General features: G+C 56.4%; 35 protein-coding genes across 35 annotated transcripts; 17 read left to right on the forward strand and 18 right to left on the reverse strand.

Annotated features, from left to right (window-relative positions):
• Positions 1 to 477: 477 nt before the first annotated feature.
• B0T26DRAFT_736380 (uncharacterized protein) lies at positions 478 to 4,036 on the forward strand (the record flags this gene model as incomplete). The annotated part of the gene is made up of 11 exons (XM_060443319.1): positions 478 to 1,296; positions 1,356 to 1,538; positions 1,597 to 2,077; positions 2,203 to 2,293; positions 2,452 to 2,508; positions 2,561 to 2,722; positions 2,772 to 3,218; positions 3,287 to 3,514; positions 3,573 to 3,677; positions 3,741 to 3,931; positions 4,002 to 4,036. The coding sequence occupies 11 exons, from the start codon at positions 478 to 480 to the stop codon at positions 4,034 to 4,036; spliced, it is 2,799 nt and encodes a 932-aa protein (XP_060302322.1).
• A 2,551-nt stretch (positions 4,037 to 6,587) lies between these two features.
• On the forward strand, positions 6,588 to 9,194 carry B0T26DRAFT_20828 (uncharacterized protein). The gene is made up of 4 exons (XM_060433785.1): positions 6,588 to 7,303; positions 7,561 to 7,624; positions 7,699 to 7,879; positions 7,943 to 9,194. Exons 1-4 carry the CDS (start codon positions 6,924 to 6,926, stop codon positions 8,902 to 8,904), a joined length of 1,587 nt encoding a protein of 528 aa, XP_060302323.1. The 5' UTR covers positions 6,588 to 6,923; the 3' UTR covers positions 8,905 to 9,194.
• A 708-nt stretch (positions 9,195 to 9,902) lies between these two features.
• B0T26DRAFT_736393 (Alpha/Beta hydrolase protein) lies at positions 9,903 to 11,418 on the reverse strand (the record flags this gene model as incomplete). Its single annotated transcript, XM_060443321.1, has 2 exons — positions 9,903 to 11,275; positions 11,361 to 11,418. The coding sequence occupies 2 exons, from the start codon at positions 11,416 to 11,418 to the stop codon at positions 9,903 to 9,905; spliced, it is 1,431 nt and encodes a 476-aa protein (XP_060302324.1).
• Positions 11,419 to 12,120: 702 nt separating this feature from the next.
• On the forward strand, positions 12,121 to 14,403 carry B0T26DRAFT_684449 (uncharacterized protein). Its single transcript, XM_060440836.1, has 2 exons — positions 12,121 to 12,449; positions 12,666 to 14,403. Exons 1-2 carry the CDS (start codon positions 12,327 to 12,329, stop codon positions 14,049 to 14,051), a joined length of 1,509 nt encoding a protein of 502 aa, XP_060302325.1. The 5' UTR covers positions 12,121 to 12,326; the 3' UTR covers positions 14,052 to 14,403.
• Positions 14,404 to 14,427: 24 nt separating this feature from the next.
• B0T26DRAFT_684451 (uncharacterized protein) lies at positions 14,428 to 15,187 on the reverse strand. Its single transcript, XM_060440837.1, has one exon. It carries the CDS (start codon positions 15,156 to 15,158, stop codon positions 14,844 to 14,846), a length of 315 nt encoding a protein of 104 aa, XP_060302326.1. The 5' UTR covers positions 15,159 to 15,187; the 3' UTR covers positions 14,428 to 14,843.
• A 277-nt stretch (positions 15,188 to 15,464) lies between these two features.
• Positions 15,465 to 16,923, reverse strand: B0T26DRAFT_634522 (uncharacterized protein; the record flags this gene model as incomplete). The annotated part of the gene is made up of 2 exons (XM_060436641.1): positions 15,465 to 16,020; positions 16,082 to 16,923. The coding sequence occupies 2 exons, from the start codon at positions 16,921 to 16,923 to the stop codon at positions 15,465 to 15,467; spliced, it is 1,398 nt and encodes a 465-aa protein (XP_060302327.1).
• A 1,569-nt stretch (positions 16,924 to 18,492) lies between these two features.
• B0T26DRAFT_632918 (uncharacterized protein) lies at positions 18,493 to 20,829 on the reverse strand (the record flags this gene model as incomplete). Its single annotated transcript, XM_060436487.1, has 3 exons — positions 18,493 to 19,084; positions 19,147 to 19,842; positions 19,901 to 20,829. 3 exons carry the CDS (start codon positions 20,827 to 20,829, stop codon positions 18,493 to 18,495), a joined length of 2,217 nt encoding a protein of 738 aa, XP_060302328.1.
• Positions 20,830 to 22,720: 1,891 nt separating this feature from the next.
• On the reverse strand, positions 22,721 to 24,529 carry B0T26DRAFT_736386 (uncharacterized protein; the record flags this gene model as incomplete). Its single annotated transcript, XM_060443320.1, has 2 exons — positions 22,721 to 23,888; positions 24,195 to 24,529. 2 exons carry the CDS (start codon positions 24,527 to 24,529, stop codon positions 22,721 to 22,723), a joined length of 1,503 nt encoding a protein of 500 aa, XP_060302329.1.
• Positions 24,530 to 25,252: 723 nt separating this feature from the next.
• Positions 25,253 to 26,783, forward strand: B0T26DRAFT_635214 (ATP-dependent RNA helicase eIF4A; the record flags this gene model as incomplete). The annotated part of the gene is made up of 5 exons (XM_060436702.1): positions 25,253 to 25,289; positions 25,442 to 25,516; positions 25,587 to 25,655; positions 25,716 to 26,074; positions 26,130 to 26,783. The coding sequence occupies 5 exons, from the start codon at positions 25,253 to 25,255 to the stop codon at positions 26,781 to 26,783; spliced, it is 1,194 nt and encodes a 397-aa protein (XP_060302330.1).
• A 730-nt stretch (positions 26,784 to 27,513) lies between these two features.
• B0T26DRAFT_684465 (uncharacterized protein) lies at positions 27,514 to 29,596 on the forward strand. The gene is made up of 8 exons (XM_060440838.1): positions 27,514 to 27,715; positions 27,806 to 27,943; positions 28,196 to 28,230; positions 28,296 to 28,327; positions 28,392 to 28,440; positions 28,497 to 28,563; positions 28,641 to 28,788; positions 28,847 to 29,596. The coding sequence occupies exons 1-8, from the start codon at positions 27,662 to 27,664 to the stop codon at positions 29,374 to 29,376; spliced, it is 1,053 nt and encodes a 350-aa protein (XP_060302331.1). The 5' UTR covers positions 27,514 to 27,661; the 3' UTR covers positions 29,377 to 29,596.
• Positions 29,597 to 31,905: 2,309 nt separating this feature from the next.
• On the reverse strand, positions 31,906 to 33,146 carry B0T26DRAFT_684471 (uncharacterized protein). Its single transcript, XM_060440839.1, has 2 exons — positions 32,956 to 33,146; positions 31,906 to 32,909 (listed from the first exon to the last, which is right to left on the reverse strand). Exon 2 carries the CDS (start codon positions 32,854 to 32,856, stop codon positions 32,149 to 32,151), a length of 708 nt encoding a protein of 235 aa, XP_060302332.1. The 5' UTR covers positions 32,857 to 32,909; positions 32,956 to 33,146; the 3' UTR covers positions 31,906 to 32,148.
• Positions 33,147 to 33,733: 587 nt separating this feature from the next.
• On the reverse strand, positions 33,734 to 34,644 carry B0T26DRAFT_684477 (uncharacterized protein). The gene has a single exon (XM_060440840.1). It carries the CDS (start codon positions 34,456 to 34,458, stop codon positions 34,156 to 34,158), a length of 303 nt encoding a protein of 100 aa, XP_060302333.1. The 5' UTR covers positions 34,459 to 34,644; the 3' UTR covers positions 33,734 to 34,155.
• Positions 34,645 to 35,125: 481 nt separating this feature from the next.
• Positions 35,126 to 37,252, forward strand: B0T26DRAFT_684480 (uncharacterized protein). Its single transcript, XM_060440841.1, has 3 exons — positions 35,126 to 35,346; positions 35,407 to 36,331; positions 36,396 to 37,252. Exons 1-3 carry the CDS (start codon positions 35,203 to 35,205, stop codon positions 36,830 to 36,832), a joined length of 1,506 nt encoding a protein of 501 aa, XP_060302334.1. The 5' UTR covers positions 35,126 to 35,202; the 3' UTR covers positions 36,833 to 37,252.
• Positions 37,253 to 38,858, forward strand: B0T26DRAFT_684481 (6-phosphogluconate dehydrogenase). Its single transcript, XM_060440842.1, has 3 exons — positions 37,253 to 37,421; positions 37,481 to 37,640; positions 37,736 to 38,858. The coding sequence occupies exons 2-3, from the start codon at positions 37,495 to 37,497 to the stop codon at positions 38,604 to 38,606; spliced, it is 1,017 nt and encodes a 338-aa protein (XP_060302335.1). The 5' UTR covers positions 37,253 to 37,421; positions 37,481 to 37,494; the 3' UTR covers positions 38,607 to 38,858.
• A 771-nt stretch (positions 38,859 to 39,629) lies between these two features.
• Positions 39,630 to 43,618, reverse strand: B0T26DRAFT_745497 (uncharacterized protein; the record flags this gene model as incomplete). The annotated part of the gene is made up of 2 exons (XM_060444567.1): positions 39,630 to 43,374; positions 43,479 to 43,618. The coding sequence occupies 2 exons, from the start codon at positions 43,616 to 43,618 to the stop codon at positions 39,630 to 39,632; spliced, it is 3,885 nt and encodes a 1,294-aa protein (XP_060302336.1).
• A 3,389-nt stretch (positions 43,619 to 47,007) lies between these two features.
• B0T26DRAFT_684487 (xylose isomerase-like protein) lies at positions 47,008 to 49,072 on the forward strand. Its single transcript, XM_060440843.1, has one exon. The coding sequence runs from the start codon at positions 47,334 to 47,336 to the stop codon at positions 48,765 to 48,767; it is 1,434 nt and encodes a 477-aa protein (XP_060302337.1). The 5' UTR covers positions 47,008 to 47,333; the 3' UTR covers positions 48,768 to 49,072.
• On the reverse strand, positions 49,073 to 53,816 carry B0T26DRAFT_842718 (uncharacterized protein). Its single transcript, XM_060447565.1, has 3 exons — positions 52,431 to 53,816; positions 51,887 to 52,331; positions 49,073 to 51,825 (listed from the first exon to the last, which is right to left on the reverse strand). The coding sequence occupies exons 1-3, from the start codon at positions 53,436 to 53,438 to the stop codon at positions 49,403 to 49,405; spliced, it is 3,876 nt and encodes a 1,291-aa protein (XP_060302338.1). The 5' UTR covers positions 53,439 to 53,816; the 3' UTR covers positions 49,073 to 49,402.
• Positions 53,817 to 54,138: 322 nt separating this feature from the next.
• Positions 54,139 to 55,573, reverse strand: B0T26DRAFT_632239 (Enolase, C-terminal TIM barrel domain-containing protein; the record flags this gene model as incomplete). The annotated part of the gene is made up of 3 exons (XM_060436427.1): positions 54,139 to 54,985; positions 55,042 to 55,387; positions 55,450 to 55,573. The coding sequence occupies 3 exons, from the start codon at positions 55,571 to 55,573 to the stop codon at positions 54,139 to 54,141; spliced, it is 1,317 nt and encodes a 438-aa protein (XP_060302339.1).
• Positions 55,574 to 58,166: 2,593 nt separating this feature from the next.
• On the forward strand, positions 58,167 to 61,042 carry B0T26DRAFT_745501 (peptidase family M1-domain-containing protein; the record flags this gene model as incomplete). The annotated part of the gene is made up of 4 exons (XM_060444568.1): positions 58,167 to 58,414; positions 58,510 to 59,326; positions 59,396 to 60,508; positions 60,569 to 61,042. The coding sequence occupies 4 exons, from the start codon at positions 58,167 to 58,169 to the stop codon at positions 61,040 to 61,042; spliced, it is 2,652 nt and encodes an 883-aa protein (XP_060302340.1).
• Positions 61,043 to 61,819: 777 nt separating this feature from the next.
• On the forward strand, positions 61,820 to 64,211 carry B0T26DRAFT_635409 (uncharacterized protein; the record flags this gene model as incomplete). The annotated part of the gene is made up of 3 exons (XM_060436719.1): positions 61,820 to 63,451; positions 63,561 to 63,842; positions 63,921 to 64,211. The coding sequence occupies 3 exons, from the start codon at positions 61,820 to 61,822 to the stop codon at positions 64,209 to 64,211; spliced, it is 2,205 nt and encodes a 734-aa protein (XP_060302341.1).
• Positions 64,212 to 64,961: 750 nt separating this feature from the next.
• On the forward strand, positions 64,962 to 66,560 carry B0T26DRAFT_745503 (WLM domain-containing protein; the record flags this gene model as incomplete). Its single annotated transcript, XM_060444569.1, has 3 exons — positions 64,962 to 65,094; positions 65,207 to 65,378; positions 65,486 to 66,560. 3 exons carry the CDS (start codon positions 64,962 to 64,964, stop codon positions 66,558 to 66,560), a joined length of 1,380 nt encoding a protein of 459 aa, XP_060302342.1.
• Positions 66,561 to 68,398: 1,838 nt separating this feature from the next.
• On the forward strand, positions 68,399 to 68,943 carry B0T26DRAFT_669872 (uncharacterized protein; the record flags this gene model as incomplete). The annotated part of the gene is made up of 2 exons (XM_060439113.1): positions 68,399 to 68,589; positions 68,652 to 68,943. 2 exons carry the CDS (start codon positions 68,399 to 68,401, stop codon positions 68,941 to 68,943), a joined length of 483 nt encoding a protein of 160 aa, XP_060302343.1.
• Positions 68,944 to 69,541: 598 nt separating this feature from the next.
• B0T26DRAFT_669873 (uncharacterized protein) lies at positions 69,542 to 70,603 on the reverse strand (the record flags this gene model as incomplete). The annotated part of the gene is made up of 4 exons (XM_060439114.1): positions 69,542 to 69,714; positions 69,768 to 70,155; positions 70,231 to 70,478; positions 70,543 to 70,603. The coding sequence occupies 4 exons, from the start codon at positions 70,601 to 70,603 to the stop codon at positions 69,542 to 69,544; spliced, it is 870 nt and encodes a 289-aa protein (XP_060302344.1).
• Positions 70,604 to 70,917: 314 nt separating this feature from the next.
• Positions 70,918 to 72,694, reverse strand: B0T26DRAFT_684508 (uncharacterized protein). The gene is made up of 2 exons (XM_060440844.1): positions 72,387 to 72,694; positions 70,918 to 72,305 (listed from the first exon to the last, which is right to left on the reverse strand). The coding sequence occupies exons 1-2, from the start codon at positions 72,649 to 72,651 to the stop codon at positions 71,401 to 71,403; spliced, it is 1,170 nt and encodes a 389-aa protein (XP_060302345.1). The 5' UTR covers positions 72,652 to 72,694; the 3' UTR covers positions 70,918 to 71,400.
• Positions 72,695 to 72,928: 234 nt separating this feature from the next.
• Positions 72,929 to 74,257, reverse strand: B0T26DRAFT_21999 (uncharacterized protein). The gene is made up of 3 exons (XM_060433842.1): positions 74,001 to 74,257; positions 73,738 to 73,843; positions 72,929 to 73,292 (listed from the first exon to the last, which is right to left on the reverse strand). Exons 1-3 carry the CDS (start codon positions 74,159 to 74,161, stop codon positions 73,206 to 73,208), a joined length of 354 nt encoding a protein of 117 aa, XP_060302346.1. The 5' UTR covers positions 74,162 to 74,257; the 3' UTR covers positions 72,929 to 73,205.
• A 439-nt stretch (positions 74,258 to 74,696) lies between these two features.
• B0T26DRAFT_635571 (protein disulfide-isomerase precursor) lies at positions 74,697 to 76,326 on the reverse strand (the record flags this gene model as incomplete). Its single annotated transcript, XM_060436737.1, has 3 exons — positions 74,697 to 75,852; positions 75,913 to 76,129; positions 76,194 to 76,326. The coding sequence occupies 3 exons, from the start codon at positions 76,324 to 76,326 to the stop codon at positions 74,697 to 74,699; spliced, it is 1,506 nt and encodes a 501-aa protein (XP_060302347.1).
• A 2,319-nt stretch (positions 76,327 to 78,645) lies between these two features.
• On the forward strand, positions 78,646 to 82,265 carry B0T26DRAFT_22300 (uncharacterized protein). Its single transcript, XM_060433858.1, has 3 exons — positions 78,646 to 79,517; positions 79,567 to 80,856; positions 80,953 to 82,265. Exons 1-3 carry the CDS (start codon positions 78,831 to 78,833, stop codon positions 82,177 to 82,179), a joined length of 3,204 nt encoding a protein of 1,067 aa, XP_060302348.1. The 5' UTR covers positions 78,646 to 78,830; the 3' UTR covers positions 82,180 to 82,265.
• Positions 82,266 to 83,133: 868 nt separating this feature from the next.
• B0T26DRAFT_797509 (uncharacterized protein) lies at positions 83,134 to 85,672 on the forward strand. The gene has a single exon (XM_060446929.1). It carries the CDS (start codon positions 83,158 to 83,160, stop codon positions 85,618 to 85,620), a length of 2,463 nt encoding a protein of 820 aa, XP_060302349.1. The 5' UTR covers positions 83,134 to 83,157; the 3' UTR covers positions 85,621 to 85,672.
• A 362-nt stretch (positions 85,673 to 86,034) lies between these two features.
• B0T26DRAFT_684524 (trafficking protein Mon1-domain-containing protein) lies at positions 86,035 to 88,818 on the reverse strand. Its single transcript, XM_060440845.1, has one exon. The coding sequence runs from the start codon at positions 88,497 to 88,499 to the stop codon at positions 86,508 to 86,510; it is 1,992 nt and encodes a 663-aa protein (XP_060302350.1). The 5' UTR covers positions 88,500 to 88,818; the 3' UTR covers positions 86,035 to 86,507.
• Positions 88,819 to 89,010: 192 nt separating this feature from the next.
• B0T26DRAFT_684526 (putative regulator of reproduction dopa) lies at positions 89,011 to 95,662 on the forward strand. Its single transcript, XM_060440846.1, has 6 exons — positions 89,011 to 89,507; positions 89,577 to 89,704; positions 89,770 to 92,174; positions 92,228 to 92,472; positions 92,528 to 93,993; positions 94,071 to 95,662. Exons 1-6 carry the CDS (start codon positions 89,411 to 89,413, stop codon positions 95,406 to 95,408), a joined length of 5,679 nt encoding a protein of 1,892 aa, XP_060302351.1. The 5' UTR covers positions 89,011 to 89,410; the 3' UTR covers positions 95,409 to 95,662.
• B0T26DRAFT_842755 (RNA cap guanine-N2 methyltransferase-domain-containing protein) lies at positions 95,663 to 97,233 on the reverse strand. Its single transcript, XM_060447566.1, has 4 exons — positions 96,858 to 97,233; positions 96,692 to 96,790; positions 96,357 to 96,637; positions 95,663 to 96,311 (listed from the first exon to the last, which is right to left on the reverse strand). Exons 1-4 carry the CDS (start codon positions 96,947 to 96,949, stop codon positions 95,908 to 95,910), a joined length of 876 nt encoding a protein of 291 aa, XP_060302352.1. The 5' UTR covers positions 96,950 to 97,233; the 3' UTR covers positions 95,663 to 95,907.
• Positions 97,234 to 97,411: 178 nt separating this feature from the next.
• On the forward strand, positions 97,412 to 98,945 carry B0T26DRAFT_22393 (GRASP55/65 PDZ-like domain-containing protein). Its single transcript, XM_060433861.1, has 2 exons — positions 97,412 to 97,751; positions 97,829 to 98,945. Exons 1-2 carry the CDS (start codon positions 97,575 to 97,577, stop codon positions 98,789 to 98,791), a joined length of 1,140 nt encoding a protein of 379 aa, XP_060302353.1. The 5' UTR covers positions 97,412 to 97,574; the 3' UTR covers positions 98,792 to 98,945.
• A 169-nt stretch (positions 98,946 to 99,114) lies between these two features.
• Positions 99,115 to 99,919, reverse strand: B0T26DRAFT_631603 (DAD family-domain-containing protein; the record flags this gene model as incomplete). Its single annotated transcript, XM_060436365.1, has 4 exons — positions 99,115 to 99,181; positions 99,285 to 99,348; positions 99,437 to 99,494; positions 99,614 to 99,919. The coding sequence occupies 4 exons, from the start codon at positions 99,917 to 99,919 to the stop codon at positions 99,115 to 99,117; spliced, it is 495 nt and encodes a 164-aa protein (XP_060302354.1).
• A 917-nt stretch (positions 99,920 to 100,836) lies between these two features.
• On the forward strand, positions 100,837 to 102,204 carry B0T26DRAFT_736411 (uncharacterized protein; the record flags this gene model as incomplete). The annotated part of the gene is made up of 3 exons (XM_060443322.1): positions 100,837 to 100,854; positions 101,101 to 101,177; positions 101,811 to 102,204. 3 exons carry the CDS (start codon positions 100,837 to 100,839, stop codon positions 102,202 to 102,204), a joined length of 489 nt encoding a protein of 162 aa, XP_060302355.1.
• Positions 102,205 to 105,332: 3,128 nt separating this feature from the next.
• B0T26DRAFT_635680 (uncharacterized protein) lies at positions 105,333 to 106,773 on the reverse strand (the record flags this gene model as incomplete). Its single annotated transcript, XM_060436749.1, has 3 exons — positions 105,333 to 105,961; positions 106,035 to 106,355; positions 106,431 to 106,773. 3 exons carry the CDS (start codon positions 106,771 to 106,773, stop codon positions 105,333 to 105,335), a joined length of 1,293 nt encoding a protein of 430 aa, XP_060302356.1.
• Between the last annotated feature and the right edge of the window lie 6,835 nt (positions 106,774 to 113,608).

Raw genomic sequence — 113,608 nt, forward strand, 5'->3', positions numbered from 1 at the left:
GTCCAAAGCTGAGGTGGTCTTCCAAGTGAAGTCTCTGTCAAGTCCCGTCACTGATCAAGGTACCTTGGTGGGGCATGAGCATTGCAGATTCGCATAAGAATTTTAAGTGATTTGACATGGCACAAGGTTCCGGTATGTACCTCTGAGATACCTGTGTGGGGAGCCAGGGGCTAGAACAGACCCACCTGGGCCAAGCCAAGCCAGCCTTCCATGCAGCAGGCCTTTTCCCAAACGGCCGGGAAAGGCGACGTCGAACGCGATGTCTTCCTCATAGGCGACGGGCGCCTACCAGCTCTTCCAGGCTTCCAGAACACATAGAAAGCCCCGGCAAATTCTGGCGATATAGGCCCCGGGCGATGCACTCTTCATGGAAATGCACATATTGGCTCTCGGCCCACCTCGATTAAGTTGCAGTTAGGAGGATGAGGTTTGGCTTCCGCGTCGCGCTTTGAGCCTTGGTACGAAGGACCGGACGTCATGTCCAACAAGTCGAAGCTTGGCTTATGGCACACGACAACCTTGCAAGAAGCCCAGTCCGCCCGCCAGCAAGGCCAGCAAGGCCAGCAGCAATCTTACCAGACAGTCGCTGTCGCTGGCCAAAAACGGCCACCACCTGACGGGTTGCTCCCCGCAGAGCCCCAACAAAATGCTGCGTCGTCCACGAAGCGCACTACGCTGTCTCGTCCGAGTGTGATTCTCTCCAAGGAGCCCCCACGACTGACGGCGAGCAGCATCGGGTGTGCAGACAACTTTGCTGTTGGTGCAGGTGCTGGGCAGCCTTCCGAGTACACGCAGCGTAGGGCCTTTCCATCCACGCCAACTGCTCCCGTTGACCCCTTGCTTTCGCTTTCGCATCCCATCTATGGGCTACCGGAACAGCTCATAGCAAACTTCTCTGCCCTGGGCATAAAAACCATCTATCCTTGGCAAAAACATTGCTTGCTTGGCCCGGGCCTTCTCGCGGGCGAGAAGAACTTGGTCTACAGCGCCCCCACTGGCGGCGGCAAGTCGCTCGTCGCCGATGTCCTCATGCTTAGGCGGGTCCTTCTCGACCGCGGTTGCAAGGCTCTTCTGGTGCTACCCTATGTTGCTCTCGTCCAGGAGAAAGTCCGCTGGTTCCGAAATGTTGTCAGTGGCATCTCCCGCGAAGATCCCAGTCAGACGCAGCCAAATGCGCAGGGACTGTGGGCCAAGAGGGCCGATAAAGACACCATCAGGGTGGTTGGCTTTTTCGGCGGCAGCAAGATTCGCGCGACCTGGGCCGATTTCGACATTGCTGTCTGCACCATAGAGAAGGTTGGTGGGTGTTGCAAGGAGGTTAAGGTGGCGGCAGCTCTAACAAACGTACGTGCCAGGCAAACTCGCTCGTGAACGCGGCGATCGATGATTGCTCCGTCTCGCAGCTGAAATCCGTTGTCTTGGATGAATGTCACATGATTGACGATGGCTACCGTGGCTATTTGCTTGAGCTCATAGCTACCAAGCTCCTATGTGTTGGCCAGGAGCTTCAGATTGTTGCCATGAGCGCAACTTTGACAGTATGTTGCCATTATGTGTCTCCATTGTGTGCAAGGGGAGCTGCTGATGGGCCACAAGAACATTGGCCTGCTCAAAGACTGGCTACAAGGACACTCCTACGAGACGCATTACCGCCCGGTCCCCATTGAGGAACATCTTGTATATGAAGGCAAAATATATCCGGTGGGGACAACGGCCAGCCTGATCAAAGCTGCCACGCAGTTGGACGCTCGCGGCGCACCCACGCAGCCTCGAGTGCAACATCTGAGAGAAATCGGTCCCTCGCCCCATCGGGAATTCAAGGACTCGGTGCTCAATGCCGTGGTCGCTCTAGCCAACGAGACAGCCAGGGCTGGCTACGGGGTCCTGATATTCTCCAGCAGCCGCGCGGGCTGCGAAACCGATGCTCTCCTCATCAGCCGGGTGATGCCCTCGTCCAAAGAGATTGACCCTGCTGTGCGGGAAAAGCGGTCAGACTTGCTAGGAGACTTGCGGAGCTTGACCACCGGACTCGACCCAAAGCTTAAGCAGACTGTCCCAGCCGGAGTTGCTTTTCATCGTATGTTCTTTCCCCCCCGAGATTTACAAGCTGTCGCTGACAGACTTTGGGGTAGATGTATGTTCACCTCTTCTCGCCCCCTCAGCTGCCACTCTCTGAACCTCTCTAGGCTGGTCTCACGACAGAAGAACGAGAGCTGCTCGCCAGTGCTTACGATGCCGGTGTACTCAAAGTATGCGTCGCAACATATTCGCTTGCTGCTGGCATTAACTATGAGTTGAAATAATTGCGTACAATTAAATCCCTGAGTTTTTGCTAGCTCGGGGCTTTCCAAGATGTGAAAGACCTCGTTGCCTTGCGGCTCACCCTGACGTTCTTAATTGGTGGAGGCAGTAGCTATGGGAGTTGCTGATGTGATAAATAGTGCCGGCCAGGCGGGTTATCTTGCATAACGCCAGAATGGGCCGAGATCTTGTCGGGCCTGCCATGCTGTAAGTGGTGACGGCTTGCTACCTGTGAGCACTAGCTGACCCTCCGCTGTAGCCGACAGATGCGAGGTAGAGCCGGAAGAAAAGGAAAAGACGAAGTTGGCGAAACCTATCTGTGCTGTCGACAGAATGACTTAGAGGCTGTTGTCGATCTTATGCAAGGCGACCTGCCCCAAATTTCAAGTTGCCTGATCTCGGATAGACGGCGTATTCGGAGGTCTGTCTGTATGCTCTTTTGTGTAAAGATATTTGCTGAACGGAAGAAGGGCACTGTTTGAAGTTATAGCTATTCGGCTGGCGACCAGCCGGGAAGCCTTGGACGACTATATCAGCAAGACCATGCTTGCTTACTCTGCTGAGCCTGGCTCTATTCGAGAAAATCTCGAGGCGAGCCTTGCCGATCTCCAGGAGATGGGGTTCATCACGGTTGATGACTACTCCAACTTCGAAGTGACTAAATTCGGCAAAGCTATCGTTGCTTCGTCCCTTGACCCCGACGATGGTATCTTTATTCACAGTGAGCTCAAAAAGGCTCTGCAGGCTTTTGTCTTGGACGGCGAGATGCACTTTCTCTACAACTTCACGCCGGTACAAGACTTCGGCGGTACTGCCATCAACTGGCGTGTCTTTTGGGACGAGATGCAACAACTAGACGAGAGCGGGATGAGAGTCATGGATCTGCTGGGACTCAAGCCCTATGTCGTGAACAGAATGTAACACCATCAATCGATCCTCCGCCAAACTCAGCGCGGTCCTGGGCTAACACAACTCGTACGCCTAGGCTCCACGGAGGCACGATGAAGGACAAAACCGCCGAGGAGAAAGATGCCGGGCGACGCTATCACAGATTCTACCTTGCCCTCCAGTTGCGGGATCTCTGCAACGAGGCTCCAATACATCGCGTGGCCCAAAAGTACGGCATGCCCCGCGGAGCAGTGCAGAGCCTGGTTCAAACTTGCGAAGGCTTCGCCGCGGGAGTGATCAAGTTCTGTAAACATATGGGATGGGGGTAGGTACCCGTGGTTTGTTTTGGTGTTGACATTTATCGCCCGCTAACTGGATCACAGTGCCATGGGAGCAGCCATGGATCACTTTTCGGACCGGCTAAAGGCAGGAGCTGGTGCGGACCTCTTGGCTTTGGCCAAGATTACTTCCGTCAAGAGCCGAACCGCGTAAGGGAGACATTCCCAGATAGACGACCGCAAACCCTCTCAAAGCTGACACTTTTTCGGCAGCCGAATATTCTGGGGCAATGGCTTCAAGTCAGTTGCCGCTGTTGCCAATGCAGACCCCAGCGAACTTCTACCGGTGCTCATGCAAGCGCAGCCGAGCAAAGCGAGGTTGGAGATAGAAGACGAGCAAAAGTACAAGGGCAAACTACTCGCCAAGGCTAAGATCATTACAGATTCAGCGAACAAGATATGGCGTAAGGCATCCTCCCTAGGCAAGGAGATAGTTTAAGAAGAGCCCAGTCCAAGCTAACACGCAGGTTACAGAGATGGAAATGCGACTGCAAATTGACGAGGAATAGTGGCCAAACGGTATGGCCGATGCCAATTGGAGAAGATGCCGACAATGTTGTGCATCCGCGATGGCCGCCGTCATCTTTGCGTGTCTAGCCCACCGAGCTGAAAGCAATGCTAGGTCCAAGGTAAGGTAGTTGACGGACGCAGGAGGCAGATGCTGTCACTAACTCATAAAGTACACAGGTATATACGTTCGTTCGGCAAACCCCGCAGGCCCTGACGGCTCATTTTGAGTTGTCGGCAACAAAGTGGGTGGACATTAGCCAGCCACCCCCAAGCTGGCGCAATCATTACTTACCAGACTAGGCTCAAAAGGCCTAGACGACATATGGCTGAGGGATATATGATATTTACAAATGCCTTACTTAGGAATGGGACAAGGCCGAAGCCATCAACCACATCGGACAAAGGAACGCATGTGTGTACGGGTTGGCCTTTTTGACGCGCAAGGCGAGAGAGGGAGAGAGGTGGTAGACGAGTGTAAGGAATAGACGAGCCGCGAGGGGGGGCGGGAAGACGGGGCACGAGACGAGATAGCCAGCCCCAGGACAAAGAAGGTGGTGGTGGTGGAGGAGCTCGATGTAGTGGGGTGGTGCAAAGTAGCGCAGCGCAGCTTGGGGTGTGCCGATTTGCGGTCAAGCTTTGATAGAGGTGGTGGGAACTAGGTTGAGGTATGGAGGTGGGAAGGAGGTGGGCATGTCGGTGATCTGAGGCGGGGGGTCACCGCGTTTAGCCCGCTCCAAAAAAGGCGCCCAGACAGACTACACATGCGCCGTGCAGCAAGATGCAGATGCAGATAGATGCATACCGTAGGTTGTCTCCGTCTGTCGCCCGCCCAGGGCTCGAGCTGCTTTGGCCTCTAAGGTAGGCTTGCGTCGTCTCTGACCCCATCCATGACACCCACGAGAAGCTACGAGAAGCTGGAGTTCTCTGCCCCCCATTCGCCCCTCCCCCCCTTCCAGGTGCCCAAGACTTGCGCAACATTGCAGAAATTTCCTGTCGGCTCGCGCTTCTGTCCGCTTTGCAGTGCAGCGAGTAGCTCCAGACGCACCTACCTGACCTACATTAGTTGTGCCGTCGGTTCCACACTTACCATTGGCTAGACGTCGTGAGGGCAAGAGGCTGCTGCATGCTTCCTTCCCTTCCACATATTTTCCCCGTCGACCAGGACCAGGACCGGGACCAGGACCGGGACCGGGACCGGGACCAAGATCACCTACAGGAGGAGAGGAGGGCATTCATTCATTTGCATTTCATCCTGCAAGTTGCATCTGCAAATGCAAATGCATATGGCAGAGGGTCACACACCTCAACCTCACGTCCTCAAGTCCTCAACAATCCGCAGCTTCCATACTACCCAAAGTATCCTCGGTAAGTGTAGGTTAGTACTTGCTAGGGTAAAGCTCGCTTGGTTTACTAGCGACGACAGCCACACCGCCGCCGCGAGGGGGACGAGGGAGGTGCGGCCCACCCCAACGCGGCTGGAATTACCAACATGATGTATGTAGGCAAATAAGAACTGGACATCCATGGATGCATGTTTACTCAGTCTAAGTGTGAGTAAGGTACGTCCGGGATACAAGTCTTGGACACAGGTCGTACCTACCGTATGTGCAGTACTCCATACATATATAGAGAACTACCCGCGCCTGCCAACTACTAATGGGCCCTTACGCCTCGGTCCATCACCTGCAGTCTACTGACACTTTGTCGTCCTCCGTCCACCTCAGACTTGCAGCCTTTGCCTGACGGGTGGGTTAACTTGAGGCTTTGCACGACGCAGACGGTTCGCACGAGACCCAGCACTGCGTCCGATTCGCACCTCCAAAGTCCCGGCTTTGAAGGACACAAGCTGGAGCTTCTCCAATCCCCGGGCGGCAGGTCCCAAAGTGGCACACCCACAGTCCACAGTCGCGGTCCACAGACTACAGCCCATATTCAGTCTATCAGTCCAATAGTCTACAGATGGTCAGAGTCGCGGGCGAGTCCCAGTCGAGCGCGGTACATACGGTACTGGGCAGTCTCACATGCATGTCTTCTGCCGTTGCACATCGAGCGGATATATTTTGACAGCCAACCGGTGTGGCGGCCTTGCGCGCTCTTGCATCCAACAATCGGCTGCACCACCTTCGCCGCCTTTTACGCACGACCTGACAGACAGACAGACAGACAGGCAGCCCGGGAGCCCACACCTAGTTAACCTAAACTACCTTAGGTAGAGAGAGAGAGAAGAGAGAAAGACAGTCCAGCTGCACTTTGCGCCTTCGAGTCTAGTAGCTTTTTCTTGCTTCCGTTTTCGCTGCCTCGTTTATCTATAGTCTTTTTTGCTTTTTCCTGTCCTTCGTCCCCCATATGTACCTTACCTTAGCTACCTTACCTTACCATAATTATTGCTCGATTGCTGCGTCCATAACCTGACACCTACGCCAGCGCCCATCTCGCCTCCCGTCACACGGACACGCTGCGGACAACCACCTCACGACGACCTAGGACCTACCTTACCTGCCGCCTCCCCACGCCTACCAACAGATGCGCCTGCCTGCCCAGCTAGGCCCAGCTACCCTTACCTCACCCACACAGAGCTAGCTGCCCGGCTCGCCTGCCTAGGCAAAGGCAATATATACATTTTTCGCCCCCGGTCAGAGGGGACGATTTATCTCCGCTGCGCTCGCTGTCCGTCCACATCCTCGAGATCGAGCTCTTTGCGCCTTTCATCCTATAATCTCTTGCGCACGCGCATACATACCGTCACACACCCTCGCCCCCCCTCGCCCCCCCAGGTATAGTGTAGCTATTCGGATCGCATTCTATCGCATTCAAGTTGCGCATCACGGCGCAGCGCATCGCATCGAATCGCAGCTGGCGGCGACCGACCAGGGGGCTTCCACACCAATGTCTGAAGCTGTTAATAGCGGGTCCTCCGCAGGCGCTGCCGCCGCCAGTGGGAATACCAGGACGGCCGGCATCGGTAGCAGCGGCAGTGGCAGTGGCAGTGGCAGCGGCAGCGGCAGCGGCAGCGGCAGCGACAACAGCAACGACATCAACAACATCAACAACCACAGCAACAGCAGCTCCAGTGCAAGCTCCACCGTTGACCACCGGCGACATCAACAAGGCCGAAGCAATGCGCAGGAATTAACCTTGGACGACGTCATGAGGGCGCCGTCGTCAACACTCCCTGACGTCGTTGTCTTGGATTCTATGCCCGAAGGCCTCGGGCGCAAGGAGGTTCTGGATCCAAAGGAAGATCTATGGCTCTCGACTGCCGACGGGTGAGCTTTCCCTCTATTTCCTGCATCTTCTGTTGGACGTTGGTCCTGATCGCCGCCCCACCCCCTGTTCCTGCTTTCCCGGGCGGGCCAACGGCAGCCTTTTCGACCCCGATCATTACGCAGTCGTACGCACAGGCTCACACTTGAGTCGACCCTTGGTGGCCGTTGCCCATGCAATGCGTCCCTCCCTCCCTCCTTGCTGTGCAGAAGGCGCGGGGTTGCTGACGTGAGGATATATCTTGAATATCCACCTCTAGACGCTACAGCACGCCCGTCATCCCCCTGCGCGTCGGCGAGCCGCCGTATGCCGAGACCTTCTACGTAAGGCTGCCCAAGACCGGACTTCCTGCTACGTGGCCACCAATGCCGAGGGACTCTGCTAACACCGAAAACAGGTGCACAAGCATATCCTCCTGAAGTCTGAGTACTTCGAGAAGGCTCTTTGCGGCCAGTTCAGAGAGTCTAGCGCCCAATCCATCGATCTTCCCGAAGAGAATCCGGCCATCTTCCATTTTCTTATCGCCTATCTTTACGAGGGCCGCTATGACCCTATAAAGCCCATTGCCTCCGTTCTCGGTAAGTATCCGTCTGTTCCCCCCCTGAATTTGTAGGACTTGATTTTCTCACACACATCGACAGTGCCTGACCAAGACAAGGGCAAAGGGAAAGAAGCCGGCCCGGAAACGGGTGTTGAGTCGGATTCGGACGACTCGGTAGGCTCGTATGGATCTGATATAAGCGCAGTGTCTCGACGGCGGCGGGAGCGTCGTCGCCGACGAGAGGAGCGGCATTGGGAACGGATTCGCCAGAAGCATCCCGGCCACCACCGGCCCAACTGCAACTGCCCACAATGCCTCTCGGCAACGGGCCCTCCATGTTGGCACTGCCAAGCACCACGTGCACCGCCGCCGCCAGTTCCGATGCCGCACCACCCAGGGGTTATCCTCATTGAGCGAGACATGCATACCCGGGTCGAGCGACCCCAGCGCCGGCCCCCCCGGAGGCACCATGGGGCTCAGCAAGGGCCGCGGCCCGTGACGCCCCCGCCAATGCCTGGCGCCGGCCCTGATGGTGGTGCCTGGGGTCCTGCGGACCATCTGAACGGCGGCGGGCGCATCTCTGGCGAAGACTTGCGCACGTGGCTGCTGGCTTACGAACTCAACGTGGACGTGTACATCCTAGCCAACAAGTTTCTACTCGAGGGGTTCAAGCGCGAGATTGCGCGCGTCGCCATCGACATGCTCGAGACGGCCGGTGCCGACGCGGCCGTGCCCCAGGTCTTGTTTTTGTGCCACAAGCTATACGAGGGCCTGCCCGAGAACGATATGCTGCTCAAGATGATTTTTGCTCGCGTCGGCTTTCTGCAGCCGTGGCGCCGCGCCCCCGAAGAGACGCAGGACTTTCTGGTCGCCCACCCCGAGATTGCCCCGCTCCTCCTCCGCGAGATGGCCGCGCGCCGCGAGGAGGACTTCAACGGCCGCAACCTCCCCAGCATGGAGCGCCCCTGGGTCCCCACGCACCCCCCCGTCGATCCCGTCAGCCCGTACCACCGCGCCGCGCCGCATTACCATCACCATTACAGAGGGCCGCCGAGGTGGTGAAAGTGAGGTGCTAGGGGTGGGTGGGAGTGAATGCCGTGGTTATGACTGAACCCCAAATTTCAGTCGGCATTTATGCGTGTGTGTGTCTCTATGTGTTTTTCTTTATGTGACTTCTATCTCTCTGTTGGGTTGGATGAATGTTGGGTGGATGATTTTCAGTTTCTTTTGTCTGGTCCACGGGGCTCAGCCGGGTTTAGGGGGCTTTGCTTATTTACGATATCCCCCCGCAAGGAAGCTTGGGTGTTTATTTATTTCTTGGTTTCCAAAACGTGAAGGTGGTGTTTGTGTCTGGTTTACCTTGCTGGACCATCTCTGGTGAGCGAGCAAATCTATCCATCTTTTTATTTTCCAAACAAAAAGAAAACTGCACTTTTTCCGTCCTTTAGTGTTTGAGACCACGACTCGCTTCGCTGTGACTGGGATGAGTGAGGAAGTAGGCAGGCTCAAAGATTAATATTGTCAGCATGAAATAACCCTTCCCTCATCTCCTCTTCAACGAACATAACATGTGCATAAAAAACAAGTATGCATACACCTCGTCTCTCAGTCCACGGCAAAATCGCACATCACACGCAAAGTCATGCCGCAATCTAAACTCATACTCGGGCATAAGGTCGGGGACGAGCCCTCGTTCCGCGCAAAATTCGTAGTGTTCTTGGTATTTGGTATGTACCTAGACCTAACCAGCACAGTAGGGAAGTCGTCTACAATACATACAATACGGACGATATGGACCGTAGACTGTAAACATACCTAGGTATCCTTCATGACTGGACTGGTATTGCCTGACGTGATGTGATGTGATGTGCCGTGATGGGATGGGATGGGATGGGATGGGATGGGATCGTGGCCCCGTAATGAAGACCTGAACGGAACGGAAATCGCACATAAACAGACCCATCGCGCTATGCCCATGCCCTCACAACACAACACATATATAACACACACACATCTGTCTCCCCCCAGGTACACACACTACTACACTGTCTATCAACAGACTAGTCAATGGTGTCATCTCTTAAACGGAACAGCTGGGCCATGACCTCGTCGGCGCGGGCCCTAATCGCGTTGTGGTACAGCGTGTTGGTCTCGAAGACGCGGATGCCCTTGACGAGCGCGGCCGTCTCGCGCGCCAGCTCAAAGTCGACGTACATGTCATCCACAAAACTGGCCGCGTACACGGGCACGGCGTTGCGCGCCAGCTGCGCCTCATCGTACAGATCCTCCCACCCGTCGTGCGATGCCAAAATGTCGGCTGCGGCCTGGATGCGGAACAGTTCCGGGTAGGAGCCGGAGAAGTGGAACGGGAACACCATCTCACCGGAGAAGTACAGGGGTTCCAGAGGTTCGGATTTTCCTGTGGATGGTGATAGGGGCGGGTCCTTGGCCAGCCAGGCAAAGCTCGGGAGCTCCTTGCCGACGCGGAAGGCGGCCCACTGGGAGGCGAGGCCGGGGCTGTGGCAGTAGATGGCCTCGTGCAGGATGGCGTAGATTGGGTTGGTGTCAAAGGGGATCAGCTGCTCGACGGTGGTCAGGGCGGCGCGGGTGAGGGCGCCGAACTGGTCGAGGTCGGCGTCGAGCTTCAGGATGGCCGCGTGCACCAGGTCGAGCCCGCCGTGGCTGCCAAACGAGAGCCCGAGGCTGAGCAGCCGGCCGACCGTCAGCTCGCCGCCGGCGGGCAGCGGGATCGGTTTTGCGGAGGCGGTGATGTGGTCGACGATGCGGCGCACGGCGGCCACGTCCTTGGGGAACTTGCGGTAGTAGGCGCGGTTGCGCTCAGCCACCTTCTTGTACGTCGCGCGGTACACGTCGTCGGCAGTGCGGCGGATCGGCGCCAGGCCGCCCGTCATGAACACCTCGCGGAGGCCCTCGGGGTGCTTGGATAGGTAGGTGAGACTCACGAACCCGCCAAAGGACTGGCCGAAGACGGACCAGGGCTTCTTCTCGGGGGGGAAGTCGGCCGTCAGACACTTGCGCACGGCCTCGGCGTCGCGGACGATGTTGTCGGCGCGGAACAGCTTGAGGTAGTTGGCCTGCTCCTGGGGGCCGCCCTCGGCCAGCAGGGCGTCGACGTTGACGGGGGTGCTCAGGCCGGTACCGCGGTAGTCGAGGAAGAGCATCTGGTAGCCGCGGTCGAGGGCGTAGCGGGTCAGAGTGCTCTCCTGGGGCTCTCGGTTCCCGAAGCCGGGGCCGCCCTCGAGGTAGACGAGGTAGGGCTTCTTGTCGCGCTTGTCGAGGTCCGACGGTGAGGGTGTCACGATGGGCCGCTCGTGCTTCCGCACGCTGCGGCCAAACAGCTTCAGCGTGCCGGCGGCGCTGTTGGCGTAGTTCTTGGGCACCTCGAAGAACAGCTCCGTAACATGCAGCTTACCTATATTGTGTGTTGCGAGTCGAGTCAGCGACGGGTCACTGCATGAAGGGAGTCGGTCAGTCAGCCAGAGCGATGTAGTACATACCGGGAACTAGGTGCGCCCGCTGGCTAATGAGGCGGGCTGGCTGTATAACGGCAGCCATGGTGGCGACGTGATATGATGCGACGTGAGGCGATGTTGGTGTTGTTGTCGGGTCCGACGTGTTCGTCGTCGGGCTGTCGTTGAAGTGCAACTCACTCAAAGGCGAATGCGGTGAATTATTGAGGTGTATACAGGTGAAGAGGTGAGGCTGCAAATCGGCCACGGCAGCAGTTTTGCCCAACCGTCGACCGTTACTGTCTTCCTGCCAGTTGCCGCATCGATGTTGCGCCCGCTTGCTACTCCGCGGATTACCGTTTACTGCGGGTTGTTACTCGATGGGATGCATTTTCCTGGTACTTACTCTGTACAATACATACGGGCAATGGATGTAAGCGGGGGTGGTCGAGGGACAGTGACTCGGCATGTTTATCATATTACTTAGGGCGCCAAGTGTGAAGACGACATTAGACCGTGAGACAAATTTTCTTAAAAAAAAAAAAGAAAAAAAAAAAGAAGAAAAATAATGATAGGAAGAAGATTCATATTATCTTACATAAAAAAAAGGCAACACACAAGATCGCTGTGACACATTTTGTTTACTTTTACTTGCTCGCAACTCGCTCTCATCACCAGTCCACCTAGCTTCCAGCCGTCCCAGGGCACAGACGTAGTAGGGGAGTGGGGAGTGACCAAACAACTTCGGCGCTAACACGGGTCGATGGAAGCCCCTTGCGCTTAAGCCCTATCAAAACCACCGGAACCGGCCAAACTGCAGCGCCTGAGGGGTTAGTGCCGGGCGATAAAACCGGCTGGCAGCGGAAAAAGATTCCAATTCGCCTTTCTTCATCGCAAAGCAACCTGACTAACTGCCTACCTTTGACCAGCCAGCTTCAGGCTTGCTCACTCGTGCAGCTCTTATGGAAGCCGCGATACATTATTAATCGTGGCCTTCCCCGCCTCCTCCATGGGATGAATCACGTCCACCTCACCCAGACTCTGGCCGAGTCCTTCAACGCGCTAGCCGATGAAGTCCAGTCGCTGATCGATCGCAAGACAATTCTCGAGCACAAGCTTCGCTATGCGCATGAGCAGGTAAGATAACCCCATTCTCTCTTTTCACTGCCGCGCAAAGCACACCCCCATTTTCTATGATGATACTCTTTAGCTCTAGATCTGCAGCTGTCTCAAAGGCAGTAGATGTAGACAGAAATCACAATGTCTGATTGTTCTTTTGTTCCACGACTCTTCACAATTTTTTGTACACGAGCCAGGAAAACGAGTTGCTAACGATAGGTTTTACCCTCTCAGTACCAGTCTCTCGCCGATAAATATGCGCCCGCCGTCCCCGAGATAGCCGAAACGCTAGCCAAGCTTCAGCTTCCCTCAGACCTGCAGCAGCCTCTTGCGACTGCGGCCGCGCCTGTGCCGCTGCCACGACGTGGTCAACCTAGTAGCCCACGGCATCAGATCGCGCTGGCCATCAGAGAGGGCAGGAAGGCTGCCCAGCAATTGGCGGTCGGCATGGGAGACGCTAGTATTAAAGGCAGCAAGTCGAGCAAAGAGACATCGGTCTCGCCAGGTGGCGAGACGCTGACGTCCGTGTCGACCGTCCTCGAGCAAGACTTTACGGTCGAGGGCAGGAAAGGTCCACTGCGCTGTCCGTTTTCTGCAAATCTCGACGAAGCCGTCGAGAATCCCCATGTTGCCGGTGACTCGCACGACCTGACTGGCACCACGATGGACCCCACGCCCCATAAATCTTCTGACCCCATATGCGCTGCCATGATCGAGGAGACCACGTCGGCGCACCCGGCTGCCGGCGCCTCCAAGTGCCCTATCCGGTTCCTCGACAAGCACTCGCCCGAAGAAATCGCCGCCTACGTTGAGACCCATAAACATGAAATTCCCCGCAGCCACGAAGTGTGCGTTTCGCGTTATCAGAAGAATGAGGAGCAAATAAGAAAGCTCGATGCCAAGTACGGCAACCTCGTCAGCATGATCAACGACCTTAGCCATCTTCACCAGCCCATGTTGCCCTCGGCAGGAGGTGATGGCGAGCTAGGAGAGGCGGATAAAGCATCGAATAAACGAGTGGTCGAGGACTGGGCGCAGACCGTTACCGCCAGTGCCGACCCCGAGGTTCACGAGGATGAGAATGAGGTGCCCGTAGACGAGGACCGTGAGAGTCACTTTGACCGTGACCGTCCGCTAAGAGACGTGCGCGTGGGAGAGTCGCCCAGTCGCCCCTGGGGCATCTCAGTGCCCCTCTCAGCCGGCTTCCGGCCAGAGGACATACAGAGGCAAGATTCGCCCCCGCCGGCGCCCGTAAGAATGCACAGCCCTCTGCGGGCTCCTGTGAAGGAGCTGGTGGCCACCGCTGCTCGGAAATGTCCCTTCGACTTTTCGGCGCCGGGCCTCCCCGTGCCGTTTACGAGGACAGAAGGAGCCTCCAACCAGGCCGAGCCAACAGGCGGTCAAGGGACAGAGGCTGAGGCACCGTTTACCCCCGTCAAGAACCGCGTGCGCACCCGGAGTCCCCCGCGGCCAACGTTTGTAAACCCGGAAATGCCCGTGCCAAAGTCTGAGCGCGGCGGCCAACCCCCTCAGATGGTATTCAATATATCTGGGCCCGTGTTCATCGGGTATCCCATGGAGCAGGCCATTCAGTTTATGCAGCGTTTCCAAGGCCAGTGAGCTTGGATCCGCCCCTCGGTTTTTTTTTCTTTCTTTTTTTTCTTTTTTCTTTCAGTCTTGCTTGGTCCTCATCATCAGTCCTGGACTTGTTTTCGTTTTGGAATTGGGCAGCGAGGAGTTGGAGCGATAGCCGGTGTTTTATTTATTTATTTATCGATACCAACGAACGAAGGACAGGAGAAACTCCCCGACGCAGCATGTTTCTATTCATGTATTGTACTTTGACACACGCCCCTGAAGAGCGAGCGAGCTTCAACAGCATTCAAACGAATCACGCGATGATGGTTTTACATACGCCACGATTTGATGCTGCTTAGTTGAGACACATAATTCTATCTGATATTTGTACAGATATATACGTGCAGATATACATGAGATGAGACTGGCGCAGGCTGGTCATGGCTTCTGAGCGTATTCTGAATATTTACTTCGGAGAGTGACCCCATCCTGTGCGGCACTCTGTACGGCCCTGGCCTTGTTAGCAGTTGCTAGTGGGTTGCGTGGATGAAGATCCAGCTGTACAGAACCCCACGGATTCATGGCCAAGAGCCGTTTAGAGCAAAACGAATCAAAGGTGTTGTTTATTTCAAAGCCCCGAGAGGGTTTTATTAACTAACGCCTTTATCATATTATCTGGATCCCCAAGTCTCACGCTATTACTCCGAGAACAAATAACAGGAGTATTCAACAATATACACGTGGAGACAGGGTTTGATTTCCTTTTCTGCTGTTCCCAAATAATCCTTCCCCTTCCCACTCCCGTCTACTTTTCTACAGCCGTCCGTCCATCTACTATACCACAGACGCCGTACTTTCTGTCTCCCCCCTCTCTTTTATATCGATCGATATCGACCGATCGATCGCTAGGTAATTTGTACCATTCCATGTTACCCCGCACCCTTCCCAAAACAACAAACTTGGAAAATAATAATAATTAAAATAACAAGAAACACGATACATGCATGCACGCATGTCTGCCTCTCTTCCATGCTCAGAAGCAATAACAAATGTACTGTACTGCACCGTATCAAAAAAAAAAAAAACGCCGTCCCTCCCTCTAATCCTCAGCCTAATCATAGCAATGATCTTTCCCTGTCTTGCATCCATCCAAAAAAAAAAAAAAACAAAAAAAAAAACGCCGCCTCCAAAAATGCAGCACACACAGGGCGCGAACAGGAAGAGAACAGAACATAGTAAAACGAGCCAGAGTTTATTCGCTCTTCCGTACCTCTTCTTCTAGATTGGGATCCAGGATATGATGTAAATTTATGATAAGACAGGATAGGTATTCTAGATGATAAAAACAACAACAGCAACAATACATATTTATTCTTCTTGTTTGAACATGTAGGTTAGGTTGTGTTGGGTGGTGGGGAATGTGATTGAGCGTGGTGTTGGAATGAGAGCGTCTTATCATCTCTTGATGCCGTTGCCGATGCCGGAGGCTGGAGGAGCAGGAGGAGCAGGAGGAGCCTCGTCGTCCCAGGCGTCGTGGTAGCCGGCGCCGGCCTCCGTCTCCCACAGCGAGATGTCGTCGTCGTCCATCATCAGTGCGGCGGCGTCCTCGTCCTTGGCCATGGCATCGGCCGTGCCCGGGGCCAGGGCGCCGCCCGTCTTCATGAGTCTGCTGCTCTCGGCACCGTGGACGTCGTCGTCCTCGGCTTCTTCATCGTAATCGTACTCGGCACTGCCGTTGTGGTGGCGCGGACCCACTAGCATCTCCTCGTCGTCGGTCTCGCTGGCCGTGGTCGCCCCCAGCCCACCCTCCTCGTCGCCCACCTCGCGCGCCAGCTCGGCCGCCCGCGCCATCGTGCGCCGGTAGATGATCAGCCCGACGCCGAAGCCCACCAGAGCGCCGATGGCCATACTCGCGTAGTTGATGGCGCGGTCGCGGCCGCTCATCTTATCACCGCTCTCGACGATGCGCGCGAGCCGGCTGCCGATGAAGACGTGGATGAGCAGCTTTGGTCTGGTTTAAAGTGTGTCAGTACTGCAAGTTTCGGCTTCTCGAGAGTAAAAAAGGAGCTTACGTTGTCATGGCCGTTGCTAGAGCATACGATAGGGGCCTAATGCTGGGCACTGTGGCTAAGAAGCCGTTGCTCAGGCTGTAGGGCAGGGGGCAGAGGCGGATCATGGCGAGGACGCCGACGCCGTCGCGGCGGAGGACCTGGCCGAGGGCGACGAAGCGGCGGTCGCCGCCGACGAGGCGGTTGACGTAACCGCTGAAGATGCCTCGGCTGGTGAGGAAGGCGGTCGTCGAGCCGGCGATGGTGGCCGTGGCCACGATGGGCCAACCGCCGGGGAAGTCATAGACGAAGCCGGCGATGGTCACGGTCGACGAGTAGCCGATAACGGGCGGGAAGGCCGTCGAAAAGCACAGCAGCCACACGATCAGCCGCCCGCCGGGTAGCGCCCGCCACTTCTCCGCCACCGGCCCCAGCGCCGCGAAGATGCGGTGGCTGAAGACGAGCGCGACAAGTCCCATGACGCCCACCGCGGCGCCGCCAATAAGCACGAGCACCTGCTGCCACCGCGACAGCCCAAGGAACAGCTGCCACGCCTTGAGCGCGAGAGCTAGGCCCGTGTGGAACGCGTTGGCGAAGAATCCCTGTTCGGGGCCCGCGGCGTCGGGCTGGTGCGACCGCCGGCGGAGCGAATACCCCGTGCTGCCGGGCCGCGCCGAGAGGCGGCGCGCAGCCGCTGGTCTCGGCGACGGTGACGGCGGCGCCCCCCCTACCGCCGCCCCTAGTCCCGGGCCTGCCCAGGCCAGCGCCGCGTCATCAGAAACAGACGAGCGAGCCGAGGACGTCTGGCTGAACCCGCGCGGTATCCGGTCTATCGGGGCTGGGGCCCGGGCCGGGGACGAGGACATGGGGTCGTCCAGCCTCGGGAATGGGGTTGTTGTTGCGGCCATGGCGGCCGAGCCGTTGTTATATGTCCCCTTCTTCCTTGCTTCCTCTCTTCTTTCTTCCGCAAAGCCTGCGAGTTGGCCGCAAAGCCTGCCGAACTCCCCTTGTGTGCAGGTCTAGAACCCGACTGTTCTTTTTCTCCCAGCAAGTAATATTTTGATTGGAAAGGTCGACAAGTCGTCGTGGGAAAACGGGATCCTCGATAGAGTCCGTCGGTCGGCAGAGATGGGTTTAGTTGTAGTTACCTGGTCGTCGAGATCGTCGTCGCCTCCGTGGCCATTGCAGTCAATCTATCTGCGACTCGGCCGGGAAGCTTTAGAAGCAGGCGCGAAGACCTGAAACTAAGCAAAGACGAGGAACAAAAAGTCGAGACTCGGGCCGGCTTTCGGTTGATTGACAGCAAGCAGCTAGAATAGAATTAGCTCTCGTTCGTAGGGTTCGTTTATTACTTAGTCAACCAACTGACAAACTGAGGCGAGGTCGAAAAAGAAGGTTGTCTGTCAGCCTGGCGTGAGACTGAGACCGAGACGGAGTGAGCGTGAGGAAATCGGGTCCTGTCTTGAAACCCGCGTGCAGTGCACCTAATTAGTTCATTAGTTGTTCGATCGAATTCTTTGGTAGGAAGTGCTCGTTTAGGTGCCCCCACCCCCCGGAATCAGACGAAACGAGGCTTAGACCCAGCAGCGAGGCTACCCTGGTTCCGGCCCCAGCGGCAATTGGAACCTGCCAAATTGCCCTATCCGTGTACATAAGCCCGCAGACAGGTGGTCTTACGGGCCTGTCGAGCCTAGAACTAGCCCGGACTAAGCAAGCTGACAGCACCGGTGTGTCACTGGCAGCCGGCGCTCGCAGCCCGACAGGAGCGGTCCCGAATAAACCCTTTTCGGTCGACAAGTAAAGGGTTGCGAGCCTCACCTCACCTCAACTCACCTCAACTAACCTGAGGTATCATCACCTGAAGCAGCCAGGAGCCAGGACAGCCTGGAGCGGCACAGCGCAATGCGAGGTCCTGCAACGCCCTTCCTTGCCGTAAGCTGTTGTCAGCAGGCAATCCGTGCTTACCTTCCACGTTGCTTTAGGGCTGAAAATGACACAGTAGACAAAGTGAACAACATGTGTTGCAATGTTACAGAAGTTGTCTTCATCAGCAGATAATTGCGACAAGGCCTGACAAGGCCTGCCAAGTGATTATCGCGGCCCATGTCCTTGCCACCGACGAATCTGACAACATGAAGGGGTTAGCTAAACTGCGCGACTGTTAGACCTAAGCGTGCACGAGCTTGCAACCAACTGCACATGTGCCCCTCCGCCCGTCCCAGGACAGGCGGGGATAAGGACGTTGAGCGGCGCATGCCGGCACTCGAAGGAACGAGCCAGCAACCGTGGGGTTAAATCTGCGTTTGACTTTGCTCCGACTCAGCAAAGCAGCTGGACCTTGACGTCGGAAAGTCTTCTGCTATCTATGATGCTCTATATCAGCAATTCCTGCGTGAGACTCTATTCCGACCTCTCGGCTCTCTCCTTCTCAGCCGTCACCTGCCCCGATTCCCAGAGGGTCCCTTTGGCGGTTCCTTCAGCGCCGATGGGTCCCTAACTAGCAGTTTAACCTTGCCTTCTCCGATCTCGACGCCCTGGGCCAGAATGTCTACTTCTTCCTTGCTCTCGTCGTCCTTCTTAGCCAGCGTCGCTCCATCCCTAGAGAGCGACTTGTCCCAGCTGCGCGCGTCGATTCCCAGGATCCCGCCCATACTGTTCCGGTCGCCCGGAACCGAGAACTCACGGTACGCATAACGCCACTCGTTCAAGAAACTCCGCAGAGCCTTGCCCACTTTGTCCTTGCCGTTCTTGCTGTGGTGTCCCGTTCCCGTAATCGCGTAGATCGGCCTGTTCTCCTTGACGTTCTCCATCAAGATACCTTCGAGATATTCCACCGCCTCGTCGGGGTGGAGCCCGTGCAGATCCACGTAGACCTCTGGGTATTGGGCCTTGTCCTTATTGCGTTCCTCATACAGCTGGTTGGCAGCTTCGCGGTGCGCTTTCCTCATCAGATCGTTCTCACTTTGTCCCCGCAGGCTTAGAGCCTTGGCCGCCCGCGCGTCGTTACGGTTCCAAGCTTGAGCAGCACTATGAGTCAAAGTTAGTCGCCGTCCACTTATCCTGGCGCCGGTGACGCTAGAATCACGTACCTCTGTAAAAACTTGTTCCTGAGACCGCCATGCTTGATGGCCTCTTGGCGCGCCTTGAGATAAGCCTTGTTTGCTTTGTCACCCGTCTCAAGCCAGGGGATATGCCTCGGATTTGGGATCGCCTGCGCTGCTGCGCTGTTTTCTCCGTTACGGACGCTAGTTGAGCTACCGTTTCTCGTAATTTTACGATCTTGCCGCACCGGCCCTAGAGTTGGCGACGGCGACATTTTGACAATATCTGCAAGCGTGCTTGGTAGCAGGTTTTCCTTGGGACCGTGGCCGTGCCCGCCTCTTTTGCCATGATGTTTCTTGCCCTGCTTTGCCGAGACCGACCCGAGAGACGGAAACGCATCGGCATCGTCCGGAGATGGGGCTGCTTGTGGAGTCTCCTTTTGCTGATGCCGGCTTCCCGGTCGCGAGCGCGGACGTTCCCCAGGATATCCGTGGTGCCCCTTGAACCCAGGCGGCGGGGTGATCCCAACCGAAGGATAGCCGGACGCGGCAGCAAAAACAGGTAGCTGCTCCGGCGTCGCAGGCTGCAGCGAAGGAAAGTTGTTGTAGTCCTGTACGTTGACTGATGCGTGCTGAGTGGGCGGTGTGCTTGAGCCGTCAATTTGAAGCCTGTTTGCGAGATGAGAAGGATCGTGTGAGAAAATGCAAGTGTTGCCAGCAAAACAGTTACCCGCAACCCAGTACCTAGACCTTGTGTAAGCATTACGGCGCTCCCAACCAGGAGGGCACGTCTAAAACTTACTTGCATATGTGACTGGTCAAGTCGTGGCTGAATCGGCAGTCTGACCGTAGACACTGGCCGGTAGACAGGAAGAATTTGCAGATAGCAGTCGACTTCTGCTGGTCGGCTGGAGTTGTCGGACGCGCATCCGGAGTCATCGACTTGCCAATCACTACCACTCGGGCCTCTTCGGCCTGGGCAGCGAGAGCGAGACTATCCTGTATCTGCGTGTCCATAATGGCAGCGACCGTAGCTCCGAGATCGTAGCCGTGCATGGCAAGGGCCGCGCCTATCTCCTCATCCGTCTTGGACTGACCCAAGATGGACCTTAGCATGTCGTAGGGCGTCATGTCGTTTTGCTGCGACGAAACGAACTCGGGAGCGGCCACGTTCAGCCCGCTCGAGCCGCCAGCAGAAGAAGTCACGTTCACAGCGTCGTCCGCCACAAGCCAGTCCACGATATCGGACTGGTAGTCGCCAAACACTTCTTGCGACGGAGCATCGTCGTTGGCGAACTGATAAGCATTCAGGCTCGGGCTGTGCGGAACAGGAGCAGCAAAGGCCAGCCGGGGAGACGGCCGGGGCGAGCCAAAGGGCGAGGCAGCCGTCGACGATTTAGCCCGACTGAACGTTGTCGGCACGAAGCCAGGCGGGGCAAGTGGGCTGACGCCTAAGCGAGGGGAACCCGAGAGCGGGGTCCCGGAGCCGCGCCACGAGGCCGGTGATGGACGACGCAAGATGGTCTGCCGGATGGGTGGAGGGGAGGTCGCGCTCCCCCCGCCATCACGGAATCTCCACAGCGCATCCAATATGGCATTCTCAAGGACTTGTCCAACCAGGCTCGTCTTTTCCTTCAGCAACTCTTCCAGCTTGTCCGTCTTGTCCTCATCCTCGATAGTCAGATCCTGGAGGATGGGGAGGCAAAGCTCGTACGTCTCGTCGGATACCATATTTGCGTCTGTCGCGTGCTGGTTTCGAGGAAGGCGGCGTTCGTTGGTGTGTTGAAGGGGAGAGGAGGGAGTGGGGGAGGCGCTGGCGACCTAATCACGAGGACAGTTGGAATTTCAAGCGCGCGTCGCTACGCAGCTTTGAAGGGTATAGTACAGGCTTCGAGCCAGCCTCGCCGTGTGAAGTGCGATACGATATTATGTGGTGTATCCCAGCCGGTGCCAGGTTGGGCGACTGAGGCGCTGAGAGACGAAGGGAGAGGGGGCTGGGGGTCACGGACGCATAGTACAAAGCCAGCCGCTGTGTCACTGAGAGACGGCGGGAGGCCTACTTCTGGAGCGTCCCAAGAATTCGCGATGCAGACGACGCCTGTCGTCTAGTAGCATGTTGGCATCGTGAGGTTGGAACTTTGAGTTGCTTATGTGTTGGTTGAGAACGGGTGTGAGCAGGGTGGGTAGGGAGGTATCGCAATGTCGGGAATAGGCCACCTAACGGAGTGGATGGCAGGCCGAAAGAGCAGAACCAGGGCAGGCTTCGGAGACGGAAGGGATTAGTTAACGTTAAAACGTTATTGCCTGCAGAAGGGTTCCGGCTCGCGACCTCCGGAGTCACAACCTAGAGCCGGCAGGATTGACAAAGATAGGACGGACGACGAAGAACACAAAGCGCGACGGTGTTGGGATCGGAGAAGGCGAGCTTCAGCTGTGATCGGCACTTCGGAGACAACCTTACACTGGGCTGGAGCAGGAGCAGCGACGGGGCCTGAGTGGAGGGGCCGCGTGAAAGTGCCCATAGTCTGGAGCGCCTGCAGTTAGCACTTGGCCTAGGTCGGTCCGGCGTTATTATGGCGGGCACAGGCAGCACAGCCGCGGGAGAATGGTGCAGCGGGGGGAGTCGACAGCAGTGGAAGTGGATAGATTACTGTAGGTAGTTGGGGGAGGGGGCGTTCAGGGAAAGAGCGATCCATGGATGTGTGGGGTTCGGTGAATGCACAACTCCATACCAAGTGATACCTACGCCGTACGCCCCGTAATCCGTGCCCTTGGCCCCTACTACAGCCCAGACTATCAGGAGTCCTGCACCAATGCACAGAGAGCCCGAGCCTATTATTGGGCGACGGTGCAACCCAACGAATAATTAACGGCTGTGAGGCCGCCTCAACAAGAGCGAGCTGATTGGTGTAGCCCGGCGAGTCACCACCGCACTTGGTGCTGGACGGACTTGCCTCATCAGGCCACCACTCCATAACCGCTCCATACTAGTAGTACCTTGTACACGTTCGGAGCCTCTAAGCAGTTGAGTTGGCCCACCCAATCACCAGCAAGCGAGGCCAGGCAAAGCACAGCAGACGTGCCTGGGAATTGCGAACAGTTTTGGAGAATGGCCAGCGCAACATTCCGAGCGTGCCATTGTCTTTCTTTCCGTCCAGTTGCAGGACCGACGGCAACACCGAAGCCAAAAGAGACGGGAGTCGGCCCAAGCCACAGCCCACCTCATATACCCAGATCGCTGCGCATCGGTCTCAGCCACAGCGTGCATGATCTTGGGCGTGCACCATTTTATGACACGAGGAACGGACGAACATCGTCTAGGGCCCAATCCCGGGCTGCGCGCTAGACATAAGCTTTCAGCCCGGTGACGATAAAGCTGCCGCCATCTCACGACGGCTTGGAACAGGACTGGAGGCTGATCCAGATCCCATCTGACTCTCTTTACATACCTCTTTCAATATATCTAGTCTTTTTTCCCAGCACAGAACCGAACCGCTCCCTAATACATTTCTAGTCAGCCCTGATCCCCAGCCGAGTGTGAGAGCCCATGCCCTGGTAACCACCTAGGGGTATTTACTGGTTTCCGAGTCCTAGTTGACATGCTCAATCATCATGGTATTTCCTAGCCGTCGTCTCCAAACCCGAACCCGAAGCTGAACCCGGCGCTCTTCTTCTGTGGCTGTTCCTCGGCCCCATCATCGCCAGCTGCGAAGTCCCATCTTCTTTTTTTGTGCACTTGTTTCTCTGCCAGCTTTCCGAGGGCTTCCTCCAACAGGTCCGGATACTTCTCTCTCAGCCCAGCCACAAATATGCTGTACGGTTCGGTTACCTCCTTCTTGAAGCCAGACACCTGGTCTGGCCTGTCTTTCAAAAAGGACAAGACGTCTGGGAGGTGAGATTTCGGTACAAAGTTTTGAGTCAGGGCGATTCCGGCCTCGAGATTGACTACCAGATGCCACCATCCACTTGGGACGTGGAGGATTTCGCCTGCATTGCAAATGCCCTCTCTGCAGTCTGGCAGCTTCCGGGCTTCTGCTTGGAATTCGAGAAGCCATTCGGCGATGCTAAGGGGGCTGGTGACCTCACTGTTGTCCTTGGAGACGTACACTCCGGGCACCGCAGTTGTTGGGGGAAACATGATCCAGTATTTTGCGCCCTGGATCACAGCGTTCCAGGCACTTGTCGCATTGGGGTCCTTATGGAAAGTAGAGCCGCTCCGAGCGGGTCCAATAATGAGCCATCGGTGTGCCGGCCGTGCTGTGCCGAGGAGCTCGAATAAGTCAGGACCAAAGCAGTCGGGCTTCCAGTATGCCGCACCGCCCCCCTTGCTCACCTCAATATCCATCTTCTCGGCGAATTTCCGATCAAATAGGTAGAGGGGGCTTTCATCCTGGCTGTCCAGCATATACCGATAGTAGGTTGCAAATGACCAGTCCACAGCCTCAGCTCGAAAGTTGACATTCGAGTAGCGGTCCAGGAGGCTGCCAAGGTTCCAGGACTGATAAGCCGGCCATGACTGGATGTGTTTTGTGAGAATAAATGGCTTACTGCTCCATTTATCTGCAAATTCTGCGTATGACAGATCTTCGAAGCGGTCAATTTGGTTCTTTGCTGGGATGTTTGCGGTGTGGTCATGAAGTGCTATGTGGCTGCAAACAAACGGGCGATGGAGGACGTCGGAGAAGACGTTGCTACAGTCCACTTGGATCCGTCGCTCTAAAGTCAGGCCCAGGACAGTTGCCCTCCATGAGCCAAGCCATGTAAAGGAAGACTGTTTTCCGAGTTCCGACCTAAAGCTGAGTCAACAAAGATTTTCCTTATTTGGGTACGCTTGGAGGCCAGTTTATGAGACTCTAAAAAGAAAAACACCAAGACGCCCTCGCACATTGTCCTGCTAAACTTAAACCGCACAGACACAAGCCAGATGCAAACTTTCAATATATTTTGACAAAGGAAGGCAAGCTTAGTGACTAAGGAAACCGCAACTCCAAGAGCAAATCTCAAAAGTCCCGTAGTAACTTATCGTGTTATACGGCTTGGTGGAATTGGGGAGAACGAGAGTGAAGAGTGGCATCTAGAAAGGGTGCAATGCTTACTCGAGGAAAATGTATTTCCAGACATCGTCTGACATGCAATGGGCGAAGAGAAACTTGCAGGTATACCCAAAGAGCCTCAGGCTGCGTTTGTCAAAATACTCGAGAAGTTGCATTAACATCTCATCGGGCAGCACTTGTAAGGAGCCCAAGGACTCGCGAGCATCGTTGCTATTGTCAAAGAACTTGTTGCCCAAGGGTTTGATCCGGAGAGGGTGTGGAGGAATGGAGGGCCCAGAAGTCAACGTCAACTGGTGGTGGCCATCTGTGTGACTCCCGCTGCCGTTTGTCTCCAAACCAAGACTTGCGATTTGCTGTTGGTCGTCTGAAAGGAACATTTTGAGTTGGCCCCCCAAAACGCAGGTTGCCGAAGGCTCAAAGAAGAAGATTTGATAGGTTGGCTGCGGAAGGAGGACGGGTTAAAATGTGACGTCCCATGGATTGGGATGCGTTTAGCGCCAGTGTGCCCTATGAGTCAAGTCTGAGGGAGCCTAAATGAAGAGGCAGCCTGGAAGTCTGGTAAGGTGAGGCGAGACGATGCCGATTCCCTCTCGCTCACCTGCAAACTGCCAAGTCTGAAATGCCCCACCAGATGGAGGGGACAAAAATTAGATATGCACAAATTTGGAAAGAAGATTTTGCCCCAGTTGGCTGGAGCTGATTGCCCCCACCAAATGGTGGCCGCCCTTGTTTTGGAGAAAGGATAGAGGGGAAATTGTAGCTGCCTGAGGCACCAATAAATTTCTCGCTCGCCAAATTGAATTTTTATCGCTGGCAGCGCTCAGGCTCTTTTTCCCTCTGCTCACCACCTCCAACGAGAACAATCAACAAGACCTTACGACATTTTCCATAGATTCAGACGCTCCTGGTATTTACTGGGACTCTTGAATCTATTTCTATTCTCGTAATCTAATTTCGATCGTCTGCCGCCCTCACGACTAGACGTTTGCGGATTTTTTTTTAATTCGCTGCCCCTCCATCTTTTTCGCTCCCACCCACTCGATTCTTAGATTCAAGCCGGGCTTGGATCTAAGAATTTTCGCGAACAACCAACCGCAATCATGGCTACGGATAAGGGACTCGAGGACGTCCCTGAGGGTACGTTTGTCGCGCGCAAAGCCCTAGACTGGCGGATGGTGCTAGGCGCTGCGCAAAGCATGCGCCGGCCGACTCCCTCCCTGTGTCGGGCACCCCTATACCCCGTCGCGGGCCGATTTCGAATGCGCCGGCTAACTCAACTGCGAATACAGGACAGATCGAGTCTAACTACGATGAGACCGTCGATTCTTTCGATGAGATGAACCTGAAGTCGGAGCTCCTCCGAGGTAAGAACTAGGCTGGGGAGAGAGGCGTCGGTGTGGCGATAGGGCGCACATAGACTAACGCCTCGAAAAGGAATCTACGCTTATGGCTTCGAGCGCCCGTCTGCTATCCAGCAGCGCGCTATCATGCCTGTCATCAAGGGTAAGCCAACCAAGCCTCCGGTCTGCTCTCAACTGCTCCTCGTCTGACAATGCCAAAAAGGTCACGACGTTATCGCTCAGGCCCAGTCCGGTACTGGCAAGACTGCCACCTTCTCCATTTCGGTCCTTCAGAAGATCGACCCCAACATCAAGCAGTGCCAGGCTCTCATTCTCGCCCCCACTCGCGAGCTTGCTCAGCAGATCCAGAAGGTCGTCGTCGCTATTGGCGATTTCATGAACATTGAGTGCCACGCCTGCATTGGCGGCACCAGTGTCCGTGACGACATGAAGGCTCTCCAGGATGGCCCCCAAGTCGTTGTTGGAACGCCCGGCCGTGTCCAGGACATGATCCAGCGCCGTTTCCTCAAGACCGACTCGATGAAGATGTTCGTCCTCGACGAGGCCGATGAAATGCTTTCGGTAATGTTCCCTGAAACAGCCTTTGCCAGGAAGCTTGTGTTCTAACTCTCGACAGCGCGGTTTCACCGAGCAAATCTACGACATCTTCCAGCTTCTTCCCCAGTCGACCCAGGTCGTCCTGCTCTCGGCCACCATGCCCCAGGACGTGCTCGAGGTTACGACCAAGTTCATGCGCGACCCTGTCCGCATCCTGGTCAAGAAGGACGAGCTTACCCTCGAGGGTATCAAGCAGTTCTACATTGCCGTCGAGAAGGAGGAGTGGAAGCTCGACACGCTGTCGGATCTCTACGAGACCGTCACCATCACGCAGGCCGTTATCTTCTGCAACACTCGCCGCAAGGTTGACTGGCTCACTGACAAGCTCACTGCCCGTGACTTCACCGTCTCGGCCATGCACGGCGACATGGACCAGTCGCAGCGCGACCTGATTATGAAGGAGTTCCGGTCGGGCTCTTCACGTGTCCTGATCGCCACCGATCTCCTTGCCCGTGGTATTGATGTCCAGCAGGTTTCCCTAGTCATCAACTACGATCTCCCCGCCAACCGCGAGAACTACATTCATCGCATTGGTCGCGGTGGTCGTTTCGGCCGTAAGGGCGTTGCGATCAACTTTGTCACGGCCGACGACGTGCGCATGATGCGCGAAATTGAACAGTTCTACAGCACCCAGATTGAGGAAATGCCCATGAATGTGGCCGACCTAATCTAGGTGGCACCCGCATTGTTCACGACGAATCTCTTTCTCTTTGTCTCGGCATACCATACCCCACGCATTCACAATTCGACATCAACATCCCGCAATATACGTGGGGGACATCGTGTTGCGGTTTCTGATAGAGAAGGATTGCTATTTTATTGATCTGGAATTTTGCGGCCTGGCATCTGGTGAGATTTGTTCACCAAAAAGCGCTGGTAAGTAGGAAGGCACTTGCACCGTTATCTTTATTGGATGGTGCCTGGTGCTCGGAGCCTATCAAAAAGGGCAGGGGTTTTGATTGCCTTTATCGACGTTTTCTCAGTGTCATCTGTAACTAGTGTCCAGGAAGTTTTCTCAAAAATGCGACGTAGACTGACTCTTCTGCCTCCTTGTGTTGATGAAGAACGGTGTCGAGCTGTTAGTGTCTGCCGGACAGTAGGTTACAGGGTTCACAGAATAATGTCTAATTCAATTCATCTTGATAACGACGGAAATGTCTCTAGAAGCAATCAGAAAGCAGAAAGCAAGAGACGTACGTCTCAACTCAAATGTAGAGCGATTCATGTTTGCTTAGCCACGACGGTCGTAGGACGATTCGTGGCGTGTGTAGTTGGTTTTGCCGCACAGCGGCCTAACAGCCCAGGTTACAGCGTGGACTATGCACCCGACTGGCGCATTGCCCCCTGCCCACTAGCTGCCCCACTCCACTCGCGCGAGGTTGGCTCAGGCCCAGATCGGCTGCCATGGCTCGCGCCAGCCTTTCTCGAGTCTCGACCTTCCACAACCGACTGCTTCTCAATAATTGTCAATCGCGCATCATCATTACCGAAATCACAGCGTGCACTCTGTCTCGCTACTAGTAGCCTCACTGTCCGCTTAAATCGCCCATTATGGACCCCGGTCTCGATCGCAGCCTAGACGAGATTCTCGCCGAGCGCAAGCAGGTGCGTGCAAAGATCCGCGTCACGCTTTCTTTCCCCGTCTTCTCCCTCCTCCCTTCCCCGGACACGACCCACTAATGCGGATGGTTGCAGAATGGCGGTGGCGGTGGCAGCGGCGGTAGAGGCCCTCGCGGCGGCCGAGGCAATGGCAGCAACGCCGGAGGCGGAGGCGGCGCCGGCGGAGGCCGTCGGCGTGAGAGACAAGATTATCCCCGCGATGGTGTCAGAAAGGTAAGTCTCGCCCTCACGCGGTCTTCAATCGCATGGTGACTGAGCATTGGTGCGCCCCGCAACAGGTTGAATCCTCTCCTCTCCCCCTCTAGATACGCTTCTTCTCTGCACGCCCGACCCTCAGATCTCGACGGCAGCCATCACACATCACGGCCATGCGCTCCATAATGCCTCGGATCGCGCGCCCGAGGAAGCGCTTACTTGGTTTGAACCCCCGGCTAACAGCTGCCGACTTCTTCGGCGGGACGACAGTCGTACAGAGACGATGCCCCGCGAAACCTAGACACGTACGCATGACCCCTTCTGTGGAGCCCGAGTGCGGAGTGTTGACTGACACGTCTTTCCCGCGCAGCGAGTGGGTTCACGACAGATTTGAGGACAATGGTAATACTCGCATTTTATTTGCGATGCTGCTTGGAGCAGACTGGGTGGCTGCTAACAGGCGCAGCAGGAAATCGCCGGTCCCAAAGACGGCGACACTCGCCAGATCCGTCCAGGTAAGCAACGCCCATGATCTCGTCGAGAACACTTTCAGCCTAACATTATTCTGCAGCGATCCGAGAGGGTCCAAGATCAGAGTCGATAACATCCACTACGAATTGACCCAAGAGGATCTCGAGGTAAGGCTCTACACCCATATAGAGTTGCAACAGGTAGAGAAGGCACTCGACGCTAACCTATTCTCTTTTTTCCCCAGGGGCTATTCTCAAGAATCGGACCCATCGTCAAGCTCGACATTAAGTATGACCGAGCCGGGCGCTCCGAGGGCACCGCATTTGTCACATACGAATCTAACTCGGACGCTACGAAAGCAATTCGCGAGTACGATGGAGCCAACGCCGCAGGTATGTAGAGGCTCTAGAGGTTTGACAGGGGGCTTGTCGCAACTAACACAAGCCGCAGGGCAACCCATCCGTCTCACGCTGATGCCCACTGGCCCGAGACGCAACCCCTTCGACTCGGCCGTGCTGCCGGGACGCTCGCTCGCCGAGCGCATCACGGTGCTCGCGGGCCGGTCGCGCTCGCTCTCCCCGCGCCGCGAGTCAGACGAGGAGGCCGCACGCAAGGGGACCGACAGGTACCGCCCGGCAGCCAAAGCCAGCCGGTCGCGCAGCCCGCTGCCCGCTAGGCGAGGACCGCGAGATGGCGGCGGCCGCAGGCCCGGCACGCGCCGCGAGGGCGGAGGCGACCGCGGAGGCGAGAGAGGCAGGCGAGGCGGTGGTGGAGGCGAGAGAGGCGGGGACCGCACCCGCGAAGGTCGCGACGGCCGACCCAGGAAAACCCAGGAGGAACTGGACGCTGAGATGGAGGACTACTTTGGCGGCGGCGGCGGCGCGGCGCAACAGGCTGACGCTGGCCCTGCTACTGGCAGTAATGGCAACGCGGCTGGTGCCCGGGCACCGGTTGAGGATGATGTTGACATGATTGAGTGAGCCGGTCGGTTTTCTGTTGTGGGGATTGGTCTTGACCGGAGAATGAAACAAAAAAAGATGAGGGCTATCTTCGTGATATCAGCAGAATGGGCGATGAGGAAGATATGAGATTGTACCTTGCTTTTGAGAGGAATTGTCCCGCTCTCGTATCTGCCTTAGACATGCTAGCTAGCTTAGTTATGTGCTCTCGTTAAAGTGGCCTTGTCTGGCTTTCTCTTTCCGTTTGTTTCGCCTATCTTAAGTCTAGTGATGTACTTGTTTTGCTTCTTGGAGTGAGTGTTTGTAGTACCCGCTTGCTTGGCCATATACACAGGAGTTCATAGAACCTAGCCAGTCGCCCCGCTCCATCTGAAGTTGCCGACGACGGCGACGCGAACGATACCAAGTTCCCCAGTCGAAGACCAACATGGTGTGCGGTGATATATATATATATATATATAATATATTTGCGCTGAGTAGCAAAAAGGCATATTATCGATGGCATGAGGAAAAGGCGAAGGTTTCAAAAAATAAAATACATACCACCATACTCTAGAAGCAGAGAAAGCGGTGTTCTGGCCGCCGAATTTGGCTGGCGCATGCTGTGACGGCGTTTAGCAACACCCACTACCGCTGCACCACACCTTCCAAAAGGATGCCAGAATTACAAGCCGTCAGGCTGCAATTCTATAGTGGGTTATAGTATGGTCACGCACCCGTAGGGCCTCAGCGCCTACCGCCGTGCCGTGACACATGCCGCTATTTTTGGCGGCTTCGACACCAAGTAACAAGTCTCTTACAAGTACCGTATGGGTACCTGTATCATAGTAGCCTTTCTAGCGCGCATCTATGGAACCGATGAATGCATAGCCTACCATAAGGGGCCTTGAAAGAAATAAAGAAAAAGCGAGGTTAAGAATAAGTCGTTACAATTAAAATAGCCGTTATAAGCTTTGTTGGGTTTTATATATATATTTTAACGTTGACTCTTTAAATAATTATATATAAATAACCGTAAGATGTTACGATCCTGGCTCAGGCGTGCAGATGGCGGCGCTAGAGCCTCTGCAAATTGGCAGGTGCAACCCAAACGGTGGAGACCGCCCACTGGATTGGTGCAGCCAATCAGGAATTGCTCTGAGAGATTAGTCGCCAAGAGCCGCAGAGCACGAAGAGCAGTAGCGATCTGTGTGATACAGGCGCTCTGTAGGCAGAGCGCCCGGGACCCACCGAGCATCGAAGGGAAGGACTCTGATTGGTTATTCATATTCTATATAGGAAGCTGGAGGAACACTCTCTGGGAGATGGTTCCTCAGCTATCAATGCATATGGTTTATCATTCATTGCTTGACTGATTGAGAGTGAGACTCTCGGAATCTGTGCACTATTGTTTACTCCTTATACTTCGCATTACCTGTGTGGTTCGCCGCACTGCAGCTCACCCCCCCCCACCCTCACAGTCCTAGACCGGGTCTAGCTTCGTGGAACTCTCGGTGTTTCAGATTGTAACATAAGAGATAAAATTACGTAATAAATATGGCCTGATTACCTTCGGTTATTGGAAAAAGTATATTATTAGCTTTTTCTACAGCCGAGTTACTAGGTTACCTCGGCCTAGTAGTAGCATATATTTCATTTTTCGGCGTGCAGTTACGCCCTGTTGCTTCCAGTACCAGTACCTGGTGATTCCAACAAATATACACGCCGTATGGCCTGTTACAATCTGGAACACCGAGAGTTCCACGGAGCTAGGCTCGGCCTAGGATCGTGAGGGTTTGGGTGGGTGGGCGATGAGGAGTGAACCACACAGGTAGGTTGAAGTGTAAGGAGCAGTGCAATAGTGCACAGATTGCGGGAGCTGTATCCCAATCACACAAACAATGAGTGATAAACCATATGCATTCATAGCTGGGGAACTCTCTTTCCAAGAGAGCTCCCAGCTCTTCCTATATGGAACTATGACTAGCCAATCAGAGTCCTGCTCAAGGTGATCTGCTCACAGATCACCTAGAAGCAACAGATCACCCAGCTCTGTACGCTGTCTATCTTGGCGACAGATCGTACAGAGCACATCCTGACTGGTTGCACCAAGCCCATGTGGGTCCAGCCCACCCGCTTTGCACTAACCCAATCCGCAGTCGGCTTCCTGCACACCTGAGCCAGGATCGTAACACTAAGCTAAGTTCCCGGCTTATGTAATTCAGCTGAACGGAGCCACCGTAGGCGAGCTTGCGAGCCGGAGGTGGCGTAGAGAGGCTGTCTCGTCTACTTTACCGTGAAGGTGCCGAAAGTTTCTCGCCCGGGGGGATTGGCCAGTTTTCGTCCGTATGGAAATGGACTGGGCTGGGGGACTGGTCAATCGGATAAGCCTCGGATCCCTTAAGCCGCGTAATACCGAGCGCAGCGAGCAGCCCGCCACAGGGGCCCCCGGAGGGCCGCCGGAGGCACCAGTCAGCGACCCCTTCCTGACTTGCCAGGTAGCTTATTTTCTAATTGTCCTAACGCCGGTCTCGCTTGCAGGGACTCGCCGCATGCCCTGATGGTAGGCCTGTCGCTGTTGGGCGGCGACCGCACTGGAGGCGCTGAGCCCGTTTCATGTTTTTGGAGAAAGTCTCCCATTGGGTGCAGCGATCCAACGTCCAATCACATCCCGTTCTCAAAAGGAGAGCCGCGACTGGGTTATTTTGCTGTTGCCGCCAAGCGTGCCATTCACCCTTGCTTGGAATTCCTGTGTCACTTTGGGGCTGCCGTTTTTGGCCATATGTTGGGTCATCAATACTGATTTCTGATTGGCTAGTCTGATCTCGGCAGCTCAGCCCAGACATTCTCTGCATACAGCTGTAGGTTCTGAATGCTAAGTACAAAATCTCCCTCTTGCGAGCCTAGATCGCGAAGAAAAAGAAGTCGAAATCCTAGTACTAATGCCCCCCTAGTAACATTGTACGATACTGGATTTGTTGTCTCATCGCGGGTGATGGTGATTGACTGCCGTTCCACTGGGTTGAGAACACCATTCTGCTGTAATATAGCAGCAGCTCGACTCCGCGTAATCACTCCTTGTGGACTCGAGATTTCTTCCTCCCATTTCTCTAGCAAAATGTGGTGTTGCTGGTCGTCAAATTTCGCCAGAATGACAATCTTAACCTCGTGGTTTGATGCCTGAAACCAATACTGCATATCCTTGTGAAGTTCGGGTAATGTTTCGGAATGTCCAGACTCAATGACTAGTGTTGGCCAATTACCTGCTCCTATACGTTCCGGCCGTGGACCGCCTGTCGAATCGCCTTCTCCGCCATCTCCTCCAGGATGACCTTGTTGCCGAAATGTTGTAGTACCTATATGTTTCCACTTTTCCTCCGTAGTACTTCGGAGATACGGGCCATAAAGTCCTAGGTGAAGGGCCTCGTGTAGATCGGTTGGGATTGTGATGATCAAGATCTGGGAATTGGCATTGTAGCGGCGTAAACGGAACTTTCGGTATCGTTTCTTTTGCCTAGTCATTCGCCTAGTGTCTCGCTTACGCTCGATTTCGGTGAATTGATCAGGAGAGACGTCTAAATAATTAGTATATTATATAGAAATAAGAGAGTAATATCATACTTGTAACGGTAAGGAAATCCCCAGTGGTGGAATTAATAATATCGAAGAGGTATTGGTAAATCCCACAGTCAGGAGATCGCTATCTTTCGTCGACTTAACTGAAGTAAGTATGGTAGACGCCGATACCGACGAAGCCGACACCGACGGAGATATCGTCGACCTCGATATAATTGCCGCCATGGCGAAGCGTTGAAGTTTGAAGTTGGGATCTGTAAGATGCATGGAGGAAGCCACTGGAGGGGTACGTGCTTATGAAAATGGCGGGGCCATACTAGCCAAAAATCACAGCCCAGACAGCGACACAGACACTCCTCGTGGAATTGCTATAACCGCGGGGCGACTTCTCTCTCTATTTTCCAGATCTAGAATGAGGTGAAACAAGATAGATCGGGGTTGCTTGCTTGCTGCCCGTCGTGGTTTGCACATGGGTTGTTTGTTTCTCTGCGTGCAATCGTGCTTGCATCTGCATCTGCATTCTTTGGCGGAGGGATTCTTATTTATCTTTGGGCGGAAGGACATGGAGTCGTGGGGTCAGAGGTGGGGGAGGGTGCCTTTCCCGGATCGTGCAGCACCGTGTTCTCGAACACATATACATACGTATGCATGAGCATATATGATACTGTTGGAATAGCGACATTCACGACCGTACCTTTGGTGTAGGAGGGAGGTGGTGTGAGTCACGTATTAGCTCACGTGCCTACGTGAGCGCACGGGACTTGCGGATATATCTACCAAAACCAGGTTCGCATACCCTTCTACTTCTTCTTTAGCTTAGTATCAGAAATATAGAGAACAATCACAACCCCACCATTAGTAGTACTACTACGCAAGCTTCAGGACCCAGCCATTAGTGGTATAACCGGAATACCACGAACAGATACCTCGTCGGAATTTAATATCTGTAGTACCTGTGTTGTTGAAAAGCAAGGTGTATTGCCTTTTTGGTTGGGAGGGGGTTTCAACATGTGTTCATTTGGCAACTACGTATCGTACCTAGTGTGTTTGTCTGTTTGTTTCCAACTCTAATTAACTACCCATCTCGACTGACTGTCTGTCTGTCTGTCTGTCTGTCTGTCTGTCTGTCTGTCTTCTGTCTGTCTTGTCTGCTTCCCCTGGCTGGCTAGCTTACTACTGACTGTCCACCGCCGACGTCTCATCGTCTCATCGTCTCATCTCATCTCGTTTCGCACGCACATCCTACTACTTCTTCACATCATCATCACCATGATCAACCTCGCCCTTGGTCGGGACCGTCGCCCCGGGGACCATGCCCTCGACGTCCTGGCCCGCGTCGTGCGTCCCCGTCGACCCCGACAGCTTCTTGCTGCTGCCGTTGTTGCTGTTGTTGTCATTGCTGTTACTGTGCGGTCCTGGCGTTGTTGTAATTGTTGCCACGTCATGGATGTGCGCCTTAGTGGTTGCTGCTACGGGCGGCACGGCGTCGTTAACCGTCGGCCCGTCGCGGGCGCCGATGGGGTTTCCGCGGCCTGAGTTGGTTGCCATTTGTTTGCTCTATTAACTGTTTGTGTGTAGGCTATGTAAGTAGTGTTAGTTGATGTGTTGTGTTTGATTGAAAGTGAGTGAGTGTAAGTTAGTTCGTTCATTCAGTTGCCAGAGTGAATTAGGAATAATTGTATTGTAGGTGAACGGAATGTAAGGATATTTAATTAAATTAAAGTGTTTTGCCTACCTGTCTACGGATACACTTGTAATGATCGCAAGTGTGGTACTAGTTATGAAGTTGTTTGTCCCGAAGCTTCGAAGTGGTGGTGTGTTCGGGTATCTTTTTGAACTGAAGACGACTTGTGTGAAATCCCGACATGTAAGTTCAAGTCGCCGGAGGGAATGATGTTAATGATGTCAGAGGTGTGCCACTAATGGATGTGTTACGGTATCCGTATCGATGGCTTGTAATTGGTAATTGCTGGCTTGGCGGGGATAGCACGGACCTACGTATTGATACCGTTAATTACCTCACCGAGGTGAGCAAGTACCTTACCTACGGAATATCGAACCTCGAATTTCCTTTCTGAGATTCGCGTCGGTTGTCCTCGGTATCTGATACGTACGCGACTCCTTCACAGCCAGGCCACCGTGATACTTGGTTTCTGATAATATTTACGAGTAAAAGACATTGCTTGGTGCCTGAGACTCGACTTTCCTTTCCTACTTTTTCTTTTCTTTTCTCTCTTTTTTTTCTTTCCGCCAAGACCAGAGAGACCATGTGGCAATAGCAAACACGCCGAAATGCTCCTGGTTAGACTCTCCCCAGCAAAGCTGGTATCGGTGCGCCGTGTTGTTCAGTGGCACAGGATAGCCCGTAGGCTCTCAACTTCGACCTCGTCGTTTGGCGGCCTCTCAGTTGCTCTCAATCTGTTGACGGCGTCCAAAGTGGGTTCTCAGAGGCCATCCCCGCTGTACTATAATTGAGGTACTAATGCACCGCGGTAGGAACAAGTAGCAGATGCTGTCACCCGGTCGCTGAGGACGCCCGGGGGGCCTGCCGCCGCTGCCGTGGTGCTTGCCTCGGGAGGCTTGGCCTCGTGGCTGCAAGACGAGGCCTTCATGTCTCGCCTGCTGGCGCCCCTGGTTGGCGGGTCTACGTCTCTAAGCGTACTGTCTGCTGCTGTCCACGGCATCCCGCGGCGGCGACGCGGCCCCGGACCGCCCTTCTCCTCCTCTGAAGGCCTCGCGGTCCTGCACGGTAGCCTCGACGGGCTGCTCCCAGGTCTGTGGAATGTCTCTACTGCAGGCATATACCAGGCCACCGGCGATGCCAGCGACCAGCCATCGCTCGAGTTCCACACCGCCCCGCTCGACGACGACGCGCGGCCTCTGCAGGTGACGGTGCCTCTCGCCAACACCATCTTCAGCAACGGCAGGCAGCACACCATGTTTGCGAGCCGCTGGCACATGGCCAGTGGCGGAGCAGCCCAGCCCCAGCTCGCCGACGTGGTTGAGAGGATGACGCAGTCCATCCTTGTTCCCAGGGCTGCAGATGCCGGGGCAGCCAGCGCTATCAGCACCGTGGCTGTACCGCTTGTCCCGGTGACCGAGGCGCGGAGGATTGCGGCCGGCCTCGGAAACATTCTCCGTCAGGTCGAGATTGGCGTGACGCCCATGCCGGCGTCCAAGGAGCTCGAGTCCGTCATCCCCAAACTCCTCGATGCCCGGTCCAAGCAGCTGGGCGACCAGGCTGCGGGACCTGTGGGCGTGTGGGCTCTGATCTACCCCGAGAATTTTGTTGCCGACGCAAACTTTCCCCGTCCTCTCGAGTTGAGCGGCGCCGGGCAGCCTCACGAGTGGAGCCGTGCGCAAGAGGTCTCGGACCTGATGCCCCGGCTCCTGGCAGCTGGCTGTCATGTACGTAAAATATGTAAGTCGGGATAGATATCAAAAGCCTACTGGCGAACCAGTTCTTGTTCTAACTGCAGCTACAGTGAGCGGAGGCGGTGGCTGGGGGCTGAAGCAAGGTCTGCTGTCTCTCGACCCGCAGACGAGACATGCCACGCCAGACCAGGAGGACATTGAGAGCTTTATCAGGTCTTTCCATGGCGACAAATCTGGCGGGGGCATCGTGACGCCTGGCTCCTTTGTGCAATTTCTGGTCGAGCCGGCCGGCAGCCCCCCTGCCGGAGAAGTCGCGCAGACAGAAAGCAATGATACTGGCCCTCTAGAAATTGTCGTGGGCACGCAGGACCAGGTAGTGGAGTCCCTGGCTGGCTCCGACCACATCGAAGTCGGCGTGAATCTCTTTGGTGCCATATCTTCGGACGGCATCTACGTCGTTTCGCGGCCTGCAGCGGACCAAGGCAGCGGCCCAGCCATCACGACCAAGATCGACGCATCTAACTCGTACGTCGTCTCGAGCCCCTGAGCAGGTCATGGGACATGACATGTCGGGAACATACGATACTGCGATACCCACAACACGAATCCACCTTCCAGCATGCTGTGGCAGTCGTGCGGATGGCTGGTGTCATCACCGTGGCAACTCATTGCCTCGTATTTATTTATTGTAACTCATGTCACAAGTTGGGACTTGGATTGGCAATATGGCCGAAATATCTTTGTACATTATAGATCCTGTTTCAAAATCCAACTCGGAGCTACGACTAAAGCCGCTTTCGAGTGTCGTTCACAAACGGCAATGACGCAATTTGAGGCCAGGATTTAAATCGGCTGCCGGCCGCAATCGCTGCTGCGGGTGAATGAGTTGGCACCCACTGAACTAGCATCTAAAGAAGCTACCCACATATTTAGTATCCAATTTAGCCCTTGGCCTCCAACTTCACAGTTGAACAAACATCACTTTGTCCCGCATTCAGTGAATGCCATCAACCGCTCCTAAACAACTACTCACCAACATTGAGTTATACATCAACGGATTTGACATCTCGGAATAGCATCAAGACAAACTGTGAAAGAAGCGATATATCCCAATCTCAGCCAGCCATATACGCAAGGTAAGAAGATCGCAAGCATGCATCACGACAGAGCCAATTCACTAATAACTATACTCTAGACAGGAAGGTAGCCATGGTAACAACAGCCGCCGGAGCGCGCCCAGATGACTCGCTACGGCCCAAGATCGGCATCATCTCGTTGGGGGACATGGGCAGCGGCCTGGCGCGGCTGCTCGTGGCCCGGGGCTTCTCTGTCGCTACGAACTGCTCGGGCCGGAGGTACGTAAGGGGGCTCATCAAAGACACACTCACCCCCCTATCTGCATCTACACTCTCTGTCCACCCACCACAACACACACTGACAAGCCGGCCAGCCAAGACACCATCGACCGAGCGACGGCGGCGGGGGTCGAGCTGCTCGCGTCCGACGCAGCCCTCATCGACGCCTGCAACGTGATCCTGTCGGTCGTCCCGCCGCGCGACGCCACCGCCACGGCCCAGCGCATCGCCGACGCCCTGCCCGGCGCCAGCAAGCGCTCCGCCCCGCTGTACTACGCCGACATGAACGCCGTGTCGCCGGCCACGGTGCGCGCCATCGCCGCCTTGTTTTCTTCCCCCGCCACATCGTCATCCTCACCCGTGGAAATACGCTTCATCGACGGCAGCATCCTCGGCGGGCCGCCCGCGCCACCAGAATCAACCGGCCCCAGTGCCGACGTGAGCGAGTGGTACCGGCCCCTCCTGCCGACATCCGGGCCGCACCAGCTCGCCGACGCCAGCGCGCACCTGGCATTGACCCTGCGCGCGAAGCACATCAGCCCCGACATTGGCGCGGCATCCGGGCTGAAGATGTGCTTCGCGTCGCTGAGCAAAGGGTTCGCCGCCGTGGCCATCCAGAGCATCACGACGGCACAGCGGCTCGGCGTGCTGCCGGACCTGCTGTCCGCGCTGGCAGACCTCGCGCCGGCGACGCTCGCGCGCGCCGAGCGCACGGTCATCGCCGTGCCGCCCAAGGCGTACCGCTGGGTGGCCGAAATGCGCGAGATCAGCGCCACGCATGCTGTTAGTGGCGGGTTCGCGCCCGAGCGCATTTTCGCGGGTGCGGCGGACGTGTTTGCTGCCATGGCGGATGACACCGTGCTTGGGCAGGAGAAGGTCGGGCGGAGGAAGCGTGGGACTACGGTGGAGGATGTCGCGGATGCGATGGCGGAAGGCTTGGAGCGCAAACGGAAGAAGACGGAGTAAGTGGGTGGTGGTTTGTTGGGAAAGGTGAAGGGGAAGGGGAAAAGGGGGTGGTTCGATGGCTGGTGCGCAGACGCTGGTTTGGCTCAGGTTTGTCTGTCTGTCTATATCTAACAAAATAAAATGCTTTCCGAGGCCCTGTTTATTTATGCTCTAGCCACTTCACTCGATGGAGGAGCATATCCAAGAAATCGATGCTCAAGGGGTAGGGGTAGGGGTTGGGGGTTGGATGGAAAAGGGGCCCGAACCACAAGCGACTAGCAAACAGCGAACAGTGAACAGCGAACAATGAACAACACGATACAGGCTCACCCCTCTAGCGAAGTAGCAAGCCTCTATTTTACAACAGTAGGTATCTGCAAGTACACTGGTTACTGCCTGGGTTCGGGCTCTGGGGCCGGCCCTTCGCTTCTCCCCAAAAAGGTTGGTTCGAATCTAGCCTTTGATATTTACTTTTTAATTTTTAACTTGTAAGTAAAGTATGAAAATATATAAGAAACCCCCCTCAATTTTCTCTGCTCGGCCATATTTCGAAGCGAGCGCAAATGGAAAAAGAAAGACAAGAAAAAGCAACCCGCCTCCTAGGAACAAAGGGAACCCCTTCCTTTCCTCGTACGTGTAGTATGCTATATATGGGCCCCAAATCCGCGGCACGCCTGGACAGGGCTTTATGTATGTATGTTGTGTGTTGTGTGCTGGCGAGAATAATCATTGCTGTGCTGTGCTGTGTAACCAGTGAACCCCCCATCCTCCAGAAAGCCAAAACTCCTCCGCCTTCTCTCGGCTTTACTAGACAGAAACAAACATTAACCCACCTGCCGGTTGCAGTATGTAGCTAACTAAAACATCGTGTTCGATCTGCAAAATAATAGAGACATACGAAGACAAAAGAAAAGAGAAACCCCGAAATCAAAATGCCTGCTTCCCAACACCAAACTAGCTAGTCAATTTTCCTCACGTCACCTTCTTTTGGGTATCTATTAATCTGATTTTTCCGCTCAAAGGACAGGGAAAGCTGCCCAAAAATCACATCACCACACACTTCCTGTCGCCTTTGCTCTGCTGCCCCGCCACAGGCTCGCTGCCGCCGGTTCGGCGTCCAAAGCCCATGGACCGCGTGCTAAATGTCGTCACGTCGGTCCATCCCGCGCTGCTCGCCACGTCGAAATCGCGCTCCTTCTTCTTGCGCCTAGTCGACCGCGAACGGCCCGTCCATCCACGCCGCTTGGCGTCGGCAATGTTCTTAGCCGCGCTGCGTTCGGCCCGGCTCTGCTTCCTGTTTAAGCTAGCGACGCGCACCGTCGACGAAGTGGACTCCGGCGCTCCAGGTACTCTAAGGCGTGACTGTTCGGCTAGGGTTTGATGGTGCCCACCGTTGACCGACGCCACGCTGTAGATCGTCTCGAGTCGCTCCATCGTGGGACGGAGAACGGCGGGCTGCGTCACGGGGCGCGGGTGGCGCGGCACGGGCGCTAGAATCGGCGTCTCAGCCCGCTGTCCCGAAATGCGCTGGTCTGGCGTGTCAAAAGCACCCGACACACCCTTGGGCGTGCTGATGATGAGGGGCATCTCCTCCTGGTGCCGCCCTGCCATGATGTCTTGAGGGTGCCGCGGTTGTGGTTCGTAAATCAGGGCCGGGGCGTGATATGGCTGAAAGCGCGGCTGCTGGAACTGCGGGTATTGCTGTTGCGAGTACTGTTGCTGCTGCGAGAGTGGCCGCTGGTACGACAACCGTCGGTACTCGTCGCTGGTGCGGCTACCCACTGGCACCCGCTGGAAGGCCCCCGACAATCGCTTGGGCGCTTCTGAGCGGTTATTTAAACTCGCCAGTTGGTCAGGCCGGGGAAGAGGGAAGGGTTGTGCCATGTTGTCGGTGTTTATGCCAACAGGAGGCGCCGAATATGGGTGACCGGCTATCACATTGAGGACGTCTTCCGAATTCTGCAGCGGCCACGTCATAGAATTAGACAGCCGTCTGACCGGAGCGCTGTTCGTGGCGAGTGCCGTGTTTTGCGATGCTGCGACTCTGCTGACTGAGGGAGACGGGATATGTAAATCAAGCGCTGGAGGCCGGCCAGATTGAGATTGCGGAGCAGCAGGCGCTGTTTGGATGCGAAGCAATGTTCGAGGATCTTGTTGGTTTGAAACAACGGGCGATATGGGAGCCCCCGTGACGACTGCATCGCTGCTAGCTAGAGGACCGCCTACGATTACGCTCGCAGCCAGATCTCGCGCGGTCGGCGAGTCGGGCGGTGAGACGTCATAGATGTTCTCTCCCTCCATGTATCGAGAGTCGCTCGAGCCCGGGCGCGAACCGCTGTCCTGGGGAGGCTGGAGCGAGGACCCGCTTATCTCTCGTTCGTGCGAAGGTGATTGCGAATCCTGTGGGGCTTGCGGAGCCCGAGCCTGTGGTGGCCGGACAGAAAGGTGAACCTGCGGAATTGGCGGAACAGGAGGAATGGAAGCTGGAAGAGATGGAACGGGCGGGATGGGTGGAACTGGTGGAGCGTCACGATAGCTAGCGCTCACCGTTTGAGTGCGGCGCGGCTGGAGAGTGAGCGGACGGCTTCGAGCTGGTTGCTGGGTGGATGGCTGGCGGAGAGGCTGCTGGAGAGTTACTGGCCGGTTGCGGGTGGGCTGTTGCTTCGGGAATTGCTCTTCGGTCTGCGCATCAGGGGCTGCAGCGGGTCCAATAGCCGCATGACGTAAGAAGGCTGGCAAATCACCAGGATCATCTTTCTGATACGGAGGCGGCGGGGGCACCCAGTTGTCCGCGTCACTCTCGTGCGGATGCTCGGCTCGACCGTCGGCCCTGCGGTATTCGATATGACCTGCCGTCGCCTGCGGGTGCATCCGACGGTTCACGGCGGCGGCGGTGGCGGCACGCCGGAGGGTGGTGCCCGACCGCGGGCTTGCATGAGAATAGGGGGCATCCAAGGCCTCCTGCTCCTCAATGATCGATTGCGTTTCCGTCTCCTCGCCCACCGCGGGGGGCTCTGCAGCTCGAGGAGGGGGAGGAGCCCGCATTCTACGGGGCAAAAGGGGGTCATCGTCCTCATCCTCGTCTGTTGCTGCAGACTGGGCAGAAGATGATTGACCGCGAGCCGCCGTTGTTGCAGCACGCATGAGGGTACTACGGTTCCCCCTCCTTTGAGCAACCGTCCTGCGGCGGACGATTGCCACCTCGGTATCCATATCCCGATGCTCTTCCTCAAGCACTTCGGGCTCTATTGCCCCCACTTCGATAGTGCACTCGGTGACCCCACCGTCTTCGACACCATAGTCGAAATCGATGACAGTAAGTCGTCCTCCGTCCACAAAATCGATTCCCTCGTCGTCGGTAATCGACAGCCCAGGTATGACTCCCCGGGCAGCAACAACCAGACGTTCCTTCATCGACGAATCGCCAAAGTCGGCAACCCATTTGACCATGTTAACGCCGTCGAGCTCATCGATTTTGTAGCCTCCCACAAAAGTGTTCCGAAGTTTGTCGCAAAGAATTTGCCACTGAGGCACTCTGCTCGGGTCGCAGTTCTCTTGCATCCGCTGCGCTGATCGCACCGACGGACCGCTGTTGCGGCGGGAGAGGCTATTTCCAGTCTGCGCGTTGTCGCTGCCAGCGTTGGACGTGTCGGAGATGGCATCGAGGTCTTCAGGGATGCCGTAGAGCCAAATGTCATTACCCTGAAAGCCGGCCGAGACAAGCTCGCCGTAATACGAAGCGGCCGGCAGTGTGCATGGGATCAGCTTGGCCTGGCAGGTTGGGCTAGGCACTGGCCCGGTGAAATACGTGGTGCCGTTACGGAGATCGTCGATGCGGACCGCTCGGAAGGTCTCGAAGCTGCGATCGTACGTAAACGTCCAGCCGGCCTCTTCATACTTGCCGTGCTGAATCAGAACAGCATGGCTGCAGTCACGGCTGGTGTTCGGAAAGAGAATCGACGTAGTCCACAGCGCACTGATGTTATCGTCGGCCATATGACTTCCCGGGTCGTAATAAGGGGCTGTTAGTATGACCGTGTTGGGCTGCGACGACGAGACCGTGGTTCCTAGGATCTGGGTGCCGTCAAAGGAGAAAGTCAGAGCATCGACTCCGTCGCACTTGACTGCTCGTCTATCGGTGGAGAGGGCCCCGGGGTTGAGCGAAGACACCTCGATACCGCCTTCGTAGGCGGCAGCCAGAACCGAACCACACGGGGAGATGGCGATGGCGCGAGGGCTGTGGTCAAGGATGATGGACCGGTTTCGCTTCGGAGGCGTCTCGGTCAGGTCGTATACGTCAACTTGCATCTCTGTCAGTAGCACGGCGAGCAATGAGCCTTCGTCGTTGATGCAGGTGGCAGCAGGGCGACGCAGGATCTTGAACTCGCGCTTGACGGCGATCTCGGGGGCGCGCATGTCGATGACATGGATGCGCGACGAGTTGTAGGCCAGCAGGTGATGGCCCTTGGGTGAGGGATTGAACTGGATGCCTTCGCCGCCCGGACAAGACGAGGGGCTGATTGAATTTGAAATGACCTTGATGACGGTCTTGTTGGGCCGCAGATAGGCCTCGAACAGGTTCCGCTTGACCTCCTTGGCGAACAGCTTCCGGAGCCGGGGCAGGTCGTTCTCGGAGGCGGCGGGCGGCGATCCGCCGTGGCTCATAGCGTACGACGGGCAACTCGCCAGATGATGAGCATACAAGTGAGCCTGCTGGGCGACACTCCTCCATTTTGCGTTGAGCAGGGACAGCGATGCGAAGCCATTCGAGTCGGCCGCCTGGAGGATTCTGGGGGGTGCTGCTTGTTAGACACAGTGGCTACGATGCAGACACAGACACGAACACAAACACGGGATGACACTTGAGAGAAAAGGGAGCGAAGGGAAACGCACTGCTCGATGATTTCGTCGGGCAGCCTCTCAAAGGCGGTCGGGTCGTCGTCGTCGTCGTCGCCATCGGACATGATGACGATTGGCGACTTCTCGATGGAGCGCCGTCGGCCGTCGCCTTCTGGCCCGGAGACGGTCGCCATTGTCGATGGCGTCGCGCGTCTGGCGTCGGGTCTGGGGCTGGGCTGGGCTGGGCTGCTGGGCTGGATGGAATCACGGCAACGGCTACTTGTCAGTGGGAAGTTTCATGGTATGGATGCCCGGTGCCGTGCGTGCGGTTGTGGCTCTCTCCATCGGGCGGGCTTCGTGTAACGTCGAGGGCCGCTGGCGTGAGGGCTTGCGGGCTGGCTGCAGTGGTTGGGGGTTGCTTGGAATGTGGAGGGGGGGAAGGGTGGACGATTGGAGGGGGTGGGCGTGAAGGTGGGCGTGAAGGTGGGCGGGTTGGTCCTGGGCAGACGCAGAGGCCAGGCGGCGAAGCGGCCAAGCGGCACCGAAAGGGCACGGGGGGCCGGCGACAATTGCTCTCCAATCCAGTGCAGTGCTCTTCAGCCAATTCGATCCAATGGGGGGGATGCAGGCTTGGATGGTAGCGCAATCCGTTGTTTGCTGTAGGCGGGCCTTGGCGCGCACACTCGAGTCTCGGGACGAGATGGAAAGCGGGCACTGATCGGGTGAGGTGGAGGTCAGGTCAGTGGAGGCTCCAGGGCAGTACTGTGGAGGTTCAGGGACGAAGGAGGCCCTGAGGTGGGACGGGGACGGGGACGGGATTCCGTTCTAGAGAAAGCGAAAGTCGCACGCTAGGCATGATCCACCCGCCTATGCAGTACCTAGATGGCCACGGAAGAGACCCCGCTGTGGACGGTAACCAATGTTCTATACCCCATCCCTATTCCGTACCTAGTGTAGGCTCTGGGGCGGAGTGCTCCTCTGTGCGCGTTCACAGCTTCTTGTGACGCTTAAAAGGTTGCTTTAGTAGAGGTTCATTGCATGAGGCGGCCAAGGCTTTGTCAGCTATCCACACACTCTCACTGAGACTAAGTTCCATACGGAGTACTGCGCTTGTAAAGTGCGTTCGTCCGTCGCGACCGCCACAGCAATTCCGAATTCTGGATTCTGCGTGGTGCGATCCTAGGTGCCCTGCTAGGGATCGGGAAAAAGGTGACGACCGCGCACACTCCCACACACCCTACGGATACCCGACCCTTGGGAATTTCCACCCGCTACAAACGTTGAGAGCGATCATCATTGTTTCATCTTGGCTTCCATATGCCGGGACCCCTGCACTATCTCTCCTTTAACAAACAAACCAGGAAAATAAAAGGAAAAAGTTGGGATAAATTCGAATGCTAGAGACAAGTCACCAATTGCCTCGATTGACTGCGTCGCAGGCCCCCTTTTGGGGTCCGCTTTGGACCATCTATTGGATCTCTTTCGAGGCTGTGAGGATCAGGATGCTCCAGGTTGCACATACATACAGTGCATACTAAACTGCCTCTCTCCCAGTGGGCAACCACTGCATAGAGGTAACTCAGGTTACAAGTGGGTGTGAGGGCGCTTTTCGTGTCCGTGTCGAGATGCGAGATGCGAGCCCCCGACGCCCAGACCGACCTCGTCGTGGTCGGTCTGGGCGTCGGGGGCTCGCATCTCGCATCTCGACAAAAGCGCAGGAGTCGCCACCTCGCCGCGAGTGTGCGCCGATAGGCTGGGCCCTGAAACAAAAATAGTTCGACTCCCGCCTCAGCAACAACGCAACAACAGGCCGAGGATCCGCCACTGGCCCGTCTCCTTTGTTAGGAGGTGTGGCTGGCGTCGAAGCACACTTCAATCGTATGTAACAATAAGGCGCTGTCGGGACAGACACGGCCTTGGCACTGGAACTTGTCGGGGCTCATTGTCGGTCTAGTTTAGGGAGATAGTATACTATCCCGTAAGCCGTATCGCCTGCCACACTCACTGAAACTGGAACTAACTTGCATCACGGTCTTGATGAGGATTCCGTTGCTCGTCGAAATGCAACCTCTTTGCAAATGTCACAGCGAGCCGGCTAGCCTGCCGGCCCTGCCCCAATGTCACCGCATCTTGCCTCCATACGGAGTACTAAGCATCTTGGCTTCTGCCTTGGGCGTCTGTTATAGGATTAATTCGATAGTCCGAGCTGGGGCTGAGAGCTGATCGACAACTGAGAGCACCGCGCAGTTGATACACGGGCGCGGGACAGTTGAACACGAGGCCCAGGCCCCTTAAGCGCGGATATTGACGCCTGCCTGAAGATATAGTAGGCACAGGAACCCTACATACTAGGTAGCCAAATACAAATCCGACTTCCATTTGAGGGTGAAAGGCGGTGGCACATGGACGCCGTGGACCCCAACTTCCAACCTACTACCTCGAGGCTCTAGGCCATCGCCAAAACATGAAGGTGTCATACACACACCTTCTGGGAAAGGAAATCGGAGCGACTCGGACCCAGCGCAACGGCAGTTGGCGGGCGCTGTTGGCTGCTGCCTGCTGCTGTCTTTTTCCCCTTTTGCGTAAGCCCCCACTCTCCACACTGAGGTAGGCCTTGGTAAGGCTGTTACGGATACGCGGGTACGCTCTGCTGCGTCAGTTACACTAGATTAGACGGAGATGCCAACCGCTGCGTTCACAGATCCGACGGCAAATCTCCAATGCGGAATGAATGCCGGTGCGGTGTAGTTGGTCGCCGTCGGTTGATGTGGTGCAGTGCGGTGCGGCGCCCTTGGTGGTTGCTCAGTGCTTATTACCTAGTATCCTCCTGAGGGCATCAAGATCTGTCCGAGATCTCGCCCAACGCCCGCCCAGATGACAGCAGCGGGCCGCAGACAGCATCTGATCTGGCACCAGAGTCAGCGATCGGCAGTAGCTAGCTGCAAGCGCTCACCATACCATACCATGGTGAAACTCTCACATGCGCCAGCGGCCTAACACTGACGGACCTGACAGACGTGACTGGGCAAGCCCCTGCCAACGTAAGCCCGTCTCATCAGCAGCAAGTTCCTTCCGATGGCACAAGATATTACACTACAACTAGAAAATAAGCCCGACGCACAACATCCATCATGACAAAGTCTCCGGCCCGGACCCGAGCTTTGCTTTGCGAGCACTGGACCTCCCATCAGCTGCCACGCTTACTGGCCCATCAGACCCCGCCATACATGGTAGGCTATAGTCTCGGGTCTTGGGCTGTTTGATATAAGGCAGGCGGCAGCGTTGCGTCCAGGTCTGGGTGCAGTGGACTCTCTCTGCCTTACTAATGCAAAGTCAGAAAGCCGCGTATTCGACACAGCCTTGCCTCTTGGCCGGCCTCCTTGTTGATGATGAGGGCGTAATCAACGGTTTTCAATGGCCAAGGTGCGGATACGGAGTGGAGAATTAGTAGAGTGCGCTAGGGACGTTACATAGCTTGCCGTTGTAGTTTAGGTCTAGCTAGGTGGAGTCGATTGCACTCTTGGTACAGTATCGTATCGGCACAGATCCATAGCCAGGGATCTTAATTGAGATGTTCTATATTTTTAGAGAGTCACGTGCTGTCGTGCGCGGCGCGCCGAGTCGCGTCGAACACTCTCACCACGACGGGATCTGTAACCCCAGGCCAAGCCACTTGACAGACTTGACGGGACTCGCGACAAGCCCAGTCTACAACCGATTTCCTCCCCAACAAAAAATAACAGGCAACCAATTGGGAAACTGTCAGCCACGAGCATATGACGGTATCTACTTAATTTTTAAGCGTTTCTTTTAGAGCTCTTTTGGCATCTTTAACTCCTTTGCTCCTTTTGGGTCTTTCGTCTGGCACTTTGGCACTTAAGCACTTTGGCACTTTGGCAGCTTCTCACCATGGTCCGGTCGTCGACCCGCTCGGCCAGCGCCAGCAAGGCTTCAGCTCTCGTCAATAAGACAAAGACTGTCATTGAAAAGTCCAAGGCGGCCGTGTCGGCCAAGACTTCTTTCGTAAACGGCGCCGCCAAGACGAAGCCCGCCGTGCAGGGGCCCACGGCTGCCAAGCGCAAAGCCGCGGCTCTGGCCGAAGACGTCAACTCGGGCCCGGACGACAAGGAAGAGGAAGAGAAGAAGAAGCCTGCCGCAAAGAAGCGCAACACTAGCAAGAAAGCCGCCGGCTCCAAACCCGACGACATGCCGCTGGCGACTCGGACCGCCGTCGCGTCGCTGCCGCGCGCCGTGTTCATAGGAGCTCATGTCAGCGGCGCCGGCGGCGTGCAGAACTCCATCTCCAACGCCGTCCAGATCGGCGCAAACGCCTTTGCCGTCTTCCTCAAGAGCCAGCGCAGATGGCAGAGCCTTGCGCTGGCCCCCGAGACCACGGCAGAGTTCCACGCCATGCTCAAGCAGCACGGCTACGACGGGACGCAGCACATCCTGCCGCACGGGTCCTACCTCATCAACCTGGCGCAGGCAGACGCCGCCAAGGCCGACCAGGCCTACGGGAACTTCATCGACGACCTCGAGCGGTGCGAGGCGCTGGGGATCCGGCTGTGGAACTTCCACCCCGGCTCGACGGGTGGAGACAGCATGGAGGCCGCGGTGGCGCGCATCGCGGCGCAGCTTAACAAGGCGCACAAGGCGACCAAGTCGGTGGTGACGGTGCTGGAGAACATGTGCGGCAGCGGCAACGTCGTGGGGTCGCGGTTCGAGGAGCTGCGCGACATCATCAACCTCGTCGACGACAAGAGCCGGGTCGGCGTGTGCATCGACACGTGCCACGCCTTCGCCGCCGGCTACGACCTGCGGTCGCCCGACGCGTTTGCCGCCACGGTCGCCGAGTTCGACGACGTGGTCGGCCTCAAGTACCTGCGCGCCTTCCACCTCAACGACAGCAAGGCGCCGTTCGGCTCGCACCGCGACCTGCACGCCAACATCGGGACGGGGTTCCTGGGGCTGCGCGCCTTCCACAGCATCGTCAACCACGCGCCGTTCCAGAATCTGCCCATGGTGCTCGAGACGCCCATCGACGAGAAGGGCCCCGACGGCAAGACGGTCGAGAACACGCAGATCTGGGCCGACGAGATCAAGCTACTCGAGGGCATGATCGGGCAGGACGCCGAGAGCGCCGAGTTCGAGGCCAGGGCAGCCGAGCTGCAGGCCAAGGGCACGGCCGAGCGGGCCAAGATCCAGGACCAGGTGGACAAGAAGACCGAGAAGGACGCGAAGAAGGGGACCAGGGGCAAGAAGGCGGCGGCCAAGAAGAAGAAGGGCCAAGACTCGGATTCGGAAGACGATCACGGTCACAGTCACGGCCACGACAGCGATTGAAGCGGGGGTTTGATCTGTAACAAAATAATGAAAGGATGTTGTTGTATGCCGAATCTGATGCACTGGACACGGCATCCGCTGTACGCGAGAGCCTGGAAATAGCGGGATTTTTGTAGTTTTGTTTGTTTATTACTGACGAACATCATAATTCCACAAGAGCCAGACAGGAAATGGGAGATCAGGATGCACGACCAGGCAAAGAACCACTCAAGGAAGGCATGTTATGTACCTAGAACTAACCAAGAGAAGCACCTCTCAGAGGGGGGTCCGGCAGGACGAATAAAAAAATATATGCGATGTAATGCATCTCTATCCACCCGTCTCTCTCCTCCTTTTGTCCGACGCTATGATATCCACCGGTTGCTATAAAGAGACTGGCTGCCCATTGATAGCAGCCGGAGGTATGGAAAAGAAAGAGAGAAAGAAAGTGAGGGGAGACCCCAGAAGTGCTGCAGAAAATGGTGAGTCTCCATGCGCCAGTCACCATTCGTCAGCCACCATCGCCAGGCAGTCCAAGAAAGCATGACCAACCGCTACCTGGTCCATGAAACCACCAGACGAGAAGGAAATAAAAAAAAAACCCAAAAGCCATGCATGAGACACCATAGCGAGGCAAGAGAGACAGACCAAGACCCTCAACGCCGGCCCCCCCTCGCCCAGGCCTCGACCTTGGCCATCAAGCTACGCAGACCGACGCCGCGCTCCGAATTAGCCTCGAGCCAGTGCTCCATGCGTCTGCGAACAGCACGCATGCCATGCAGAACCGGCATCACACGCACACCACCACCACCACCACCACCAGCATACGCAGAAACATGCGCCACCGGATTAAGCAGCAAATCAAAGCAGTCCCCCCAGATATCCGTCTGCCAGTACCGCTTAAGGCTCTCGCGGATCTTATACCGGCGGGCATTACTCCCCACACCACCCGAACCCACCGCCGTGGGCACCGTCTCGATGTACTTGCCAAACAGCAAGCAGTGAATAGTCCCCGCAAGCCCATGATAATCGATCTGCCAGGTCCAAGGCCTGCCGTCGCGCATCTCGGCGCAGTCCTGCGCGGTGGTCTTCCAGTCGGCGACGAACTGCACATCCGGCTTAAACGCGGCCATGTCGATGGCGCGGCCAAAGTCGATCAGCGTGAGGCCGCGCGCCGCCCAGCCGCCGGCGCCGTCGGCGCGCCACGCGGATGTGACGCTCCCAAAGGAGTCGAGCCGCAGGAGGCAGTTGTCGGCTTTCACGTCGCCGTGCAGCAGCTGGCGCGCGTGCAGCGCCTCGACAGTCCTCAAGAGTTCGACGGCGAAAAACATGGCCAGCGCCTCGTCCATAACGCCCGATGCCTCGCCGCGGAACAGGTTGACCACGTCAAGCAGCGTGCCGTGGGCGTGGAACGGCAGGAACAGGAACCCCTCGTCCTGGTACAGGTGCAGGGCGAGCGCGGGGGACAGCGAGGCCGTTGCCCGCTCGCTGCTGCCCAGCCGCGCGTGCGCGAGCCGCATCATGTAGAACTCCCACGCCGACGGCGGGTCCTCCATCTTGAGTGCCTCGCGCTCTCGGCGGCGGTACCGCTGTTGTGTTCCGGCCGCAGTAGCAGTGGTCACCAGCGTCTTGTTGTTGTTGGCGTCCTGTGGCTCGCTAAAGTCCATCAGGTCTGCCTCTGCGTCGTCGTCGCCATCGCCCTTAACCGTCGGACACGAGTTCTCGACTAGGTACACGGGGGCGAAGGCGCCCTTGCCAAGCTCGCGGCGCACCGTGTACTCGACGCCGGGGGTCTCGGGGAAGTGCAGCACGATGGGGGCGCCGCCGAGGGTAGCCGTCTTGTTGTTGTCGCTGCTGCTGCTGCGGCGCTTGCTGCGGCTCATGAGCGCCTTGGCGAACTTGCGGATCTCAGCGCCGCGCGCGAACCGCTCGCCGCGGTGGTCGTAGAAGCCCTCGTACGCGCCCAGCGGCGGCTGCATCTTGGCTAGGATCTCGGCCCGCACGCTGTCGTCGACGGGGTTGCACTGCAGGTCCTGGATGATGGGCTGCGTGGGGATGAGTGCGGCTTCCGCGGGGAGAGGCGTTGGCCAGGCGGCTGCGCTGGCTTTCTTTACCTCGGGAACGAGCGCGGGGGTCATGGCGGCGGCGACAGCGGCTACGGCCTTGTCGTCGCTATTGTCGGAAAGCTCCTCATTGTCGTCCGAGTCCATCACGCCGCGCAACGGGCTGCTGAGCGGCTCCAGGTCGGAGCTCTCCTCATCCTCGTCGTGATCCTCGACCAGAATCACCTCTCTGCCCGCCGCGTCTCTCTTAGAAGGCGTTTTGGCGTGGAGCGCGTGGCGGCTCTGGTCCGACGTGATGTCGAGCGACGACTCGGTGCGCTCCGTGATGGGGGTCATAAAGGGGAGGCGGTTGTTAGCCATCTCGACTGGGTCCCTGTAAGTCCTCCGCGACGGAACGTAGTCCTCGGGCGGGATGGGCACGAAGACGGTGCTGCTGGTGCTGGTGCCTCGCAGCTCGCCGGGGAAGTTGTCCGTGACCGGAGTCACCATCCTGTCACCTTCCTCTGAGTTCTCGCTCAGCTGCCGCCAGTGCCTACTGCTCCCCGCCGGCTCGCCAAACGAAGACCCGTCGTGATTCTGGTGAATGTCAATCAGGTCCGACAGCTGCGTGTCGTCGTGCTGGTCGTCGCGCGCGGCTTCCACGCCCTCGTCGAGGTCGAGTCCCGGGATGTGTTTCCGCGTAGAAAAGTCTGACCACTCGCTCACGCTCTTGACGTCCGACGTCTCGTCGTCGGGCGCTTCCTCGGGTGCTTCGTCCTCGTCTACGTCTCCGGCTTCGCTGGTGGAGATGTTGCGCGTAGTAGTACCGGTGCTCTCAGCGCCACTCGTGTAGTCGTCTGTCTCGTAGCCGTTCTCATCGTCGCTTCCCTCCTCTAGTCCGGCGGGTTTCAGCGGCGCATTGAAAATTTCGTAAATGTCGTCAGTCGCGGCCCTGGTGTGCAGAGTCATGGTCGGCTCTGCCGAGAGGTGCTTCTTCCTCATCTTTGGGCCCGAGGGCGAGTCCAGCTTGGCCTTGACTACAGTTTGGTTGGTGCTCGGTTAGCTACTACAGTCGGCGACAAGATGCGGGTCACGTACTTATCTGGGTCTCGTTGACCTCGACCACCTTCTTCTTCTTCGGCTTGCTCTCTCTGGGGTAGATGGGAGCGCCGTTCTCGTCAAGTCTCACAACATCGTGGAGCACTACTAGCTTTTCAGTCACTTCCTCCTCACGCACAATCACGTCGGGCAGCCTGTTTTCGTCCTCCCGGGGAGTTGCCGCGAGCGACGGCTCATCCTCCCACCTATAGTCCAGCCAGCCGCGGTTGGCAGCCCAGACCTCCTCAAAGCTCAGTTCAGTGCCGGGCACATCGGGCGTCGGGTAGACAGAACGTAGGTCGACAAATATGCGCTCTCGCTTGCCCGTAGTAGGGTTCACTGTGACCTGGACCTTGGAATGATGGATAGCAATGTGCGACTGGGAAACCTGCGGAGACTGTGCTTGAGACTGCGCTTGAGGCTGAAGCTGAGACTGAGACTGAGACTAAAATACAAAAAATCGCCAGCCCACCAAAAACAAAATTAGTCCTATATTGATCAACGTCTGTTTGTGTGAGGGGGAGGGGGAGGAAGGTCACCGTACCGTGTCCTTGAAGATAGCCATCTTGGGCGCCGCGCTCTTCTTTCCGCCAGCCTTGAGCGTCTCTCCCGCCCACGACTTCGCCTCCATCACGTTCTCCTTCTTGCGGTCCGCCAGCGAGCCGATGCTCTCCCACCCCTTAGACCCGGCTGGTCGCACCGGCAGGGCCGAGGGAGCGGCAGCCGCGTCTGCATCCGAGAAGATTGCCAGCTTTGTCCGGCCAGGCTTCGCAGCTGGTCCTCCGATTCCGTTGTTTGGTCTGGGAGCCTGGGGGTCGCGAGCGGCCGCCGCAGCAGCGGCGGCGGCGGCAAAGGGGTCAATCTTTGCTGCGAGGGCCGGGCGAACTGTCGGCAGAGCTGGCGACGAAGGGCCGTCGGCATCAGCATCGGGCAGCTGGGCCCGTCGCTGTTCAAATTCGCCAAACTTGCGTAGCAGGCGCGACGTGGGCCGTGCCTCGCGCTCGATGCCCATCTTGTACACCTCCTCAGCCTGCGCCCAGCGGCCGGCGGCCTCGAGCCAGGCGGCATACTCCTCGTAGAACAGCGCGAGGGTCTCGCCAATCGAGTGGCGCGACAGGAAGACGAACGTCTCGCGCGGCGCGTCTGAGAAGAGCTGGATGTAGTGCAGCCATAGCTTGAGGTAGCGCGGGTCGTTCTTGTACTGCGGCGCGTTTATAAAGGCCTTGGTCGCACGCTCGAGGACCGTGTGCAGCTGTGACTGTGGTGTTGCCTGCGCCGACGGATACGCGTCCAGTGTCCAGCGTACATAACGGTCGTAGACGTCGAGCGGGTCGTCTGACTCTGCGAGGGCCGTGATCTCAGCCTCAAACTCTTCCCGGATGCTGTCGTTGACGGTTTTGGTGTGTGACGGTGTCGGCGTCAGCTGTTTCTGCAGGGGGTTCGCCGAGAAGAGCTCGGCAAGCTTCTTGGCCGACCGCCCGCTAGGGAGCGCCTGGATGTTTTCTTTCTGCCCCTCGATGATGTCGAAGTCGATCAAGTCGTCCGACGCCATGCTTGCATGTGCAAGACGCTGCCAGCCTCGGCAGCAGCGCGGTGTTTTGAAGAAGTTGGGACTGTTACAGGCCCAAAGTGTGTCTTGGTCGTGTTTTGTCGCGAATCTCTTTCTTGTCTTACCTGTTGACGTCGGGTTGTCGTTGTCGAGCGGTGGGTGACCTTGCAGGCTGCAGCAGCGCGTCGGGTGCGGGATGAGGGGCTGATTGCGGCGCGCGGCTGGCAACCAGGGCCAGATTGTTCCGTATCTGTGGCAACTTGTTTCCTTCCACTCCCCCCAATATTTGGGGCCGCAGCCGTCACTGTAGCAACCCTTGTCCCAGGTGCCAGATTGGCACTCTCGGCATGCCAAGCCCCTGGCGCCAGCTGTCGGTACTTACCATCGCCACCAGTGCCAAGCCAACACCATGCCATTGTGGCTTTTGCTTGGAAGAGCTAAGTACTTTCCATCCTCTTATCTTGGCCATGCACACAATTTACCTACTACAAATCACCGAGGACATCGAGGCAACAAAAGTTTCACAGGAATGCAAGACCGAGGCATACATCCTGGTGTTTATTGTGTCTATCTCATCTCGCCGTTTTCATAAACCATTCCGATAACCGAATCATCCGAGGTAAACAAGTTCGCCAACCAGCCACCAGAGCCTATTTAGCGGCTTTGCTTCCAATGTACCCGCGTGCATCTGCTTTCAGCTGCTTTACAAGGTGACTGCCGAGCGGAAGTTCTCGCCCGCGTAGACGGCGTTGGACCCAAGCTCCTCCTCAATGCGCAAGATCTGGTTGAGCTTGGCGAGGCGCTCGGATCGGCAAGGCGCGCCGGTCTTGATCTGACCAGCCCGGATGCCCACGACAACATCAGAGATGGTGACATCCTCCGTCTCTCCGGAGCGGTGAGACACCATGACGCCCCAGCCGTCGGCGTACGAGTCCTTAGCAGCCTGGATCGACTCGGTCAGAGTGCCGATCTGGTTGACCTTGAGCAGGAGCGCGTTGGCAGCCTTGAGCTCAATGGCCTTCTTGATGCGGAGAGGGTTTGTGACGGTAAGGTCATCAGCGACAATCTGGATGTCCTGCGTCTTGTAGAAGTAGCTCCATGCCTCCCAGTCGTCCTCGGCAAAAGGATCCTCGATGCTGACAATCGGGTACTTCTTGCAGAGCTCGGCGTACAGGCTGGCGAGCTCCTCGTACGAGAGCCACTTGCTGGAGTCGCTCTCGGGGTTCTTGAAGTCGAGGTCGTACTTCTTGGCATCCTCCTTGTAAAACTCGCTGGAGGCGACATCCATGGCGATCTTCATCTGGCCAGTGTAGCCCGCCTTCTCGATGGCATCCGTGATGAGGTCAAGGGCCTCATACGGGGTCTGGATATCCGGAGCGACACCACCCTCGTCGCCGACGTTGCCAGCAGACTGGCCGTACTTCTTCTTGGCAAGGCTCTTGAGCTGCTGGTAAACCTCAGCTCCCTGGCGCAGAGCCTCGGAGAAAGACGGCGCAGCAGAAGGGACAATCATGAACTCCTGGAAGGCCAGACGGCCACCGGCGTGCGAGCTGTCGAAACCAGTCAGCAATGATCCTGTGCGCTTATCTGTGGGGACATGACTCACCCTCCGTTCAGGACGTTCATGAAGGGAACGGGCAGGACATAGGGCTTCTTGGTGCCAGCAAGGTCCGAGATGTGCGCATAAAGAGGGACAGCCTTCTCCGCCGCACCGGCCTTGGCAACGGCCAGACTGACGCCGAGAATGGCATTGGCACCAAGCTTGGTCTTGTTGGGGGTTCCGTCAAGCTTGATGAGGAACTCGTCGACCTTGGACTGGTCCTTGACGTCGATGTTCTCCTTGATGATGGCGGGGCCAATGATCTCGTTCACATTCTGGACGGCCTTAAGGACGCCCTTGCCACCCCACTTGCTCTTGTTACCATCGCGGAGCTCGCAAGCCTCGTGCTGGCCTGGTTGCCAATCCTGTCAGATAATGTCCCTTGCACACTGCTTGAGTCTTGGCATGACAAACCGGTGGAAGCTCCCGAGGGAACAATGGCGCGGTGCAGACCGATCTCGGTGACAACGTCGACCTCGACGGTCGGGTTGCCGCGAGAGTCGTAGACGTAACGAGCGTGGACCTTGGAGATAGCCATATTGGATTTCTACCGCGGTTATGTCAGTGACCGTGTCCTGATGCCTTGAAGCTCAAAACAAGATAAGAAGGTGCGGACTGGCTGGGCTGGTCTGGGCTCGGGCAAACGTGTCGTGGACCACAAAATCAAGTGTTTGTATGGCAAAATTGGACGGGGCGGGGTCGAAGCAAGGGCGGGCTCGAGTTGAAGAAATACACAATGAAGCAGAGTCTTTGATTGAAAGATCCGAAGGCCTCGTATGGATGAAATTCACTCAAGTACGAGTTGGTAGAGGGAAATCACAATATCCCGCAACCATCTTGGTCCTTTTGGGACGGCTTGACGCCCGAGATGGCGGGGTTTTTGCTGCGCGGGGAGAAGCAGGGCTCAAATGAATCCCGAGGACGACCGGTGCTCGAGTTTGTACATACCTAGATTGAGCTTGGAATGGTGTTGAATGTTTGGTAAAAGCTCTGTTACGGTCGTACGATGCAGTCCGAAAAATGAGGAGGGCGTAGAGAAGAAGTTGGAAGCTTTTCGGCGAGCAGGACGAGCAGAGCAGTTGAGGAGGGGAGGGGCAGGATTGCTTGGTGGGGTGATCCCTGCGAAGTAGACAAGACCCCCCGCCTGTTAGGCCAGCCCAGGCCAGGCTTACATCGCAGGTGCGATTGCCGGAGGGGCGAAACCCTGGCTTTGTCAACGATACTTTTCCGCCCCGAAAACCCAATGAGACCTGCAGCAGGCTCGTCACGTTGAGAAAAGTTGCCAGTGCGCTGATTATTGTTACAGCCACGCCGTTTGTCACAAGGAAGGAGTGAAATTTACATTGGCAGGCACAGCATCGGAGCAAATGTCGGACTTTCGTCAGCAATTTGAAAATTTGATCCGATACTAACTAACAACAGGCATCGGATGATTGAACAGGCTAGTAATGGCTTCAATCTTTTCGATGGAACCACGTGGGTCTATGCGTGAATTGTATCATCAATGATTGAAATAGGTGACGGGGCTTTCTCGCCTCCCTCCTAGCCATTGCTCGTCGGTCTCTATATATAAGGACTGGCGTTTGCTGTCCGTTCTGAAGCTGTGCTGTAATCTGATCTGCCCCGCAACCACAGCTCCTAGCTTAGCTACGGAACTGGAACTGCTACCTACCTGTATCAGCACGGGCACTTCCTACACAGGACACCCTTGCCAATACAGGCAACTCCGAAAGCGAAGGGCACGTCATCCTGGGTCACTGCAATTGACTACGCAAACAAAACAGCGAGACGCCCTCTTTGGTTTAACAAAAGCAGGTAAAGTACACACATGGAGTAGGATATGGGTCACACTTGGTAGCAAGGGAGAAGTACCTAGGAAGTCTGTCATTCAAACAGCTACGACAATGGCATTGTTACCGGTGCCTCGACTATGAAATGGCAAATTTACCTCAATGTTCTCACTTACGAGCATCACTAAGGTACGGATGCCGTTAGTAGGTGCCTACTATGTACCTTCCTTACCTTGCCTACCTTGGACAAGCATAACAGCTTACTTTCTCTATTGAAGGGATTATAAGATCCATCGCTATTCTACTGTGGTATATTCCTTGGACTGAAATCTCTGGTTAGTGTGTTAAATAAATTTGCGGGCCTTTGCGTGTGTTTTTTACTGGACCTTAATAGCGTGTTAAGGCTTAGTATACAAGCGAGCTTTGGTTGGCGCAAGGGCCTTGCGTCTGTTGCTTTCAAGGCTAGATATGCCGGGGCTTTTTTCGAAAGAACTCAAGAACGCAAAGGCCTTTCTTCCCCAACACCGTGGAGGGGAGTTTCCTCCAAAATAAAGCGGATTAACGCAAGTATAGTGCCTAGCATTACTTTTTCCCTAACGAATGAGGTTGGTCAAAATTGAACAGCTTGGGTACTTTATTCTGTAGCGTCTTGATTCTCTGGACAAGGCAGCTGCTGACTAGACCGCCTGCTAAAAGCAGCTTACAGTGAGCGACCTACTGGCCCCTGACTGAGTTGGCAGGAGGAGCAGGTCGGCTCCGCTAGCAAGCTGCCCTGTTAGTGTGAGCCGTGCGCCGCGCGCGAGCTTGCCCAGCTTGCAGCTGGCGAATTGGCGACCAGGGTCGCGTTTCGACTTCTTCCATTCCACCTTCTGGAGCTGTGCATGGAACTTTGCCATCTGACGAACACTGTACGTAAGGGAGTGTACGATAGACCGTCGGTGCTGCTGTACATAAGGATCGCAGTTTCGCTTCTTGTTTTATCTCTAGTCTCTCTTTTTTCCGGTCATGCTTCGCTCTTGCTTGACGTTACGGCCTGCCTACCGAGGGGCGCAGAGGATTGCCGCGCAGCCTACAAGACAAAGTGCACCAATACTGAACGGTTTTTCATCAATTGCATCACGGTAAGGCCGCGTAAAAAAGCTCCCTAGACTAGACCCACGCCGCGCCTTGGGCTACTAACGGCTGCCCCGCAGTCAGTCAGACTCGAGACGATTATATTCAGCAACTGGCTCCCCTCTCGCGGCTCCTGGCCACTGTCACCGTCCGCTCCCCAACCGCCGAATTACCCCAAGCCGTCTTCGCAACCCACCCGTCCGTTACTGCTCGCATCGCCGCCACAGTATGTGCCGAACCCAGGCCCTCGCCGATGTGGCAGGTGGGGTCAACGTGCAGAGCCGCGAGCTTCTCCCCGCCAATGTCATCCCACGGCACTACCACATCACGCTCGAGCCCGACTTTAAGAAGCTGACCTTTGACGGTACCGTGCTCATTGATCTCGACGTTGTCGACGACTCTACCTCGGTCTCCTTCCACTCGCTCGACATTGAAATCCACAAGGTCGAGATCAGCTCGGGTGGCCAGACTATCAGGTCTGTTCAATTCCCCGTTTCCCCTCTACGCCTTTGCGCCTTTGCGCCTTTGCTCCGTTGCTAGAGTCGCTAAGCTAACCAGAGACATAACGCAGCTCGTTCCCTACCGTGTCGTACAACGAGGATACCCAAGTCACCAAGGTCGACTTCGACAATGCCGTCACCAAGGGGAGCAAGGCTCAGCTTGAGCTCAAGTTTACTGGTCACCTCAACGACAAGATGGCCGGCTTCTACCGGTCGACCTACAAGAAACCTGACGGTAGCGAAGGCGTGATGGCCGTAACTCAGATGGAGCCTACCGACGCCCGCCGCGCTTTCCCCTGCTTCGACGAGCCGTCTCTCAAGGCCGAGTTTACCGTCACACTCATTGCCGACAAGAACCTGACGTGCCTCAGCAACATGGACGTTGCGTCCGAGTCCGAGGTCACCTCCAGCACCGGCGGAAGCAGCAAGAAGGCCGTCACCTTCAACAAGTCCCCTCTCATGTCCACATACCTGGTGGCGTTTATCGTCGGTGAGTTGAACTACATCGAGACCAACGACTTCCGTGTTCCTGTCCGCGTGTACGCCCCCCCTGGGTATGACATCGAGCATGGCCGTTTCTCGCTTGATCTGGCCGCCAAGACGTTGGCGTTCTACGAAAATGTTTTCGGCATCGACTTCCCTCTACCCAAGATGGACCAGATTGCCATTGCCGATTTTGCCCAGGGTGCTATGGAGAACTGGGGTCTCGTTACCTACCGGGTTGTTGACCTTCTTCTGGATGAGAAGGTCAGCGGCGCCGCGACAAAGGAGCGGGTTGCCGAGGTAGTTCAGCATGAACTTGCTCACCAGTGGTTTGGAAACCTCGTCACCATGGACTGGTGGGATGGTTTGTGGCTGAACGAGGGGTTTGCTACGTGGGCGTCTTGGGTAAGCTCCCTCCAGCGCATTTTTTTTGGTTGCTGTCCCCATTTCTCTCGCTAACTGTGATTGCCAAAGTACTCTTGCAATGTCTTCTTCCCAGACTGGAAAGTGTGGGAAGGCTATGTTACGGACAGTCTCCAGCGCGCCCTCTCCCTCGACTCTCTCCGGAGCAGTCATCCGATCGAGGTTCCTGTCAAGAAGGCAGACGAGATTAACCAGATCTTTGACGCCATCTCATACTCTAAGGGATCTTGCGTTCTGAGAATGATCGCAACCTATCTCGGCGAGGATGCCTTCCTCGAGGGCGTGAGGCATTATCTCAAGAAACACGCCTACGGAAACACGCAGACCGGCGATTTGTGGGCGTCCCTGAGCGAGGTGAGTGGTAAGGACGTTGAGGGTGTGATGAAGGTGTGGACCAAGAACATTGGGTTCCCGGTTGTCGCTGTCACGGAGAAGGATGACAAGACCATCCACCTGAAGCAAAACAGATTCCTTCGCACTGGCGACACGAAGCCAGAGGAAGATACCGTCCTGTACCCCGTCTTCCTGGGCCTCCGGACCAAGGACGGGGTTGATGAAACGCTGGCACTGGACAAGCGGGAGGGCGAATTCCGGGTTTCGAGCACAGACTTTTTCAAGCTGAACGCAAACCACACTGGACTGTACCGCACATCATACACACCTGAGCGGCTCGAGAAGCTGGGCAGTGCGGCCAAGCAGGGGCTGCTGAGCGTTGAGGACCGGGCGGGCATGATCGCTGACGCGGGTGCTCTTGCCACGTCTGGATACCAAAAGACCTCTGGTGTATTGAACCTTCTGAAAGGGTTTGACTCGGAGACCGAGTTTGTCGTTTGGAGCGAGATCATCTCTCGTGTCGCAACCATTCAGGGGGCTTGGATGTTTGAGGACAAGTGGGTTCGGGATGGACTGGAGAAGTTCCAGCTGGAGCTCGTGAGTGCCAAGGCCCACGAGAAGGGCTGGGAGTTTTCTGAGAGTGATGGGCATATTGAGCAACAGTTCAAGGCCATGCTTTTCGGAAATGCCGGTATTTGCGGCGACAAGATCATCATTCAAGCAGCCAAGGAGATGTTTGCCAAGTACATGGATGGAGACAAGTCGGCCATCCATCCCAACATCAGGGGTAGCGTGTTTAGCATGGCCCTGAGGTATGGTGGCAAAGAAGAGGTATGTTTTAGTGGGGCTTCCTTTGTTTCTGCTACGGCTCGAAGCTAACCAATGAGACAGTATGATGCCGTCCTCAACTTTTACCGCACCTCGACCAACAGCGACGAGCGAAACACGGCTCTGCGTTGCTTAGGGCGGTCTAAGGACCCGGAGCTCATCAAGCAAACGCTGTCGCTGCTCTCGGGCAACGAGGTCAAGGACCAGGATATCTACATGCCTACGGCCGGCCTCCGCAGCCACGCCGAGGGTGTCGAGGCGCTGTTCGCGTGGATGGAAGAGCACTGGGACGAGCTGGTCGTGAGACTGCCGCCCGCGCTGTCCATGCTTGGGTCGATGGTGACCATCTTCACGTCAAGCTTCACCAAGAAGGAGCAGCTGGAGAAGGTTGAGAAGTTCTTCGCGGACAAGAGCACCAACGGCTTTGACCAGTCTTTGGCCCAGAGCCTGGACGCGGTCCGATCTAAGATCTCGTGGATTGAGCGCGACGGCGCAGATGTGGCTGCGTGGGTAAAGGACAACGGCTACAGTTCGTGAGACACTAGGCGGTGTTTTGGAGGCCAAATATCTGACTAGTGACCCAGCACTCTCGACATCAAAAGATGTGGTTGGAACTAGACCATCTAGATCTCGGCTGTAAGGGGGCAGAGGAGCTGCTGGGTGGTAGGTTGTTAGACGGTAGGGTGTTATAGTACAAGGCCGAGGCTGTGGGCTCTGCAATTTTCACTTGAAGCATAGTCCCACCAAGGAAGCGTAGATAAATTATACTAGCAAGCCCCGGCGTGCTTGTGGGTTTTTAAGCTGAAGTTGACTTTTTTGGCGAGAGACAATTGCATAGGTACCTGCCTACCTTCCAGGTTAGTAGGTACTAAACACGTTGTTGCATGCCTCTTTCGAGCATTGCTAACGCCAAAGGACAAGACAATTTCTTCAGCTTTTACAGCACGCAAACCAAAGATATCAATCCATTGAGTGCGTCTTGCAGCGTCAAAGAGAGTTTGCTTGTGCTGCAGATTCCAGGGTGGAAGCCTTCTTCAGTACCTACCTTAGAGTATGTAGTGTGTGCAGTAGATGGGTGTATGTGGTGGGTCCCATCTTGCAGTTTCAATTCACCCCCATCTCCGCACTTCTCACATTCATCAACGGCCAAAACGGTGTCCAAGTGTGAAATCAAATCCAATTGTGAAATCGAATTGGTGAGGGTTCTTGAGAGCCATTACAGTTACAGTTCGTCCCCAACACTTGCAACCAGGGCCAATGCGCTAGGGGAAAGAAGAAGAGAAAAAGAAAAAAGAAGAAGAAAAAGAGGGCAAAATGGCCAAAGAGAAAAAGGGCAAGAACGATTCGAAAAAGGCCAAGCTGGCGGAAAAGAAGCAGAAGCAAGAGAAAAAAGCAGAAAAGAAGGCCAAGGTCAAGGCGTCCAAGGTGGACGGCAGCGATGCCGAGGACGTGGACTTGGACGCGGTGCTCGACGAGTACAAGAAGCAGCAGGAGCAGTTCCTCAAGGTAACGGAGACGGTGTGCGAGGGGCCGCCGCGGGCGCGGGCGTCGTCGACGCTGCTGGCCAGCCCGTCCAACAGCAATCAGCTGCTGCTGTTTGGCGGCGAGTACTTCAACGGCGCGCTGGCCACCTTTTTCAATGATTTGCTGGTCTACTACGTCGACCGCGACGAGTGGCGCAGTGTCACGTCGCCCAACGCGCCGCTGCCCCGGAGCGGCCACGCTTGGTGCCGGGCTGGCAATGAGCAGGCCGCCGTCTATTTGTTTGGTGGCGAGTTCAGCTCGCCCAAGCAGGGTACCTTTTACCACTACAACGACTTCTGGCGCCTCGACACGGCCACCCGCGAGTGGTCGCGCGTCGAGCCCAAGGGCAAGACGCCCCCCGCCCGCAGCGGCCACCGCCTCACCTACTACAAGAACTACATCGTCCTCTTCGGCGGCTTCCAGGACACGGCCCACCAGACAAAGTACCTGGCCGACCTGTGGCTGTACGACACGCAGAACTTCGTCTGGCACTGCCCCACCCTGCCGCCCGCCCAGCTCAAGCCCGATGTCCGCTCGTCCTTTACCTTTCTACCCCACGACCAGGGCACCGTGCTGTACGGCGGCTACTCGCGCGTCAAGGCCGCCGCGGCCGCCTCCTCGGGCGGGGGAAAGCAGGGCAAGGGCGGCAAGGGCGGCGACGGCGGCGGTGGTGGCGGCCGCAGCGTGCTCAAGCCCATGGTGCACCAGGACTGCTTCTTCCTGCGCATCACGCAGCCGGCAGCCGACGCTCCCTCAAACACGCCGCCAACAGTGCGGTGGGAGAAGCGCAAGCGGCCGGCCAACGCGCCCAGCCCGACACGCGCGGGCGCCACCATGGCCTACCACAAGGGCCGCGGCATCCTGTTTGGCGGCGTGCACGACGTTGAGGAGAGCGAGGAGGGCATCGAGAGCGAGTTCTTCAACCAACTGCTGGCGTGGAACGTCGAGCGCAACCGCTTCTTCCCGCTGGCCCTGCGCAAGCCGCGCGCCGCGCAGAAAAAGGGGCAGGCAACCGAGCAGCAGCAGCGCGTCGGCCGCAGGGGCAGGGCCCAGGCCAACGAGGAGGAGCTTCTGAAGCAGCTGGCGGCCCTGCAGGCGGGCGCCGGCAAGGGGGGTGACGGCGACGGTGACGGCGACGGTGACGGCGACGACCAGATGGATGTCGATGCCGCCAAGAAGACGGCCGACGAGGAGGACGCTGCTGCGGTGGCGGCCCCCAAGGAGGACATGCTGGTGTCGATGGAGTTCCCGCACCCGCGGTTCAACGCGCAGCTCGCGGTGCAGGACGACGTGCTGTATGTCTACGGCGGTACGTTTGAGAAGGGCGACCGCGAGTTCACGTTTGACGACCTTTACGCCATCGACCTGGGCAAGCTGGACGGCTGCAAGGAGATCTTCAACCGGCCGGTGGAGGACTGGATCGTAAATTCTTCTCTGTCTACTTTGCCTACTCTGTCTATGCTGCACAGAACCAGAATGTGGGAGGAGGCCGTGTGGAGTTACGACTTGGCTAACGCTGCTTGTTCTACAGGCTTCGGACGACGAGGACGACGATGATGACGACGACGACGACGAGTACGAAGACTACGACGACGACAAGGAGGATGAGGACGAAGACGGCGACGTCGAGATGGTCGAGGACGGCCAGAAGCCGAAGCCGTTCACCCCTAGCGCCAGGGGCAAGAAGCGCGCGGGCGCCGAGGCACCGGACGAGGCGGCCAACGGCGCTGCCGCTGCCGCTGCCGCTGCGGAAGAGGAGGAGGCGGAAGCGGCGGCCGCCGCACCAGTGGACGATGGTTTGCCGCACCCAAGGGTAAGTTTGTCCTTCTTTACATGTCTTGCATTGGTCCTTTGGAAACACAAGAAGCGAGCGCTAACCACCCCGCCGTAGCCATTCGAATCGCGCCGCGACTTCTTCCAGCGCACGTCGCACGAGTGGCAGGAGGTGCTCATGACCAGCCTGCGGTGGAAGGGCGTCGCGCCCGAGACGTTGACGGTCAAAGAGATCAAGACGCGCGCGTTCGAGATGAGCGAGGAGAAGTGGTGGGACTGTCGCGAGGAGATCACGGCCCTCGAGGACGAGCAGGAGGCCGCGGGTATCGGCGAGGTCGTCTCGCTGGCCGACCGCGACGGTGGAGCTGCTGGGGGGGCGGGTGTCGGGGCCGGGCCGAGGCGCCGGTAGTTGTCCGTGTCTTGGTTGTCTGTCTCCGGGGGAGGAGTGCTGGCGTGGAAAGGATATGAAAAGGCGCTTTTCTGCTCTGCATACCTGCCTACCTTACCTTGCCTTTTGCTCCTGGGATGCCATCCAAAATACCAGCTAAAAAGGTCATTGCATGATGTCTCGCCACTTGTGAAGCCTGGGGTGGGGGTGTTTGGGGTCTCACTCTTGCTAATCTACTGGCATTGTCTGGGGATATCTATGGAATACTAGATACCTATATACCCGCGCATAAAATAAAACAAGGCATAAGAAGGGAGTTGAAACTGAAAACCACTGGCCTATCTGCCCCTTTTCGCCATCCCTTTTCCCTTCAGTCGGGACTTATTCCACGTTAAGGGTTAGGGTTGGTGTTATCAACCCCGACAAAGGCACGCCGCACATGTGACTCGGCGTCTACAAAGTCGCCCCTCAACGCGACCGTCGCCTCTTGTCCAAAGTCCCGATCGATTAACGATTCAACCCCAGCGTCTGCCCCGCGCATTGTCTGTGTTTTAGATTTCCATGCCGTGAACACCCGTCAAAACGTCGAATACGTACATATATTTTGTTCTTTACTAAGACCGACTTAAATATTCGGCGTCTCCTCCTACAGCCCCCCGGGTATAATTATTGGTTTTAATTAGAAAGGCCCCTGTTGATGCTCTGCGCTGTGTGATGCTACCTGTGCAGCTTCGATTCAGCAGTGCATGAGAGAAAAAAAGGGACATAAAGATGCCGCTCGGGATCCAGCGCCTCAATGCGAAACGGTCACAGCCCAACGACCGCATCGTCTTCATCAAGCCGCTGAAAGGCCCCGACGAGGCCGTTGCGCAGGACTTTCTCGAGCGAATTGCTGCTCAGTGTTGTATGTTACCCCCCTTTCTTTTTTTCTGAAATATTGTATTACCATTTGTTTTTAGTATATTTAGAGAGGCCAGCCCCTGCCGTCTTACGGCAAGAGACTGACATTCCCGCAGTGCCCGTCATGAAGGAAAACCACCTGTCAGTCATGTCGCTCGAGGAGTACGAGCCTAACCCCGAGTTTGTGGGGCGCAACTTCAACGCCGGCGAGGTCGTCCAGCTCGTCCTCAAAGCCCGCTCCGGCCACTGGCTGCCGTTCAACTATGTGCAAATGGTCATGATGCACGAGTAGGTGGCCCAGCGTCGCTCCTCTTCGCTCTGTCTATCTACAGGTGTCACCGCGAGAGACAAGGAGACGGATAGTGTTTACTGACTTGCTCGCCTTCTGGCACCAGACTGGCCCACTGCAAGCAGATGAATCATTCGCGGGCGTTTTGGGCAGTCCGCAACCAGTACGCCGACCAGATGCGAGGGCTGTGGTCGCACAGCTACACGGGTGAAGGTCTCTGGGGCCGGGGAGCGCATCTATCCACAGGCGAGTGGGAGAAGAACGGCGTGCAGCCGGGAGAGCTTTTGCCAGAACACCTCTGCGGCGGCACATACCGGTCGCGTGGCAGGAAGAGAAAAGCGAAAAAGGTGCTCAGCTATCAAGAGCAAAAGGAGCGCCGCATACTCAAGAAGTTTGGGGCCAACGGCGTGGCCCTTGGCGACGACGCCGGGACCAAGAAGAAGCTAGAGAAGGGTCGCACAGTCGCGGCCAAGCCCAGGGTCGCGGGGAGCGCCCGCGGTCGTGAGCTGCGAGCTGCCGCCGCCCTGGCCCGGTTCGACCAGCAGAAGAAGGAGCCAGCAGAGGGCGGCTCATTGATAAAGAACGGCGATGAGTCAGAGAGCAGCGGCGATGACTACGAGGACGAAGAGCTGAACGCCGGGGAGCTCGAAGCTGTTGACCGGAACGGGAAGAGGCTGCTGGACACAAAGGGGAGAGGCATGATCAAAGTGTGCGAAGACGAGAATCCCGAGGATCAGGATTCAAAGCAGGAACTGCTCGAGTTGCTGGGCATAAGCGCGAACAGGCCACGCTCGAATCCAGATCAGGCCGACTATGGAGGGCCAGCTATGCCAAAAGAGCCAGAGACCAAGCGGAGCAGCAAACAACCACCTGCCCGAAAGACACCCCCAGCCACGCGGCAGACCGCCAAGTCAGAGCCGGCAAGGCCAACGCAGCCCGAGCCGAAAGATGCGCCGCCGCTTATCAAGTCGGAAGACACGGGCGCCAATACGTGCTCGGTGTGCTCGTTTGCCAGCGACCACATGTCTGGCACCTGCGCCATGTGTGCCAATGTCCTACACCCAGAGAGGATGCCGGGCTCCTGGGCGTGCAGCAGCGAGGCGTGCAAGGGCGCCAGCTACCGAAATGCCAGAGACTGTGGCGTTTGCGGCGTGTGTGGAGAGCGTCGAAGAGAGGCTTGAAGTTTAGGCGCACGCATGCATACATACCTGCGCCTTGCCACCGGACACATTCACTCCAAAGCTCAGCGCCAGTCGGCTAAGCGGGATGCACACCGCATCACGGCCACATTTGCGTGAAATGAAAAACGAACCCAAATTTACAGCTCGTAGCCTGTCAGAGTTTCAGACCGGTGCTCTGCTTGCTTCTTGTTGCTCCCGTCAGCCCGTCGGCCGCGAGTTAAGTCGACGGCATTAGGGCTGTGAACAGGAAGCTATCTTACCTACCTTGCCTGGGTTGTTATTAGTTGCCGAAAGGTCAAAGACTCGGCTCGGACGGTATGATGATGTCAGACAAACAAGTGGGAGATGCGACTCCCGACTAATTTCCGGCCGATCATCTAGGTATGGCATCATCAAAAATGATTGCCAGGCCTAGGTACAAACGATCAATGTGGCTCAAGGGTCATCGTCCCGCATTTCCAACCCCCCGGTCCAGTCTGTTTTCCTTTGGGTGGAAGGGAAGATCTGTCTTTTATTTGTTATTTAAAGTTGCAACGAATGGATAGGATGAACCGCAGCCGATCTTGTGGGGGGGGTTGCATGGAGGCATTGGAGCGGATTTCGGGGTTGGGCGGATGGGCGATGAACAAACGAACCAGAGTGTGCATGTGCATGAAACGTGCCAGCGGATCTTCTAGCCAGTTCACAGCACAGCACACACAGCACGGGCAGGAAACGACGTCCGAGAGACTCTAGAGTGATGGATGGCTGGCTGGTGTTGCCCTCGGCAGCACGCACCGTCAGCCGTCAGCCAGATTCACCTTCACCTTCTGTTGAGAGACCGCCTGCCCTGCTTGCTTAGTTCACAGTGCTTACTTAGGTAGCCTGCCATGCAGCTGACAGGGGTGGGAAATTGGCCAATCGAGGGCGCTGCTGCGTCGCGCTCAGGAGGTGTTTCACATTCCCATCGTCGTCCCAGGTCCAGCCCACCGACAGATACTATACAGCAGCAAGGGCGGCTCCGAAACCTGGCTGGCTCTTCCTGGCTTGATCAACCCGAAGGAGAGAGAGGGAACCAGGCTAGGCTAGGCCGGGGCTGAGAGGATTGATCCGATCTGCTTGCGCGGCACATCGTTCATGCCCTGGCGTCTACCGTCTGTGGGCCAGAAGAGCCCAGAGTCCCAGAGTCTCACCAAGGAAGCTTCGCTGCTTCGGTCAAGTCGAGCTCTCTGTCGCAGCCTCGCAGGAGATCCCACCATCCCTGCGCCCGAGGGGCCGTAGCTGCAGATCCCCGCGCATCGAAAGCTTACCCCTGGGAGAGTGCAGCAAGCTCCGCACCGCACTGCAGAGCGTAGCATATGCCAGCATGGCAACACCGCACTAAACATCAAAGCAAGCCAGCCAGCTTAATGATCCCGGCGTAAGGTAGTGGTGGTTGCTTGCTTCTTGTAGATAACCGGTGCGGGTGCCCGCTGCCATTCTTTCGTCTCTCGATATTGTTGTCTGTCTGTCTGTCTTGTTCGACTCTTGGGAGATTGCCCTCCATCTGTCCGTTTGTCTGTTCTTTTTCGCCGTGGTGGTGGTGATGAGTAGGGATCTGTGATCGCCTCTTTTTTTCTTCTGCTTCTCTGTATATACCTTCCTACCTACCAACCCTTTTTCCTTCACTCTTCTTTTCTTCTCAACGCGACGCTGCCGGCTTGACGTCTGTGCTTTCTCTTCTTGCGATACCCGCCGTCTTCTTATAACGGCCCTGCACTTTACGAACGACTCGAGAAGGGATACAAAGTGTCTGGGAGAGGAAACGACCAGGAACTCGCACAGCATATATCGCTATTACCCACCCAGAGGAGCCCGCCATGTTACCAACCGCCCTCTTCCTCCGGGCTGTCCTGGCTCTCGCCGGCGCCTGCCTCGCCATGCCGTCGGCGTACCACATGTTCCCTCGGGTCATGGTGCCACAGACACATTACGAGGTGCTGAGCATGCGGGCCTCGACACAGGTCAACCCGCGGGCGGCCCTCGACACGCGATGTATCGACAGGAATGCGTAAGTCCATGTTGTTCCACTATTTTCCGTCACAAGACAGTTACTAACAAAACCCCCGACAGCCGCATCGTGTTCCACGACCAGAACGTGGCCGAGCTGGACATTTGCGGCGGTATCGCCGGCGCCGTGACCAAGTGCGGCGGCCAGCCGGGGCCGTCGACGACGGGCCGCTCTGGCACCGCCCTGTTCACGCTCCGCGCCGCCGACGCAGGCGCTACCATCAACATCTCCAAGGGCCGCTGGGAGCAGTGCGTGCGCGCCGCCCGCTCCGTGTGTCCCACTGGCAGCCTGGCCGCCACGTGTGTTGGTGGCGCTACCTCGGGCAATGTCGCGTTTACGCTCACGCCTATATGACATGGGGGCAGGCGTATTTGAATCAGCTTCTGCTTTTTTTTAAAGCGCGTTTCGACGACATACGCCTATAGAGATACCTACCTGCAGGGCATATACACTCCCCCAGGTAATGGCGGCAAGAGGGTGCTGGCTGGGTTCATCGGGATTACATATAAACAGACAGATACAAAAAAGGGATACAAAGGGATACAACGGCCACCTGGAAATCTCACACATTGTATATAAGGTGCATGAATGGATGGGTGGACGGCGTTTATAGAGCGGGCTACAGCAATTTGACTCTCGTCTATAGATATTAGATACCGACCTAGATAAATATCCACAGCCTCAAGAGGCACCGTATGTCAACTACAACAACAACAACATAACTGTGTCTACCCAACCCAAACCCCAGCTCTGTTCGCGTCGCAACAACCCAACTACTGGTCACCGCCTCACCTTCTACATACGACCATAGCCACTAGAAAGCTCGGGATCCCGTCCGCTCTCCCTTCGATAAACCCGTGAGGGCCAGACCAGTAGTTGGGTCGTTGACGACCGACTCGGAGAGTTCTGGTGGTGTTTTCGGGGAGCTGATATCAATAATGAGCTAGGAAAACTAGGCTTCTAGGGACGGTGGCATCTCAGGGGCGGTGTTGTTATCGGTGGTGCCTGAAGCATTAAGCCAGCCGAGCTGTTGGCCGCCATGCAAGCGAAGCAAGTCTACGACCTGGTCATATAAGGGGTCGTCACTGAAATGGTGCTCCCAGTAGGCCATGGCTTTGGTGATGGCTAAAGCCCCGCAGGTGCATGAGTTCTCAGCGAGGCGTTGGAGCCCATCGTACATGTTGTTAAGATGTTGTCCCCAGTTCCGAAACCTGTCATACGGTCCATCGTCGGCCCACTCGACTGGGAACGACCCTTCCAGACCAGAATATTTCGTCTCCATCTCGAGTGCCCTGGAAATAAAGCCGCAGCCTCCCACGACGCGAAGTTCGTTGTGTCCTTTGGACTGTGCTGCCCTTTCTTGAGGCGAAGCTGTCGAATGTCTTCGACGTCCTCGAGAAGTTCATGCTTGCCATGGAGCTCTGCAAAGGCGGCAATGAAGTGATGGATCAGCAGCGCCCGGTACTCTGGCCTGAACTCGTCATTGTTGACCGCGCACGATGGATGGAAGGACTGGATGAGGATGGCCGTGTGGCCATCTCCAAAGTCGACGTCCTCTCGCTCCATCTGATAGTCATCAACAAAATAATCAAATCTCCCCGTCCACTCGTCTTAGTAACTGTCCCTGTAGCAGCGTATCACCACCCTTAGCTTCTTGGCCTGTAGAATCTGGGCTAGCAGCTGGTGGCACTCTGGGTTGCGGTCGTTGTTGTTCCTATCCGACTGGTACGAGAAGGCATAGAGAACAGTTGTGTTATGGATGTCCCATGCTCCACTGGTAGCGAACCTGATGACCTTGTCCAGCGCCTGCAACGAGTTACAATCTCGTACATGCTCATCGAAGGAAATTCTGCGGGAAGCCGTAGAGGATGGCCGCTCCAGGATAACAACTACGTCTGAAAAGCCAGCTGCGAGGTTGCACGCCTGAGCGATCTCAGGCTCGCTGGCACCGACCTCGGTTCCGAATTCTTCGAGGAGTCTGATGGCAGACAGTTCTCCTTGAGAAGGCAAACATGTTGGAGGGAATCGTGGTAGCGCTTGAGCACACTGAGGTACGCCTATCCCCATGACAACCGGAAGCGGTCACATGGCTTTGAAGATAGTAGGACTGTGGCCGTTCGCCTGGAGCTCTTGAGCGGAGGTTGGAGGTCAACAGGAGATGGAGTCACCACCGGGGTGAGTGGGTGGGTTGGGAAGGGCGAAAGGAGTTGGTGCGGCTAGCGTGTGTCTGCGTTTGAGCCATTCTTGCCTGAGGCCCATCTGCACGATCCAGCGGCGTGACCATCGTAACGTGATGCTTCCGTATTTTAGCCAACACCCTACACAGTAGGTATTAGAACCTGCATTTCTTAAGCACTGTCCTCATTTGATATAAGTACCAAGGTGCATGTATAAGCGGGTGTGTAATAACCTCTTTGACCTTATGCTCCTTGGGTTTTAATTTTAGCGCTTGGATCAAAGGCTTCCATTTCTATGCCTACCTAGGCACGATCCAGGATACCGAGGGAGGCACTTAGAGCCCAAGACAAGTTCCGTAAGAAACGAACATAAATTGGCCCATATGTTTAATATTGTCTTTTGCATCTTTAGAACGCCTGGAAAACGGGGTATCATTCTGTCTCGCTTTTGGCCGCAAATAGAAGAGAAATAAAATGAGAAAAAGGGGAAATAAAAATATGCTACTCCCACGGAAAAGGCTTACCCCTTTTTCTTTTGTCCATCTTTTTTCCCTCGGGATATGAAGCACCCCGGCCCCTCCCTGAATAGGAGCGGAAAAGAAAATAAATCTCCAAAAAATACACAAAGAGGACATCAAACACCATACCGCGTAAAGCACTCCTCGCGGTGCGCCGTGAGACACTGCAGCGCGCACACGCGCGAGCCGCACTTGGTGCAGCGCACACGGCCCCAGTAGCCGCACACCTCGCAGAAGTGGCGGGTCGGGTACGTCGGCTGGCCCGAGGAGGCGTCGTAACCGTCGCCGTCGTCGTCGTCGACGGCGGCGCGCGCGTCGAGGTAGCTCAGGGGCGGCGCCGTCATCAGCGCGCGCAGCTCGTCGTCCGTCGGGAAGTACGGGACGTGCGACATCAGCAGCGGGTCGTCGTCGCTTGGGTGTGCGGCCGGGGGCGCGCGGCGGTAGGCGGGTAGGATGGTGCCGTCTGGCGGGTAGGTTTGGGGGGGCGGTGGCAGCGGTGGTTCGGCATCGCCGGGCGCGGGCGCTGCCGATGTGGTAGTAGTACTGCCGTCGGTTGTCTGTGCTGTTTCTGTTGTAGAGGCCTCCCCCGGTGCGTCCGTCATCTCCACGTCGTCATCCTTGTCCTTGGCTATGTCTAGCTGCTCAGCCTCCGCCGCCTTTGCCGCTTCCGCCGCCGCGGCCTCGGCTGCTGCCGCCTCTCGCGCCGCGGCCTCCTTTGCCTCTCGCGCTGCTGCGGCAGCCGCCCGCTTCGCCGCGGCCGCAGAACGCTTGCTGGCAGTGCTTGTGGGTGCCTGGGTTGGTGGTGGCGGGGTGGGCGCGGGCGAGTTCTTTGCTGCTGCGGTAGCGGGTGGTGTGGGAGCAGACGCGGCACCGGGCTTCAGCTGTGCTGCGTTCAGGGCGGCGGCGGCAGCAGGGTTCGTCTCGGCAAGGGCGAGCAAGGCCCGGTAGTCGTCGAGGTGGTTGGCGAAGGTCTTTTGCGACTGTAGGATCTTGCGCACGTTTGGCGTGTGTTTGTTCTGGGCTGGTCACATTCATAGGGAATCAGTCGCTAACTGTCATTTAAGCATGTCCAAGAGAGTGCGAAGCTGTGAATGGCACCCACCTCTACCCGGCTTGGGTGGCACGGGGATACTCGCATCCCTAGAGCCGTCGCGGTCAAGGGCGTCGAGTTCCTTGCGGATCTTGGCGTCCTGACGGACCGACAGGTCGGAGCTGGAGAGAGCCGCCTGGTTCCTGGCGGCGCGCTTACGGTTGGCCGGCTGCAGCGCCGACGACCCGGGCGCCGGCCCCGTGTCGGGCACGTATGCCCATCCGGGCGCGTTGGTCTTTTTGGCGCCGGCGACCTCGATGACGCCAAAGTTGTTCATGGTCGTTCAGCGCGGAGGAAGCGAAAAGGTGGGGTGGAAGTGGATGCGCCGGATTTCGTTCGGGAATTTTATTAGAAGTGACACTAAAGTCGCCCCGTCCACTGCTTCGTACAGTACCGTATCCATTACGGGGTACCTTGCAGGCAGACACAGCACGCTATCACGGGTATGCGTGCCCATACCCCAATATATGCCGATTTGCCTCCTGTTGCAGATCCAGGTGGTTGTAGTATATTATTGGGTCCGATGAAAAGAATCATCCCAAGTCAATTGGCATTGGCCAGCACCGCGGCTACCTCAGACCAGTATTGCCACGGGGCTCATAGATAAATACGGCAAGCAGAGCAGATAAATCGCAATAAGACACGCTCCTTTCGCTTCTTCATACTGACGGCCATGAATGGAATAAAAACCCCCATATGTACCATACAAGCTAGGCTGGCCTGCCCCCCTTCCAATCTTTCATATACATGGGCAAGCGGCCTAAATACCGCGCATTTTTGTTTTGTTTTCCCTCTCCCGGGCCCATCGTCACGTCAAGTCATGCTTCTCGTCTATTTTTTCTTCCTCTCCAATGACTCCATCTTCTCCTCTAGAGTTCCCACGTATTTGCTGAGACGGTCGACGGCGTGTTGAAGGTTCTAGACGACAACAATGCCTGTTAGCCACAGAGTCCCGCAACAACCGCCATGTGAAATAGGGGTGGTGTGGACGACACGGCATTGCAGAATGAGCAAGTTCGCGCGCGTGCAAAGCGTGTGCGGCCCTCTCCATCTCCTGCCACCGAGAAGCCCGCAGGACCAGAAGAGGAGAGGAGAAAAGGGGGTAGAGAGGCGGTGTGTTGGTAGGTGGAATTACGCTGAGCGAGACGCCACGGCCGTCGGGGCGTCCCGTTTCCCCTTCTAGTATTCCAAACCCAACAAACACACACACACACACACGCACACACACACACGCATACACACACAAGCACACAGAAAATACAACCACAATAATAATAACAGTAACAACAACAACAAAAAGACCCAAATGCAAGGAAGGAGGCGTGTTAAGTAAAGGAGTATCGTATCAAATGCAGAAACGCACGTAGATATCCTCGGTCAACAGCTCGTTCGATGACTTGTACTCTTGCAGGGCGTAATAGTAGACACTGGCGCCGGCGAGGGTGCTGCCGAAGAAGAAGCCGAATAGACTGGAAGCAAGCAAGCATGCAGTCAGTAAACACGTTCATTCCTAATTCATTTCGCAGTTCGCCGGCGTCGTCGTTCGCTATACATGGACAGACAAAAAAAGGGAGAGCAGAAGAAACACAACAGCCCATAGACATAGACATAAGCAACACAACATACCCTCCTCGAAAGGCTCCAACTGGCTTGCGCGCAGGAATTGGCGCGGCGGCGACGGTGTCGAGCCGCGCAGCAGACGTCTGGAAGGTGCGAGCGGCGGCAGCAGAGCGCAGCGTTGCGCTCGAGAGAGCGCGAGCGCCGGTCAATAGTATCTGCGAGTTCATTTTATGGTGCTTTGGTTTGGACTGTTCCGTTCCGGCGGTGCGAGGGGAATGACGTGAATGCTCCACGGTTGATGTGAGGCTGCAGCACAGATGGAGACATTGAAAGCCCGACCCGTGGCCCCCTGGGTTACTGACTGCCGCTCAGGGGCAATTGAGCCAATCAATACCCCCCACTTAGATTTTTATGCAGCGTCGAACGTGTCCTGAAATTAATGGGAACACAAAACACGACACAATACGGATTAGATACACCGCGCAACCCATTGGCCCAGTTCTCGAGCACAGAAAAGAGGCATAAAGACGGGAGTTACGATATACTAAAGTGTCATCTAGGTTTCAACAACAGTCACCAAATGTGAATCCGTGAGCAGGAACCCAGGGGCCTTTTTCGGGTCAGGGCCCTCATTCCAATTAATATGAAAATACGCGTCGGTAAGGTATTTTGTTTGTTCCCAACCCCAAAATCAAAGGGTTTCAGTCGCCCCTGTCCCTAGTGAAAACCGAGAAATGCATAAAATACAGAAAAAACTCTCCTCTAGAGCTCGTCATGGTCCTCCGTCTGCTTGGCCGCCTCCGACGTGGTCGACTCGGTGGCAGCAGGCGCCGCCGACGCCTCCTCGCCCTCCTCAGAGACCGACGCCTTGTACTTGCCGTTCTCGGCAATGAACTTGATCAGATCCTCGACAGTTCGCGCGCCAGAGTACGTAACAGCCTCCGACTTGGAGCCAGCGGGGAACAGCTTGATGGTGGGGAAGCCCTGGACCTCGTCCGGAACGTCGTTGAGCGTCGCGTCAACCTTGGCGATGACGACCTTGTCCTTGAACTCGCTCTTGGCATACAGGGCTGCGAGCTCCTCGTACTTGGGAGCAAGAGCCTTGCAGTGACCGCACCACGGGGCGTAGAACTCAAGCAGGACATCCTTGGTGTCATCCAGAACGATGTCGTTGTAGTTCTTGGCCACGACTACGGTCACGGGGCCTTCCTGGGTCTCGGGGATGGGTTCAGACTTGATGCTGGGGTCAACCTTGCCGGCAACGAAGTCGTCGACGAAAGTCTTGATGTCCTCGAGCGTAATCGCCTTCTCCTGGTCGTAGGGAAACTTCTGGTTCTTGACCGTCTCCTGAATGGCAAAGGCCGGGAACTTGTCGGTCTTGAGGTTCAGGTTGCCGGCGTGGGCACCAAAAGCCTTGGCGTCGATGGTGGCGAAGTTGACAACGCCACGCTGGGCCTCGGCCACAGGCTTCAGAAGGTCGCTAATCTCCTTGCGCTCCTCAGCCGTCTCGGCGAAGATGTAGGCCAGGGGAAGTCCTGACGACATGTAGTCAGAGTATGTCTCGGGGCCAACCTCGCCAATCAGGGGCGTGGCAGCCGTCTTGGTGAACTTCTCGATCGCCTCGGCGTCGAACTTCTCCGTGAAGACAGCCTTGCCCTCGTCGAACTCCTTGTAGAGCACAATGGCGGGGGCAGTGACGCCCTCGGCCTCGGCAAGAGCAGCGTCGTTGGTGGCACCGAAGGGGTAGTTGTCCCGAAGCTTGTCGGCAACCTTGGAGAAGGTCTCATTCGAAGCCTTGTCAGCGGCATCGAAGAAGGCCACGAGAACGACCTTGTCGGCCTTCTTGAACTCTTCCAGGGTATCCTTGGTGAGCGTCGATACGGCAGGCAGCGACTGCTTGATCATGTACGACGTGATGCTGTTGCGGATAGGTTAGCTCTGTTTGCCTCAAGCAGCTTGTAATTGACCAGGGACGTACGCAGCAGCCTTGCGCGGGCCCTTATACGGCGAGACATTATCCAGACCGCGGAAAACCTTGAGAGTAGGGTAGCCCTCGACGCCGTGTTGTTGGCACAGTTCCGTCTCCTCTGTGCAGTCGATCTTTGCGAGCCTGATGTCCTTCTCCTTCAGCGATGTCGCAGCCTCCTCGTACTCTGGGGCGAGAGCCTTGCAGTGACCACACCATGGGGCAAAGACTGTGCGCGTGTGTTAGCATGTTGAGGCACGAAAGAGGCACTGGGAGTACAGGCAGACACGTACATTCAGCGAGGACAATGTCGTTTGTCTTTACGAAATCGTCGAAGGTGTCCTTCTTCAATTGCTCGACGTCGGACGCAGTGGCAACTGCCGCAGCCGCGAGCAGGCCAAGCGCAAAGTTCCTGGCGGTATGCATACTTGCTTTCTGACACTCTGTTCGAGTGATTTCTGTCAGTGAACTGGCTCTGAGCAAACAGTTGCAGGCAGAGCCACGGATTGCGAGCTAGGTTGGGGTGAGGTGTTGTTGGTTGTCGGTTGCGGGAGGTGCCACAAAGGAAGACGGACTGGACTTACGGTAGTGGGGGTGTCTCAAGAGGAGGAAAAGGATAAAGAATTAAAATACCAAGCGGGCAACACCGAGTGGGTATTTGGAAGGACCCCAGGCGGAAGAGTCCCTTATAAATAAAAATTGAGATGGGGTTGTGTATTGGAATCTCCCAGGAACTGAGAGAAGTGTATGTGGCTACTTTTTATTATCTGATGCGAAGTAATCAATTTCTAAGCCCACCTGTTCTCAGGCACGAGAGAACAGGTGTCTTTTCCCACGGCATAGCTCCCCCAGCCTTGGCCCCCCTAGGCTCGAGAAGCGCCTCGCAAAGGGGCGGGTGGCCTGCGTTGGTGGGGACCAATGGCCAGGGCTGAAGCAAGTGGGGCCAACCCCCAGGGAAGTCTCAGCTACTTTGATGGACGACTTATCGTGAACAAGGTAAACTACGAGGCTACACGTCCAATAGTAATAACATTCCCACTGCGAAAATAATTAGAGCACAAAAGTTGAAACTTCCTAGTGATGAGAATTAAGACGATGCTGGCTTCTGCGGCTCTTATTCAGGTACAAACAGAGAAAGCCCTCAAGTCTTTGTTCCGTCCTCTGGGACGCAAAGTACGAAGTACACAGTACTGACTGGACCCGAGATCAGCCTTTTGGCAACGGTCCCGATTTGCCCCAGCCGTTTCCTGCAATCAATTCCGCACCATGTTGCCACAGCTGCCACAAGGCCTGGAGGGACTGGTTATCAAAAGCTCACAGCCTCATGCAGCGAAACAACCTTGAAAGTGAGGTGTGGCCGCCACGATAAGCACTTGGATTCGATACTAGTACCAGAGATGGATTGATGGTTCACGGTCTATGGAACCCGGGAGAGTTTGATGCTTATCCTTCCGGTCACGCCGTCTCTCAAAGTTTTCTTGATATGAACGCCTATCTTGCTTTTATGTTCTCGGAAAGGTAGGTAAGGTACCTCGTAGCTTTGCTAGATGCCGCTTAACCTTTTCCAAAGTCAAAAGCGGCTCGTCTGAATCCGCGAGGCACAACGGCTAGGAAGAATGGACTCCAGCGTCCGAACCGTCTGGGATTATCGGGATGGCAATGCCGCAAAAATGTCACTGGCGCTTACATAGGTCGCAGGTCAGACGACAGAGGCCAGATATGAGAATTGTCACACTCTTACCCTGCACTACCACGCTTCAGTTGCTAACAGTGACGGGCTCTGGCGACGCACAATTGTCTCGACATCGACCCGTAATCGAGAAGACGCTATGTTTAAAACGACGTTATGGGACTCAATGCACGTCAATGGAGATCAAGATCCATAAGGTGTTGTTCATCTCTCGCGGCCAGCGCCAAGCCACGACTAGGCGTTGCTTTTGGGCGGCCACCTTCCTGGGCTTTGTTGGTATCATGGAGACTCCTGAAACTTGTTTAATGTCAGCGCCCCGATTAGAGAGAAGTGCAACGAAAAGAACAGCATAGCAGCAAATCCCTAGATTTCTAATCAGAAATACCAGTCCACTCATAATCATTCGGGATACCTACCTTAGGTACTGACTTGGCTCGAGATGGATCAACGGGTAAACATTTTCCCCGCTGTTACATTGCCCTTGGTGAGGCAGCAATTTTTGCCGTTCCGTGAGATGTTTATAGTTCAAGCAACTCAAGCAAGAAAAATTGCTTATATCACAAGGTGTGTCCACACGCTGGGTACCTTAGGTACCTGAAATCATCAGAACGTTTCGAAACGAAATATTATGAATGGCGGTGTGTGGGCTTGACAAGTTTCAACGACATCCGTTGACTGAACTTGAGTTGGCTCTTGGACGGCCGGCAACTGGATGTGTGCGTAGAAGAGGGTGCACGTATGATGATAGAGCTGGAGACGTTGGTGTCTAGAGCTATACGGCGACTAGCCGTTGGTATTGGCCGACCACTTCCAAGTTTTAGGCGTTATGTCGCGCCTTCCATTTGTCTTGCTACTAGTCCTTCGATCCTTCCTCAAGAGAGCGTACTTGGTTAATTCCGAAGCGGCTTTCTATGGAATTGGAAGTCCAAGGTGGATAGTTCCTGCCAGTTCTTCAAATTCCCCTTCTCTTCCTGGGCAAGGTCGTGACAACCCGGACGGCCATCTCAACCCGGGGTTGCGTCTCCGGACTCAAGTTCGCCAGCATTGGTCAACCGGAGTGTCACGGCAGTTATTGACAAGCAACTGCGTCGTTTTATGATTACCGTCTTGTCCGCACTGTCCAAGTCCCAATTCACGTTTCCGTGTCCGTTCCAGTCCATCGAAGCCCCAGCTCCACGCGCCGAGTTGGAGCTGGAGTCGGATCGCATATTCTCGCTCGCTACGCCGGCTGCTTGCTTCCATGGAGCAGGTTCGCACGGCAAGACGTTCAGCTAGCCATGGTTCTCTCAATCGAAGTTACGCGGTCGATGTTTGCTATCGACCCCGAGTTGGCCCCTCGCGTACCTTCTCGCGGCCCCTACGCAGCGTGAACGAAAATGCGTCTCTCCTGGCGTCACCAGGGCCACTCGAGAGCATGCTCAAGACTACCACCGAGACGGGAGATATTGGCTTGTTCTCCATCAAGCCGGTCCGTCCACCCGCCACTTTCCACGGCCCCCATCGCGCCCGGCCCATCTGGAGCGACACAAGCCTTGGTGGAGCAACTGTCAGTGACGGTTTCGACACCTTTAGCCTCAGGGATGACAGGAGGAGACTCCCATCCTACCGAGACACTGCCTCGGAAATCATATCCATGTATGCTTCCGATAGCCAGAGGTCCGTCTCGAGTTCTCTTTCGCCGCCTTTCGATGAGCTGGGCCAACGCTCCTACTCCATGACAACTTGCAGCTCGAGGCTGCTTCCGCACCAAAAGTCTTCCGGGACCATGGAAAGCCAGTCAAGCGGAGGCTTGTTGCAGCGACCTCGCTCACCTTTCCCCTACCCCACCAGGCTTAAGCGCCCAGGCGTGCGGCCTTCCTCGCCAGCCGTCACCGAGAATGGAGGCGTTGATTATAGCAGGATGGTAGAGATTGACCGGATATCCCGTGTTGGTTGCCTCCTCTCTTGAAGTTGTCTCTCGTCTAACTGTTTCCTAGCGGACAGTTCATGGATCATATAAACCCACATATCCACAGCGCGGACGCCGGCCGGCACCAGGGTTAGCACGTCTCGGACACAACAGATCCGGCTTGTCGTCTTCCAACTGCGATGCCGTGTATGGATCTCAGTACCCTCACAGTTTTCCGGCGAGTGCCCCTGCAGCATGGGGTGGTAGGTTTCGCAGCCGGCTTGACAGTGGCACATCGGAGCATAGTCTAAGGACCGCTAGTCTGACATCCATTGTCGACATGTATCAACCTACGTCTTGTGCCCCCCGAGCACCTAGAAATTATCCCCGGCCTCAACCAAGCGGCAGTTTTTACTATGACTACTCTGAGGACTTTGACAGTATTTCCGAGAGCCCTCCGGTTCTGGTCGGCCCTTTAGCCCCTGTCCCAACTCGGGCTGCGAGTATGCGTCGACCAAGGGTCTTGGAAGATGGCTGCGATGTACGGTTTCACGGCCCGACTGCCCACCGTTTTCCAGTTCTCCATGAAATATCTACCACTGGAGAGCAATGCTGTCATCTCCCGAACTCAGAGGATAAAGGTGATTTGGAGGAACTGTTCTGTGGCTCTTGTTCACGTTACGACGGGCCCGGACAACCATTTTTGGGATCTACCACTCAACTAGGAAGCTTAGAACTGCCAGACTACGAGGCCAACGAGGCAGTGGTCATTGCACAGCATCCATCACTACAACAAGACAGGGCTCCGGAATCATGCGCTGGCGGCCGGGTTGGTAGTGATTCCCCAACCACCTCAACAGATGAGAAGGCGGGAGCTGATAGTTCCTCTTGCCACGAGGTGGAGACCAAGGTTTTAGGGAAAACAGTTGTTCGTATTGAACAGACTGTTGTCCTCAGGGGCGAAGAAACTGAGGCTTCAACTCCGACTGATTCTCCGAATCTGGTCGATTACGAGACCTACAGAAACAATGCCCGAAAATTAGCAGCATCATCTCCCGGGGTGTCTTCGCAAACTGTCGATATCTATCGGTCCTTACCGCTTTCATGGGCAAAAAAGGAGTCCGTCTCGTCAACTTCCAGTGGCCATCGGCGCCGGAGCAAGTATTACTCAATCGAGCCCGGTCTGTCTGATCTTGCTTCTCTTGTTCAGCACCTCGAAAGAGCTGCAAACACGACCTCTCAGGATGACTCTGCCACGCCACACTCGCCGGTGAATTCCCCAATGCAAGCATCGCCGGACGCCTCCAGCGACGATCCAGCCCGAGAAGAAAGCTTCCAAGGCCCACAGATCAAAGACGGCACTGAAGACAATGATGACGTAGGTGTTGAAGGAGATTCCGGTGCCCGTGGCCACAAACGAAACCCCGCCGTATCAAAAATCAGTACCAGTCAGCTGATATCAGTGGTCAATCAGAATTTAGCTCCGGCCATGAGCCGACCGCAGACGCCTATTCTAGCGCCCCATCCCATCTCACCAGTTAGAGAACTGCGGCTGCAGAATAGTGTCCCTCAACTCATGAAAGCATTGCCCCCTTTGCCGGGCAGCTCGACCAGGAGTGAATCTTATATTCTCAGAATGCCATTTGATAGGCTTGACCTTCCAGCTCGATTTTCGCCGTTGGACTTGTCGAAGATCTGGACGCCACAGTCCATGCTAACCGAGCCTTCGGTAACGAATAGAGCCAGAGACGACCGAAATCGTGTATATCGAAAACCGGACGTCAATGAGGGCGATGTAAAAGCGGATTCAGAGAGTAACACGGAGAAGCGGATACCAACCCCCGGAGCACCCTCTCCCACCGCTTCCAACTCTTCGTCTGGCCAAGATACCAGCCAGCCTGATCGAGACGAGGCCAGTTCCCAAACAGCAATAAGCGATGGCGGCGAAGACCACAAAGCCACCAAGCCTAGGAACGGGAAGTTGAAATTAAAAGTTTCAAGAGGCGCTCTGGCAAAGAGCCAAATGGAGGCGGGCGGCATCAGAAGAACAACAATCCCAGAGCAGATCGGAGGCTGGCGAGAAGCATCCGCGGGGCCCCGGCGACTAGTTACTCGGGGTGACTGCAGCACATCTTCTATGATTAAGTTGAGCGAAAATGTATCTATATGTCACATGGAAGATTTCGAAACGTGCGAGCATGAGAATGCGTTCATCGGCAGCTCCGCTCCGTCCCCTCCGGCGGCAGCGCTATCTTTTTGTGAGACAGGGGGTCATCTCGACGACTATATAGTCGCTGCACAAGAGTCTGTTGTCCTTGTTAATCAGGTCTCCCCGGTTGAAGTACGGAGTTCTTTTTCAGATGAGAGCGCAGCAAGCGGGAGACCCCCCAGAGGACTGCGAAAACGCCTCTCTGACCTGCGGGTTCGCCTCGCCGAATCCCGTCTGCGGATTGCAGAAGAGCCGATGCCCGAGACTGTGACGAGCAAAGAGATGGAACATGTTGGCATCGGCTTTGCTGTCCTACCGACTGCCAGTCTTGTGGATGGCAACAAAATTCAACTGCCTTCCAGGATCCCTGCTCGACTGGACGACGGTCTGCCCCTCCACCATCGAGGCTTCAGGGGCCGCATGTCCAAGTGGATGAAAACGGCCAGACAAGCTATTATGGCTGCTTGTACTGGCTTAAGAAAGCGCGGGTGAGTGTCAAGAGTCTTTGGCACTGGGATGTGGAATCCTGGCGTCGGCTTGCATAATGCTATGTTGGCTATGCGAGCCTCGTGTCTTGCTCTACTTTGGCTTCGGGCAGGTGGTTACTTTTTGGAAGTCTGTTATTAGAGTCCTAACAGACGCAGATCAGAATCTTGTCTTGGCATGGTTGCAAGGAAGGAAAATTGCCGCCTGCTTTGGTTTTACTTTGCTCCTTTTCTTACAAGATGCTCTCGGAGCACAGCGTTTGCTGCAGGATTCAAGATGCCACGGCCTGTTGTATTCACCTTAGTTGATGGGATACCACGGAGGGAATCTAAGCCGGGTACCGGTTTCCCTGCTGTTGGAAGGAGCCACAGGTTGATGGCGTTTTGGTAAGTATGTCATACAGAGAAAGTTTTTTTGTTTTCTTATACCTTGGCTCTCGGTGAACTTTGAAGTGGCGACGAGCCACAACTCTCACGCTCACAACCCTATAGCTGCGGTCTCCTTGGTAGCTCCAAAGTGTTGAGCATGATCCTTTTGCTGTACTAGACAGCCTTGAGCTCTTGATAGTTTTGATCCCTAGACGCAAAGCCTCCGCTTGCTATCCCGCGGGCACAGAACGGGGACTCCCTTCACTTTCGGAGAAAAAACTGTAGTTGATTTACCCTCACAACTGCACAAACGCACACCCATTTACCTTTTCATTCCTTTCCAACTTACGTAGTCTTTCTTTTTCCCCGCCGCAACAACTTTCGCATTGCCACAACCTATGCAGAAAACAAGGGCACCGAAATCTTGGCGTCGCCTCAACCATCGACCATCGGCCATTGACCATCGCCAGAGGCATTGACAAGCGCCTTTCATCCTAGCTTGAAGAGGGAAAGCGTATCGCTTATTCATCCGGGATACACTCTTTTGATATCTGGAATTTCAGAGGTGGTCTTCGTATCCCAACAAACAGAAGGGTAACCGAGAATCCTCGTCAATATGAAGCCACCATACACGTATCCACACGAAAGGGGCCTCAGGCCGTCATGGGGAGCATTCGACACCGCAGCGCCAAACGACGAAAGAGCACGGCGGCGGAGATCGACAAGGCAATCGCGAGATTCTAACGAGTCTGATGAAATAAGAGTTAACCCCAATCCCGTTTGGCCATTACCGCTGTCGACAGGCGCACGAGGCGGTCATGGTCGGTTCGCTCACCAGGGCCACGTTCAATATCGCCAGCAACTCCCCCAACCAGAGATTTACAATGCACAAGTCGTTGACGACGACGTCGATGATGATGATGACACAGAAGAGAGTGATTACGCAGCTGGGGATGTCGCGGCAGAGGTGGAAGCTCCCAAGGCCCGCGGACGATGGGGAAGGATTGTTGACCGCTTCGGGGCGAAACTCGGACGGAATAACGGCAAGTCTAAGGATGTCGGCTTGACTGGTAATGGCAAGCAAGACAAGGAAAGCGGGCTGAAACGAATCTACAAAAAGCTTGGCTGCTTCGGCCGCGGCAATGGACAGAATAAAGGGGGCCAACAACAAGAGCCACCTCAACACCAACAAGATGATGAAATACCGCCAGAAGTGGGTGGGCAGGGGGTTTTGCCGCTGGGCACAAATATCCCGCCCGAGGTTGTTCAACAGCTCCCGGTCGCTAACCAGGCACCAGAGCCAGTCGCGGGGCCTTCAACAATGGTCCAACGAGTATCTACTCTTATGGCAGAGACACGCCCTGCACCGGATCTGCCTCCCCACCCGGCTGCTGCCCAGTCACTGGAGCAGCAATATCAACAACATCAAGCATCGGACTCGGCGATGAACCAGAAACCACTGGACAGTTATCTAGCGGCCAAAGCGCTGCATCTGATGACGGAGCCCCATTCGGGCTTTCGATCGCAGTCGGCTTTCAGTCTGGCTCCCGTCCAGGAAACAGAGCTGAACACATGCAGTTCCCAAAACAGCCTGGCAACCACCACGCTCGGTCCCGACGCCATCGCGTACCAGGTCGGACAGCAGCAGTACAACGCCCTGTCGCCACCGCCAGGCCGCCACTACATGTCGGGCGCGCTCCAGCAGCAGGCGTACTCGCCGGGTCTGCACCCGCTACTGGGCGGCGGCGGCAGCAGTGAAGGGTTCGACAACCCGTTCGCCCACCTAAACGCCGACTTTGATGGGCCGGCGCGGCCCAGCCGGCACCCGATTGCGGACGCACATGCCGAGGAGTGGCACCGGTGCGGGCCGGCGATCCCGGAGCGGCTCAGCTCGCGGCCCTGGCGCCCGCGGTCTCGGGCCATGCTGTCGTCGTCGTCGTCCATGTCGCACCGGCGGCGGCAGCGCTCGATTATGTCGGGCTCCAGCAGCCTCGACTCGCGGCGCATGTCGTGGAACCCCTACGACCTGCCCACGCCGCCGCATCAGCCGCTGTTGGCCGACATGATGGAGCTGCTGAAGCAGCAGCAGTCGTCGTCGCGTCCCAGCACCGCCCGCGGGCCCCGTGCCAGCCGCAGCTCCAATCTCATGACCAACGCCGGCAGCGCCCTGGTTAATGTCAATGCCGCCGCCGCCGCCGCCGCCGCAAATGCAAATGCCAACAGAAACGGCAGCTTAAACGCCAGGAAGAGCAACCTCAGCAATGTCAAAAACAGCAACAACGCGGCCATCGCTGTCGTCCCCGGCCACGTCCGTGGCGTGCCCCTATTCAGCACGGGCAGCAGCGCCGCCGGCGACTCGGCTGTGAGCGGAGTCTCGCAGGGGTCTGCGGAGGAGGCGCCGTGGGCGGACCGCATGGCGCGGCTGAGCCGGACGACCGAAGACTCGGGCGTGGGCGTCCTGGCCGAAGAGGAACAGCAATACAAGAACAAGACAAAACAGCAGAACCAGTACCAACAGCAGCTGCAGAAAAATCAGCAACAGCAACAATACCAGCCGCCGCAACAACAACACCAGCAGCAGCAACAACCACCGCAACAGCAGCTACCGCCGCCGCCGCAACAGCACAGAAAGAAAAACAGCGACGCCACGACGACAATGGCAATGTGGCGGGCGCGGGACAGAAACAGCAAGGCAGCCGCGGCCGTGGCCAAGGCAGAGAAGCAGCAGCAGCAGTCGCTTCACGAGAACGGCGGCGGCAGCAGCAGCAGTACTAGCAGCGCAACAGAAGCAGCAACAGGAAGAGGCCCAGCCGGAGGACCGGCCGGAGGAGGAGTCGGCCTGGGGATCATGAACGAGGCCTGGTGGAAGCGTAACAGCAACGGCAAGATGGTGCCGCCGCCGCTGTCGTTGCCGCTGGTCAAGCAGCCGGCTCCGGCCCCGACCTTGGCTACAGCCTCGCAGTCGCAGCTGCAGTTGCCTCAGCAGCAGCCGCTACCGTCGCAGAAACTCCCGCTGCCGCCGCTTCCAAAGACACAGCAGCAGCAGCAGCAGAAGCGCGGCATGAGAACGTCGATGTGATTGGTCCTTTACATGTTTTTTTTTGTTCTCTTTTTCTTTTAGCAAAGGGGGGGAGGGGGCAGCGGAGAATAGAGGATGGGAAGAGAACGAAACGAGAGAGTGGAAAAGGTATAATAGCTGAGATCTGAGTGTGTAGTGCGCAGTACCGATAATTTATTTGTTTATTTATTTGCGAAAAGGGGGAGGTAAAGGGGGGCTGGCAACGGGGAACAAGGGGAGATCAGATCAGGCCGGGTTGGACTGGACTGGACTGGACTGGACTAGGTTGAATTGGATTGAATCGTTCCAGCTAGCGGACAGGCGTCCGAACAAGTCCAGGCCACATCAAGCAAAGAGCCCAGGCCAACGAGACAGCTAGCTAGCTAGCCAGGCAGCCAGCCATTCATTCATTCATTCATTCATGCCAGTCAGTCAGCCAGCCCGACAAGTCTTTGACGTTCGGAAGCGGGTGCCAATGCTACTTTTCTTTCTTTTCTTTTCTTTTCTTTTCCTCCTTGACCTGTCTCTATCTACATGGGTATAGCCCCTTGTAATGGTGTGTATGCGCGTGTCTGCGTGCGCTACGGAGAGTGGTTGAGGCTGCCTTGCCTTATTGCTTTTTCTGTCTACATGTATCGCTACCCAAGGTACCTACCACCTACCGCTTACCCACCACCTACCTACGTACCTACCTAGTAACCAAGAGACGAGAAACTGCGATTGGGAAAAAAGGGGGGGTTCAGGAGGCGGAGAGTAGAGATGGACTCGAACATGGTCATCTGTGGTATTTTAATTGATTCATCTAGAAGCATTCCTGCATTATCCTTCGTCTTCGTCCTCGAGACATGTACTTGTTCCCATGATATATGAACGGCTGCAAACTGCACAGAAAGAGCCGTGACAACATTTCAAAACACGCCACCGCCAATGATGAACAAACGCTCCTCCTCGCGGCGGGCCCATTGAATGATCTTATTCGCGCCCTGGGTGACGAGGGCGCGCGAGATGTTCGGGCCGGCGACGCAGTAGAACTCGAAGACGGGGGTGATCCAGGCGAGGCTGGCAGCAGCATCGCCGACGCAGTGCAGCACCTTGAGGTGCGAGTGCTTGGCGTGCATGGACGCGTGCAGCTCGTGGTACAGGGACATGAGGCGGCGGCGGGTTACTGTTTTTGACGATATTGTGCTGCCGCTGCCAAAGGCCGGCTGGTCCAGCGACGCCATGCAGAACTGCACGTTGGCGCGCGACTTGTACAGAAAGTGGCTGATCTGTGCGCCCGGTGCGATGGCGGCGACCGAGGGCCGCCCGCTGCGGACGGCCTCCTTGATGATGGCTAGGCTGCCGTTCTTGGCCAGCTGGTGGGCGACGCTATCGCGCATCTCCTTGAGCTCGAAGAAGCTCTCCTTGTCCGTGCTGATGAGAATGATGGCGATTTCGTCTTCCTCGGCCTGCTCGGGCTGTCCTCTCTGGCTGGAGAGAGGACTGCTCGGCGGATGCGGCTGCTCTGCTCCCTCTCGGGGCGCAGCCGGCTTATTTCTCGCAGAGCCCGGAGAGCCCGGGAAGCCCTCGTCTCCAAAGAAGCTCACGTACATGTACAGGTAGCCGCGGTTGTTAAAGGCGGGCAGGCACAAGGGGATCCAGTTCTCGCCGCCGCCGGCCCTGATGCCGCCCGAGGTAAAGAGCATGTTGAAGATGAGCTGCAGGTCGCTCGGGTGGAGCGAGTGCTTCCGGGGGCGGATGACGCTGACGAGCTTCCCGCCGGCGACGATCAGGCCGTAGAGCAGCCTGTCGCCGCGCAGCTTAAGGAAGGCGTTGTTGATGGAGTGGCGCTGGGACTTGCGCAGGCGCAGACACTCGAGGGCGCCGAGCAGGGCCGAGGGCGAGCCGCGGGTGAAGCTGTCGGCCAGCGAGGACAGCAGCGACTCGGTGCCTTCGAGCGGCTTGCGCAGGTCGGTGGACGGGCGGTGGACGAAGATGTTCTGCAAGGTGGGCAGGGTCAGGGTCGACAGGATCTGCATGTACAAGGCGTCGAGCTGGCTGCGGAGCTGGGCGTCGCTCTCGCCCAGGCGGCTGATGGCGACGAGATAGAGCGGGCCTTCGGTGGCAATGACGAAGCGGGCGTTGCCGGCGGTGAAGCCCAGGAGGGGATTCTGGGCGCCCTCGTAGAAGGAGATGATGGTCTGCACGATGCCCATGTACGAGTTGACCAGGCCCAGGTCGCCGTGGCGGCTGTATATGGGCTTGCCGGCCGACGACAGGATCATGTAGTGCTTGAGCTTAGCCTTCCACAGCGCCAGGCGGTCTTCGTCGGCCGTGACGGCGCTGCGGTCGGGGATGTCGTCGAACTCGCTCTCGAAGCCGGCCAAGGCGGAAGTAGTAGAGGGGCCGCGCTCGACACTGGTCTCGAAAGGCTGGACGGTAGCGCTCTGGGACCTGAGCAGCATCCAGGCGGGGCTCTTCCTGTTGAGCTCGCCGGCGACAAGGCTGGCGAGGTCTCCTGGCGGGCGCAGAGTAGGGGCGAAGCTCATGAGGCTCATCGAGTCGGAGCCGTCGGCCAGGTTGGCGCGGGCCGGCAGAGCGCCGAGGGCGCCGAGGGTGTCGTGGGTGGGGGTGGCATATCCGCTTGCTGTGGTAGAGGCGGCTCTCGTGGTGGTTCGAGAGGCGGCCCTAGAGAAGGTGCCGCGCGATCCGTCGGGGAAGGAGAGGGTCGAGATGTCGATCGACGACACGGCCGTCGTAGCGGGCGCTACCTGCAGCTGAAGCAAACTGCCAAGTGCATCTCCCGGAGAGGCCAAACCCAACGACACCGAGGGGCTCCGGCGCGGCGGCCGCGGGGGCAGCGGGGGCGGGGGCGGCTGCATTGTTGGCGGCGCGCTGTCCGTGTCCGTGTCCATCTCCATGGTGGTGGTGGTGCCGCCCTTGTGTCCGAATCGTGCATTGTCTCTTGGCGGGATCCCCTTGTTCTACTCGTACCGCTCGGGCTGTCGCGTGCTCCAAGTCGTGATTATCGCCCGCGCGCGTTTGGCTTTGGGGGGGTTCGCTTTGATCGTATCTGCATCCCGAACAACCTAGAACTAGTACCCGAGGTGTACTTTTTGGGGTATCATGGTCCAAATTTTATCTCAAAATCTGAGGCTGTCAAACCGTAACCCGCGCTGTTTCAAGTTTCATGTCAAATAGATGAGGTGGGATGAGATGGGACGGGATGGGAAGATGAAGGGAAGTCGGAGGAAGTGCAAATGACGGCAGTACGATGCGCTGCAAGTCAGGCACCAGGCTGGACGGACAGGGGGTGGAGAAGCCAATGGCATCGCTGCTACGGATAGGCAGCTAGCAGCGCCGTTGGCGCGGCGCAGCTGCACCCACTGATGCGCAACTGTTAATGACAACTGACAATCTAGCAGCCGCGCACCGCACCGCAGCCCACGGAACATCCATAGAACTTACCATAGGCCGGTATTACGTAGCTTCACAGCACCAATTCCATTCCTAGCCGCATTGCCATTCCTGAGCAGGGTGACGACGACATCCTTCTGGCCTCTGTAGGCACCACCTCAGCCTGGACACCTACCTAGGTAAGGTACCTGGTAGGTAAGGTACGGTAGTTGGGGACGGGATCCATCTTTACGAGTCGGCATGGAATGCGCTATCTCCTCTGTATAGCGACGAGCCTTTGCCTGCGCCCGCATCTGCAACTGCACCTACACTCGGCTGGGTAGGGACCCTCCAGAGCAGACGAAACAACGGCGGCAACGACAGCAGCGACAGCAGCGACAGCAGCAGCACCACCCCGACAGAGTCGCCGCCGACCATGTCCCTCGAGCCCGGGCGGCGATCCGCGTCGCCCGACAACAGCTCAGGCCGCGAGTCGCCCGTACCGCGGCAGTGGAGGAACCAGCTGGGGAGCGGTATGTTTGGTTCTGTTCTGCGTATGACATGTCGACCTGTCGCTGACTGGCCCCCCCCGCGGGCTGCAGAGGACACGCCGCCCAAGGACAAGTATTACCGCCGCTATGCCTCGGGCGTCGACCGAGCCCTCTCGCTGTTCGACACGGCGTTGCAGGAATGGGCCGACTACATCTCGTTCCTCAACCGCCTGCTCAAGGTGGGAATCTCCCAGTTCCCCTACTGTCTCACAAGCCTCGACACGCTGCTGATCCTCCGCAATAGGCGCTACAAGCCCGCCCCTCCTCCATCCATACCATCCCCGCCAAGCCGACGGTTGCGAAGCGCTTGTCGCAGTGCCTGAACCCCTCCCTGCCCTCGGGCGTCCACCAGAAGGCCCTCGAGGTCTACAATTACGTCTTCACTGTCATTGGCAAGGATGGTCTGTCCAAGGACCTGCCCCTATACCTCCCGGGCCTGGCCTCGGTTCTCTCCTTTGCCTCACTGGCCGTGCGCTCTCCCTTTCTCGACCTCCTCGAGCGCCACTTCTTGGACCTGAATCCGCGCGCCTTGCGCCCGGCCGTCAAGTCCATTGTCTTGGCTCTCTTGCCCGGTCTTGAAGAGGAGACGAGCGACGACTTTGAGCGCACACTCAAGCTCATGGAGCGCTTCAAAGCTGCCATCCGACCCCCGGGAAGCCAGGACATCACCCCGGCGCACTCGACTGGCGACGGCTTCTTTTGGCAGTGCTTTTTCTTGGCTTCCATCACCGGACACAGCAGAAGGACAGGCGCCCTCGCCTACCTCGTGCGCTCTCTTCCAGAGCTGGGCCACCCGCTGCATCCGGAATCGCAAAGATCAGGTGATGTCCACAATGGCCCGGAAACAGAGGTTTCTGCAAAGCTTTCCCAGCTCGTAACATCTCCCGAGCCAGGCCTGCTAGTGCGCTGCTTTGCCGCTGGTCTCGCCGACGACCAGCTTCTCATCCAGCGCGGATATCTGGACCTGCTCGTAACCCATCTCCCGCTGCATTCCAACGTTCTGCAGCGCAGGGCCAAGGCTGGCGACCTCGAGCTCCTCCTGAGAGCCGCGTCTGGCGTGACAACCCGCCGAGATATGAGTCTCAACAGGCGCCTGTGGACCTGGCTTCTTGGCCCCGAGCCCGCTGCCTCGGGAGAGACAGAAAGCGGGTTGGAATCTCCCAGCTCTCCCTCGAGCCACGCCCACGGCTTTCTTGTGTCGCGCACGAGCTACTTTGAGGAGTTTGGCCTGCAGCCTCTGACGAAGGCCCTACTTGCCATTATCACGTCCAGTTCGGACAGCAACCCAGCCGAGAGAGCAAGGCCGTACCGTGTATGTCTGTCTCTGATGGACAGGTGGGAGATTGGCGGCTTGGTTGTGCCCGAGGTATTCCTCCCTATCGTGGATAGCGTCCGCGACTTCAAGGCCAGAGCCGAGAACAAGAGCGATTTCGCCGAGGTTCTGCGGAGCGCCAGCGTCTTTTTCGATGGTGTGGAAAGCGGCTTGATTTACAGTGAAATTCTGACCCTGGTCGCCCAGGCTGTGAGCCCAGGAGATATCTCCGTCGCTGACCGCGTGGGAAAGCTCGATCTTGTCGACTTCATCCTGACGTACTTTAAGGTCAGAGAGGAGGAGATGATCACCATCCACGCTCCGCTGACCCTCCTGTCCATCCTGTGCATGATGGAGGAGGCAAAGGAGAGAGAAAGGTCGCTTTCGTCCCTTGACCCCTCCATCCCGGCACAGGCGCTCGAGATCGCCGCAAGTCTGCTCGAGCTGATCCCTGAGCGAGCCTTTTCAAAAGACCCTGCGAATAAACACCCTCCCCCCGTCGAGCCAAAGATACTAGCGGCCATCCCCAATGTGGAACTGCTCAAAAAGGTCAACACCTTTTATGTCTCTGACCAAGGAAACCTGGACGCCGCACTTCCCCCCTTTGCCCCGCAAAACCTAGCAGAACTTCTCTTGCAGAAGGCGTGCAATCTCAGCTGCGGTAGCCTCGACCAGAAAGAGTCTGGCGCAGACGTGGCCGTAAAGAGCCGGATTCTCATGCTCCTCCTGTCCAAGTCTCCTCCAAAGTCATTCCTTGACACCAAGAAGCTTCTTTCATCTCTTCGGGGGGGCCTTTCTCCCGAGTCACCCATGGCATTTACTACTTATTCCTCCATCCTCTCGCTGTCTACAAATCTATATTCGGCGAGCCGGATTTCGATTGTTGATCTGTCGGAGATTGTTTCTCCCTTGGTCCAGCATGCCTGGACGTTCCTCTCGGCCTCGGAGCCCAAATATCACGTAGAGACGGTCCGTAGTCTTTGGCTGCTGCAGACTGCACTGACGCCGACGAACCGGGACGTCGAGGCCGCCATCTGCTCATTGGTGCTTCAAAAGGACGTTACTGGCACGTTTTCTCAGCGCCCTGCCGATCCTGGCCGAAGCTTTTCCATCCTTTGGTCTCACAGCTTACAAGACAACCCCTCTGGGGCCGACCGACGGGGTCCCAAGACTCCTAACGGCGACCCCAAGATCCCTCCGCGTCTAGGCGGCATGGATAACTACGAGGTCATGCTCACGCGGCCTCTGTTCCTGATGCTGGATGCCCTCAGTGACGAGAGGACACAATTATTTATGACTGTCAAGACTTGGCTCGGCAGCCTTGTGGGCATCGATAAGTAAGCAGGCCGCCCCAGCCAGCCATTTGATATGTACTGACCCATTGCAACAGGCTTTTCAACATATTTGTGTCCAAGTTTGCAGAGCTCCCGTTTCTGCGGCGTCGGATGGAAGCAGAGAAATCGGCTTCTTTGGGTGGCGCGAGTCAGTTTTCCGCAGACGATGACCTCGACTTGGGATTGTACTATATTCGCGCCCTGTCGAACGTCTTTCGGTGGACACCCGACACTGTCTGGGCGGTCCTCGCGAAGAAGATAGTCCAGTCGGCGGCTTATTTTCCCCCGCTGTCCGAGATCAGTATGTCTGCCGCGAAATTTGTGTGAGGTTGTTCAGGAACTAACACGACGCAAAGCTGGGACAGATGAGGACATAACGTTCCAAGAATTCTTTCTCGATGTTTGCCTCCGGTGTATGCCCAGTGATACTGTCCCAGAAAACGACGGTTTTGGGCTGCGGGTCGCACAGCTGTACCGCTCCGCGTTGACCGTTTTACACCAGATTCTCCTTAACCCATACGCAGAATCGCTTTCAAAACTGCATCTCGAGACGGGACTGATCGAGAAGCTGACGATATCCCTCACGGGGTCTGACCCTTATGTGCAAGTCCTGCTTCTTGATGTTGTTTTTGCCTCGTTGAAACTCCGTGAGCTGCTTCCAGTGGAGATTCCAACATCCCCAGCAAACGAGAAGCGTGCGGCGAGCCTCGACCCGGCCAAAGGCTTCAGGCCGTCCTTGACAGGCGAGAAGCCGCCAGACATACGGCCGCCCCCTCCTACGCTGCTAAAGTGCATCCTGGCCGGACTGAGTTCGCCGAGCAGCCGGCCTGTCCTGGATAGCTGGGTTGGTTTCCTCGGCGAATGCCTACCTCTGTACTCGGACTCGGTATTTCAGGTCTTGATTCCTCTGGTGGAGACGCTGTGCAGCCAGATTGGGAGCACCTTTGCCAGTCTGCAGCGCTTGTTCCGAGCCGCCGATCGCCCAGGCGCGCACGATGCAACCGGCCCGGAAACCACTTTGATATCCCTCCTGAACGGCCTTGAGCAGGTCCTGGCCAACGGACACGACAGGCTGCTGGCTGAAGAGGCCAGAGCCCAGGTTGTCAAGAGCCCAGAACAGCCCCAAGGTTTTTTTGGTAATATGGTCTCTGGCGTCTTCTCATCGGATGCGCCGCAGTCGCGGAGCGCCACGGCTAACGACAGACTTACCGTCTTGCTGGCATTTCAGGACGCCGTCCGCATGTGCTTCACAATATGGTCCTGGGGCCAGGGAAGCGACTCTGCGCGACAAGACGCCACGTCGGGAGCGTCGTTCAACTATACCGCCTTGCGCATGAGGAACCGCGCAAGAAGGCTGTTGGAGCACCTGTTTGCCGCAGAAACTCTCGAGTGCTTGGAGACGGTAATTGGGATATGGCGGGGCTCGCTGGATGATGCCGACTCGTCAAAGCACGCCGAGGTCTTTAACCTGCTGCCTGCCCTCGATGGCTCGCGACCCAAACACACCATTCCCGCGCTTTTCAACGCCATTTACAGCCGGACAAACCCGGCTGCCCTGGACCCTTCAAGGCGATCTACCCTCACAATCGAGCTCCAGGACACGGATGTGGTGATATTTTTGGTGGATTATGCGCGCTCTCTGGAAGACGATGCCATGGACGAAATATGGCAGGACTGCATGGCATTCTTGAAAGACCTCCTGGGCAACCCCTTTCCTCATCGCCAGACGCTTCCGAGTCTGCTTGAGTTTGCCGCCATACTCGGCGAGAAGGTCGACAACACTAATTTTGGGGAGCAGCGGAAGATGCGCCGAGAACTGGCGGTAAGTCTTCACTTTGCCATTGCCATCGCGCATGTGCAGTTTATGTAGGACAGCCCAACTGACCCGGCATTCTCTAGGACCTGTTTCTGCGACTCCTCACAGCCATATTCACCACGAGGCCCACAAGTTTTGCTGACATTACGAGCTCGTCCGTTGTCTCGGAGAAGCGAGCCAGCGAGACTTCCAGGCAGCCGTCTGTGGTCAGGCTTCCCGGAGATCGCGCCGACGATGTAGTAGGGATTTTGTCTACCATTGTGCCAAACCTGCCCAAAATCCTGGTAGAGAACGACCGTATCCTCACGGCTGCCACAGCAATTTCGGCTAATGTCATTGGGCCAACGCTTCGCTCCAAGGCATTTCCCGAAACTGTCTCGAAAAACACGCTACTTCTGCTGCAGGAGCTGGCTAAGCTCCCCAACAACCAAAAATCATGGAAGAAGGACGTTGCCGACGCCTTCAACGATACGCGCTTCTTTACTTCGGCTGTCAGCTTGGTGCAGGACGGCTGGCTGACGCTTCTGAAGCAATGGTCCATCACGGACAAGGAGAGAATGCCTGAGACGTTGGCCCGCATGACACCGCCGACGACAGCCGGCATCGTGTTTGGCGTTGGCGCGACGTCGGCGCGCCTCGAGGCAGACCGCAAGACGCAGCTGAACCTCCGCCGCATCGCCACGCTGATCCTTGCGTGCGGGACCGACGCGTTCGTCACCGACCTGCCTCCTATTCTTGAGAAACTCACCGAGCTCCTGGGCGCCACGTCGACTTCGTCGCCCTCTTCCACCACCCGCGCAGAGGTGTACATGGTTGTGCGCGCGCTCTTGCTCAAGACGAGCGCCATTCACCTCGCCGCCCTCTGGCCCATCATCAACTCGGAGCTGCACGCGGCCATCTCGTCCGTGGTCGCGCCCGACCACAGCGCGCCCTCGGACACGTACAGCAACCCGTCGGTGCTGCAGGCCTGCAAGCTCCTCGACCTGCTCGTGTGCGTGGCGCCCGATGACTTCCAGCTGCACGAGTGGCTGTTCGTCACCGACACCATCGACGCCGTCTACCGCTCGTCGACCTTCCAGCCTGTCGCGCTCGTCGACGAGGTGTCGGAGGAGCTCGGTGCCGCCATGTCAACGGGCCTCGTCCACTACCACACCGAATTCGCGTCGCCGACCACGACGCACACGGCGGGTAAAATCTCGCACAAGCGGCCCCTGCTCGGCCCCGGCGGCATCATCAGAGACGACGTCAGCGTCGACCGCAAGGACGAGCTGGTCGCAAAGATCCTGCGCCCCTTCTTCGGCCAGCTCAGCATCTACGCCTTCGAGGCCACGTACGCTATGGCGTCGCTCGACTGGGACGGCTGCGTGCAGAACCTGCTCAGGGACCTGTTTGACGAGAGGAGCATTGTCAAGGCGTTATGAGTGTGATTTGTATCGTAGACGAGTGGAATGAGGGCTAAAGCGAGGCTTAAAAGTGGGCTGTCTCGTCGATAGAGACGCTGGCAGGCGGAGAGGGAGTCAGGGATGTGTGTACGTATGTGGCATGGACAGAGAAGACAAAAAGAGGGGCAAAATAACTATTGTACATTTCATCTTCTCGCTGTTGTTCAGAACATGCGGATAGTCATTTGCATTGCACATGTAAACAGTGCACCGATTGTGTTGTACACTGCCTGACGTATTTACATGTGTGCGTGTGCCACGATAGTTCATCTGGGTGATTTGTCTTGTTTTCATGAAAGCCCCCCTTTTCATCCGTCCGTGTCTCTACCTCTACCCTTACCTGACAGCAGCAGCAGATGAAGATTGTTGTTGTACGCTACCTATTTACATGTGCGTGTGTGTGTGCCGATAGTCATCTATGTGACTTGTTTTCATGATAGGCGCCCCTTTTCATCCATCCGTGTCTCCACCTCCACCATTACTTAACAGCAGCAGCAGCAGCAGGTGAAGACAAAAGAGACTCAGAAGCAGGCACAAACACCACCATAGCCTTGCTCGCGCCGTTCATGCAATACTGCACCACGTCGAGCTTCTCGCCCCCTTGGTCTGAGGACGAGGGCGCCAGCACGCCAGCCACCTGCCGCAGGTCGCTCGACCGCGGTAGGAACAGCGTGTGCTCCAGCGGCGCGCACGCCCCGTGCAGGTCCGCCAGGCTGTACGGCTCCATGCGCGAGAGGTCGAATACCTCGTGCTCGGCGTAGCTGACGCCACCCCATGGCGGCGACGCGAACACGGTCGCGCGCGCCGGGTCGATGGAACGTAGAAGCGTCTCGACTTCATCGTCTTCGTCGTATTGCTCGCCGTCTTCCATTTCCGTGTCGTCTGCCTGTTGCCCTGACGACTGTGAGAGGCTAGGCAGCTTATGACACCGCCGCAGCCGCGCCATAAAGTCCAGGCTGTCGCCGAGCACAAACGTGATAGCCTCTCGCACGCCGTAGACAGCGGCATTGTGCTGCGCGCACGCCAGCGTCGCCGCGTCTCTCTCTATCGCCACCACGCGCGCCCACCCCTCCGACAGCGCGAACGCAATCACGTTGCCCCCCGCCCCGCCGAACATGTCGATTATCGTGTCCTTTGTCTTTTTCGTCCGGGGGTTCTTGGTTTTGGACTGCGATGATGACCATGCTGCGAGGTCTTCGGCGATTTTTCTTTTTGGGGGTTAGTTTTTCTGGGAGGGAAGGTGAGGTGAGGTGGCTGCTCACTTTGCTACCGGCTCGGGCGTCACGCCAAACCACGCCTCGTCCGTCAGCCGGACGTCGTAGTCGTAGAAGTTGAATATCGAGTAGCGCTGGTGCCAGTATCTGCGGTGCGTGTCAACGGTCTGGGAACGTGCGAGTGAGCGAGTGAGAAGACACTAAGGCATATTACTTTTGGATGTCCCACGGCACGTCGCCGAGGACTTCATAGTGGCGGCATTTGTCTGTAAGATGCAGCTGGTCGTGCACGATGGTGAGCGCCATGGCCCGCTTGTGTTGTGTTGTGTTGTGCTGTGCTGTGTTTTGTTGGTGAGAGGGCTCTCAGCACAGGCCTGAAGGGTGAGTGAGGTGAGCGGACAGCCGTTTGTTGATGGAAATCCTTGAGAGAAATGTTGTATGATTTTTGGGTTGCGCAGCTTGGGACTGTCTGTTATTCTCGTATCTGTTTCTTGCTTTCTTTCAAATCAGGACCTGCCGCTGCGTCTCCGAGCTAGTTACAGTTAGATTTTATATTCTGTGTCCTGGTGCATTTGAGAGGCAGTCGCGTTTGCACCTGCCAAGATAGTGCTGTATGTATACTGTGTATGTATGTACGTACTTGGTAAGTTCACTCACCTAGGCCGGGGTGGGACCCACAACTCCACCCACAGCGCGCTGCTAAGGCAGGAACGGATTACTTAAGTACATGCGCTACGTAATTCTGTAGGCAGCCCTATGGCTGTAATACCCACGTTACCAGCGTACCGTACGGCAGCACAGCTACCCCAGGCACTGTACTAGCACTCGTAGCTCCTTCGTCAATGTTGTGCCATACGTCTATTAACAGCGCTCGACGACAACAACCTTCAAACAGCCAACACCACCACCGCCTCGCCATCCGAGTACGACCATGTTCAACGCACTCAACCGATTCATTTCGCGGCTGGACGGTGACGCCCCGTCGTCGGCGTCAGCCAAGGAGAACCAACATGGCGCATTCGGGTTTCAGGTGCTCCGCAACGAGAGCCTGCAGCTGGCCGTCGAGCCGTGGTTCGACTTTGTCGTGGGCATCAACGGGCGCATAATTGTTTGTTTCCCTCCCCCAGCCCCCCCCCCCCCCCCCCGAATGACTGGCTGACTGACACCTCCTCTCCCCTTCCACAGGACGACTCGGACCCACGACTGTTCGCCCAAGAGGTGCGCAACTGCGCGGGCGGGGCCGTGATGCTAGGGCTCTGGAGCGCGAAAGGCCAGCGCACGCGGGCGCTGCACGTGGCGGTGCCGGCGGACACGGGGTCGCTGGGGCTGACGCTGCAGTGGACGCCGCTGGCGGTCGTGTCCAATGTCTGGCACGTGCTGGACGTGCCGGCCGGGTCGCCGGCCGACGCCGCCGGCCTGCTGCCCTACAGTGACTACATCCTGGGCACCCCCGAGGGCGTGCTGCACGGCGAGGGCGGGCTCAGCGAGCTGGTCGAGGACCACATCGGCCGCCCCCTGCGCCTGTACGTTTACAACAACGAGTACAACGTAACGCGCGAGGTCACCATCCAGCCCTCGCGCGACTGGGGCGGCCAGGGCGCCCTCGGCTGTGTCCTCGGCTACGGCGCCCTGCACCGCCTGCCCGCCCCCCTCAGCGAGCCTGTCCACCTGCCCGGGGAGACTCTGTTCGACGGCGGCGACTCGGTCGACGCGGCGGCTACTACCACGGGCGCCCCGGCCGGCCAGTTCGTCGCGCCCGACGCGCCGTCCACGTTTAGCGCCGGAGGCAGTGTCCTGGCGCCACCCCCCCCCTTCTCGTCTGGCGGCGACTTTATCGTGCCGGCCAACCTGGTAGGCAGCACATCACCACCGCCACCTTCTGGAGCGGCCGCATTTGGGGGTCCACCGCGGAGCGGTAGGAAAAAGGACAGGCACGCCCACCAGAGCCCGAACCTGCTGATGGACGACTACTTCAAGGAGCAGGAGAAGAAGAGTCGGGAGCTGGACAATGTGCCGAGTAGGCAGGCGTCTCCATTACCGCCGCCGCCAAAGACCGGGGGGCCGCCCAGGGCAGGGCCGCCGCCGAGAGGTGGAAATGTCAACACACCGCCCCTGCCGCTAGCAGCATCAGATGGAAGCGAGGATTAGGAACGGGAGGAGAGCTATAGACCTTGAATCTTTTTTCTTTCGTTCTCGTTGCCCCTATCATGACTACGAAAGAAAAGAAATGCCCTATTTAGAAAGCTCCAGCAGGGCCTCCTTGTTTTTTTTTTGGTATTGTACAATTATAATGTGTGATAAGATAGATAGGCCGAGAGGCTAGTTTACAAGCCCGTCGGGTCATTCTTTGAAAGGGGGAAGGCCCCCTTGTACTCTCTACTTTTCCCCTTTTGATACCAACGCAAACCCGTTCCTTTCCCCAGTTATTCTTCCTTAGTATACGCTACAACGCGCAGATGAAGCTGGCTGTCTCAGTTGATAAAGTTGACGCAGAAGAAGTGAAGAACCAGGCTGCAGAAGACGAAATCGGCAAACGCCCTGATCCAACGCCGTGGCTTGCGTCAGCATTGCGTGGCGTGCATGGCACAGGACTTGTTGATATCCAAGTTGGTTTGCAGAATGCTTTGGTGTTGGGACTTACCGCTCTGGAGACACGGAGGGAAAGTCGGACTTGTTGGCCTCGGTCGTCTGGATCCGCAGCGAGGCTGTGTGATGATATACGGCTGGTTAGAGAACGGAGGGGTGGATGGCTTTGTCGAGGGGCAGGGAGGAGCAGCAGCAGGAGGAACTCACCCGTCAAGACGAATTGACCCACGGTGGCAGAGAAGCCTGATAGGAATGCGTTGAAAGGCTGTTCGTGCATGTAAATCATTAGTACTCTCTCGTCCTCGTGTTGCCCGCCGCCCGTTTTCCTTCGTCATGTTGTTCCGGTGGCCCGAGCAAGGCAGGCACTGCATTAAGCAAACTCACATAGTTGCCCGCCACCACGCAGTACAGGAACTGTAGCGCGCCCGCCACCACCAGGAAGGTCATGAAGGCGTCGATCAGCTTGGTCCGCTGCGGCGCCGAGTCCCGGTACGAGTTGGCCAGGTTAACCACCACGGAGTTCCAGTCTTGTTTGCTGCTGCTGCTGCTCGACACCGATTTGTTCACCGCCGGCTTAGCTGAGGTTGATACCGCTGCCTGGGGGGCGCTTCCGCTGCTTGTTGCGCTCGTCTGCGCTGTCGACGCCGCCGACGGCGTCACGTCGCGGTTGTTTCGGTTCTTGGGCGCCATTGCAAGCTCGGGGGTCACTAAAATGATACCTGCTGGGTTTGGGGGCAAAGTGCGGAGTGGACGGGCGGTTGAGCGGTGTCGAGGGGTTGTCGCTATCGTCGCCGTCGATGTCGTTGTCGTCGCCGCGATACGTACGATGAGGCTATCTGTCAGTGGTTCAATGCCCCCACATCTCCCAGTGGCCACGAAGCTTCAACGCATCCCTAATTGACAGGGGTTAGCCTTGCGGCAGAACTTGGCTTCTGCAGCACGGGCCAGCAGCTGGCCGCCGCGTGGTGGAATCGAAGAAACAGGGCGATGCCGCGCCACAGTTCAGCACAAAGGCCAAGGGGTGTTGTGTGATTGGCTGGATATTGTGCAAGAGGGGTGATTGGCCAGAAATGCTATCCGACCTCGGGGGACGCCGTCCTCTTCTGGCCTTGGTTCCCATTAGGTTCCCATGTGTTAAAATGGCAGTTGCGACTTTGCGACTCTCGTCTCACCATAGCCCTCGAAACCTTTTGACTTTTTGTTTGGTTTCCCGCAATGACCTCGCCCCCCCTCAACCACTCACCACGCCAGTGACACACCACGGTGGCCAGACCCATCAAACAAGCCTAACAGGACCCCTGGGCCATGTTTGCTTTCCTTTTCGGGATCAGTTATAGTTGCACCGCGCTTTTATTAGCAGACACGCACGACAAATGTTTGCCCTCTTCTGTCTCGTTTATATACCTTGTTCCTGCATCTACCAGCATACCCCGGCTTCGTAAACCGCTTCTCGCTCGTACTGTGAGCTCTCACTCCCACCACTCTCGTCTTCTTTCGTCTGTCTCTCCGAAGTCCGATGGCGTTTGTTTGCTAGATCCCGTCCTGCGGCCGGCGCCAACACCCCATTGACAATTCATCAGTCAGCAGGCAACCTCCCTAAGCCAGCCATGGCCTCCATGTTCGAGGTGCGTGCATGAGAAGCCCAGCTGCCCAAGCTGTGATACCACACACTTATTCACAGTCCCACACTGTCCTCCCTGCCTGTTGGGCAGTAACCATCATGTTTTATCCGCTATCGAGTGCAAGATCAGCAGCAGCCACCTACCTATCTACGCACTAGCAACCAACTACAGCACGCTACGCTAGCACCGTGCCGTATGCTGTATGTAAGACTCGACAAAGCGTGGGCTGACCTTTGACATTATTTATAGGCTCTCCAACCACATCAAGAAGACCGTCTCCACCTCAGGCTTCATCGCGCAAGGTCTGTCGTCTTGACAAGTAACGAGTAGGTGGAATAAGTCTCTTACTGTTCACTTGTCGTCTATGCTCCGTTCCCCGTGTGCCGTCTCTTCTTCCTTCAGGGGGTTCTGTTGGCTGTCAGCCTTCGGTATTTCGGGTCGATCCGTTCCCGCGTTTTTTCCTGTCCTCTCTCTGCTGTCTGGATTTATTTTATTTTAAAATTCTCATGTCCTTTCCTTTTGCTATCTTGGTCCGGGCTGCATGCATATCGGCCCTTCTTGGAGGGGGATGCCCGATATACGTGCCACCGCCATGCGTTTGCCCTTCCCGTCTTCCCCGCAGTCCCGGACTCGGCAGTGCGTAATTTCTCTTTGTTTGACTTGGCCCCTTTTTCTCCGCCGCCGTCTGAAGCCTGGACTGCGGGGAGGTTTTCGCGGGATGGTGGACGGCCGAAGGTGAAGGTGGTAGCCACGGACGTGTTCGCGGCTTGCGCACGCGCACGCGCACGCGAACACGCACCCTTGCCTGAAAGGTCCTCAACCCGCCGTGTCCCGTACCCGCCGCTCTATTTTACGTTACGCGCCTTACATACTGCTATGATATGATGGTACGTTGTACTCACAAGCCGTGCGCCCCCCCTCCCTGGGGGGGGGGGGGGTGTGGTGTCTTTACTCCACAGGCTCGTCGAACTGCGCGCAGCCCAACGCACGTTTGAGGGTGCTTACATGCGCACGGCACTGGGCCAGTTCTCATTCGCCCTCATCATCCTCAAAATCTTCAACTCGGACTTCTATACCATCGGCGCCCTCTTTGCCGTGTACGGGGCTGCCATCATGCTCGTCGCCGCCTACCGCCGCTACGAGGGCAACAGCCAGTTCTTCGATCGCGTTGAGAGCGAGGATCAGTCCTTCGAGGAGAGCGATGGCGCGGGCGGTTCGATCCGGCACCTACGGAGAGTTCGGGTGGTTAAGAAAATATTCCGCACTAGCGGCAACAGCGTCGCGCTTCTGGTGTTGTTGAGCTTCAGCTCCTACGTGGCACTAATGGTGCTGCTGTGGCACCTTGGCACATGAGGAAGCAACATCGGCTCCCAAAAAAAGACAAGGCGCAAGACCAAGAAAAAGCCGTTTGTGCGTCGCGGACGGCAGGCTGTGCGTGCGTTGTGGGGGGAAGGGACGAGGCCGTGCGCCGAGGGCGTGACGTCGGGAAACTGGCTTCCCGACACAATCGATGAACAGGACCACTATCTGTAGGGCACGGCTCCCAAGAACAGACTCGCCTTGACTTGACCCCACCACCTTCCGCCAGCCTTTGAGCTGTCAGAGACACAGGTCGGGTGCTCCGAGGCGTCATTTTCTCAACTACCGGCATTGGGTAACTCGGCGCTTCCGGTCCCGACGGTTTCAGGCCGCGGCGACGCCGTTTGCATGAAGAGAATATGATTGCGGGGGGTCAAAAAGCGGGGTCTGGGGGTCGGTCTGGGGGTCCGGGGTCAAAATGGTCTGGGGTGTGTCCTCACCTGTCCGGGGTGCAGCTTGACCTTGACCTCCTCCCCATTTTGGTACTCGACAGCCAGCGTGCTCAAAACCATTGGATGGCGACAGGCTCGGTGGCGCAAAACCCTGGGAGCGCCGCAAAGGAGGGAGGGGGCCGAATCAATATTTTGGTTAGCCTCATTCGATTGCCTTGCCAACCCCTTTTTTCTCTTTTAATCCATGTATATATATAACCTAGGCATTCAATAAAGTCTTTGCAGCCACCGCCGTTGTCGGAGGCTAGAAGATTGCCCGTCCAGCGCACAGATTATATCTAGAACTTTGGTATGCACTACCCACGGTAGGCAAGGATAAGGTTCCTATCAAGACCCAGTCAGTGTCAGATAGCAGCCCCCGGCTTGAAACTTCGTTTACATGCGCCAAGCATCTATCTACCAGTGCCACTGCCAGCTCAGTGCGTGATGAGAGACTCGTGTGATTCTTAATGAAGCGGCAATGAGAAGGGTGTTCGCCGGGTCTGGCCGGGTGAGTGGTCAGCCGCCAGTCTAGTATATTCAAGCCCAGGTCACTCGCAATCAAGTGCAATCACGGACGCAATGCAAGACCATTGATCTCAACCTTATCTCCCCCTTCCCCCAGCACACACACACACACACACACCCGCACACAGACCACCACCCACGCCAATGCAATCGTCACATGTTTGTGAACTAGAAAGGGTAGGCCTAGTTTGTGTACGCTGGAAACAAATACAGAGAGAAGCAGAAAGATAGGGAGGGTATGCTAATAAGTAATAAGGTATACTTTATATGTGTTGGTCAAGATGAAAAAATATTGTAGCTTCCATCACTACTCCTCTCTTGTCCTCTTCATTCAAGTGGTCGTAATGGTATATACCCCCCATCCCGTCGAATCGTGGCTCACATGGCTAGACTAAGCAAGGCACTCGAAGTTATAGGCTAGGCTAGGTAGATACAGAAATGAAGCGATACATGCAACACAGCGCAATAGGGTGAAATGGAGGAACAGATAATACGCAGAAACGTATGAAGAGAAACTTTTCTTTTCACCACACCGCCCACCAAGACATGTGTAATCAAGAAGAACCAGGACAAATCAGAAACATTAACCCAACTTTAAAGGCATAATAATTTGCAGAAATGACAAAGATGAAGAACAAAAAACAAAATGAAAGAAAAAAAAGAAGAGAAAAACATGCCAATTGTATCCGTTTTCCATCCTTGCCACCATGCAGTTCTATCCAGTCCACCCGTTGAACCAGCCTACCAACCCAAACAGTCATTGCCCGTAGTGTTGTTTGGTCTCCGCTGACTATCGCCCTCGGTTTCTTCCTCTCGAGAGCCCACCCCTCTGTTGTCGCCGTCGTTGTTGTTGTGTGCTGCGACGTCAGGCGGTGGGATGAGGCTGACGCTTCCGTCCGTAACCCAGCCGCGAATCTCCCCCCTTTTATCACCCACCGGGGCGCGCCCGCCCGTGTTCGCCCTAAACCTCACCACCAAGCTCCCGTGCCGTGCCGTGCCGTCTCCGCGGTTTATCTAGCCCTAACCCAACTGAACTTCCATGCATATGACCTCGTTTCCCATCCCCAAGCCGAGCCGCGGTTTGCCGAATTTTGTATATTGGAAAAAGAAAAGAAGAAAACATAAAGCGACCAAAAGCGGGAAGACGTTCCACACTCCCACGCATGCCACTAGCCGCCTCACTTTCGGACGTTCGCTGTATAAATGTAAGTAATGTATGCAGCCCGTCCGTCGGCCCACCACCGCTATCTTTCCCGTTCCGCGTGTCCCGCCTGAATCATGTATGCCGTGAATCTTGGCTCGTATATAACCCCAATTTCGTCCTCCATCTCCTTGTGCTGTTGTTGCGCGATTGAGATGAGCACTCACTCGCCCGAGTACGTTATTCGATGACAGCCCACACTCGACGTCGGTGCTATAACAAGGGGTTAATTCAACCCAATTCACGAGCTTCTGGTCGCAATGTTGCTTCCTCTCCACGAAAGAAAAACGTTCGAATCGTATATTTCTCCCTCAAGCCTTTGCAGGCCATGGTTGATACCATTCCCACCTAGGTGGGCATCATTATCCGTATAAACGGCCACGCCGGCCGACAATGGAGAGGCAAGTTCTGCAAGCGATCCTTGTTTGTCGGATGTGTGCATACAATACGCCTGGGCAACAATTCAAAGAGCCTTCGGTTCAGACGGTTGCGCCTGCTTGCAAAGCCGGCGCCGTTGTGCAGTCGATTGTCGAGCGCGGCCAACGGTCTCATGTGCTGCGCTTTGAGTCGCAAATCGCCCGATTCGGCTTTGAGGCAACAGTGCGCTCAGGCTTGTTTTCCCGATTTGACAAAATTGCGTCGTGCAGCTCAACGAATTGAGAAAAATGGCCCCTTCGCATTGACAATGGACGGTCCACTACAAGTGGGCGAGCTTTGAGCGCCCGGAGGTGTCGCCACGTGTGCATCGATAAAGTGGCAGCGCTGGATCTTTCAAGCATTCGTGAACAGCGGACGTGAAAATCACTTTTTCGCAACTTCAATCGACACAGCCGTGCAGACCCGTCCAAACCCCAAAGTTTAACACGCTGTATACCTATACACGCCTGTATACACACTGTCGAAAACCTCAACCAATAGCAAGCGAAAGCTCGACCTGGAGTGCGGGAGGTCGGTTTTTTCGGCTACCGCTCATAATACATGTTCGACCCTGAGTGATGTCCAGATGGATGGTGTTCATGCTGCTGAGCTCCAGCTTCTCCGTACCACGCCCCATAGCTGTCGGGCTTCGAGTATGAGTACGACTGTTGCCATGAACCATATGTGGACGGAGGAACGGCTCCGGCTGACAGTGAAACACCATGCTCCAAAGTTGTGCCCGGCACTGTCTCGATCCCGGGAATTGTTGTCGCAATAGGCGGCGGATACATGTCGGCAGGTATTGAACCTGATTTTCGATCATAGGACCGGCTTGAATGGCCACTCATTTGCGAAATTGATGGATACTGCTGATGGCTAGACATGCCCTCGGCGCCGAAGGAAAGAGATCGAGGGGGTGGTGCTGGGTACGAAGACCATGCTATTTCGTCCCTCGAAGAGGATTCGGAGCCCACTGACGCTGACCAAGTGGCAGATGGTGGTGGCGCGTGAGGTGTATAGGGAGAGAAAGCAGCCGTGACGGGCGATTCGGCCGGGTAGGTTCTCCACGTCGTATTCAAGTCGCTTGGCTTGGATGAGCTTGGGCTGGCGTCCGCCGACATCCAGTTGGTCATGCCATGATGACCATATTCGTACGGTCGACTGCTCGAAGGCACTGTTGGGTGTTCAGCAAGCTAATCTCTAACTACAACAATAGTGCCGTTCAGGGGAAAGGGGGTTGAGCTTACACTTGGAATCAGGAGTATAACTCTCCGTTCCAGCCGGCTTCATGGGAGGCGGCATGGAAGGCATAGTCAGTTGCGGATAGGGCTGCTGCCCGTGGATGTCTGAAGGAATCCCAGTCTGCATGGCGGGCGACGAGGAAGCCGAGGCGATCTTGGGTCCGATCGAGGACCGCGAAGCCGACTTTTGCCGCGTGTCTTGGGGCGTTGGCTGCTGGTCTACGGGAAAGAAGCTGCACTCTTTTTTCAGCCGGATGCAGTTTACGCAGCGTCCCTGGACGTCATTTTGCGACGGGATGCATCGAATCTTTCGTCGGCGGCAGTGGCCTATTGTCGAGTGTTAGCCCCCCCGAGTCCAATCAAAAAGACGGACAGGCGTCGAAATTCCAAGTGGAAACGTACCGCATGCTACAGAAGTCCGGTGGTACCCAAGCTTGTTTCTTCTCTTCTCTCCAGCGAGGGTAAGGGCGTCTGGGGTGCCAGGTTGCTGTGGCGTCGGGGGCTGCTGTTGCGAAGCCTGTGATGATGGCGGTCCACCGGTTGGTATCGACAGAGATCGCTCCAGCTTCATCGACTTTGAGAACGAGACGGAGCGCTCCCTCGAAGGGATACCCGAGTCCGGGCCCGATCTCATATCCATCCCGGATGCTGCTTGTGCGGAGTAATATCCTGAAGGCGGCATGTCCATCTCGGCGCCGTTTGGGGGTGGCGGCGGCGGATACTGATATGACCTTACGTCTGTCATGGGCGCAGTCTGCACGGCTGGATATATAGCGGATTCGCCAGATCCCCAGAGATCCAAGTTCGATTTAAAGGGTGGCGGAGCAACGACTGCCATGAAAGACGTTTGCTTTGATGGCGTCTGAGAGGGACAAGGGAGAACCGCGGTACGGCTTTTTCAGCACCAGGCCGACCAAGAAGAGGGCGGCAAGTAGGAATGGGTATTACTGCGGGTCCGGGGGCCTTGGTCGACTAAGTTCCAGACTCGCAGCTATGGCAGCCAAGCAAGCTACACCTACAGGCGGCCGTGGTGATATTCGACAACGGGGCTCTTATGGCATAGTCCAAGGTCTACTGTCGAGGGTCCTGGTCTGGTTATGGGGCCGGCCAGCTGGAAACTGGATTGCGGTCCGGGGCGAGAGACAACAGAAGAGCTCTTCTGGTTCAAGATATGACGCTGACCAAAGAAGGGGCAAGAGAAGGTAGCGAGCGACGAACGGACCAATGGAGATGGTGAACTTGGGGTTTGCGGCACCTGGAGCGAGCAGGATCCAGGCAATATGACTGGTGATTAAAATACACCCCCTTCGGTTCAGTTCTGGTCTGGCAGGCCTAGGCTGCGGCAACTCAGTCTGCTGCAAGGGTTGGCACGGCAAGACGAGCTCGGAGCTATATGTGAACCGAGTATACCTGTGCGTGTGTGCGCAAGAGACCGAGACAGTGTGTTGTAAGGTTGGGCTTGTCTGAGGGCGTGAGCTGGGTCGAACTGGCGGATGCTGGGGGGGGCTAGAGGGGGGTGATAATCCAGTGGTACTGTAGCTGGCCTGCAGTGTGGAGAGAGGTGCTGCAGTGCACGAACGAAACGAACCAAGTGATGGTAGGGATGGAACCGGAGCCTGGAGTAAAGTTTGGTAGGCCGCGTTGCGAGCCGTGTCTCTTGAACCCCAAATTTTTGTACCTGATAGAGGATGGTTCAAATGTAGCTAGAGCAGGGGGATCCCGCGGCTGCTGTTTTTGGAAGTTCGTGTACGACCTTCCGGGTGCCTTTGAGCTTGGGCGTGCTCTTAGCTCAACGGCGACGAGTTCGAGATCGGGACCGTCGGGCGCGAGTGTCTAGCTATGTATGCGACGAGTCCGTTTTTTATTTCTTTCTGTTCAGTGGGGATTTGTATATTCTTTTTTTTTTGAGCGGGGCCGAAAGAGGGTCGGGGTGGTGGTGGTGGTGTTGCGGGTGGTGTCGTGAAAGTGAGTGGGTGGCAGCAACTGGCGTGGGCGGGAAGGTTAAGGCTGGACTTTTAAGTGACGGGCTGTCTAGGATTCGACACCAGAAAGCCAAACCCCCCCGGACAGGTGAGTGATTACTCTTTGTCTACCAAGCTAGGACAGTCGGCTAAGATGTTTGTTGGTAGAATTAAAGCCCTGCAGCGCGTGGGATGGCAACTTGGATTGATTCCAAAAGGGGGGCTGCTCGCGCTGAGGAAGGGGAGCCCTGTTCAGGGCTTGCTGCTATTGCTTGAGTGCAGGATAACCAGCTCTCAGTGTCTTGGCCACTCAAGCGGGCGACCAGCTGTCAGCCCTTGGTCCCGGCGAGGCAAGTGAGGCAAACCCTGTCTGTTTCCAGGTAGGACCCGATAACGAATGGTGTGTGGCGACGACGTAGAGGACGGCTTCTGCGCCGCTAGAAGGATGCTCGGTAGTGACAGGCCAAACCGACAAGGACGAGAGCGGCTGGAAAGAGCAGACAAGCGAAGTCTTGCAACACAAGCACCCGTGTCTAGCGAAGCAGAAAAATATGATCCGCGGTGCTGGAGGAACTTGACTGGGATAAGCTTCTCTGGGTCGGGGCTCTTATTCTCCTTTTTCTTTTCTTTTTCGACTGGCTACGTGGTCGGTAGTGCCTTTTCCTCCAAAAGGTACCAGCAACGCCGAAGGTGCCCGGGGGCCCAGGGCTGCCGTAGAATCGGTCGACAATGCGCGAGGCGGACGCTCTGATGCCCGGAGTCGACGAGTTCCAGATGTAGTGTGTAAGTGGAACGGCTCGTCGAGATGTCAAGACGGGAGGCGGCGGGCAGAGACGAGGTTGCCGTAGGTTGGGAGGCTGCTCGCTCGTTGGGTGTTTGCCGGGGTGGATGGAATGCGAGGTTTATAAGTGAGATATGGATGTGTTGCTACTTGTATCGAATAATGGCCGCGAGCACACCTAGAGCGCCCGAGGGGTGGCAACGGGCAGCAAAGACCGGGCAAAGAGGACGCTCGTCATATCCATCCATTCAATTAAAGGAAGTAACACCTATTAGATGCGGCGCTAGTATCCTGCTCGTCTCTTTATTCCGCAGGCAGGTGCCGACGAGGACACAATGAACCAGAGCAGCCGGACAAGGAAGGTACGAAGTACTCCAGCACAGGGCGGGCAGGGAATCAGGCAACCTAGACAGGAAAGGGCAAAAGGCAATTAATTCATGGAACTTAGCAAGTAGGGCAAGTGGCACCTCAGAATGAATGGATGATTCAACTCCACGCGAGTTCAGTCGGGTTCAGTTGTTAGCCAAAATGCCTAGGACCGTTGGGCCTGCTGCATCTGCGTCAGGACTAGACTGGGAGAGTTTAGCAAGCTCGAACCGGAGAATAAAAAATCTGCCCATGGTAGCCTCAGGGTCAATCGGCCGGCAGGCGCATCGTATCGCGATGCTCCTCAATCCATGCACGAAGGCCAGCCCCCCAGTGGAATGGCTAACTTGGAAAAATGGCTGTTGGGGAGCTAGGCCAATTCATCCTTTGACCATTGCCAAAGGCTGAAACACTGCTCCCAGCACTGGCTCTTCGGAAAGAAGAGCGGATTTTCTTCCATTGCTTCCACGGCCGCCCTGACTAGTCGTCGATGAGATGATTAACCGATCTGGCATGCACCACCCCCCTCCCCTCCACCACTCACCCCCATGTCGGGCTGGTACAGTACCTGTTCTAAGGCCTCATTCATCCACGAATACCCAGCTCGTACCCAGGCCGCCAATCCGAAGTCGCAACTCGCGACCCCCGGCACCGGACAGGTACCCAGCCGCCCAGCGTCTGATACCATTCGTCTCAGGTACCGGCATTGTATGGTTGGCCGGATATACTTGGCCGTGCAGCTCTCGAGTTTCCCTCATGCCCACCCCCTCTACAAAGCTTCTTTGTTGCCAGCCCAGCGAACAAGTGAGGGAGAAAGGCAGCAGAGAGAAAAAGCACACTTGGATTGGCCAAGTGCTGGCTGGGATTTATATCCCTGCCCAGGGTAGCAGTCTTGTAGTCGTTCATGCGCCCAAGGGTGGCATTCGGCCGGGAGAGACCCCATGGAGGAAGATCGGATCTTGGAACCTGAGGAATCGGCACGGAAGGCGATCAGTGAGCCCTGGAATGTCCTCGAGTGCGATACGATACGTTGCCGCGGTCCGCTCTCAGATGGGCGGCCGCAACATGCGACTGCTAGGTTGGATTGCTTCAACGTATAATGACATCTTTTTTTTCGGCAAGCCATGACGGCACAATCAAAGGAAGGCTTTTGGAGAAGGCGCATCGACCACATCTGGGTCTTGTTGTGTCACGACGTGGGACGATGGCCAGTGTGTTGTGCAGCAGCGCCCTGTCAAAGAATGCCGCTAATCCCTGGCTAATTAATCGTCAGACCGTTTGCTGTTATGTCATAGGCCCAGCACCGTCGTGCACTGAGCCTTGTCCTTGTCTTGTTGCCCTTTGCGGTCAAGTGCCCTTGGCCAGACACCACCACCACCACCTTGACCTCAGGTTTGGCCATGTACGGCAACCATCCTCCATCGAGCTCGTCCTGTCCTTCACAGACTGACTGCTATGGTATAATTGGGGTCTGCTATGATTGTTCTCTTTTCCCAACTCTGCCTGTCTGCCAGCCAGCGATATGGGTCTTTGGAAGAAGTCAGCTTTTCTCTCTGGGCCCAGGACAAATGGAAGAATTCGTTGAGCGCCACGACAGCCGGCGCGCACAGGCTGCAGTGTTCAACCCAAACGTGGGCCGGAAACACAGCCCTGGAGCTTCCAGAACGTGATCCACGTCTAGTGTGGAAGGCGTCGGCGATCTGCGATGCTGCCAGCGACAAGCGCCTCTCCGGATTGTCCTTTCTTGCAATGATGCAACACCTGGAATACTGCTCACGGAGGCCCGACCTAAGCGCCATTATGCACAAGTCGTCTCAACCCGGGCAGGATAGGTCGGGATAGATAGCCACTGCAATGGTCGGGTACCTTGCATCGACATGAGGACTAGAGCCGTCAGTGTCTCCAACTCCTGGGGTTCGGGCGATATGAGGAGTTGATAATTGCGGGATTGGAGACGAGTGGGATATCAAGGCATTGGCCAGTCCTCGTGCAGCGCACCAGGAAAGCATCAGACACCCTTCCAATTTCTCCAACCCACCTATCCGTAGGTACTCCGTGCCTACCTTACCTGTCCATTGCTCCAGCTGCGGTGCGACACATGGAAGTGCAGTATCGCTGATGGCTATTTAGCAACACCGAAGATACCGTTATCTCTCAGCATAGCCAGCAAAACTGGTAAAATGCCGGATAGACTCGTTGCCATATCGTGCTCGGGGGCCATTGGCACCCCTCCCTCTGATTATGGATGTTTGTCCCTATCGACTCATCATCAATGGATGTGCGCAATCCACCCAGGACAAGTTGCTTCGTCAGGACTGATGCTCTGCAGAGAAGTTCGACTGCCGAGAGCGTGGCAGGCCACAAATTAGCACACCGGTGTGGTGCCAAGAGTCTGTTGGTGGTGTCATCCTGGCCACAGATTGTGACGATTCCGAAGGTTACTTCTTCCTAATCAGGTACATTACAGTGCAGTACCTAGCGAGGGGCGGAAGAATTGACGAAGCTCACGGCGGCAGGAATCGCACCGGGGTAGCTTCGGCCTCGTGGTAACTAGAGCTCCATGATGTTGCCGGGGCACTGGGCCGGCCGAGGGCGCTTCAGGGAAAGGTTCAAGGGTGACCAAACCATGGACTGCTCGACGGAATGTCTGACATGCTAAGGATCTACAGGGTTGAGCTTCTCTCCCACGATGAAAAGAATGGAGGGCAAGACTCGGTCTCGGTGAGCTCCTCGAGATGGGACGAACCAGATCTGTCTAGGCGCATGCTTGCATGCATAGGTACGTTGCTGATTGTTGATCAAAGATTGATCCCCTCAGGGATGCTGTGCCCCTCTCCAACATGAAAAGATGGGGGATTTCGGGGTCAACCATGGGTGTATTTGCAATTACTCCAGCAATACCCGAGACCGGCACGTCCGATGATGTCAACCTGGAGTGGTCAAACAGAGATAGATGGCATGATTGCGCTGCGAAATAGTAAGGTAGGTATCGTTGGATCTCGAAGCTTCGGAAAAACATCACCCCCTTCAAAGTATCTCTGTCCTCGTGTGACTTTAAGACATTAAGTGTGTAAGTGAAGCCTAGCCCATCACACCATCATCGGCGCAAAGACTGGACGAAGACTTGAGACTCAAGGTGCCACGAGGCCGATCGCCATGGTCCCCTTCCTAATTCGGACGAAACCAGGCGCCAAAAGTGTCAATGGTTTTGAATGATTTCCCCACTTTCCCAATCGCACATCGAAGCCAAGGGGTGTTGGAGATGAGTTGACGACGTACCTTACCCATACCAGCAGTAGTCTGGCATATATCGGTTACTACGGTGCTATTATTCGCTCGGTTCTCTTGGCAATAACCATTGCTCTCGCGACAATAGAAGCAAAGTTTCAAAGTCGACTTACAGAGACGCCGACCACACTCACTGCCAATGCGGGCGGGGGTTAGCACGGTTGAGGTGGGGTTTAGTGTGTCTCGAAGCAAAAGAACTGGAGTTCAGTGATGCTGGTGGAGAAAAGTCAAAAAAGCGACCCCACAGTAGCTAAGGTGCGGTATACAGCAGGGTAAGGTACCTAACGTAAGGAGCTCACTCTGGGGGATTATCGAAACCCCACCTCACAGGCAAAAACGGTCCATGACGTCCCGGAACAAGGTGGCGGCTGCCGGGGCTCACCAACCTTCTTCTGACGAAGGCTGCTGGCGGAAGCCGCGACTCAGACTCGACGGGCGAGTTTCAACTGCATGTTCGGCACGTGCGATTTCTCCTCCCGACCATGGCTGTTCTCAAATTGGTCTTGAATAGATTAAATTGTTGGCCATAGCGCCTTTTCTGTCGGAACGTTTTGCTCTTTTGCCACCAACTTTTTTGCTCGTTTGCCCAGTCTCGCCAGGAATGACAGCAGCTTCTCGAAATCTGACGAGACACGGTCGAGCAACTTTGTCGCCGGTGATGCAAGACGTGTATTCTGCATTCAGCCTGCGCAAGTCCACGACGCATGCCCGCTGAAGAAGTGGACGATGCTCGCCGTATTGGCTACCTGGGTACCTTGCCTTAGGCACATGGGTACCTGCCCACAACCATAGTGGATACAGAGAGCTCGATGACCCGAAGAGTTAATCAACTTATGGCCAACCTGCAGTGGAACGAAGAATGTTCTAGGACGTCTGTGTGGCCGCTGAAATACCACCGTGCCTCCTCGGCAAGGCAGGTTGAAGGGAGACAACAAGGTACTTCGTACAGACTACCTTATGTGCACAAGGTCCCCCAAAAGCCTCTCCCGACGGGATTCCCACGGATGCGCCCGTCACACCGCGATGCCACAGAGATGGATGCAAGTGCCCGCTGTCACGGTGGCGGCTTGTTCCGCTCAGCCCTGCCTGATCGGGGCGACGAGAGCCGCCTCGGCCCAGGGAGGCAAGCCTTGGGTATGCAACAAAAAACATATCTTACACACCTTGCCTAGGTCGCACCACAG

This window comes from Lasiosphaeria miniovina (genome assembly GCF_030549165.1).
Source record: "Lasiosphaeria miniovina strain SMH2392-1A chromosome Unknown B0T26scaffold_1, whole genome shotgun sequence".
Taxonomy (NCBI): Eukaryota; Fungi; Ascomycota; class Sordariomycetes; order Sordariales; family Lasiosphaeriaceae; genus Lasiosphaeria; species Lasiosphaeria miniovina.

What these genes read in the sequence shown, in the direction of transcription:
- B0T26DRAFT_21999 (XM_060433842.1), bottom strand. Translation starts at nt 74,161, where the DNA reads ATGAACTCGCAGATACTATTGACCGGCGCTCGCGCTCTCTCGAGCGCA. An exon ending in GTTGGAGCCTTTCGAGGAGG is followed by an intron (nt 73,844 to 74,000) that starts GTATGTTGTGTT and finishes GCTTGCTTCCAG; the next exon opens with TCTATTCGGCTTCTTCTTCG. An exon ending in TGTTGACCGAGGATATCTAC is followed by an intron (nt 73,293 to 73,737) that starts GTGCGTTTCTGC and finishes GTTGTCGTCTAG; the next exon opens with AACCTTCAACACGCCGTCGA.
- B0T26DRAFT_684508 (XM_060440844.1), bottom strand. Translation starts at nt 72,651, where the DNA reads ATGAACAACTTTGGCGTCATCGAGGTCGCCGGCGCCAAAAAGACCAAC. An exon ending in GCCACCCAAGCCGGGTAGAG is followed by an intron (nt 72,306 to 72,386) that starts GTGGGTGCCATT and finishes GAATGTGACCAG; the next exon opens with CCCAGAACAAACACACGCCA.
- B0T26DRAFT_684526 (XM_060440846.1), top strand. Translation starts at nt 89,411, where the DNA reads ATGTCCCTCGAGCCCGGGCGGCGATCCGCGTCGCCCGACAACAGCTCA. An exon ending in TCCTCAACCGCCTGCTCAAG is followed by an intron (nt 89,705 to 89,769) that starts GTGGGAATCTCC and finishes CCTCCGCAATAG; the next exon opens with GCGCTACAAGCCCGCCCCTC. An exon ending in TCCCCCGCTGTCCGAGATCA is followed by an intron (nt 92,473 to 92,527) that starts GTATGTCTGCCG and finishes CACGACGCAAAG; the next exon opens with CTGGGACAGATGAGGACATA.
- B0T26DRAFT_684477 (XM_060440840.1), bottom strand. Translation starts at nt 34,458, where the DNA reads ATGGCAACCAACTCAGGCCGCGGAAACCCCATCGGCGCCCGCGACGGG.
- B0T26DRAFT_22300 (XM_060433858.1), top strand. Translation starts at nt 78,831, where the DNA reads ATGGAGCAGGTTCGCACGGCAAGACGTTCAGCTAGCCATGGTTCTCTC. An exon ending in AGATTGACCGGATATCCCGT is followed by an intron (nt 79,518 to 79,566) that starts GTTGGTTGCCTC and finishes ACTGTTTCCTAG; the next exon opens with CGGACAGTTCATGGATCATA. An exon ending in GCACTGAAGACAATGATGAC is followed by an intron (nt 80,857 to 80,952) that starts GTAGGTGTTGAA and finishes GTGGTCAATCAG; the next exon opens with AATTTAGCTCCGGCCATGAG.
- B0T26DRAFT_684480 (XM_060440841.1), top strand. Translation starts at nt 35,203, where the DNA reads ATGCTCCTGGTTAGACTCTCCCCAGCAAAGCTGGTATCGGTGCGCCGT. An exon ending in ATCTGTTGACGGCGTCCAAA is followed by an intron (nt 35,347 to 35,406) that starts GTGGGTTCTCAG and finishes GCACCGCGGTAG; the next exon opens with GAACAAGTAGCAGATGCTGT. An exon ending in CTGTCATGTACGTAAAATAT is followed by an intron (nt 36,332 to 36,395) that starts GTAAGTCGGGAT and finishes CTGCAGCTACAG; the next exon opens with TGAGCGGAGGCGGTGGCTGG.
- B0T26DRAFT_20828 (XM_060433785.1), top strand. Translation starts at nt 6,924, where the DNA reads ATGTCTGAAGCTGTTAATAGCGGGTCCTCCGCAGGCGCTGCCGCCGCC. An exon ending in TGGCTCTCGACTGCCGACGG is followed by an intron (nt 7,304 to 7,560) that starts GTGAGCTTTCCC and finishes ATCCACCTCTAG; the next exon opens with ACGCTACAGCACGCCCGTCA. An exon ending in CGTATGCCGAGACCTTCTAC is followed by an intron (nt 7,625 to 7,698) that starts GTAAGGCTGCCC and finishes CACCGAAAACAG; the next exon opens with GTGCACAAGCATATCCTCCT.
- B0T26DRAFT_797509 (XM_060446929.1), top strand. Translation starts at nt 83,158, where the DNA reads ATGAAGCCACCATACACGTATCCACACGAAAGGGGCCTCAGGCCGTCA.
- B0T26DRAFT_842718 (XM_060447565.1), bottom strand. Translation starts at nt 53,438, where the DNA reads ATGGCGTCGGACGACTTGATCGACTTCGACATCATCGAGGGGCAGAAA. An exon ending in TGGCTATCTTCAAGGACACG is followed by an intron (nt 52,332 to 52,430) that starts GTACGGTGACCT and finishes TTTGTATTTTAG; the next exon opens with TCTCAGTCTCAGTCTCAGCT. An exon ending in GGTCAACGAGACCCAGATAA is followed by an intron (nt 51,826 to 51,886) that starts GTACGTGACCCG and finishes ACCAAACTGTAG; the next exon opens with TCAAGGCCAAGCTGGACTCG.
- B0T26DRAFT_684449 (XM_060440836.1), top strand. Translation starts at nt 12,327, where the DNA reads ATGAATCACGTCCACCTCACCCAGACTCTGGCCGAGTCCTTCAACGCG. An exon ending in TTCGCTATGCGCATGAGCAG is followed by an intron (nt 12,450 to 12,665) that starts GTAAGATAACCC and finishes TTACCCTCTCAG; the next exon opens with TACCAGTCTCTCGCCGATAA.
- B0T26DRAFT_684465 (XM_060440838.1), top strand. Translation starts at nt 27,662, where the DNA reads ATGGACCCCGGTCTCGATCGCAGCCTAGACGAGATTCTCGCCGAGCGC. An exon ending in TGACCCAAGAGGATCTCGAG is followed by an intron (nt 28,564 to 28,640) that starts GTAAGGCTCTAC and finishes TTTTTTCCCCAG; the next exon opens with GGGCTATTCTCAAGAATCGG. An exon ending in CGATGGAGCCAACGCCGCAG is followed by an intron (nt 28,789 to 28,846) that starts GTATGTAGAGGC and finishes CACAAGCCGCAG; the next exon opens with GGCAACCCATCCGTCTCACG.
- B0T26DRAFT_684471 (XM_060440839.1), bottom strand. Translation starts at nt 32,856, where the DNA reads ATGACTAGGCAAAAGAAACGATACCGAAAGTTCCGTTTACGCCGCTAC.
- B0T26DRAFT_22393 (XM_060433861.1), top strand. Translation starts at nt 97,575, where the DNA reads ATGTTCAACGCACTCAACCGATTCATTTCGCGGCTGGACGGTGACGCC. An exon ending in GCATCAACGGGCGCATAATT is followed by an intron (nt 97,752 to 97,828) that starts GTTTGTTTCCCT and finishes CCCCTTCCACAG; the next exon opens with GACGACTCGGACCCACGACT.
- B0T26DRAFT_684451 (XM_060440837.1), bottom strand. Translation starts at nt 15,158, where the DNA reads ATGGATGCAAGACAGGGAAAGATCATTGCTATGATTAGGCTGAGGATT.
- B0T26DRAFT_684524 (XM_060440845.1), bottom strand. Translation starts at nt 88,499, where the DNA reads ATGGAGATGGACACGGACACGGACAGCGCGCCGCCAACAATGCAGCCG.
- B0T26DRAFT_842755 (XM_060447566.1), bottom strand. Translation starts at nt 96,949, where the DNA reads ATGGCGCTCACCATCGTGCACGACCAGCTGCATCTTACAGACAAATGC. An exon ending in ACGCCCGAGCCGGTAGCAAA is followed by an intron (nt 96,638 to 96,691) that starts GTGAGCAGCCAC and finishes ACCCCCAAAAAG; the next exon opens with AAAAATCGCCGAAGACCTCG. An exon ending in TATGGCGCGGCTGCGGCGGT is followed by an intron (nt 96,312 to 96,356) that starts GTCATAAGCTGC and finishes GGCAACAGGCAG; the next exon opens with ACGACACGGAAATGGAAGAC.
- B0T26DRAFT_684487 (XM_060440843.1), top strand. Translation starts at nt 47,334, where the DNA reads ATGGTCCGGTCGTCGACCCGCTCGGCCAGCGCCAGCAAGGCTTCAGCT.
- B0T26DRAFT_684481 (XM_060440842.1), top strand. Translation starts at nt 37,495, where the DNA reads ATGGTAACAACAGCCGCCGGAGCGCGCCCAGATGACTCGCTACGGCCC. An exon ending in ACGAACTGCTCGGGCCGGAG is followed by an intron (nt 37,641 to 37,735) that starts GTACGTAAGGGG and finishes CAAGCCGGCCAG; the next exon opens with CCAAGACACCATCGACCGAG.